Source organism: Mustelus asterias, chromosome 16 (genome assembly GCF_964213995.1).
Source record: "Mustelus asterias chromosome 16, sMusAst1.hap1.1, whole genome shotgun sequence".
Taxonomy (NCBI): Eukaryota; Metazoa; Chordata; class Chondrichthyes; order Carcharhiniformes; family Triakidae; genus Mustelus; species Mustelus asterias.
In genome coordinates, this window is record NC_135816.1 from 23,224,461 (window position 1) to 23,346,356 (window position 121,896).

Here is a 121,896-nt window from a genome sequence, read left to right on the forward strand (position 1 = left end):
GCAGAATGTGCAGACTGCACACAGACTGTGACCCAAGTTGGGAATCAAACCTGGGTCCCTGGCACTGAGAGGCAGCAGTGCTAACCACTCTGCCACAGTGCTGCCCTATGGGAGTGTCATAATTGAGCCCAATCCTGATGTAGCCCAATGTCCACAAACACACATGATATGGTCACAATTACTGAGTAGCAATAATGGCATGGGGATTGTACTAATTCTTCTTTCCCATAATTTGGAGACATTGGCCATAGCCCCTTGTTCCATATAGCTCAGTACTTCACCAATCACAAAGTGCAGACAACTACTGAATATTTTTTGAAAAGAGAGACTTGGAGAGTTGTTATAATCAAGACATATCATCTATAAATTACTATTTTGAGGGTGGTGAGAGAGCAGAGGGGACTGGAGGTAGATTGCTACAACTCTTTGAAGGTGGAAGATTAACAAGCACATGTAATAGGTGTCATGAGTACAAAAGCAGGGAAATCCTGCTCAACTTTTACTAATAGTTGGGCCTCAGCTGAAGTACTGTGTGCAATTCTAGACACTGTCATTTCGGAAGGTTGCCAAGGCCTTTTGAAAAGATGCAGAGGAGGTGTAAAGTCCCAGGATGTCTCACAGTATACTTCGGCTGTTTTTGGTAGAACTAGCCAATGATTTGTTCCCCTACTTTTGCCTCATAGCCCTGTAATTTCTTTTTCTCTTCATATGCAATTCCCTTGTTAAGGTTCAGGACTGAACTGGAGTGGGACTTGAACCCACAACCTTGTGACTCAGAGGTGAGAATGCCACCAAACTGAGCCACCTGACAATTGATTTTATTATTGTCACATGAATTAGAGTGAAAAGTATTGTTTCTTGCGCACTATACAGACAAAGCACAAGATACATAGAGAAGGAAAGGAGAGGGTGCAGAATGTAGTGTTACAGTCATAGCTAGGGCGTGGAGAAAGATCAACTTAATATGAAATTGATCCATTCAAAAGTCTGATGGCAGTCTGAGATTTCTAAATTCTTGGAAGTGCAGGGTCGGATTAAGACAAGTCAGCATGGATTTAGTAAGGGGAGGTCGTGCCTGACAAACCTGTTAGAGTTCTTTGAAGAGATAACAAATAGGTTAGACCAAGGAGAGCCAATGGATGTTATCTATCTTGACTTCCAAAAGGCCTTTGACAAGGTGCCTCACGGGAGACTGCTGAGTAAAATAAGGGCCCATGGTATTCAAGGCAAGGTACTAACATGGATTGACGATTGGCTGTCAGACAGAAGGCAGAGAGTTGGGATAAAAGGTTCTTTCTCAGAATGGCAACCGGTGACAAGTGGTGTCCCGCAGGGTTCAGTGTTGGGGCCACAGCTGTTCTCTTTATATATTAACGATCTAGATGACGGGACTGGGAGCATTCTGGCCAAGTTTGCCGATGATACAAAGATAGGTGGAGGGGCAGGTAGTATTGAGGAGGTGGGGAGGCTGCAGAAAGATTTAGACAGTTTAGGAGAGTGGTCCAAGAAGTGGCTGATGAAATTCAACGTGGGCAAGTGCGAGGTCGTACACTTTGGAAAAAAGAATAGAGGCATGGACTATTTTCTAAACGGTGACAAAATTCATAATGCTAAAGTGCAAAGGGACTTGGGAGTCCTAGTCCAGGATTCTCTAAAGGTAAACTTGCAGGTTGAGTCCGTAATTAAGAAAGCAAATGTAATGTTGTCATTTATCTCAAGAGGCTTGGAATACAAAAGCAGGGATGTACTTCTGAGGCTTTATAAAGCACTGGTTAGGCCCCATTTGGAGTACTGTGAGCAATTTTGGGCCCCACACCTCAGGAAGGACATACTGGCACTGGAGCGGGTCCAGCGGAGATTCACACGGATGATCCCAGGAATGGTAGGCCTGACATACGATGAACGTCTGAGGATCGTGGGATTATATTCATTGGAGTTTAGGAGGTTGAGGGGAGATCTGATAGAAACTTACAAGATAATGAACGGCTTAGATAGGATGGACGTAGGGAAGTTGTTTCCATTAACAGGGGAGACTAGGACGCGGGGGCACAGCCTTAGAATAAAAGGGAGTCACTTTAGAACAGAGATGAGGAGAAATTTCTTCAGCCAGAGAGTGGTGGGTCTGTGGAATTCATTGCCACAGAGGGCTGTGGAGGCCGAGACGTTGAGCGTCTTCAAGACAGAAATTGATAAATTCTTGATTTCTCGAGGAATTAAGGGCTATGGGGAGAGAGCGGGTAAATGGAGTTGAAATCAACCATGATTGAATGGTGGAGTGGACTCGATGGGCCGAATGGCCTTACTTCCGCTCCTATGTCTTATGGTCTTATGGTCTTATGGCAGCAGGGAAGAAGCTGTTCTTGAGTTGCTGGTATCTGACCTCAGACTTTTGTATCTTTTTCCCGACAGAAGAAGGTGGAAGAGAGTGGGTCCGGGGTGCATGGGGTCTTTGTTTACGCTGACTGCTTTTCTGAGGCAGGGAAAATATAGACGGAGTCAACAGATGGGAAGCTGGTTTGGCGATGGGGCTCAATTTTGGGCTTTGTTCATGACCCCTTGTAGTTTATTGCAGTCTTGGACAGAGCAGGAGCCATACCAAGCTGTGATACAACCAGAAAGAATGCTTTCTATGGTGCATCTGTAAAAGTTGGTGAGAGTCGTAGCAGACATGCCAAATTTCCTTAGTCTCCTGAGAAACCACCACCAACATGTCTTCCACCAGAGACCCAAACATCCTAGAACACTGCTACACAAATATCAAACATGCCTACAGCTCTATCACCCACCCATACTTTAGCAAATCAGACTACAAGGCTGTGCTCCTGCTCCCGGCTTACAAGCAAAAACTGAAGCAGGAGGATCCAACAAAGAAAGCCGTGCAATGTTGGTGTGAGGAATCAAATGATCTCCTACGGGTCTGCTTGGAGTCAGTGGACTGGTCAGTATTTAAAAACTCTGCGACCAGCCTGAACGAGTACGCCACTACAGTAACTGACTTCATTAGTAAGTGTGTAGAAGACTGTGTGCCAAAGAAGCAAATCCGCGTTTTCCCCAACCGGAAACCATGAATGAACAGGGATATCCACTGCTTGGGATATCCACTGCTTGCTGAAGTCCAGGTCTGAGGCATTCAAGTCAGGCAACACTGACCTATACAAGAAAGCCAGATATGATTGACGGAGATCCAGTAAAGATGCCAAAAGGCAGTACCGAACCAAGCTAGAGTCCCAGGCTAGCCCCACCAACTATAGCAAGGTCTGCAAGACATAACAGGCTACAAGATAAAGGCATGCAAAATCGACGGCTCCAACGCACCCCTCTCTGATGATCTCAATGCATTCTACACCTGTTTTGAGCAAGAGGTCAGCGAGAGCATGCCCTCCATCCTGGATGAACCTGTATTTGGGGTCACCATTGCAGATGTCAGAGCAGGTTTCTTGAAGGTCAACCCATGGAAAGCGACTGGCCCAGATGGGGTACCCGGACGAGCACTCAGATCCTGCACAGATCAGCTGGTGGGGGTATTCACAGACATCGTCAACTTCTCTTTACAACAATCTGAGGTTCCTATCTGCTTCAAGAAGACGACCATCATTCAGGTTCCTAAGAAAAACCAAGCAGCGTGCCTTAATGACTATCAGCCGATGGCTCTGACATCCATCATTATGAAGTGCTTCGAAAGGCTAGTCATGGCACGAATCAATTCCAGACTCCCGGACCACCTGGATCCACTACAGTTTGTCTACCGCCGCAACAGGTCCACAGCCGACGCCATCTCCCTGACCCCGCATTCAACCCTGGAACACCTAGATAATAAGGACACCTATGCCAGACTCCTATTTATTGACTACAGCTCAGCCTTCAACACCATTATTCCCATGAAACTCATCTCCAAACTCCGTGGCCTGGGCCTCGGCACCTCCCTCTGCAACTGGATCCTGAACTTCCTAATTCACAGATCACAATCAGCAAGCATAGGCAACAACACCTCCTCCACTATCATCCTCAATACCGGTGCCCCACAAGGATGTGTTCTCAGCTCCCTACTGCACTCCTTATAGACCTATGACTGTGTGGCCGAATTCCCTTCCAATTTGATTTTCAAGTTTGCTGATGACACCACTGTAGTGGGTCGGATCTCAAACAATGATGAGACAGAGTACAGGAATGAGATAGAGAATCAGGTGAACTGGTGCGGCAACAATAATCTCTCCCTCAATGTCAACAAAATGAAGGAGATTGTCATCGACTTCAGGAAGCGTAAAGGAGAACATGCTCCTGTCTACATCAATGGGACGAAGTAGAAAGGGTCGAGAGCTTCATGTTTTTAGGTGTCCAGATCACCACCAACCTCTCCTGGTCCCCCCACGCCGACACTAATAAGAAAGCCCACCAAAGCCTCTACTTTCTCAGAAGACTAAGGAAATTTGGCATGTCAGCTACGACTCTCACCAACTTTTACAGATGCAACATAGAAGGCATTCTTTCTGTTGTATCACAGCTTGGTATGGCTCCTGTTCTGCCCAAGACCGGAAGGAACTACAAAAGGTCTTGAATGTAGCCAAATCCATCACGCAAACCAGCCTCCCATCCATTGACTTTGTCTACACGTCCCGCTGCCTCAGCAAAGCAGCCAGCATAATTAAGGACCCCATGCACCCCTGACATTCTCGCTTCCACTTTCTTCCATCAGGAAAAAGATACAAAAGTCTACGGTCATGTACCAACCGACTCAAGAACAGCTTCTTCCCTGCTGCTGTCAGACTTTTGAATGGACTTACCTTGCATTAAGTTGATTTTTCTCTACACCCTAGCTGACTGTAACACTATATTCTGCACTCTCTCGTTTCCTTTTCTATGAACAGTATACTTTGTATAGTACTAACACTTTTCACTGTATGTTAATACATGTGACAATAATAAATCAAATCAAATTGAAAGTTGGCAGGCTTTTTTTAACTATAGCGTCCGCATGGAGGGACCAGGACAGGTTGTTGGTGATTTGAATCAGATATGTACCAAGTTCTGACACAACCTGAAAGGACGTGTGGAGCACTGGGAGGAAAGAAGTTATCGAATCCAAATATGTTATAGAATCAGAGAGGTTTATAGCATGGAAACAAGCCCTTCGGCCCAACTTGCCCATGCCGCCCTTTTTTTTTAAACCCCTAAACTAATCCCAATTGCCCACATTTGGCCCATATCCCTCTATACCCATCTTACCCATGTAACTGTCTAAATGCTTTTTAAAGGACAAAACCGCCTCTATGACTACCTCTGGCAGCTTGTTCCAAAGTAAGAAGTCTTACAATGCCAGGTTAAAGTCCAACAGGTTTATTTGGTAGCAAAAACCACTAGCTTTCGGAACAGGCTGTTCCAGACACTCACCACTCTCTGTGAAAAAATTGCCCCTCTGGACCCTTTTGTATCTCTCCCCTCTCACCTTAAACCTATGCCCTCTAGTTTTAGACTCCCCTACCTTTGGGAAAAGATATTGACTATCTAGCTGATCTATGCCCCTCATTATTTTATAGACCTCGAGAAGATCACCCCCTCAGCCTTCCACACTCCAGGGAAAAAAAAAGTCCCAGTCTATCTAGAGCCTCTCCTTATAACTCAAATCATCAAGTCTCGGTAGCATCCTAGTAAATCTTTTCTGCACTTGTTATTTGATTCAACCTTAAAAGGTGGGGCTGGCGAAATTAAGGAAAGGGGGGGGGGGAAACAGTGGGGCTTTTTAGGAGCATTACGGCAAGCGCTATGTGTGTGTGTCGCAGCTTTTGGTGTAATTACGGTAGAAAGGTACCTGACTGACAACCTGGATGACGCCATGCAGTGAGCGGAGAGCGCTCGGAAGCTGCTGCTCGGCGGTGGCAACGGTCTACAGGCGACGGGGAAAAGAACATTCCCTTCCCAGACAGCGAGGAAAGTTAGCACACTCCTTCCCGCATCCAAAAAAAAAGTTTAATATTTCCCTTCCCTCCCTCCCCCCCCCGCAGTAACGGGACGGTGATATTTGAGGTGGGGGCGCGTGAGCCTGTGCGTTTCGGTTGGAAGCGCGAGCGGGGCTCCGAGCTCGAGCTTCTCTTCCCCCCCCCCCCCCCCAACTCCGGCCCGGCCGAACATGGAGGTGTGAGGAAAGGAAAACATCCAAACACCGTCCTCGACAACTCGAAGAGGGGAGGAGGAGGAGGAGGAGGGGGAATGTTTCCAGGCGAAGCGCCGCCGGCGCGGAGCGGCAGCGACCACTCGGCCTTTCTTCCCCTCCTCACTTGCCGATGGCGGAGCTGGAGTCGCTGAGCACCTCCTGCCGCTCGCCATGCCCAGGTCGAACAAGGGCCATGGAGAGCTGCCCCTGCCGCCCGGCTGGGAAGAGGCGACCGACTTCGACGGCAAGCTCTACTACATCGACCACAACGCCAAGCGGACCAGCTGGGTAGATCCCCGCGACAGGTGGGTTAGGCCTTGGTTACCAACCTCCTCCTCCCCCCCCCCCCTTGCCAAATAAGGTCCCGCCGGCGGCAACATTGCGCCGGCGCGGCCGAACCGCCGGTTGGTGCGCGTGCGTGATGTTTCCCCGAGGCAGCGAAGCACCTGCGCATGCGCTGCATTCCATTCTGCAAGTTTTCGAGGTCATTCCAAGGCACCTGCTTAACCTTCCTCGGCTGGCTGGCCGGATAGCAAAAGAAGCATTGCAATTTAAAATAATGGGATAATGTACGAGAAGCTTTTTTCGCTGAGGCAGAATCAGCTTGACACAATAATGCAGGCGCTTGCGAAACAACTCACAAGCTGTACAATTGTCTGATTTTTGCTTTCTCAAACATGAAACGAAGTAGCTGCCAGTAACTAACCCTCAGCCAGTGGGGTTGAAGGGCACTTTCAGTCTCTTGTGGTTTTTATATCGTCTTGCAGGTTAACTGCTGAGCAGTTTTACATTTTCTCAAACTGACCAATTCAAGATGCCGTATTCAGGCCAGATGCCCCTGTTACTAAGATAAAGACAAAATACTCTGCAGATGCTGGAATCAAACAAAGCAGAATATGCTGTAGAAATTCAGCAGATCTGATAGCATCTATGGAGAGAGCCAACGTTTTGACTCAAAATTTGTTTTGATTTATTATTGTCACATACGGTAGCACAGTGGTTAGCACTGCTGCTTCACAGCTCCAGGGACCTGGGTTCGACTCCTGGCTTGGGTCACTGTCTGTGTGGAGTTTGCACATTCTCCTCGTGTCTGTGTGGGTTTCCTCCGGGGGCTCTGGTTTCCTCCCACAGTCCAAAGATGTGCGGGTTAGGTTGATTGGCCAGGTTAAAAATTGCCCCTTAGAGTCCTGAGTTGCGTAGGTTAGAGGGATTAGCGGGTAAAAATGAGGGGGTAGGGCCTGGGTGGGATTGTGGTCGGTGCAGACTCGATGGGCCGAATGGCCTCCTTCTGCACTGTAGGGTTTCTATGATGATTTCTATGATACGTAAGTATACAGTGAAAAGTATTGTTTCTTGTGCTATATAGACAAAGCATACCGTACATAGGGAAAGGAGAGGGTGCAGAATGTAGTGATGCAAGAGTCATCCAGACTTGAAACGTTGGCTCTATTCTCTCTCCACAGATGTTGTCAGACCTGCTGAGTTTCTACAGTATTTTGTTTTTGCCCTGTTATTTGTCAGACACCTCCATTAAAGTAAAGTTAAAGTTTATTTATTAGTCACAAGTAGGCTTACATTAACACTACAATGAAGTTACTGTGAAATTAACATTTAAAACTAATGCTTGTTTATTATCATACTGCTGTTTGTGGAAGCTTGTTGTGTGTAATTTGTTGCTGTATTTCTTGCGTTGCCCTGATTCCAAATTCGGGTATGTTCAAAATATTTGGCCCTCCATTCACTGCATTATTTATGTCGCTGTTGACTGGCCAGACCTCCCCTTTGTCCCTAGAAAAATGTTATTGTCTGCAATCTGGTTGATATCCCTTTCAAGACCCTGGCTTCACTCCTTTAAACTGGAGCACCTGGAGGAAGCCTACACAGACACGGGGAGAACATGCAGGCTCCACACAGACAGTGACCCAAGCTGGGGATCAAACCTGGGTTCCTGGCAGGGTGAGACAGCAGTGCTAACCACTGTGCCACCATGCTGCCCTGTGACTCCCAATAAAGTCAGAAACCTCCGAAATGGAATCTATTTGAACTCAGCACTGAATTCAAATAGCCCGGTTGAATTTGAGTGTGTGTGTGTCCCGTGTGAATCACACCACCCTCTTTCCCCTACCAGCAAAAATTGGATTTGTTGGAAATAGGGGCAGGACTTTCACATCAGGTTCTGCATGCAATTTTTAAAATTGACTTTGTGAAAATCCTGACCATGGTTTCTGGGTCAAGTGTTGGCCAGTAGGCCTGAGATGAGGAAAAATGTCTTCACTCAGAATTGTGAATCTTTGGCATTTCCTACTTCAGTAGGCTGTAGATATTCAGTTATTGTGTATTCAAAACCGAGATAATAGATTTTTTTGTGCACTAAAGGAATTGAGTGATGGGAGCAGGGTGGGGAAGGGGAGTTGATGTAAAATCCCCCTAAATGACAGAACTGGTTTGATGGACTGTATGGCCTGTATTCCTGCTTCTAATTCTTTTCTTTGTGATCAGCAAGCTTGGATATAATACAGTCAGTCCTTTCATTAAGTCATTGATATAGATTAGAAATAGCAGAGACCAGAGTACTGATCCTTGCACAGGCCACGAGTTAGACATGGCTATTCTGAAAATGATCTATTTATTCTCACTCTGTTTTCTGTCTATTAATCAATCCTCAAGCATGATAATATTAACCCTCAGTCATGTAGGCTCTAATCTTGACATTTTATCTAATATCTTCTAAAGATACAAATACACTGCAACCAATGGTTCTCTGTAATCTACCCAGCTAAACACTAATAGATTTGTTAAGCACTATTTTCCTTCATAAAACCAATGGCTCTGTCTAATATTATGTTATTAATAGTTGATTTTAGCATTTTTCCTGCTACTGATGCCAGTCTAATTGTCCTATGGGTTCCTCATTCTCCCTCCTCTCTCAGCAATGTTACGTTTGCTTCCTTTCAATTCATGGGGACCATTCTAAAATCTTGGGAATTCTGGAAGATCAAGATCGATGCATCCTTAAATTCTACTCGATTTGAAACCATAGGTTTCATCAGGTCCAGATGATTTGTTGACTTTTAGTCCCATTAATTTATTTTTATTACTTTTTATTATTAGTTATTTTAAGTTCCTCACTCTTACTAGACTCTTAGTTCCACACAATTTCCAGTTCTGTGTCTTCTGCTCAAAATATTGGTTGAATATCTCTGCAATTTCCTGATGCCCTTTTGTAATTTTCTAGCCTCTGCAAAGAGACCCACATTTTCTTTTGCTTTTTTTTATGAAAAGAGTTTTACAATCTGTTTTTATATTTCAGTTTCTTGGTCATCCTTTGCAAATTTTCAAACGTTCCAAATCCACAGGCGTACTATTTTGCCCCACATTGACTGTCTGCTATCTTCTTGCCTTAATTGGTTTATATCCCTTTGTAGGCTTCAAATGTCCTTGCTTGCTTTCCCACCAGCTCCCATGGCTCCATTCTCATAAAACTGGTGACCACCCAGTATCCCTTCCAGGGCTTCATGTTATCTGACATTGCAAATGTTTCCTTCCTTTACAGGTATTGGTCTTTCCCTTTCAAAGTTGCCATCAATTTCAAAATTCCAGCTTCGACCTCTCTGCCATTATAAGCTACAGCCCCATCTCCAGCCTTCCTTTCCTCATATTTTTAACCTGTTTTCATCTTTCAAATCCATGCCACAATTCCATGTTTGAATCAGTAATCAGATTTCCATATTTACCATAATGCTGAATTAGCCCTAATCATAATCACAAAAGACTCACCTATAATATTTCAAATTTGGAGTTGTGGCTGACAGTGAGGATGATACAAATTGACTCCAACAGATCATGGGCTAGCAGAATGGCCAGGTGAGGCAGATGGAATTTAATACAGAGAAGTGTGAAATGATGTGTTTTGGCAGAAGGAATAGTTAGGGGCAAATAGACACAGTTCTTATAAGTGTACAGGAACAGAGGGATCTGGAGGCCTAGATCTTTGAAGGTAGTTAGACATATTGAGGGAACAGCTAGCAAAGTATATGTTATCTGACTGGAGATGTCGATCATCCCTCAAAAATTGGTGCTAACAGTTGTTACCTGTCCCATTTTCAGACAGCTGCTCGTAATAGTCAGACTCACTGGTAGTTGTCCTCATTCCAGAGCCTCCCACTACACTGCAGCACCATGTTCCCTTGGCACTGTTCACTCAATTCACATGCTCCTGCACCTCTTGGGAAGCCTCCACTCCTGCAAGATCACCCAGGAGATTTCTGATTGGATGAAAACACAGAACGCAACTTGCTTCCACTAGTTAACAGGTATATTTGATTAACTACTCCCATTTTCAGAGCATGCCAGGTAACATTTTACTGTATTGAGCACAAGAACAGGGAAGTTATGCTAAATTGCAAAAAAGCTACGGTTAGGCCAGAAGAAGAGTATTGCATCCAGTTCTAGTCACCACACATTGGGAAAGATATAACAGTCTATGAGAGCATGCAGAGGAGATTTACTAGAAAAGTTCCAGACTTGAGGGTTAGGTTGGAGAAGTTGGATTGTTGTCCTTGCTGCCAAGGAGATTGAGGGGAGATTTGGTAAGAGGTATACAAGATTATGACAGGTTTAGATAAAGTAGACAAAAGCTGTTCCCAGCAGCTGATGTGGAAGATCTGGAGGATATACCGATTTAAGGTTTTGGGCAAGAGGCGATATGAGGAATGTTTTTTGAGTGAGTTATAATGACCTGGTACTTGCTGTCTATGAGTGTGGCTGAGATGATTAATAATTTCAAAAGGAAATTGGATGAGTACTTGAGCAAAATAAACTTGCAGGACTACGTGGATAGAGCAGGTGAATGGAATTGACTGAATTGCTTTTCAGAGAACAGGTATGTGCTTGATGGGTTGAACAATCTCTTTGTCATTATGACTCAATAACCTTTGTGATTGATTATTGTACATTATGTTTCATTTACCTCCTTGATCTCTTTGCATCTTTTGGTACAATAAACCACACCATCTTCCTTCAGTGCCCTTCCTCTAATTTTCAGTTCAGTGTCCTTACTTGGTTCCATCTTATCTAGAGCATATTCAACAATGATTTCTCTTCCTGTGCCTCCACCATTACCTTTGGAATCCACAAGGATCTGTGTCTGTCCACTTCTATTCCTTAACTACACTGTATCCATTTGCAACATCATCCAAAGACATAGGGTTGACTTCCCCACATGTGCTTTGGAACTTAGCTCTATCTCTTCACCATGTCCACTACCTCTACATTAATGGACCCTCAAGACTACTTGTTCTAGAGAACCCCCAGTTTCCTGCCATTCAAGTTTGGCAAGGTAGAAACCAAAACATTTCAACCCATGCCACAAATTCTGTACCTTTGCTGTCAATTTTCTTTCCTTGGCCATTATGTCAGCCGAATCAGAATGTCTGCAATTACAGCTTTCTATTCGACTCTGACCTGATCTTTTAACCCCATATTTCTCCATCATAAAAACTGTGTACTTGCATCTCTATATTATTGCCCACCTCCACCCCACTGCCTGAGTCAATTTCTTACTGAAAGTTTTTTCCATGCCTTTGTTAAACTGAAAGTCAACTATGGCCAATCTGTTAATTTAGTGAACTTATTTAGTGAATTTATCTGTCAGATAAAGGAAGAAGCTGGAGCTAGACTATTTTCATCGGTTCATTCACAAAACCCAGTGTAACAAAAGTGCATACTACTTTTCCCTTCCACATTGTTCTCCCCCAATTGGTGGAAACTGGTTCTTATATATGTGCCTGTAATCATAACTACAGCATTCATTCAATTATCACAGCATTTGCAACATTAACAGATCGGTGCTCTTCTGTAATCGTCAATTCCTCCAAAACTACTATTAGTATCCTATCTCACACTAGGCCTGTAACCTTTTGCCCTTGTCTTGGCTGATTTACATTGTCGTCTTGTCCCCAGCATCTCCAATTTTAAGATTGCCATTTTGATGATTAAATCTTTATGGCTTTGCCTCTCTATATTTCTAACCTTTTCCAAAGATATCATTCCTCTGACACCGGCCTTTCTGTACGCATTGACCCATTATTGATGCCTTCAGCCATCTAGGCCTATGTTCTGGGATTCCATTAATAAATCTCCTTACTCTTCAATCACCCGCTCCTTTGACCTTTTATCAAGCTTTTGGTTACCTCTTTATCTTTGGCTCAACAACCATTAGATAATTGGCAATCTTGGTTGATGTATACAAAATAGTTGGTGAGAACCAAGAGTGGAAAGGACATGAAACAAATGATTAGTTCTCATCAACTACTTTGCATATATCAACCAATCTTTGCAAGGAATCTTAATGGTCTGCCATCGCCTTAAACTAGTTTCTCAACTCCACTTGGAGTTTCCACTGTGGAATGAAGTGGGGTGAAAAATTAAATTTCAACTGTAAAATTATGTTATTCAAAGCACATTGCACACTTGGGAGATTATAAAATATATGCTAGTTCTGTGGTTCTCTGCATACTGGAATTCATTGTTATTTGGTGATGCGCAGCATTTGGGCAAGTTGTTGGTTTATGTGATATGGTAGTACAATTCAAGGTGTTGCCTTCAGACCTGATCACAATTGGACCTTGAGCTTCATCTGCAAGAAGTCACTGAGCTGCAGATGCCAATTGTATGTCCCAATACAGCACGCTAGTTGAGGCCTTAGGATTCTGTCCACCTCCAATGTTGAGCTAGTCTGCAGCTATGTGTAATGGGCAAGGTAGGCAAACAAATGGGTGCAATCCTGGTCTTCAGTCACCTGCAGTTTTATTGTGGAGGTATTTGTATCACTTCTCTTTGTAGCTGCATAGAAATGAAACTAAAAAATATTGTCTTTCTGTGGGCGACCTGGTGTTTCCTTTGAAGACCACCAATTAAGCTGTTGAAGATCTCTAACAACTGGACCAAGTATGCACAACACGAGCTCCAACCTTTTGATGACCAATTTTGCAACATCTGTAAGGGGCTAATAGCCTGCATATTTAGAAATCACATGCTTGCAGTTTTACGTACAAACATAAGAATTAGGAGCAGGGGAAGGCCACTTGGTCCCTTGAGCCTGCTCTGCTGTTTGTTAAGATAATGGCTGATCTGATTGTAAACTCGACTTCAGATTCCCGTTTTACCCTTGGAAACCTTTCACCCTCTTGCTTATTGTGAACGTGTCTATCTCTGTCTTAAAATATTCAAAGACTCTGCTTCCAGCACCTTGTGAGGAAGAGAGTTCCAAAGACTCTCAACCGTTTGAGAGAAAATAATTTGCCTCATTTCAGTCTTAATTGAGCGACCCCTTATTTTTAAACTGTGTTATGCAGCTGATGCACCACTGGGGGAATATTACATGCAGACGATAGCAACTGGAAATCTTGCCATCTCCCCAATCCCAAGTGGATTTTTTTCCAGCCAAAAATAGGGTCAAGTAGTCAGTTTCCTCCCTTGTACGTCAACAGGTATTGAAGTTTTTGACCAACTGCATTTTGGGATTGGTTTAGCCACTGATACTCAAGGAAAACATCTGTACATTGGAGGTGGTGCAGCAAAAGACCACAAAGCTGATCACTAGTGCCAAAGAAATAAATTATGATGCAAGGTTAGAAAAAAAATCAGACTTTTGAAGAAAGATTAATGATAGAAGCCTTTATAGTGGAATATAAGATTTATAAATTAATAAATAGGAGCCAAGGGGATACTAAAGTGAAACACAAGTCGGTCATAAGTGTACTGAAACATAAATAGACATAACTAAATGATGGGGCAGTTGAGACCCATTGCTTGCAATTCTTGTTCCACACGGGAATGCCAGTGGATAATATGTGCAAAAAGTTTCCCTAGCTGCTTGAGTTTCAGATTTCTGAGCTGTCAAGTGGCTGGAATCACTGCAGGAGATATGGGACATTTCCTAGATTTCACGTTGCAGGGTGTGGTTGCCCCACAGTCATGGACAGTTCATGGGGATAGTAAGTATTCTGGAGGATAGCAAAAAGAGGAAGGCAGTACAGGAATCCTCTGGGAGTTTGATGTATACAAATTTGGGTTTCTGTGCAAAATACTGGTGCAGTACAGAGCAAATCTATGGCACTGTGGAACAATCTACATTGCACTAACTTAACTAGTGGTTCCAATACTGACCACTTGAGCTCAGGACTTCTTCCTGACCTCTCCTTGACAGTTCATCTAACTGGTATTTATTGTTTTCTACAAAAATAAAGCAGAGTCTGAAAGTTAGTGTTTCAGGCCAATGACTCTGTCAGAGGTGTTAAAAGTTAAGCATACGTGAAGGCAGGAACATAAAACAAAAGTTAAGGTCTGTGATAAGTTTGAAGGCAGAAGATATTAAATGATGAAAGGATGATGATGTAAGACAAGTGATGTTAGTGTGATAGGCAAAGAACAAAAGAAGGGTTTAAGGGAGGCGTGAATGAAAATAGCAGCATTATTGCCAACATCTACTGTCAGGAAAAATGGGGCAGTGGTGAAGATTTGAAATTGTTCAATTCACCATTAAGCCTGGAAGGCTGTAAAGTGCCTAATCGAAAGATGGGGTGCTGTTCCTTGAACCTTTGTGGACTTTCATTACAACAGTGTTGGAAGCCAAGGTCAGAGTGGAAGGTGAATAAGAAAGACAAGTACCTGAAGCTTGAGGTTACTCTTGCAGATGGAGCTGCGGTATTCCATGAAGCAATCACTCAATCTGTGCTTGGTCTCTTCTCCCTAGAGTAAACTGCACCTTGTGCAGTGAATACAGGATACTAAATGGAAAGAAGTACAAATTGATCGGTATTTCACCTAGGAGTATTTGAGGCTCTGGATGACTGGGGATGGCCGAGTGATTGCGGGCATTGAATCTTATGCATTTCACAGAATCTTGCATGGGCAGCTGCCTCAGGAAGGGGTGATTATTGTTGGAGAGAGAGATTTTGTGGAGAGTGAATTCTCAGGAGCAGCCTGCAAATAGAATCATAGAATCCCTACAGTGCCGAAGGAGGCCATTCAGCCGATCGAGTCTGCACTGACAACAATCCTACCCAGGCTCTATCCCCGTAACACCCTGTATTTACCCTGCTAATCCCCCTGACACTAAGGGACAATGGCCAATCCACCTAACTTGCACATCTTTGAACTGTGGGAGAAAACCAGAGCACTCGAAAGAAACCCATGCAGATAGGGAGAATGTGCAAACTCTGCACTGACAGTCACCCAAGGCCGGAGTCGAACCCAGGTCCCTGGTGCTGTGACGCAGCAGAGCTGACCACTGTGCCACTGCACTGTGCCTCTGACTTTAGCAGACCTGCAACTGTTTAGTTTTTTCCCTGCTACAGACCTACCTCCTCCCATCACCATATAAATAAAGGATGTTTATAAAATCTGTTGGTTTATAGCAGATAGTTTCAATGTAATACACAGCAAATATATGTTTTATATTAGGTAACATTTTATTTTCTGAGGAAATGCTTATTTTCTAAATAATGTGCTCATTTTGTGATGCTGTCAGTGATGTTCTGGCTTCAATTAAACCATTCTTGTGGCTAAATAGGAGTTATGATAACTAAGCAACCTGCTGACACTCATCTCTAATTATGTAAGTGAGAGTCAGAAATGTGTCTGTATATGAACAAAGTAATAACCTAGGCATGCAATCCAAGTATGTCTGGAATGCAAAACACCCCGATTGATTTTATCACTGCTAGAAACATACTTGCAGAACTGGAACAATGTAAATAATGGCCTTCAGGCTTATTGAATCAGTGGAATGTGACAGATGCTGTGTTGTGGTATGCTTGTACAGGGTGCCCAAAGTTGAATTTTCGCAATAGTATATTGTCATATACTTTGGAAGCTGGATGTGAACTTGGATTTTATGTATTACAATTTTATGCATTGATCTTTTAAATTATGCCTTTATTCTTTTCTCAAAAACATTTTAAAAATTGGAAATGATTTGGATGTCTACTCACAGGCATACATTTTATAAATATTATTGAGGAGTTTTTAACTTGGGGGCTTTTGAAACATTGAAAATGAGGGTTTGATTTTAAAAACAGAATAAATTGGAGACGTACCCATTGCAAAATAATGATGAAAGCCTTGGAAACTACTTGTTGCAGAATCTCAGGTAACTCACTCAGGATTACTTGTTGTTCTTGCTGCTGACCACAATGGTGATCTTTCTTTCTCTCTTTCCAAATACAGAAATTTCTGAGTTGGTGAGCTGTGAAAGGAGGCATGGATAACATGGAACCGCATGTAATTCATCTAGGCCTCCAACACACAAATGCTCCAAAGTCTATAAATGCTTATAAATTAGGATTTTCTCCCGATGCTCACAGACTGCTGAGTTTTTCCAGCGTCCTCTTTTCTTTAAATGCTTCTTGGTTTAGGCTAAACTGTGGAGGAAACAGTGCAAACTTGTGTTTGGATGCTGTTGAAAATGTCAGAATGGTCTGAGACTGACAGTTGATAGGAGGAGATTTTAAGACAGAATCTGAGTTGCCATTGAGCTTTGGGGTTGAGATGCTAGTGGTTTGGTTGAAAGAAGTATACAGAGTGTAAATGCTACAAATTAAATTTGATTGAAGTTGTAAATTCAAATTACTACAAATGCTGGAAAATCTCAGCAGGTCTCACAGCATCTGTGGAGAGAGAACTGAGCTAACGTTTCAAATTGATACATTAGTTCTGCTCTCTCTCCACAGGCGCTGTTGGACCTGCTTAGATTTTCCAGCATTGATGGAAGTCATATTGTTAATGCCATTTTGAGAATGGTGCAGGCAGATAAGGTTTGTCATGTTCACTTGCATAACATGTGGACACACCTGATTTCCACAAATGAACATTTCCACTGTTCTGAAGTATTACTGTGGGCCAATTTTGTTCTCTGACCTGTGGGTACTGAGGTCAATTGTAATGCCCCAGTAGTCACCCTAACTGAGGTAACATTCATCACAGATCAAACATTGAATCCAAAACCATTATGTAAATTTACAGATCTGTTGACAGGGTGGAAAACAGGAAGCTTAGAATAAAATTTGTCTGATTCTCCCTTCAAATTGGACTGGTACAAAAGAGCTGTGCAAAGTGATAAAAGACTGGAATTCTCTGGTCGTTCATGCTGGCAGGATTCTCTGGTCCCACTGGCGGCGCACTGCCAGGGGTTTCCTGGCAGCATGGGGTGGCTTCAGTGGTAATTCCCATTGCCTACACCGGGACCAGAGGATCCTGCTGCTGAGAAAAATGCTGAGTGGAGGCCAGAGAGTTTTGCCCAGATTTAGGGCAATTCTAGTTTTGGGAAGCGATGCAAAGGTGAATGTTGAGCCATGTGTGAATTTACAAATAATAAATATGCTAGTACAGGAAATAAAACTGCCCATGGACAAAGGACTACAATGTTCAGCCGGTTTATCCAGAAAATAATTACTGCACTTCAGTACAGCATTGAGGTGTTTAGTTACTTTCGAGACAATGCTGTAGTTCAGTTCTGAGTTTAAGCCAATCTCCTCACATTCATTAAGCTGATTTAATATTTTAATTTAAGTGTGAAGGAGAAGGTGGGAAGTGTGTGTGTATAAAAATATAATTTTTGCAAAATGATTTGCCTGGTGATGCTCCCCCTGGAATTTCATGAAATATGTGGTTGACTAATACTGACATTGTGGCTATTATAGTAATTTTACTGAAAAGAGATTTCAGATTTGAATGCCATGAAATGAAGCATGTCTGATCTGTCTTAAGAGGACCATGTGAGATTTAGTGGCTGTGTAATGCTGTTCCAATCACCTCTGAGAATCCTATTAATCACATTTTTCTCTGATTGTTCTGTGTTTGTGTGATAGGATAAGCAATCACTTAACCTCCAGGGCTAATATCTCCATTACTATTCATTAAAGTAGATCATTAGAATGCACTCTTTTATCCATTTCAATTAATTTTGAACAGCATGATATTAATATTAAAATAGTAGAATACAAAAATTGCTACAAAGCTGTGCCATGGATTCAATTTTCTTCTCCATATTTCTGAGATGGTATTAATATTTCTAATTCTGTGTTCATTTTTTATTGTAGTATAAACATAATTTCACGTTCTTAATACATTCTATGAAAAACTAAACATTGAATGATGATGGAGAGAGTTGCAATGCGATTAATTTTTTTTTGTATTTTGTCTTAATTTTGTTTAATGGTCCCAAAATTCAGTACTATTCTGTGCCTGTAAATGCCTAGCTCCTAATATTTAGTTTATTTCCACATGTGAAAAAGTATATTAGCCAAGTCGACTTTGTTTTACTGGGAGAACCTCACTTGATAACCTCAAGAATTTGGCAGCTCATTTTGCACTTTAATTTGCTGTGCACATTAGAACTAGCTAATGTGCTGATTGTGCACAAAATTTTGTGAATTGGTGTTAATGAATGAGCTATAACTTTTGCTCGTGCTCCAAAGATTGCTTAAGGGTGTAAATGAGTCCAGCACATTGACCTAGTGATGACCCATTTTTTGCAGTATTTAACATTTTTTGCAAATTTACTGAGGATTTACTTAATTTGCGTCATGTTAGTTTCTCACTTATTGAAGCTGGAGTTAAAGCACTAGGCTGATTGGTAACGACAAAAGGAAGAGCAAAGCAACAGCTGGCTAAATAAAGTTTATCAGAGCGAAAATAACTCCATAGGTGTACAATAAAGGCTTTGTTTTCAACACTGGAGGGAAGAAAGATGTATGGACAAAAGGAGATCACAGCCTGGGACATTTGAAAGCAGAGGAGACAGAACATCAGAACCTCATACAATTCAAAGAGTGTCAATACCACAGACATGCTAACTATAGTCACCTCACTGCAGAATGGTAGATACACAGATTTTGTGTTGGGAAGTAAATGTCCTCCGATCAATGTCAGCTCCTGCAATCCTTCCTTTGGCAGGAAGAATAAAAGAGCAGAGTATTATTTAAATTGAGAACGGCTGCAGAATTCCAAGGTGCAGTTGGATCTAGAGGCTAAGAAGCAATATTCAGATAATATGATAAAGTACGAAAATGACTACAACATTAAACTTCTAAACCATCAGACCGTACTCCTAAAAGTACCTACTATTTTTCCCTTTAGTCTTTTACCTTGATAATTGCATGAATGATAAAGAGTACTGAGTTTAATGTGATTGTCTAGTTTTTGTGTTTTAAGGCCTTTCTGCTTTTTTAAAAAAGTAAATGGCCCAGGATAAAAACAAGGACATTGTTAAATGTATTTCTGTCATGATTGTAAATGCTGTGCAGCAATACAATACTTAACTTGATGCAAGTGAAAATCATTGCTACAAAGGATATCCTTGGATAAATCAGGTGAGGTGTTGTTTACACACACTTTGGGTCATAACTTCCAGGCTCCCCACTGTTGGATTTGTGGGGGGTATTCTAAGGATTGAACTGGAGAATCCCACTTGGAAATTCCCATGTAAGTGTTTACCTGGCAATTGTCCAGAAGGGCTAACTGTCCCTGGACAATTGCACTGGGCTGGGAACCATCTGACAAAGCGATTTGAAATCACTAATCTCAGATAGTTCTGCCAACTTTATATTCATAGTTACTCTGAAAGAGTTATGAAGAATTTTTTCTTGACTGAATTGAAGTATGCAAGATCCTGAATTGACAAGGTGGATGTTTAAAGGATATTTCTTCTTGTGGGTGAGTCTAGAACGAAACTGAGGGGCACTGTTTTAAATTTAGGGTTGCCCTCAGAAATTGTTTCTAAGGGTTACTGACTTTGGATTTCTCTATCTGGCTCAGATGGCAGTGGGAGCGGAATCACTAAATAATTTTAAAATAGGGGTAGATAGATTCTACTTGGGCAAATGAATCAAAGATTAACAGGGCAGATGGGAATGTGGAACTCAAAACACAAATAGAACAGCCATGATCTTATTGAACAGCCAAGCAGGCTTGATGGGCAGAATGTCCCACTTCTGCACCTAAATCTCTATCATATGTTTGTATGAAATTGAGGTTTGACACAAAAACAGAATATTCTGTAAGCACTAAGCATATCATTAGGGTTCTATTTGCTAAGTTCCATTAGTTCTGGTGTGGAAGTGTTAAGAAGTATTGGTAAACATTCAAAATAAGTTAAAGTTTTAAATGGGTTTAATTTAATGTTTCTGTGGAAGGAAGGGTAAAACCTAGTTAAATTCATGCTGGACAAAGGGGTTTGTATGTTTGGGGGTTGGTTCAATTCTAACTATGTTTCTATTGAGCTTAGAGAAGGCTATGGGTTGAAGAGTAAATAGGCTAGCAGAAGTATGCAGGTGTTGCTTAGCAACTGGGGGCCTTGTTGGGTAGGAAAGCTTTTAAGTTTTAGTTTAGCTGAATTTTATTGCCGTTTAAGAAGGACACCAGGAAATGAACATATCTCAACTCTGCCAAAAGAAAGACTGGACAAGATGGGAGCTGCAAAGAGGCAGGCTTCCGAAAGAATAACTGGGGAATTGGGACAGAAAGAATGTTTTATGACGACTGGAGTTGAGAACAAAGACCAAGGTATTGTTCAGAAGAATTCAAGAAAGGGTAAACAAAGTGTTCTGAATTCAAGAGACAATTGCAGTAGCCAGAGCTGAAGTGGGAAAGCAGACTTCAGAGTTTGGTGCCTTTTTAATAGGGTCTGGAAATTGAGAGTTAAAGCAATTGTGAACAGGCTGTACAGTCAAGACAAAAAAATCCCCAAAAAGATTGGTATAAAACCTGGATACTGGATTCACTATTAAAAGTAATGGAAGCTTTGTTTTAAAAAACCATTAGGAAAACCAGGACCGGAGTTCAGAATGCACACTGCTAATGCTTTGGTTCAGAGCGTGTATTTGACCACGGCCAATCTGTCTGCTTACAGTGACTTTACATTGTAGCTTAAATGTACTTTGTAATCCATGTTAATCTTAAAATATGTATGTAATTTTTCAGCTAAGGTGGTGTAAAGGAGTATTAGATCATCCAATTTTTTTCATGTTTAATAATTTTGTTTCTTGTTAAAACTAATTAGCAATCCTGTGACTCTGTTCCAGTAAAAGTTACGGACTTTTGAACCAGGGTTCCATTCTGGGATGTTCCCGTCCAGTCACAACACCAACTGGAAACTGAGAAAAATGAAAAAGGAAAAAAAATGGTGAAGCAAATGGTTTTATCTCGGAACATGGGCCTTTAACCATATATTTCCTTTTTTTTGGTACTTTTCGGTGCTTTTATTGTAATCAAAAAAGCCAGTTCAACTAAATCATGGTCTCCACATGAGGGACAAACCAGATCCTAGCTGACAAAGCAAGATATTGTGTCGCATCTTGGGCTTGATCAAAAAAGACCCAAGTTGACAGGATGAGCCATTGCACCCCCTCCCGGGCTTGACTTAATGCTTCATGTTAGCCAAAAGGCCGAGATGGCTTTGAAAAATTGCATCAGGTAGCATCAGTTTAACCTCATTAGCTACCCTGATCCTTTACCCTAGCTAGAGCAAACCACAGTCACATGGGTCAGCACACCCCAAGTGCAATGGGCTAGCCTCATCCCCTGCCGGATCATGGTTTCACCCCTTTAGCCATATGTTTATTTATTTTTTTGGTACCTTTTGGTACTTTATTTCTAATCAAAAAAGCCAAATCAAATTAAGTCCGATCATGGTCCCTACGTAAAGGAAAGGCAAGATCCAAGCTGACAAAACATTGAAAGCCATCTTGGGCTCGATCAAATAAGATCCAAGCTGACAGGATGAGGCATTGCACTGCCTCCCAGGCTTGATCTAACGCTTCCTCTTAGCCAAAAGGCTGAGATGGCTTTGAAAAATTGCATCAGGTAAAGCCTTAGTTTAATCTGATCCTTTATCCTAGCCTAGGCAAACCACAATCGCAGGCGTCAGCATATCCCAAGTGCAATGGGCTAGCCTCGTCCCCTGCCTGATAATTGACTCTCCCCTGCCAGGTAACCATATGTTTTTGATTTTACTTGATACCATTTGATTTTATTTGATAAGTATACCGTTTTGGATACTGTTGGGGGAGATGGCCACTTATCAGGGGTTAACAGCAGCAGCAGCAGCCAGAGCATGGTATGGCTGGCTCTGTTGTTAAGCAGGGAGGGACAAAGAGCACTAGAGCAATAGTTATAGGAGACTCTATAGTGAGGGGAGCAGACAGGTGTTTCTGTGGACATGAAAGAGACTCCAGGATGATATGTTGCCTCCCTGGTGCCGGGGTCCAGGATGTCTCTGAACGGGCAGAAAGCATTCTGAAGGGAGAGGGTGAACAGCCAGAGGTCGTGGTACATATTGGTACTAATGATATAGGTAGGAAGAGTGATGAGGTCCTGCAGAAGCAGTTTAGGGAGTTAGGTAGAAAGTTAAAAAGCAGGACCTTTAGGGTTGTAATCTCAGGATTACTCCCTGTGCCACGTGCCAGTGAGGCTAGGAATAGGAAGATAGTGCAGCTCAACACATGGCTAAACAGCTGGTGTGGGAGGGAAGGTTTCAGATATCTGGACCATTGGGGTTTCTTCAGGGGCAGGTGAGACCTGTACAAGAAGGATGGGTTGCATCTAAACTGGAAAGGCATAAATATTCTGGTCGGGAGGTTTGCTAGTGTCACACTGGAGGATTTAAACTAGTTTGGCAGGGGGGTGGGAACCAAAGCAAAGGTGAATTAACTGAAGGAGAACCAGAGAGTAGGGCCAGTAGGACTCAGAAAGAGCAGGCAGGGTGTAGTTGCTAATCAAAGAGGGTCTGGTGGACTGAAGTGCATTTGTTTCAATGCGAGAAATGTTAACAGGTAAGGCAGATGAACTTAGAGCTTGGATTAGTACTTGGAACTATGATGTTGTTGCTATTACAGAGACTTGGTTAAGGGAAGGACAGGATTGGCAGCTTAATATTCCAGGATACAGATGTTTCAGGCGGGATAGAGGGGGATGTAAAAGGGGTGGGGGAGTTGCACTCCTGGTTAAGGAGAATATCACAGCTGTACTGCGGGAGGACACCTCGGCGTGCTTATTCAGTGAGGCAATATGGGCAGAGTTCAGGAATAGGAAGGGTGTAGTCACAATGTTGGGGGTTTACTATAGGCTGCCCAACTGCCAGCGGGAGATAGAGGAACAGATATGTCGGCAGATTTTAGCAAGGTGCAAAAGTAACAGGGTTGTTGTGGTGGGAGATTTTAACTTCCCCTATATTGACTGGGACTCGCCTAGTGCTAGGGGCATGGATGGGACAGAGTTTGTAAGGAGCATCCAGGAGGGCTTCTTGAAACAGTATGTAGATAGTCCAACTAGGGAAGGGACCATACTGGACCTGATATTGGGGAATGAGCATGGCCATTTTTAGTAGGGGAGCAGCTCAGGAACAGTGGCCACAATTCAGTAAGCTTTAAGGTACTGATGGATAAAGATAAGTGTCGTCCTAAAGTTAAGGTACTAAACTGGGAGAAGGCTAATTACAACAATATTAGGCAGGAACTGAAGAATGTAAATTGGGGGCAGATGTTTGAGGGCAAATCGACATCTGGCATGTGGGAGGCTTTCAAGTGTAAGTTGATAGGGATCCAGGACCAGCATATTCCTGTAAGGATGAAGGATAAGTATGGCAAGTTTTGGGAACCTTTGCAACTCATGTTGCAGCTTTATAGAACCTTAGTTAGGCCGCACTTGGAATATAGTATTCAATTCTGGTCACCACACTACCAGAAGGATGTGGAGGCTTTGGAAAGGGTACAGAAAAGATTTACCAGGATGTTGCCTGGCATGGAGGGCATTAGCTATGAGGAGAGGTTGGAGAAACTTGGTTTGTTCTCACTGGAATGATGGAGGTTGAGGGGCAACCTGACGGAAGTCTACAAGGTTATGAGGGGCATGGACAGAGTGGATAGTCAGAAGCTTTTTCCCAGGGTAGAAGAGTCAATTACTAGGGGGCATTGGTTTAAGGTGCGAGCGGCAAGGTTTAAAGGAGATGTACGAGGCAGATTTTTTACAGAGAAGGTGGTGGGTGCTTGGAACTCGCTGCCGGGGGAAGTAGTGGCAGCAGATACGATAGTGAGTTTTAAGGGACGTCTGGACAAATACATGAATAGAGGGATATGGTCCCCAGAAGGGTAGGGGGTTTTGGTTCCGTTGGGCAGCATGGTCGGTGCAGGCTTGGAGGGCCGAAGGGCCTGTTCCTGTGCTGTAATTTTCTTTGTTCTTTATTAGTGTCACATCATAGAGTCAGAGAAGTTTACAGCATGGAAACACATGTATTAGTATACAGTGAAAAGTATTATTTCTTGCATGCTATAGAGACAAAGCATATTGTTCATAGAGAAGGAAAGGAGATAGTGCAGAATGTAGTGTTACAGTCATAGCTAGGGTGTAGAGGAAGATCAACTTAATTCCTATTTATTTTTTTTATTAAAACTTCAAACAAGCCTAATTTAACTTGTTAGGCTAGTGTGAAACATTCAATCGCTCAGACCGTACAGCTGCTGAATACATATTACAAATGTGTTGACTGCCCTTTCCTCTTTTCTGAGGATGATCAATATTAATCTTTAGAAGGAGTTTCATTGAGAGTCACAGAGGGCTTCAGCTGATCAGTGGTTCTTTCCTCTTTGAAAATATGTAACAAGTTACAAACTTTTCAACTGGGGTGAGCAAAGGTTATGTGAATACACCACTCGCAATGCAGCAAATCCTGAACAAAGGCCACTGATAATGCAACCTTGTGCCACAATTAAATCAGAGTAGCTACTCATTATTACTGAATGCAACCAATCTATATTAATAGCCTAAGATACTTGTCGATTAAAATGGCAGTCCAGTTCAATGACCTCAGTCAGAAGCATGCTATTCTTAATTTCTTGCCATAGGATTTGTGAACAATACAGACGTGGCTGGCTGACAACTGCAATCTTTTTGTGTAGCCATTTCCTCAAATATAAGATAATACCCACACGTAGCTGTGGAGGATAATTGACTTTTATCTTAATGTCATGTGTTGGCATGTTATCCAGATTGAACACTGCAGAAAATTCTAATAACTATGATGGGCTGTGGGTTCTTTGTTACCTTCCAGATGTTTGCTTTACCCTTTATTTAATTGTGATTTGCCCTTCTGACCTACAAAGGGTATTTAGCCATTTTTCTTTTTGCTATATTTGATATGACCAGGGGAGAAGGGGTTAACTGACCCCCGTCTATTCAGTCTCCTCGGTTGGTCACAGCAGCAGTTTAAGTTTCTTTTTCATTATGAAATGCCTTTTTCCAAATCAAGATGTTCTTAACTATCTAAGCCATGAGCAATTAGTAGCCAATCAAACTAGATTTTCTTGAGTCAAAGGAAGAGCAAATTTATTAACCACCAACCCCGAAAAAAAAAGCAACATCAAGCATGCAGTCATTTGACATTCACACACCATGCAGATATCAGAAATAAAGGATGATGGCATCCTATTTTTTATTAAGTAAAAAGAATGTATAGTTAAGCCACCTTTGATTGTTACTGAGGTGTAGATTTTAATATGCTGTGGCCGATTTGGGTTAGCTGGTTTCTTGGATGCAGTCAGATATAGAAGATGCTGCAATTAATACAAGATCTCGATTTGCTGGTAGGTTTCTGATTGAATTGCTTCTCGAACCAAGTAAAGCACATGATACCATCTGTGTCACTTGTAATCTCTCTTCAGTGTCTGAGCAGTCTTGCCTTGAAGTTTCCAAGAGGTTTTGGGCATGTCTGTCTGTGGCAGCCATTGCTTCAATATCCAGTACTTTGAATTTTTAATGTCTCTTCCTTAGTTGAGAGTTTCGATAACCCTGGGTTATGGGAAATGTCTCTCTTTTCATGCTCCCCTCAGAGTGATTTGTTGGCTTTTCACTTCATCTTACAGAAAACATAGAAAATAGGAGCAAAAGGATGCTACTTGGCCCTTCGAACCTGCTCCACCATTCTTATGATCAAGGCAATCTTATCATCCAACCACAGCCTGACCTGCCTTCCTCGCATATCCTTTGATCCCCTTCGCCTCAAGTGCTATATCTAACTGCTTCTTGAAAACATATAATGTTTTGACCTCAACTACTTTCTTTCTGTGGAAACAAATTCCACAGGCTGACCACTCCCTGGGTGAAGACATTTCTCCTCATCTCTGTCCTAAACAGTCTCCCCTGTATCCTCAGACTGTGATCCCTGGTTCTGGACACCCCCACCTTCAGGAACATCCTTCTTGCATCTACCCTGTCCAGTCCTGTTAGAATTTTATAGGTTTCTATGAGAGCCTCTCATTCTTCTGAATCCAGCAAATACAATCCTAACCGACTCAATCTCTCCTCATGTCAGTCCTGCCACCCCAGGAATCAGTCTGATAAGCCTTCTCTGCACTTCCTCTAGAGCAGCGGTCTCCAAACTCCGATCCGGATGCGGCCCGTGGGCCGTAGTTTGGAGACCCCTGCTCTAGAGCAAGACCATCCTTCCTCAGATAAGGAGACCAGAACTGCACACTGTATTCCAGGTGTGGCCTCACCAAAGCCCTGTATAATTGCAGTGACTGGAGTGCAAGCACACCCAGGTCTCATTACACATTGCCCTCTCCTAATTTATGGCCATTCAGATAGCAATCTGCTTTCCTGTTTTTGCTACCAAAGTGGATAACCTCACATTTATCCAAATTGTACTGCATTTGCCATTAATTTGGCAAGTCAGTCAGCTTTATCAAATCACGCTAAAGAATCTCTGCATCCTCCTCACCTTCCCACCCAGCTTTGTGTCATCTGCAAATTTGGAGATATTACATTTAGTTCCCTCACCTAAATCATTAATATATAGTGTGAATAGCTAGGTTCCCAGCGCTGATCCCTGTGGTACCCCATTAGTCAATGTGGCCTTGCATTTTTAAGCAATTTGCTCTGTCTTGGTCTAAATTGCAAAACACCTAATGAGTTGAGAAATCATGGACTGCGACTTCAGAGCTGGTAGTACCCCAAAGAGGCGCTGGGCAATCCTTCTCCGAAGTTCTCAAGTAAGGGTTTGCATGGCAATTGCCCAGAAGTGCAAACTTCCTCTGGACAATTGACTTGTACTGGGAACCATCTGAAAATGCCATTAAAATAGTGAACTTTGGATGGTTGCACCAGGGTTATCCCAGTGGTCACTCAGAAAAAGTTAGAAGAATTAGAACTACTTTTAACTGCTGATAATTATTGTAAACACCTAGATCAATCCCCACAGAACTTGCCCACCCCCAACAGTCCCTAACCCTGACCTCTGATTGTTGTCCATGTGGGCCCTGCCTGAACCGACCACCCCCACTGCCCTCATGGACCTATATGTGTCTTTATATGCCCTGTTTGTGAACAGAACTCCCACTCACCTGACGAACAAGCAGCGAGCGCTCCGAAAGCAAGTGGCTTTTGCTACCAAATAAACCTGTTGGACTTTAACCTGGTGTTGTGAGACTTCTTACTCATGGATCGAAGCCAGTGCCATCCTCCCTGGGGCTCTAAAACCCTCTCCACACCAACCCCTGCGGGATAGTTCTGACTCACCTGACCTGATTTTTTTTCCTCTTCTCTCCCCAACACACCCAAAATCCTATCTACTTAACCTTCTCCCTGGCCTGTCAATTTCACTAGACCTCTCCACCTACCTGCTTTGTGGCAGCTAGTGCAGTAAAAAAGGGCATGAACCTCTTTAAATCGATGGAACAGGCCTGTGAGGCATCTTTTGATGCAAATCCCAAGCAGCTCCAGTGATCAGAAATGTCAGCACAATTTTCAAGGATAGGTAAATATGTATCTATTTGCCTATTGCATTGTTCTATGAAATTATTTCTCCTAATTCCTGTGGACCATCTCTTTACGATGCTAGTTCGAAGTTACAGTGCCATATTTTCAAAATAAAGGGCCATAGGTTCATGACATATTAAAAAAGCTAGGAACTAATTATTCTGTGAATATGCATCCCTTTGTGCTACACTTACTGCATTGTAATTATGTGGTGAATAGCAATCAGTCCAACAGCCATATGGAAAGGAGTAAGAAATATATGATGAAGCTTCCATCGTTTTGAATTTAAAGTAGCACTTGAGCATAAATGGAAGATTAAGTGTGGTTGTTCCTTAGCAATAGAATGATATATTGTGTTTCACATTGTATATTGCTGCTTTAATTATAAACCAGCACACCGTGCAGTATACCCAGATAGATCATTGTGTTTTTATTATGATCAATGCGTAGGGTGAGATGAGGAAGACACTTTAATGTTGTTCTGGAATATAAACCTGATCATCATTTGACTGTTTCTTAAATTGTGCCCAGTAACCTGACCTCAGTCACCCTTTCTAACTATCCATTCACAATGTCGTTTGCTATTTATATAAATAAATACTTGGGGCCGGGGAACAGAGGTGGGACAGAAAAAGTTACTTGGTGACAGTGACCTGCGTGTCGATCTGCTGCCTTAGGTTCTGACTATGCTGAATTTCCTGAGGGTGGGGGAAGAGCGGAGGGTGGGTGGGAATGTGAAGATACCCACCTCTTGATTTGGCATGTTGAATTCATTGGGGAATTCCTTTCTGGTGACCTGAGATTTTCATGGGAACAGGCACCCATTTGGAGCCCTGTGAAGCTGGCGGCCTCCAGCTTGGCAGGAACAAGGTGGCAGCATTGAAATAGTTTTATCTGATGGGAAAAAAATAAGAAGTTTAACAACACCAGGTTAAAGTCCAACAGGTTTATTTGGTAGCAAAAGCCACACAAGCTTTCGGAGCTCTTAGCCCCTTCTTCAGGTGAGTGGGAATTCTGTTCACAAACAGAGCTTATAAAGACACAGACTCAAATTACATGAATAATGGTTGGAATGCGAATACTTACAACTAATCAAGTCTTTAAGAAACGAAACAATGTGAGTGGAGAGAGCATCAAGACAGGCTAAAAAGATGTGTATTGTCTCCAGACAAGACAGCCAGTGAAACTCTGCAGGTCCACGCAACTGTGGGAGTTACAAATAGTGTGACATGAACCCAATATCCCGGTTGAGGCCGTCCTCGTGTGTGCGGAACTTGGCTATCAGTTTCTGCTCAGCGACTCTGCGCTGTCGTGTGTCGCGAAGGCCGCCTTGGAGAACGCTTACCCGAATATCAGAGGCCGAATGCCCGTGACCGCTGAAGTGCTCCCCAACAGGAAGAGAACAGTCTTGCCTGGTGATTGTCGAGCGGTGTTCATTCATCCGTTGTCGCAGCGTCTGCATAGTTTCCCCAATGTACCATGCCTCGGGACATCCTTTCTTGCAGCGTATCAGGTAGACAACGTTGGCCGAATTGCAAGAGTATGTACCGTGTACCTGGTGGATGGTGTTCTCACGTGAGATGATGGCATCTGTGTCGATGATCCGGCACGTCTTGCAGAGGTTGCTGTGGCAGGGTTGTGTGGTGTCATGGTCACTGTTCTCCTGAAGGCTGGGTAGTTTGCTGCGGACTTCCTTTGGACTCATGGTGAACAATCACTGAAACAACTCTATGATGACATCAACAAGTTCCATCCCACCATCAGACTCACCATAGACTACTCTCCGGAATCGGTTGCATTCTTGGACACACGCATCTCCATTAAGGACGGTCACCTCAGCACCTCACTGTACCGCAAGCCCACGGATAACCTCACGATGCTTCACTTCTCCAGCTTCCACCCTAAACACGTTAAAGAAGCCATCCCCTACGGACAAGCCCTCCGTATACACAGGATCTGCTCGGATGAGGAGGATCGCAACAGACACCTCCAGACGCTGAAAGATGCCCTCATAAGAACAGGATATGGCGCTCGACTCATTGATCAACAGTTCCAACGCGCCACAGCGAAAAACCGCACCGACCTCCTCAGAAGACAAACACGGGACACAGTGGACAGAGTACCCTTCGTTGTCCAGTACTTCCCCGGAGCGGAGAAGCTACGGCATCTCCTCCGGAGCCTTCAACATGTCATTGATGAAGACGAACATCTCGCCAAGGCCATCCCCACACCCCCACTTCTTGCCTTCAAACAACCGCACAACCTCAAACAGACCATTGTCCGCAGCAAACTACCCAGCCTTCAGGAGAACAGTGACCATGACACCACACAACCCTGCCACAGCAACCTCTGCAAGACGTGCCGGATCATCGACACAGATGCCATCATCTCACGTGAGAACACCATCCACCAGGTACACGGTACATACTCTTGCAATTCGGCCAACGTTGTCTACCTGATGCGCTGCAAGAAAGGATGTCCCGAGGCATGGTACATTGGGGAAACTATGCAGACGCTGCGACAACGGATGAATGAACACCGCTCGACAATCACCAGGCAAGACTGTTCTCTTCCTGTTGGGGAGCACTTCAGCGGTCACGGGCATTCGGCCTCTGATATTCGGGTAAGCGTTCTCCAAGGCGGCCTTCGCGACACACGACAGCGCAGAGTCGCTGAGCAGAAACTGATAGCCAAGTTCCGCACACACGAGGACGGCCTCAACCGGGATATTGGGTTCATGTCACACTATTTGTAACTCCCACAGTTGCGTGGACCTGCAGAGTTTCACTGGCTGTCTTGTCTGGAGACAATACACATCTTTTTAGCCTGTCTTGATGCTCTCTCCACTCACATTGTTTCGTTTCTTAAAGACTTGATTAGTTGTAAGTATTCGCATTCCAACCATTATTCATGTAATTTGAATCTGTGTCTTTATAAGCTCTGTTTGTGAACAGAATTCCCACTCACCTGAAGAAGGGGCTAAGAGCTCCGAAAGCTTGTGTGGCTTTTGCTACCAAATAAACCTGTTGGACTTTAACCTGGTGTTGTTAAACTTCTTACTGTGTTTACCCCAGTCCAACGCCGGCATCTCCACATCGGGGAAAAAAGTACCAGTTTGGGACAAAAAAAAACTACCAAGCAGCAATTAAATTTTAATAACCAACTTTTCCCTACTCTATCTTGGGTCCCAGATCTCATTTGCCCTGGCCACTTGATGACATTTTTTAAAGACTATGCACAGATGGCAGCCACGGCAATGGCAGTCGATTCAGGCCAGAATATGGCGTGTTCCCCTGGTCTTTCATGCTGCCGTCATCATTGCCACTAATTGGATGGCAGACTCAATGCAGAGTGAATAACCCAACCCTGTGAAAATCAAGCCACGGTCAGATTGGCAACAGAGATGGGAATGTGAGCTGATTCCTGCCGAGAACAGGAAAGTTCGATCCCTTGATGTCTATCCTCAATTTCCTTTCATAAACCTGAACATTTGTCTTTTGCTCTGATGCACTGGTAGAACTGACAATATTATTTTGGATTTATTTTAATCCTGCTATTAAATATCATGAGCAACGTTTTGTTTTTCTCTCTGAAGTGCCTCTTCATAGCTGGAGGTGGTTGGATTGCTCCTCTTGGCTGTCCTCAAACCATGGGGATCAACTTCACTGCTTTATGCTGCCTTTGGTCTTAGATGGCTTTCTTCTCATGTAGCAGCCAGAACTTTTGTACAGAATTTAAGGTGCAGCTTGACCATTTCTATTCAGTTTGTCTGAGTTTGCCTTATTATTAAGACCTGATACTGTTTTGACATTCTAAGCAATAAAATAATTATTCAATTTGCTCGATCCTTGAGCTTTCCAATTGACAAGTTTCTCCTACTCATGGAGTACATATGCCTCCAATGTTTAGCTTCTGATGTGCATTTGCCTTGCATTTTCCCAAATTGATCTTCATTTGCCATTCCTTGGCCCATCTGCAAGCTTGACAACCTATTTTCCTAAGTTCTTGGCTGCCTTCTCTGACTTCCCCATAAACCTCCAGTCTTTTATTTTACTTACTCTGTTTTCTCTCTTGCACACCAAGCCTCTCCTTTAAGATGACCATTTCATAGAATCCTACAGTGCAGAAGGAGGTCATTCAGCCAATCGAGTCTGCACCATCCCACCCAGGCCTTATCCCCATACATTTATCCTAGCTAGTCCCCCGACCCTAAGGCGCAATTTAGCATGGCCAATCTACCTAACCCACACATCTTTGACCTGAGGGAGGAAACTGGAGCACCGAGGAAACCCACGCAGACACGGGGAGAATGTGCAAACTCCACGCAGACACAGGTAGAATGTGCAAACTCCACACAGACAATGACCCAAGCCAGGAATCGAACCCGGTCCCTGGCGCTGTGAGGCAGCAGTGCTTGATAACCTCTCTCTTCCAACCCCTGACCACCCAGCTCTACCTCCACATCCCCAGCTTGCTAATACCATCAACCTATCCCTAACTTCTCACTACTGTCTTTTCTTTAGCTCTTTCTTTCAAAAAAATAACTCTTCCACCATTCCTTTTATGTGATCCTACATTCTTGTTTCTACCAAACACAAAGCACTGAGTCTGCATGATAGACTCTCTTCTCTAACCCCTCCACCACCACCACCTCCCACCTTCATTTTATCAGGTCTGCAGTGTCAAGTGTGACTTACTAATTGCACGTTCCCCACACTAGAGTTGGAAGATTGCTGGTTCACTTACCACTTCAGATAACTTTGGACAAAGCCAAGGCTGACATGCCAATGCCATACCGAAGGACTGCTGCAGTCTCAGAGATACAAGACTAAATTTTCTGTCCTATCCCCTACTGCGTTTGGAGGTGAGGAGGACAGCTGAACAGGCGTGCTGTTGGCAAGTGAACGCCCATCCACCTTCCTGCCTCCAATCTAACTAGACCTAAACTAGAACTAGGGGGCAGGGATTCAAAGGACTGAGCTGAGGGAGAACTTCTTCACCCAAAGGGTTGTGAATCTGTGAAATTTCCTGCCCAGTGAAGCAGTTGAGGCTACCTCATTGAATGTTTTTAAGGCACTGATAGAAAAATTTTTGAACAGTAAAGAAATTAAGGGTTATGGTGAATGGGCGGGTAAGTAGAGCTGTGTCCACGAAAAGGTCAGCCATGACCTAATTGAATGGCGGAGCAGGTTCGAGGGGCCAGATGGCCTACTCCTACTCCTTGTTCTTATGTTAATCCGATTAAGTCCATGGTGGGAAGGCCCATAGATGGCCGCCTGATCCTGCTGTCAATTGAGACTCTAAGTCAACTAATGTCCACTCAGTGCCTTATCAAGGGACCCGACATTGGGAAGGGGGCCCTCACTGAAAGCCACACCCCTGCTCTTGTTTTAACTCCCCACCCCCTCCTCCACCCCACACCTCCACCCTGCCAAACCTCTCCTGCTGTTATCTCTGGTTTGGGTCCGTTATTGAACCTGGGTCTCTGGTGGATATTATTCTGACAGCAGCCATTGCCTCCCCGGTGGCGCTGCTGAATGAAAAAGCTGACATCCTCAGTTTGACTTGTAGCTCTTGGTAGGCAGGACTTCCTGCCCCGAGAATCTAATCCCAGGGAAGGTCTGCTGGTGGCTCTCAACTGTTTGGTTCGAGATTTCGTGGATCTTCCCCAAAAGAGGCAATGCTGGACTGATGCCGACTCCCCAGGCCAAGATACCGCCTGCCATCTGCTCTCTTAGGCACCAAAGCTCAATTGGCATTATTTCAAAGGTGACCGCAAGAGTCTTTCCGATATTTGCCCTTCAACCCAACATCGCTAAAATAGCTAATCAGGTCATTATGCCATTACTAGTTTGTAGGACCTTCATCTGTCCATGTTGGCTGTTGCACATAACAGTGATGACACTTCAAAACTATTTCATTGGCTGGGAAGGTGCTTTGGTGCTCATAATCTCCTCTAAACCCTCTCTCCTGTTAACCACTACCAATAAGTGATGAGCACATGGGCTTCTTTTGTCACAGATTAAAACCATCATATTTCTCTTTCATTTATGAACTCTGATCTTGCATTTTTCTCTTATTTTCCTCCTTGTGCTTGTCCTTGACCATTGCTTTCTCTGAACTCATCCATGAGATCCCCATTCTCCCTTTATTCCTGTCACCTTAAATTGCTGACCACACATTATCCCTACGAACTGAAATTGCAAATGATTTACCTCCTCAGGTACTGTCTCCCTATACTTTCAAGACTACCTTCATCACTCCTCAAAAACGTGACCCCTCTATTCTTGTAAACATCTCCAAGCTTCCTTTCACCTGCAAAGTGCTTGAATGTGCTGTCACTACCAACAGGTTTAAGATTCCTTTGTGAAGTGTCACTTGGATTCAGAGCTGTATTCTAGACGCACAGGAATGAATGACTCAATACCAAATAATGTGTGAAAACACAAATCTTGTATTAAAAGGAAGGAAGACAACTTTATTGTATAACCTGAAATTGGTCTACCCTCTCAGCTCCCCAAAATGGTGTAATTCCCGTTGGTTCATACATCACCATGTCTCAGACTGAATAAAGTTGTCCACAGGGATAGACTGTCTGGTCAGTCATTCCGTCAACATCCCTCTTCTTCCGTAGTCTTCAATGGTTGATTATTCCACACTAGCTGCATCCCGACTGTTGGAGACGCTGATCCTTTAAGTCGAATTTCTTGCTTTATTCCAGTCTTTTAAGGTTTTTATACAGACTTTCTTAAAACAAGTGTCTAGTAAAGAGTCCTTATCAAATTCTCCTTGCAAGCACTGTAAGGTTTGCAGACTTCACAATATTCCAGTTGTTTTAATATCTTTTGATGGTGTCTCCCATATACCATCAATCAGGTTATAAATTGTTCATCAATCAAACTCCATCTCCTGATTCCAGAACATAGTTGACCACCGATGGTAGCACAAGTAGAAGAAACGGTAATGACCATGAATTTTCTGGACATCTTTCCATTGGATGCACATAATATAGGACGAAAAACGACATGGTCCTTGCAAAAGTTAAACAATTAGTGCTGATGGGGGAAACGGAAAGACCAGCACTGCTCCAATTACACCCTTACCGGAGTAGATGAGAGAAGCTCACTGTAGAAGATGGCATACTGCTATGGGGGCCACAAGTGCTGGTTCCAAGTCAGTGCCCGCAGCATTGCTCTTGGGCAAACAACACGATACTACATTGTGTTTGATCTTCCCGAACCTGGAGGGCAAGGTGGAAAGGCAGCAAGAAGCCCAATGCAGAGGCCATGACAACAGCAGCCAGGAGAGACAATTGGAGACCAGTGAAAAAGTACTGCTAAAGAATTACACCAAGGGTCCCGCTTGGCTACCAGGAACAGTTGCCTCTAGGACAGGGCCGGTATTCTACAAAATACTCATGGGTGCCATCCAGAAAAAACATCTGAACCTGGTGCAGGCCTTGAAATCACAGTTTGTCTGGAGCCAGCTATGCCCAGCGTGCCAAGAACCGAGGAGAGTCCTCCGGAACTGGCCTCCCCAGGCTCTTCGTCCATCATAATTAGGACCTCAGAGTCTGAAATGGACATTGCAGAAGAAGCCTACTCCTTTGCCTCCTGAGGAATGGAGTGAACTGGAACTCCAGCGTTTGCATCGTAAGAGACGAGCACCTGTTCCATATACCCTGCTCATGTCAGATGCAGAGTTGGAGGAACTGGATCTTGCACTGAAACGTTGCAAGAGACTCATGAAGGGTGTAAACCGCCAAGGTTCTTTAGATGAGGGGGAGGGGGTTGTAATGACCTCAACGAGTCCTATGAGGTGGGCCTCTTGGAGTATGAGCCCCGAAGTTAATTTGATTTTGTTTATTTGGTTGGTATCAAAATATGTCCCTGATTGAGGTAATCATTGCCTGCTCAATCAGGGAGTCTCATCTGTGTATATAATGAGAAGTGTCTGGTCTGTTGGCTCCTTCCATCACCGATGCACACTGGCAACAGTGTGTACCATCTACAAGATGCACTGCAGGAACTCACCAAGCCTCCTAAGACAGAACCCTCAAACCACGACTACTATCTAGAAGATCAAGGGCAGCAGATACATGGGAACACCACCACCTGGAAGTTTCCCTCCAAGCCACACACCCTGACTTGGAAATATATTGCTCTTTCTTCACTGTTGCTTGTTCAAAATCCTGGAACTCACTCCCTAACAAGTGGTGTACCGACATCATATGGACTGTAGCAGTTCAAGAAGGCAGCTCGCCACCAAGGGCAATTGGGGATAAGCAATAAGCTGGCCTATCAAACAAAGCCCACATCCCTGAAATTAATTAAAACAAAACAACTAAGAGGGCTAGTTTCAAAAGCAAGTCTCCCATTTAACACAGAGATGAAGAGGAAATTTCTTCTGAGGACTGTTTCTCTTTACTCAGATGGCAAGGGAGGTTGGGTCATTGTGTGTATTTAACACTGAATTGAATAGATGTTTCGATCTACAAGGGAGTCGAGTGTTATGTGGGGCAGACTGGAAAAAGACCATAATCCGATCAGCCATTATCTTATTGAATGGCAGAGAGGACTAAAGGAGCCACATGGCCATTCCTACTCTTTTGTTCTTGACACCATCCTACTTAATGTCTCTTTTCTGTTGTACAGCTGAGGCTGCCCTTATTCAGTATCAATATCCAAACATAATCAGAGTATACTTGAGAGTACTCGAGGATCAATCCTTGGCCTGAGCCAACAAATACTAAAGCACAGAAGTTATTTGTATTCATCTGTTCCTCTCGGTCATTTATAAAGTGTTTCACAGGTGACATCATCCTCAGAAGCCATCTTCTACTGGTTTGTTGATACCACCCAGATCTATCCCTCTCGACCCTCTTTGTTGCCAAACTCTGTCCAGTATTTATCCTTTAGTGAGCTGCAATTTTCTCTAGTTAAAAATTGGGAAGACTCTCTATCTACTTTCCATTTTCCTTCTGCTCACATCAACTATATTTTTTCTTAATGCAAGGTGCTTTGCAATTATTTTCTGTATTAATATGTGCTGAAATATGTAGTTGTTGCTTCCTTTATTATATAACCTCATTTGGCCATAAAATCCTCACAGGAATAAAACATTTCATCACCTCTGTCCCCACAATGTCTGGTTTAGCCACCTTTTTAATTCACAATCTCTTGCCTCTTAATTCAAATTATAAATTCATATTTCGTTTGAGCACAAAATTCCTTCTGTGCTTTATATTGCTGAATTCAAATTGCTGGAAACACAAAAAACAAACTTCAAATGAAAAGATGTTCCAATCTATGTTACTTGAGTACTTCAAGTCAAATTGCATGAACGCTATGCTAATTATTTTTCAGAAGCAAAAAACTGTTTTTATTCATTTTGTGCTCTTTTAGATGCAAATTGGTTTCTTAATTATTGTGCTATGATTGAGTGTGACTAATATTCCATTCACCTCCAAATTAAACTCTTGATTCACTTGAAGTTAAATAGTGATGTCTAAGTGTTATTAAGACAGACATCTGTGACCATTTCTCTCCTCGGTCTCTGTCTCTCCCCCTCCCTCCCAGGATTTCACTCCCGAGGATTATCAAGTTGAAACTCTGTTTGTACGGACTGAACTTGGAGTGCACTTTGTAATTGTTTTAATGGCATTGCAATGGAATATTCTTGGTGGTAAACTACACTTTTTGCTTTAAGTGCCCTTCCAAACTTGACATCACCTGTGTACCAAAGATAAATATGAGTTATTGCTTAATTAATCAATTTATTAACAGTGCATTAAACCTTTATTTTATTATTGTTTGACCTGAATAATAAAAATGAAGAAAACACTCTGCTGGTTGGAGTCATACTTAGCACAGAGGAAGATGATTGTGGTGTTGAAGGTCAATCATTTCAGCCCCAGAACATCACTGCAGGAGTTCCTCAGGGATTGCCCTGGGCTGAACCATCAACAGCTGCTTCATCAATAACCTTCCATCATCTTAAGGTCAGAAGTGAGGATATTTGCTGATGATTGCAGAATGATCAGAACCATTTGTGATTCCCCAGACACTAAAGCAGTCTGTATCCATATGCAGCAAGACCTGGGCAACATTCAGGCTTGGGCTGATAAGTGGCAAGTAACATTTATGTCACACAGCTACCAGGCAATGACCATCCCCAAGAGAGAATCCAACAATCTCTCCTTGACATTCAAAGGCATTACTATCGCTGAATCCCCCATTCCCAAACTAGGGATTATCATTGAACAGAAACTGGACCAACCAAATAAATATTGTGACTACAAGGGGAGATGTGAGGCTGGAATCCTGTGGCAAGTAACTCACCAGACTCTTCAAAGCTTGTCCACCATGCACAAATCAGGAGTGTGATGGAATACCTTCCACTTGCCTAGATGAGTGCAGCTCATCAAAACTCAAGATGCTCAACATTATCCAGGACAAGTTTAATACTCCACCACCACCTTCGATATTGATTCTCTCCTCCACTGTTACACAGTGGCAGCAGTGTGTACTATCTCCAAGATGCACTGCAGGAACAAAACAAGGCTCCTTCAACAGCACCTTCAAAATCTGTGACCTTTACCACCTAGAAAGACAAGGGCAGTAGATACATAGGAATACAGATTCCTCTGACTGCACCCAAGAGATTCTGTTGCAAACAGGACTGAATGATTACTGGCTTGAGATTTCCTTTTTTTTGTTTTCTCTCTGCTTTTGATATCATAGAATCCCTACAGTGCAGAAGGAGACTGTTTGACCTATTGAGTCTGCACCGACCCTCTGACATAGCATCCTACTCTGGCCCTATCCCCGTATCCCCATACACTTAGCCTGTTAATCTCCCTAAACCCCACATCTTGAATACAGTATATTAAATTGAAAGAAGTAAACTTAAATAGTTGTTTCACCTAGGAGGAGTATTTAGGGCCTTGGATGATGAGATAAAAGAGCAGGTGTTACATCTCCTGTGCCAGCATGGAAAGATGACATGGGAAAGGGAGATGCTGGCAACTGACAAATGGATCAGCGTACCACAGAGTGAACAATCGTTTCAGAATGCTGAAAGTAAAGGGAAGGGGAAATGTGTTTGGTGATGGCATCACTTCTTTTTAAAGATTTCATTTATGGGTTCTGGACATCACTGGCTATTATTGCTCTCAAGAAGGTAGTGATACATGCCTAGTGTTGTTAGGGTGTTCCAGGAATTTGATCTGGCGATAGCGAAGAAACGGTGATATATTTCCAAGTCAGGATGGTGTGTGGCTTGGAGGGGAATTTGCAGGTGGTAGTGTTCCCATGTGTCTGCTGCCCTTGTGCTTCTAGATGGTAGTGGTCTTGGGTTTGGAAGGTGCTGTTGAAGGAGCCTTTGATGAGTTGTTGCAGTGCATCTAGATGGTATACACTGCTGCCATTGCATTGGAGGTGGACGGTGTGAATGTTTAAAGTGGTGGTTGGGGTGCCAGTCAAATGCGTTGCTTTGTCCGGGATAGTGTAAAGCTTCTTGAGTGTTGTTGGAGTGGCACTCATCCAGACAAGTGGACAGTATTCCATCACACTCCTGACTTGTGCCTTTTAGATGTGGACAGGCTTTGAACATAAGAACACACAAGAAATAGAAACTGGAGTAGACAACCAGGCCCTTGAAGCCTGCCCGCCCACCATTCAATGCGATCATATGCTGGCCTCAACTCCTTTTCTGTACCATTTCCCCATTACCTCCTTCTGTGCCATTTCTGCATAGTCCTCTATTCCTTGATCTATCAAATATTTATCCACCTCCACTTTGAATGCCAGGTAATGACCTGAAGAGCAGTAGTGAACCAGATGGGTTTCATGATCATTAGACATTATAAATTCAGATTTTATTTTTACTGAATTCAAATTTCACCATCTGTGGTGGGATTTAAACCTGGGTCCCCAGAGCATTTATCTGGGCCTCGAGAGTACTAGCCCATTAAGAATACCTCTATACCACTGCCTCCCCTTAATGCATTTTGTTTTTTCTATTCTAAAGGGCTCCTATTTGTGTGTCTGATATCTAGCTGATTCCACCCCTGGCTTGGGCAATAATTTTATTGCTTTTGAATTAATAAAATCTGGAAGCATTAGTTGATGGTTAATTTAATTTCCTTGGCATAATTTTTACACTTTATGTGTAAGTATATATGTAACTGACTTTCACTACATTTTATCATATCAGTTTGCCAAGGTAAACTCTTTTTTTTATCAGTAGTCTTTTGTCTGCTCTATGAAATGGGGAAGTCTCTTCTTCAGTCTTGTGTATGTTTACTTCACATTTTGATGCAGTGTTTCAGCTTGATCACCGGTATGCCGAAAATGTTAGCTGGATAATTGTTTTATTTTCCATTCCCGGTTGATTATTAGAAATGACTAAAGATGTAGCTAAGCTCTTTAAATTGTTTAGTCCTGTGAGGATCAAGGGTTGAACATCACCAAGTGATGATGAGGGTTAAAGTTACACATTTTCATTACTGCTTGTACAATATTGGCACCATAGCCCCATGGAAATTGTTTGTTTTATATTGCAAAGCAATTTCTGAAGCAGCCAGAACAATATGAAAACAAATGCATTTTCACACATTTTAAATTTGACTGCATCTTTGGTCTTCACCCATGGGTTTATTCTTTCCTGCTTTGTTTCCTAATTGTTGTAGTGATGGGAGATTTACTTGTTCTCTGTTGTAACTATGGATAAGCAGCAACCGGAATCCAAACATAAAGTTATGAGGTCTGTAGCTTTTTTGGAACTTAATTGAGTGGAAGAACTCTTTCCACAGATTTTAAATCTGCTGTGCCGATTATAGAACATAGAACAGTACAGCACAGAACAGGCCCTTCGGCCCACGATGTTGTGCCGACCTTCATCTGAAACCAAGATCAAGCTATCCCACTCCCTATCATCCTGGTGTGCTCCATGTGCCTATCCAATAACCGCTTAAATGTTCCTAAAGTGTCTGACTCCACTATCACTGCAGGCAGTCCATTCCACACCCCAACCACTCTCTGCGTGAAGAACCTACCTCTGATATCCTTCCTATATCTCCCACCATGAACCCTATAGTTATGCCCCCTTGTAATAGCTCCATCCACCCGAGGAAATAGTCTTTGAACGTTCACTCGATCTATCCCCTTCATCATTTTATAAACCTCTATTAAGTCTCCCCTCAATCTCCTCCGCTCCAGAGAGAACAGCCCCAGCTCCCTCAACCTTTCCTCATAAGACCGATACTCCAAACCAGGCAGCATCCTGGTAAATCTCCTCTGCACTCTCTCCAGCGCTTCCACATCCTTCTTATAGTGAGGTGACCAGAACTGCACGCAATATTCCAAATGCGGTCTCACCAAGGTCCTGTACAGTTGCAGCATAACCCCACGGCTCTTAAACTCCAACCCCCTGTTAATAAAAGCTAACACACGATATGCCTTCTTCACAGCTCTATCCACTTGAGTGGCAACCTTTAGAGATCTGTGGATATGGACCCCAAGATCTCTCTGTTCCTCCACAGTCTTCAGAACCCTACCTTTGACCCTGTAATCCACATTTAAATTGGTCCGACCAAAATGAATCACCTCACATTTATCAGGGTTAAACTCCATTTGCCATTTTTCAGCCCAGCTTTGCATCCTATCTATGTCTCTTTGCAGCCTACAACACCCCTCCACCTCATCCACTACTCCACCAATCTTGGTGTCATCAGCAAATTTACTGATCCACCCTTCAGCCCCCTCCTCTAAGTCATTAATAAAAATCACAAAGAGCAGAGGACCAAGCACCGATCCCTGCGGCACTCCGCTAGCAACCTGCCTCCAGTCCGAAAATTTTCCATCCACCACCACCCTCTGTCTTCGATCAGATAGCCAGTCTTCGATCAGATAGCCAGATTATGGGTGGAATACTCCCAAAAAATGGCATTGTGTCTGGTTTTGCCTGAAAACGAGCATACCTGTCCCCTGCGAAACAGCCAGGTTTTCTTTCTAGATCTTCTGACACTTTGGGCTGAATTCTCTGACCTCGCCTGCAGCTGGAATTCTGTGGTCCCCCTGCAGTGAATGGAGATTTAGCTGAGCGCTAAATTCTCCATTTTTGCTGGCAGAGATGGCCGTGCATGAATAGCTGTAGAATTCTGGCCTTTGTCAAAGAAAAGCACAAAGATTTGCACAATCATTCTTGAGGGGCGCAGCCTGAAGATGCCAGGAAGGCTGGCTCCACAGAAATGGGGGAAAAGGGAGCTCTGACCTCAAAGATCAGAGGCCCTCCATCCCCATCCATCATTGCTGACAGTTCCCATCCCCTGCTATTCATCATCAATAGCAATGTGCTGCCCTTTGCACTGGCACTGCCAGTGTGCCAGGAGGCAGTGCCAGGACACTGCCCTACCATGTCCCTGATCACCTGGGAGCTACACTGGCTTCTGCACCCCTGGCATGGCTGTCTATACTGCTGCAGAGCACTAGTGATTCCAGCCGGCACTGGAGGGGAAAATCTGATGCCTGTGGAAGCTACTATCAGGGTACGGATCAGAAACCCTAGGATATTTTATGATGTCAGACTAGACCCCAACAATTTTCTATTTTTCGCATCTGTGTGAGGATATGATGTTTCACTCCAGGCATGACTCTGACACACTAGCAAGCTTTTACCAAAACAAACTTTATTTAACAGCACAGTTTAATTATAACACATGAATTAGCTTAATTTTAAATAACTGAATAATACTTAAACATGACAAAGAACAATTCTTAACTGCTAACCTATCATTGAGTTCCAATCAAGCCATATTTCTCTTATAGACTTAAACCTCTCTTTAAAATTAGTTTGTAAAATGCAAGTATATTTGCTTTGACTTGAGTTACCAGGCATAAAACTTTCAGAAAGCCTTTAGACAGAAAGAGACTGCTTTCTTCTGGCAGCCCAGGCAGCAACTAAATGAAATGAAACCGGCTTTCCATTAATCACATGACTCTGCCTCTGTCAATCAACTAATCAAAACTCTCCACTCTGCATACCTAGTCTAAAATCCTGGAGAACTGAAATAAACAAAAGGTCTATTAACCATACAAAATAACACATTCTTTAGCTAAAATCAATTATTGGCTTGCATTATGAGCAACTGCTGCATGTTTACCAGACAAATTGACTTTTGTGAAACAAAACACTGCCTCTTAAAACAACCCCATCTTAAACATAAAATATATCAAAATAGCACAGCATCATGACACTACAGCATTGTGCCATTTAGGAATATTTACATCCATACAGTTTGGTGATCATGTTCACACCCTCGCTGGGTATGAACCTGATTACATTGTGGCATGTGGGAGAGAAGGAGGAGATGTCATTCTGAGATTTCCCCAGTGCAAATCCTATTCTGACCCTCTCGCAAGAGTTAAGGGCCTGTGGTGAATGGGCCTGGAAAATCGTGGCCAATGTCTTTTAGCCGTCTCCATGACAATACAATATAAGCATTTTCCAGCAGCATTTCAGAATATTTCAAGTGTCCTATCAAGATGACTTAAGTGCAGGGCTGCCAACTCAGTGGATCAGCCACCTTTTCTTGTTATTCTGTTTACTAGTATTTATTGAGCCAGCCTAACAGGTGAATTTTGTAATTTGGAGTGTCTTCCTTTCTGAAAGGACAGTATTGGCAAAGCACAAATAAATTTGACCTTTAAACCGTCATGTCCTTCCTCAAGCTTCTGATTATTTTTTCATAATTGAATGATAAAATATTTTTAAAGCTGATAATTAGAATGGAATGCAGGATGTGCCAATAGAGATTAAATATCTGGTACTTGGGAGGTGTAGTTGACCTTTTTAAAGGCAGCGTTCTTCCCCCATGCCTCTGTCTTCCAGATCCCTGAAATTCCCTTCACTCGGCTCCTTTTATCTATCTGATTGTAACCAGACTCCAGCAATATTTCACTTCCCAACTCCACATTATCTCATTGGGACCCTCCTCTTCCAAGCAACCATGCTTACTCACAGCTCTTGGTAACATCTGCAGACAAGGTGTCAGCTTCCACAGTTACACAGATGACAGCCAGCTTAACTGCTTCCACACCTTTCCTAAGCTTGTTCAAATGCAATCTTGGATGAGCTGCAATTTTTTCCAGCTAAATATTGGGAGAAACAAAATCTTTATCTTTGATTCGTCCTGCCTCTGATTTTGTTCCTTTCCCCAGCTACTGTCTTGAGCGAAACTAAATTATTTGCAATGTTTTCTATTTTTACTTCCAGGCTTAACCTCCAATTTCATCGCCTTCATCATAAAAAACAAACCAGTTTCCACCGCTGTAACATCACTTAACTTCCCTACCTATATATTTGCTGCTGGAACCTTTATCCATGCCTTTGTCACTCAACTATTCCAATGCTTTACTACATCCTCTTCCTGATCTCTATAAAACTCTGCTGCCCATATCCTATTTTGCATCAATATTTGGTCACTTATAAAGAACAAAGAATAGTACAGCAAAGGAACACCTGCACCACACATGACACCTTTCTAAACTAAAGAGCTTTTGCCTCTTCGTGGTCCGTATCCCTCTATTCCCTGCCTATTCATGTATCTGTCAATTTGCCCCTAAATGTTACTATTGTATCTGCTTCTACCATCTCCTCTGGCAGCACATTCCAGGCACTTACCAGCCTGTGTGTAAAAAAAAAACCTTGCCTCTCGCATCAACTTTAAACTTTCCCCCTTTTGCATTAAACCTATGTCCCTTAATAATTGAAATTTCTATCCAGGGAAAATGACTGCGACTATCCGTGTTATCCACACATCTATCGGGTCACCCCTCAGCCTCCGATGTTCAAGTGAAAACAAACGAAGTTTGTCCAATCACTCCTCATAGCTAATGCCATCCAAACCAGGTAACATTCTGGTAAACTTTATCTGTATCCTCTCCAAACCCCTACAACCTTCTGGTAGTGTGGCAACCAGAACAAGGGCAGCACGGTGGTACAGTGGTTAGCACTGCTGCCTCACAGCGCCAGGGATCCGGGTTCGATTCCCAGCTTGGGTCGCCCTGTGCAGAGTTTGCATGTTCTCCCTGTGTCTGCATGGGTTTCCTCCAGGTAGTCTGGTTTCCTTCCACAATCTGAAAGACATGCTAGTTAGGTGCATTGGCCATGTTAAATTCTCCCTCAGTGAAACCGAACAGGCACCGAAGTGTGGCGACTAGGGGATTTTCACAGTAACTTCATTGCAGTGTTAATGTAAGCCTACTTGTGACACAAATAAATAAACTTCAAACTTTAAGCATTCCGAATGTAGCCTAACTGAAGTTCTATATAGCTGCCAATTTTTATACTTTGTACCCAGACCGATGAGGGCAAGCATGCCCATATAGCTTCTTGGCCACCTTATCTACTTGTGTTGCCAGTTTCAGGAACCTGTCAACCTGTATGCATAGATCCCTCTGTATGTGGATGCTTCTAAAGGTTCTGCCTTTTACTGGATACCTATCGGCTCCTGCCCACCCCAACACCTAACTTAAAATTCCATTATTAGTTAAATCTTTCATTGCCTTGCCATTCTCTATTTTCACAGCATTCCCTAACCTGAAATGTTCTTCTCACCTGAATTCTCCATTCCTTGCACTTCAGACCTTTTGTGGAGCTCTTCCCTTCCATCCAATGTTTGTGACATGATCTTGCCTTCAACTGCCTAGACTCAATGCTATTGAATTTTGAAGTTTAAAGTTTATTTATTAGTGTTGCAAGTAGGCTTACATTAATACTGCAGTGAAGTTACTGTGAAAATCCCCTGACTAAATTCCTGACCAAAGCTCTACATTCCCTCGCTTTGACTTTTTTGACTAAACTTTTAAATAAATTTGAGTTCTATGTGAAACATGTTTTTGTGCATAATTGATGCTATATAAATACATATTGCTATTTATTAGCTAGTTCTCTGCTTTTCTAGGTAATGTATGGCATTAAATAAACTGCACACAAACCGATTTCTGCAACAGGCTACCGAAATATGCAGTATTAATTAACACTCGGAAGCTGACATTTTTTCTTTTTGTTCTGTAGATGGACCAAACCCCTCTCCTTTGGTGATTGTGTAGGAGATGAATTGCCTTTGGGTTGGGAAGAAGCATTTGATGCACAAGTTGGAATCTATTACATTGATCACCATACGCGTAAGGCATTTCAATTATAGAATTATATTGCTTCACCTCTAAGTACTTGACCAATTGGAATCTACAAACCACATTCCATTATTCTTCAGTTTTTGGTGAAAAATTAGTTGTAAATTGTGTTGCCTTAATTCAGCAAACACCACAACCAGATTGTGACATTGAGAGACTTTGAGCATCTTTGCTTCAATTTTTAAACCAGACATACAGAATTTCATGGTTTATTATCTTTCAGAGTCAACACAAGTAGAAGATCCTCGGGCTCAGTGGCGAAGAGAACAGGAGCGCATGTTGAAAGACTATCTAGTTGTAGCACAAGATGCCCTAACTGCACAGAAGGAAATTTACCAAGTAAAGCAACAGAGATTGGAATTGGCCCAACATGAATACAGGCAGCTAAATGATGTCTGGCAGGATAAATCTAGCTCCCAGACCAGCTGTGAGTACGGATAAACTATTTCTTTCTGCTTAGAGAAGCATTTATTGACTTTTAAATGCAGTGTTGCATTAATAGAGAATTTCATTCACTTATCCAGATGTACGGTACATATGATAACGCTTAAGACGCAGGTGTTCCCTGCTCTGAGACTTTGAGACTTGTTCTCAGTAGCAGGGTCTGATGGCCAGTTGGGAACACACATGTTGAAGCAGCAAGCTTTGCCTTGGCTATTGTCTGGTCCCTTTAGGTTTCTTGACTAGTCGCATGATGACAGCCTGCATTTGTCAATGGAAGGTTTTGTATTTTAAAGGACCTCCACAGAAGTAAGAATGGCTGTATTCCAGGATCAAAGTAAAAGATTAGAAGCAGGCATGGGACAGCTTCCCACCGATTCTCTGCCTCTTCTTATGATTTTGGAGGCTGTGAAGATTTGCAGAGAAGTGCTGTTTTTGGCAGTTGCAAGGAGGCCCCTAGCCTCATAAAGCAAGCAGTTGGATGTCGGTGCTGAAGCAAGGTGCCATCCAGTAAGAGAACACATTTGGATTAGCAACAGGAAATATGTCAGGTTTTGTCAGCTCTTCCAGAGGCATTGTACACCACTGGAGAGGGACTTTACAGGTCGATCTATACCATAAGTGCTATGAACTCTGTGCCAATAATACTGATATCTACCTCCATGGAAAGTGTAGCCACCTCACCCTTTCACCAGCCCACCCTCTCCCTCAACAGAGTCCCACTTGCTGTCTCCTGCCTGATGACCAGGTCTGTTCTTGTTCAGAGGCTGGTGGGGCCCTCACAGCCTCCAAAACCGAGAGGCTGTCTGTCAAGGATATCTCATCTGTCAGATCGGGGAAACGAGCAGCCTGCATATTGCTCTGTTGAAATCTCACAGTTGGCACCATATGGTGCCTGTAATAGAAAGCAGAAAAGTTGAGCACCTACCAGTTATGCAAGAGGATTCCCCAGGGTGTATAAAGCAATATCATTGTCATTATGTATATGAATACTTCAGTGAATCAAGTATTTTATTTGAAGTCACCATTGTCCAGCCATCGCCACTGTTGCTTTCTGTATTTCAAATGGCTATTAGCATTCAGGAGAATAGTATAACTGGAATGGAAGATGAACAAAGAGTAGTGTGGTGGAGGGATTTTTAATTATGGGCATTATCTGTGTTAGGGCTGGGGGATGGGTTGAGTTGTTGCTGGAGCAGATGAGGGCTAGCAGAATATTTATTGGGTTGTGCCATATGGTTTCATGCACTTGAGTTATCTGAAATATATCCATGGGCTTCTCTGGCAATTGGGTGAGTGAACAGAGGCACCGTGGCCACATCAGATTCATCCTGCTGTTATCCAAGGAAGTACAATAGTCGTCATCATCCTTTTTCTGCAACATAGTGTTGTGCAAGGAACAGCAAAGTAGACCATAAGACATAGGAGCAGAATTAAGCCACTCGGCCCATTGAGTCTGCTCCGCCATTCAACCATGGCTGATATTTTTCTCATCCCCATTCCCCTGCCTTTTCCCCATAACCCCCGATCCCCTTATTAATCAAGAACCTATCTATCTCTGTCTTAAAGACACTCAATTATCTGGCCTCCACAGCCTTCTGCGGCAAAGAGTTCCACAGATTCACCACTCTCTGGGGAGGTCATGTCTGACAAATCAGAGTTCTTTGAGGAGGTAACAAGGAAGCCAGATAAAGGAGAACCAGCGGATGTGATTTATTTAGATTTCCACAAGGCCTTTGACAGGGTGCTGCATAGGAGACTGTTAAATGAGTTAAGAGCCCACGGTGTTAAGGGTAAGATCCTGGCATGGATAGAGGATTGGCTGACTGGCAGAAGGCAGAGAATGGGGATAAAGGGTCCTTTTCAAGATGGCAGCTGGTGACTAGTGGTGTGCCTCGGGTCGGTGCTGGGACCACAACTTTTCACAATATACATTAACGATTTGAAAGAAGGAACTGAAGGCACTGTTGCTAAGTTTGCAGATGATACAAAAATATGTAGAGGGGCAGGCAGTACTGAGGAAGCGGGGGGCTGCAGAAGGACTTGGACAGGTTAGGAGAGTGGGCAAAGAAGTGGTAGATGGAATACAATGTGGAAAAGTGTGACGCTATGCACTTTGGAAGGAGGAATGGAGGCAGAGAATATTTTCTAAATGGGGAAGTGCTTAGGAAATCAGAAACACAAAGGGACTTGGGAGTCCTTGTTCAAAATTCTCTTAAGGTTAATGTGCAGGTTCAGTCGGCAGTTAGGAAGGCAAATGCAATGTTAGCGTTCATGCCGAGACGGCTAGAATACAAGAACAAGGATGTACTTCTGAGGCGGCATAAGGCTCTGGTCAGACCCCATTTGGAGTATTGTGAGCAGTTTTGGGCCCCGTCTCTAAGGAAGGATGTAGTGGTCTTGGAAAGGGTCCAGAGGTGGTTCACAAGGATGATCCCTGGAATGAAGAGCTTGTCGTAGACAATTCATAGACACTGTGACAGTACTGTGCCTTTAAGAAAAGTATTTGTGTCATGTTTCTTGTGAAGGAGATGTTAAGATTCTACTCTGGTTTGTGGTGCTGCTTTGTCTGCTCCAGGCTGCTGAGAATGCAGAAGAATAATTGCTCCTAGATATTGAAGTGTTTGCTTTAATCTGAGCGAATGCAGGTTTGTTTATTTTTTGGGCTGTCCCCATGGGTTTTAGAGTAGGGTTTAATTAGGTTGATTGACAAGAATGTGTCATGCGCTAATGGGAGGAACTAGTACAGTGGAACCCCGATTTAGCGTGAAATCAGATATGACGCAATCGCATGACGGACCCCTTTTTTTGCTATTTCCGGTTTAGTGAATTAGCGCAACCCCGATTTAGCGCGACCCCGATAACATTCGTGATAAAATTTTATGGACCCCAACCATCGCGTTAAAACGGGGCTCCACTGTATTACAGAGGAAAAAAGCAGGCAGTTTGTTTGGATTTCAAGGAGCAGCAATTCTTATTCTCTCTCTCTCTCTGGAAATTGAAGTCTGGGACCTACTAGAAAATCGGTATCTCTCTCCAGAGGGGTGCTGACAGACTGGCAGCTTGCGTACCAGCACAAAAGCCTGTGTTGTTTTGCTAACTGATGTTTGAAGAAGAGTTGAGTCTATGAGGAATATTGCTTAAATTGGAACTATGAGCGATAGATTAATAGATTAGCAGTAAAGAATTGTACCTTGTCATGCTTAAGTAATTCAGTTGTTAAAAGTTCAGCTAATTCTTTTTGTTATAGATAAACTGTATTGTTAAATAAAGTTTGTTTTGAAAAAAGCTTCCTAGTAATAGGATCACACCTGGAGTGAAACATCTTATGCTCACACTAAGGCCAAAATCGAAAAATAGTTGGGGTCCAGGCTAACTTCATAGTGTACCTTGGAGTTTCTGAACTGGTCCCTAACAACATATATCTAAACCCTCTGGTGGTCACAGACCAGCTAAACATCAATGGAGTAGTATCCTTTCCGATTGATAAATGCTCCTGAAAAGTCATGCAGACATGCTGCTGGAAATATGTCATGTGTTATTTCAAATTCTGTAATTGTCTGAATCAAGATGGAATTTGATTACAACTATTGCTCTGTACAATTAATGCTACAGGATGATCTGAGGGTGTTTTTGATTATCATATGTGTGCAGTCTGTGGGAATGTAGCCACTGAAACAAGCACAGGAGCCCTCTGGCCTATCGGTATTAAAGTGGCTATAAATGGCAACCTTAGCAAACGTGCTGGTGTAGCAGGTGATAAAGAAGGCAAATGGTATATTGGCCTTCATAGCAAGAGGATTTGAGTACAGGAGCAGGAATATCTTGCTGCGATTATAGCCTCGGTGAGGCCACACCTGGAATACTTGAGGAAGGATGTTCTTCCTTTAGAGGGAGTGCAGCAAAAGTTTACCAGACTGATTCCTGGGACTTGCATATGAGGAGAGATTGAGTCGATTAGGATTATATTCACTGGAGTTCAGAAGAATGAGGGAGGAATCTATTAGAAACCTGTAAAATTCTAACAGGACTAGACAGGGTAAATGCAGGAAGGATGTTCCTGATGGCGAGGGTGTCCAGAACCAGGGGTCATAGTCTAAGGATAAGTCTTTTAGGACTGAGATGAGGGGAAATTACTTCACCCAGAATGGTCAACCTGTGGAACGTGCTACCACAGAAAACAGTTGACGGAAAACATTGTATGTTTTAAAGAAGGAGTTTGATGTAGCTCTTGGGATGAAGGGAATCAAAGGGTATTGGGGGAAGATGGGATCAGGCTATTGAGCTGGTTGATCAGCCATGATCATAATGAATGGTGGAGCAGGCTCGAAGGGCCAAATGGCCTACTTCTGCTTCTATTTTCTATGTTTCTATGGATTGGTCTCATTAGAGAGAGACCTATGGGAACAGATTGTATCACCAAGAAATCCCTGGATGGAGCCGGAGATGAAGGAATTCGAGCTGTGTTGATGGTCTTTGGCAATGCATGCTCACCTGACCCCTCTTGGCATGAGGTCTTGTTCCAGGAATCTGCAGTGACCTGCTGTGAAAGTTCAAGTGGCACGTGGCTGCAGAGATGGCAGTTGCTATTGCTGTTGATGCTGCTCCTACTGATGCTAATGGTGTTGCTCCTGCTGTTGATGTTGGTAGTTCTGTTCCTTGTCTCTGGTCTGTTGTATAGCTGTATAAGCTGCTCCCATGCAGTAGTGAAGGCAGACAGGAGAGTGCTAATTGAAGTGGACCAAATTCAAGATGTATGAAAGGACTTCCAAAACCAATACAGCTGTAAGAGCATACCTCAGAAAATGTCCTCTGCACACAAATGAAGCAGCTTTACAGTTTTACTCTTGAAAGGTTTGCCAGCCTGCCAATTTCATTTCTCAATAATTGCCTGATGCACTGTTACCTTGTTGACTGGCAAATTTCACACAGGTCTGGAGATGATGCACTTGTTTTTAAAAGCAGAATTAATTGGCACTTTACGGGGAGCCGACAGCTCCACGTGAATTATCTTTATAGGATTGATGGGGACTTGATAGTGTTGATGTTGAGCGATTGTTTCCATTGGTTGGGGAGCCTAAAACATAGGGAACACTGTCCAGATAAGAGTCTGATCATTTAGGACTGAGATAACAAGAAATTAGTCAAAGGGTTGTGGATTGTTGAAATTCTCCATTCCTAAGGGTTATGCATGCTCCATCGTTGAATATATTTAAGACTGGGAGGGACAGACTTTTTGGTGTCTCAAGGATTAAAGGAATATGGGAGCAGTGAGGAAAATAGAATTGAGGCCCAGGATCACCCATGATCATATTGCATGGCGGAGCAGGCTGAAAGGACTATGTGGTCTACACTGCACTTATTTTTTGTGTTTTTCCATTCAGATGCCTCCAAATGCTAACAGCCAGAAGTGACCAGGATCATGTTGGATTTATGATATGCTGACACTTTTGGGCACCAAGTGTTCCCGCCCATACTTTAACCCACATTTCAATACCAATTAAAATTCTATTCTTGGTCTTTGCAGCCAATTTCTGACCTTGGTTAATGATTTTCCCCTTTTGGTTAATGAGTTCCTCTGTTCTAATTATTGAATTCCCCACTTTTGAGCTAAAATTTTCATGTTTGAATATTTTTGTGGTTGTTTTTCAGTGTTCTCGGGCTCTTCATCTAGTACTAAGTATGACCCTGACATTCTCAAGGCAGAGATTTCAACAACAAAATCTAGGGTGAGAACAATGATAATTCATAAAGTTGTGAATATCAGTTTCTATTAAGTCTTTGAATTAATCATCACCATCACTTAGAATTCTTGTAGTTTACAGGTCTGGAATGCTCAGTCATATTACAGAATATAAAGGTTTAAACCAAGAATGGCCACCCAAAGTAAGAATTAGAAACACAAACTTGGGTACCGGAGGAAACAAGTATACAAAAATTGTTCTATGGAAAAAATGCAGAACTTGAACAAGATCAGTAAATGGACTGGAAAATTAATTAGAAAATCAGTCAAGGAAGGAGTTGATGGGCTCAGTGCCTTACTCTCTGCTGGACCTTGATGGTGCTCTTGATCTCAGCTCAAGGGCAAAGCCACAGGAGATTGACTAATATATTTTGAAAATGCTTCTTATTACTGTTACCTCCCATTGGAAATTAATTTATTTGATGAAAAGCAAAAGTGCTTAAAAATCCAGCTACAAAATTTTAAAATGTTAATGAGTTTATGGCTTTTACCACAATCCAGGCCTGATTTCAGTTTTTATCTTTTTAAACTTCCAACTTTTTTTTTATGTGATGGTCTTCATTGTGTAACTGAAGAATCTCTTCACAAATTCAGCTTTAAATTGGATTTAAATGTGGATTTGTCTGTTAGTTTCAGAAATATTGAGCAGATCAAACATTTAAGGTTGAATTGTGATGTGTGTGCTTAAAGATTTCTAAAGGTCTAGTAGAAGCTTTAGGGGAGGTGGTGGAAAAATAGTTTTACTATAGATGTCCACAACATTGCAAAATATAGAGAGGATGTATAAATTAATAGCTTTCAATTATCTAATAAATATTTATTTCTGTGAGAAAAAAACACAATACCTTTATATTCTTTTTCACTACAACAGGTGAATAAACTGAAAAGAGAGCTGTCTCATATGAGGCATGAACTTCAGTACAAAGAACAAGGATTTGAAACTCTTAAAGCGTAAGTATATAAGAAGACTATAAACTTTTTTTCCAAAAGACTATTTTTCAAGCAAGGAACTTGTGTGAAGAAAAAGTATAGTCTTCAATAGAAATAGTGATATAACTTCCCATTCATATTCAAACACACATTATTTGGAAACAGGAATTATAATTACACCAAGGAAGGAAGGGAAGAAGGAATATGGTGATTTGGGACAAAAAATAATTTTACACATGGAGGCAGGGGCAAACCGAAGGTACTAACTGAGTACTTTACATCTTTCTTTATATCAAGGAAGAAGCTGCTGCTAAATTTGTATTTTCAAAGAGGAGGTAGTTCAGATACTGGATTGGGCAAAAATTGATTAAAAGAAGCTAATAGAAAGGCTGACTATACTTAAGTTGATAAATTATCGGAACCAGATGAGATGCACGCATAGATACTAGAGGGAAGTAAGGGTAGAAATTGCAGAGGCACTGGCTGTAATCTTCCAATCCTCCTTGGAAACAGCGGTGGTGCCAGAAGACTGGAGAATTGTAAATGTTGTTACACCCTTGTTTGCAAAAGGGTGTAAAGATAAGCCCAGCAACTGCAAGCCAGTCAGTTTAACCTCAGTGATGGAAAATCTTTTGGAACTGGAACCCGGGACAAAATTAACAGTCATTTGAACAATTAGATAAATTAAGGCAATCCAGTTGATGAAGCAACCGTGAGGGAAATGTAGTTGATGTGATGTATATGAACTTGCAAAGGGTATTTGAAAAATTGCCACATAAAAGGCAAGTCTGCAAAGTTGACACCCATGGAATAAAAGGGTCAGTGGCTACATGCATGCAAAGTTTGTTAGGTGACAAGAAACAGAGAGTAGTGCAGAATGATTAGTTTTCGGACTGGAAGACACTATATCTTGGATTCTCCAGTAGTCTGTTTTTAATCTGTCTTATTGACCTAGACATAGATGTGCAGGGCACAAATTCAAAATTTGTTAATGACACAAAACGTGAAAGTATTATGAACTGTGAAAAGCGCAGTAATCAACTTCAAGTGGACATGGACAGGGTGGTGAAATGGGCAGATAAATGACAATCGAAATTTAATGCAGTATGAAGTGATACATTTTGATAGGAAGAATGAAGAAAGACAGTATTTTTTTTAAAAAAAGATTCAATTCCAAAGAGGGTGCCAAAACAAAGGAATTTATGTGCATTATAATTGTTAAATGTGACAGGGCTGGTTGAGAAAGAAGTTAATAAGACATTTATAAATAGAGGAATAGAAGAAAGTTATTCTGAACCTTTATAAAACACTGGTTCAGTCTCAGTTGGATTATTGTGTCCAATTCTGGGCACAACACTTGAGCAAGAATGTGAAGACATTAGTTGCAGAAAAGATTCGTAAGATTGAGAGACTTCAGTTTATGAGGATAGATTGGAGAAGGCTAGGACAGTTTTCCTTTGAAAAGGAAAGACCAAGATGGGATCTGATAGAAATGTTCTGGGCAGAATAGATATGGTGAAACCTTTTATTGGAGGAAGGTTCGAGAACTAGCGATCAGCTGTTAGAAAAAGAACAAGAGGGGAAATGAGGAAAAACTCTTGTAGCAGCGAGTCATTAGGGTATGGAAGTGTTGCCTGAGATACTGATGGAGGCAGATACAATCGTGACTTTCAAAAGATGTTGCTTAATTATCTGAAGAGAAAAAATTTACAGGGCAAAATGGAAAAGATGGTGGAGCAGGACAAGCTGAGTTAGTTGCTCTCAGAGAACTGATAGCGAAAATATGTAATGAAGATTCACTGAGGACGAAAAGATATACTTGTGATGGTGGACTTATTTTCTTAAGTCTTTTATATACTAACTGATCGAATAAAATTATTGTGCTAATTGAACTCATGAATGGCCAATTAATGATCAGCAGGTGAGTCTGCCTGGATCTCAGATGGGAAGGGAGGGGCTGTCTCCTCCTTGGGACCAATCTTTCAGTCGGAGGTTCCCCCACAATGTCTGCCCCCTCCCACCCCCCAGAATATCTGCTTAGGTACCTTATCCAAGTCTGACTTAGAACCCTCCACCCCCACCCCCAAACATCCCTGTCATCCAAGGCCACTGCCCTTGTCGTGCTTCTGGGACCGGAGAGCTTATGGCCAATCATATTGCCGGCAGCACTTGAAGATGGGACCTCCTTTCCAGGTGGGGGGAAGAAGTATTGCCCTGAGCCAGCTAACACCCCTCTGTGTAAAGTGACTGCAGGACAGCACAGGTGGGTTTTTGCAGCAACTTTTTCAATGGCGGGGCACTAGTACCTGTCATCCATGAAATCCCGTCCATATTGTAGCTCCCAGAGGAAAAATTAACAAAAAATCTTTCCATGGAATAAATTACTTTTCCTGTTGCTAACAATATCCTACAATCTATAAATTACAATCAGCATACTAGAGGAGGGCAAATTATCTCAGTCGTTATAATTTCTGCACCTTGAGTGTGTCAGTCATGGCTCAGTAGGTTGCATTCCAGCCTCAAGTCAGAAGGGGGAGGCATGGTGGCACAGTGGTTAGCACTGCTGCCTCACAGCGCCAGGGATCCGGGTTCAATTCTGGCCGTGGGTCACTGTGTGGAGTTTGCACATTCTCCTAGTGTCTGCGTGGCTTTCCTCTGGGTGCTCCGGTTTCCTCCCACAATCCAAAGATCTGCAGCTTAGGTTGATTGGCCATGCTAAATTGACTCTCTTGTCAGGGGGATTAGTTGGGTAAATATGTGGGGTTACGGGGATAGGGCCTGGGTGGGATTGTAGTTGGTGCAGATTCAATGGGTCGAATGGCGTCCTTCTGCACTAGGGACTCTGGAAGATTTTGGGGTGAAGTCCCATTCCAGAATTTGAGGGCAACAATTTAGGCTGATACTTGGACAGCACGGAGGGAATGCTCCCAGGTGCTGTCTTTTGGGTGAAACGTTAAATAGCAGTCCTGTCTGCTCTCTCGGATGAACATGAAAGATCCCATGATACTATTTTGATGAAGAGTGGGAATTATATTTGTGCCACACAAGTGCGAGGCAATGTCCATCTCCAAAAGAGGGAATCTAATAATTTCCCCTCAAAGACATTACCATCGCTGAATCCCCACCATCAACATCCTAGGGATTGCCGTTGACCAGAAAATTAACTGAACCAGCTTTGTAAATATTGTGACTACAGGTGGAGGTCGTAAGTGGGAATTTTGCAGTGCCAATTTGCCTCCTCATTCCCCAATCCTGTCCACCAACTGCCAAGGCACAAGATAGGAGTGTAATAGAGTACTCTTCATCTGCCAGGATGAATGCAGCTTCAATAACATTTAAGCTCTGTCATTTAGGATAAAGCAGTCTGCTTGATTGGTACCTTATCCAACACCTTGAATATTCATTCCCTCCATCGTTGGTGGACTGTGGTAGCAGTATCTACAAGGTGCACTGCAACAACTTGTCAAGTCTCCGTCAACATATCTTCTAAACAGAAACTTCAAAATTTTGTCATCCAAAGAGATGAGGGCAACAGATGCATTGCAAGTTCCTGTCCAAGTCTCTCACCATCCTGACCTGAAACTATATTGCTGTCCTTCCCTGTTGTTAGGTCAAAAACTTGGAACTCCCTCCTTAACACCACTGTGGTTGTATCTACAGTTCATGGACTGTAATAGTTCAAGAAGGTAGCTCATCACCACCATCTCAAGGATGGCAACAAATACTGGCCTTGTCAGTGACACACACACATCCTTGGAACAAATTAAAAAAAAAAACTTATCCTTGGTGTCCTGTCCAATATTTATTTCTCAGTCAAGATCGCAAAGATAGATTATCTGGTCATTATAACATTACCATTTGTGTAAGTTGCTTTAGGCAAATTGACTTCTGCATTTACTACATCACAACAGTGATTACATTACAAAAATGCTTCATTCCTTATAAAGAGCTTTGGGACATTAGGTGATTGTGAAAGGTGTTACATAAATGCAAGCCTTTCTTCTTAAAGTTATGAACTGTGACCTGGATGATCTGAATATTTGATGCTTGTTCTGAGTGGCTGCCCAGCCTCTGATTTTGGGATGCTTTCCAATAGAAGTGATGGTAGAAGTTGGATAGCCTGCTCATATTTGGGCTGGGTTAATGGCTCAGAATTTGTGGTCAAAAGCAACAATGAGGCTATCAGTGCTCGCTTATTATTACAATTGGATAGCAACTTATGGCATCTATGCAAATGCAATAAAATGTAAAGGTTGCTATCCAATTTACCTTGCTCTTCTGTAAGCTGTAAAATTCAAAACAGAATTCAGTCCAGAGAAGTGCGAGATAGTGCATTTGCAAAGGACAGACAGGAAAGGAATACGTAATAAATGGTAGGATACTGAGAAGTGAACATAAAGACCTTGTAGTGCATATTGATCCCAGAGCTAGCAGAACAGGTAGATAAAGTGGTTAAGAATACAAACAGGATACTTTTCTTTATTAGCCTAGAATAAAAAAGCAAAGAGGCTATGCCAGAACTGTGTAAACGACTAGTCTGCAGCTGGCTTTATTGCATACCATACTAGTCATTATATGAAGGGTACCATCGCACTCGAGAGAGTGCAGAAGAGATGAATGAAGCTAATGAAATACAGCTATAAGTAAAGGTTGTTTTCTTTGGAACAGAAGCAGCTGAGGTGAGATTAAATTGAGGCGTATAAAATTGAGCGGAATAGATAGTGGCTAGGAAAGGCCTATTTCCTGGGCAGACGTCAGAAACCAGGGAACATTGATGCAAAGCAATTGGAAGAGGATAAAGAGGAACATTTTCACCCAGAAAATGGAACACATTGTCTGAAATTATAGGAGAGGTAGAAACCCATATCATATTTTTAAAAAACTCTCTCTCTCTTTATTTCACTTTGTATATGTAGTATTCTTTTGAATCAAATATTCTAACTTGCACTTCCTGGTTTAGACTGTCTCAGTGAGCATTCATCAAACTGGTTGAAGAGGCACACTATTGTTTTGCACAAGGCCCAAATTCCCTTGAGGGCGCTGTACTGTGCTATTTCAGATTTCCAATGACTTTAAATTGTTGCTCAAAAGCATACAAAAATTCTGTGTGCAGCTGTAAGTGAAATGAAGGACTAGTCTTATTTGTGCACCACAAAATCCAGGCCATTCATCTCTCAACCATTATGTGTGTATTATTCATTAACTTTCTGTTCTACACAGATTTGAAATGTATGAAATGGTTTTCAAAGGACTCTGCCCACGATTTTTCCTCAAGGTCAAATGTTATATAACTTTAATGGATAGATATCAAGTGCAACAGAATAGTTAAAAGTATCGTTGTGAATTTTTTGTTGAAAAAAACACAATTCAAATATTTTGGAATTTAAATGAATACCTTTAGGAAGAAAGCTAATAATAAAACAAATATCTTTGGATTTTTACAGTAAAAATCTTGCAATTGAAATGTATATGATTGGCTGTGCCAGAAAATGTTCAATAACTTTTGTATCCTCGCAATTATTGACTCTTACATGCATTTTCAATGACAGAATTGATCTAAAGATGTCAGGCACTCAGGGAGGATACAAACTTGATGAAGCACAGGCAATCGTGAATGAAATGAAAACTATCAAAAGAGCTATTAGCTCAGGAGAAAAGGAAAAAAGAGATCTCATACAGGTAAACTCGTAACAGTCAAGAGTTATCTGTCTCTGAAATTTGAAAAACTAATGCTTTTCAATTTAGGTATTGGTTTTGGATTGAGCAACCGAGGTGGCAGCAGTGCTATTTAAATTCATTACTTATTGTTTTCAAGTGCAAACTTTTCAATGGAGTATTGCTCGATGGCTATCCATTATATTGTTGCATGGTTAAATACCATGGAATTTTTATTTTGTAACTTTTATTTTGTAACTTTTGTCTGTCTTTAGTATTTGGATAGACCAGGGATGTCTAACTATTTGGAGCTGAGGGTTTGATAGTTGTCAAGTTTACAGAGGGAGGGGAGTGTGTTGTGGAAGATCAGCATTTTCAGCTTGTGGCGGGATGAGAGATTGGACAATCTATCCAGCAGGAGGGAGTTGTAGATCCTGCAAGTGGGAGAGGTTCTAATTCAAGGCAGTAGGACAGACCGTACCTCACGGTAGAGAGAAAGAGAGTGTACTTTATAGCTGGGAATTGGAAAGAACATATGTATCTCATCCTGGGCACGCAGTGGGTGGAAAAAGGGGAATATCTCATGGTAGAGCAATGAGTCAGACCTTCAACTATGGTGGGGACAAGAAAGAGTATACATTGCAGTGGGGGGGGGGGGGGGGGGGGGGAAGAATTTCTATAATGTTGGGGGTAAAAGAGCATGTACATTGTGGCAGGAAGAGACCAGACGTTGTTTGGGGTTGAGAGAGAATTTGTGACAAATGACAAGAGGGGTCACACCTCATGAGAGTATACACATTGTGGAGGGGGTGGGAAGAGAGGCTATTGTGGCTGGAGCAGGAGGCTATGGCAGTCAATTTGAAGATCAGAGAGATTTTTGAGTGGCTGGGGGAGAACTCCTGCTCCTTCTGAACCACAAGAAGTTCTAAGAAAGGCATGCAGCTTGGGGATCCAACAACTCCAATTCCCCTTGAGTGCCAGATTTCCCAACCACTAGGAAATCTTTGTAGCAGCAGCAGAGAACTTGAATAGTTGTTTGTAGCTCAGAGGCTTGCTGAACACTTTTTAATGAAAAATTATGAAATAAAATCTTAAATTTCAGATTGTCTTATGAAATAGTTTAATATTCAATTCCATTATGTGCATAATTACTTGCATAATAACCATTGAGTCTCCAGGATCCAAAACGTTAATTTTTTAAAAATCTGTCCCATTTTACTATTTTACAATAAACACTGAACTTGATTTTTTTTTTTCTCTTGTAGAGCCTAGCCAGATTGAAAGATGGTTTCCGAATTGAAACAGGAGTTCACTCTGATCTCTGGGTCAGTCATACATCGTTAAGCACAAACCAACCTGCAAGCTGCAAGTTCTCAGAAGTTGGGTCCCAGACAGATATTTCAGGAGATGTGAGTCTAAACTCCAATGTGTTTTGGTACAAATGGCTATGGCAGTAAGAAATACAAAGTTACCTCATTAAGTCTTAATTCATAATCTGCCCTGCATTTCTCCTGAGACTTCAAATAGCATCACCATACTAATTATCTAGGAATCAGAATTCCCTGAAATATGAGTACATTAACGAACATTCAAGTTACTGAGGAGGAGTTCAGGAAGAGAACAAAATGACATTTTAATACCTTATGGTGATCTGATTCACAACTGCTCATTTGGTTGAGAAGGTGCACAATAGAATCTCAATTCTTACACACATTATGTACCCGTTTTTACCATTGCGTCGTGATCGTTTTCGGGTGCGAGAACGTGATAAAGTCGGGTGAGAGGCATTAACGTAATCCGCGCCTGCGTCCGCGCAGATTGCCACTTTACCGAAAACTGGAAATGGCGGCGATTCGATTCGTGCCCAAAACAGGCGCAACAGCAATTTAAATGCATTTGCATGCATTTAAATTGAATTAATGAACTGCCCGCCCAACTTTATCAGCATTTCCTCCTTTACCAATCCGGAACCGCGCCGTAAAGGACCTGCTAAATAAATGTCTGAATCGGGCGCTCCAGCTGCTGAAGAGCATGTTCTGAGCTTCCAACGGCTCTCTGACTCAAATCAGTGGTGGGGGGGGAGGAGGGAGGCGGACCTGATCATTCTCTGGTTGGGGGGAGGGGGGGAAGAGAGGGGAGAGAGGCCAGATTGTTGTCTGGGGGTGGGGGAGGGAAGGAAAAGGCGTGTCAGATGTATCTCTGGGGGGGGCGGGGCGGGACTGATCGTTGTCTGGTGGGGAGGGAGGAGGCGGGTCAGATGTTCCTCTGGGGAGGTGGGGGGAGGGAATGAGTCAGGCCAGATCGTTGTCTGGGAGGGGGAGGGGGGGAGGTGAGTGAGGCCAGACCATTCTCTTGGGGGGGGGGGAAATGAGTGAGGCCAGATCGTGGTTTGGGGGGGGCGGGGGGAGGTAAGATGTATCTCAGGTGGGGGGGAGGGGAGCAGATGGATCTCTGGTGGGGGGGGGTGCAGACGGATCTCTGGTGGGGGGGGGGGGCAGATATATCTCTGGTGGGGAGGCTGCGGGGTCTGCTGCCACTCTGCGGGCGATCAGTGGAGGGGGCAGGGGTGGCGATCGGTCTAGATAGTGAGGGGATGGATAAGGGGGACAGCGATGTGTGTGGGTGTTGGGGGGTGGATAAGGAGGACAGTGATGTGTGTGGGTAGTGGGGGGGGGGTGGATAAGGGGGACAGTGATGTGGGGGGGGTGGATAATGGGGACAGTGATGCGTGTGTGCGCACCATCGCTCCAGCTTTTCGCTCCCGGGCTGCTTTCTGCGGCCCGGGAGTGATCTGACATGGGCGCGCTTTAAAAAAAATTTTTCTAACTGCGCTGTGCAATTCAGAGCTCTGATCGTTTCGGCCGCGCTAAGCCCTGCCCACAGCGCGAATGGGACCTGCGATCTTTTTTTTTCTGGCTGAGTGCGTATGGGGGCATCTGAAAGCAGATTTCTAAGTCGGCTCTGCATTACGCCCAGATTCAGCACTTAGAATGAAAATGGTAAAATCGGGCCCTATGCCATAACATTTTCCCCTGCTCAACTTAACCTGTGTTCCATAAAGCAAAAGAGATGCATTTCTGTGAGTGAGTGCATTTGTCTCATGGTTTATCTGCATTGCATATCAAATTAAGTGCTTAATTAGGCAGATTTTATTGTGTTTTTTTTTCTATTCCTTCATGGGATATGGGCGTCACTGGCCTGGCCAACATTTATTGATCATCCTTAATTGCGCTTGAAAAGATAGTGGTGAGCTGCCTTCTTGAACCACTACAGTCCATGTGGTGTAGGTACGCTCACATTGCTGTTCGGGAGGTTGTTCCAGGATTTTGACACTGAAGAAATGGCAATTATATTTTCAAGTCAGGATATTGTGTGGCTTTGAGGGGATCTTCCAGGTGGTGGTGCTGCCATGTATCTGCTGCCCTTGTCCTCCCAGATGGTAACAGTTGTGGGTTTGGAAGGTCTGTCCAAGGAGTCTTGGTGAGTTCCTACAGTGCATCTTGTAGATAGTACACACTGTTGCCACTGTGTGTCAGTGGGGAGGGACTGAATGTTTGTGGATGGGGTGCCATTCAAATGGATTGCTTTGTCCTGGATGATGTCAAGTTTCTGAGTGTTGTTGAAAGTGCATTCATCCAGGCAAGTGGAGAGTATTCCATCACTTACCTGACTTGTGCCTTGTAGATGGTGGACAGGCTTTGTGGGGTGGGTCAAGAGGTGAGTTACTCAACACAGTATTCCTAGCCCCTGACCTGCACTTGTAGTTATATGGCTAGTCCAGTTCCATTTTTGATCAATGGTAGCCCTAGGATGTTGATAGTGGGGAATTCAGCAATGGTAATACAGTGGAACCCCGATTTAACGCGCTCCAATTTAGCGCAAATTCGGATATAACGTGATGGTGTCATTGGACCCTTTTTTCCCGCTAATAATTGGCAAATTTAGTGCGACCCCGATTTAGTGCGACCCCACTTTTTTCACAACCCGCTTTTATGGACCCCAACCATATAACAGGGCCGCACTGTACCACTGAATGTCATGGGGGAGATGGTTGGATTCTCTCTTGTTGGAGATATTCATTTCCTGGCACTTGTGCGGCACGAATGTTACTTGCCAGCAATCTCTGATAACAGCAAATACAGATGCTAACTATTAAGACTGCAACAGATGCAACTGTCACTGCCATCCTTCCTACATCCCACCAGTTATACTTCACTTTTGCCATTTAGACTAGTTTTCTACCTGAGTCCTCCAGTTCCTACCGTACCTGTGGCTAGGTTCACCTGCACCCTTCTTGGTTCTTAAACATTCTGGTAGTGGTTTTATTTGATTTGATTTATTATTGTTACATGTATTGGTATACAGTGAAAAGTATTGTTTCCTGTGCGCTGTACAGACAAAGCATACTGAACATAGAGAAGGAAAGGAGAGTGCAGAATGTAGTCTTACATCATAGATAGGGTATAGAGAAAGATCAACTTAATGCGAGGTAGATCCATTCAAAAGTCTAATGGCAGCAGGGAAGAAGCTGTTCTTGAGTCAGTTGGGGTTGAGTTGGTTAGGGCCCTTTCCACTGCTACCCGAGCCATCTGGCCCAAGGTGTCATTGATAATTAACATACCATCCCACCATGGACTGAATACGTAACCAGTGACGGTGCTACTGGCAAGTTGAAAGTCCTTCACGGTAAAGGAGTCAGTGATCTGTAAGCAGAAAGTTTGGTTATTGTCACACTCTAATCCTCCATATATGAATCTTGCCTGTCAGAGAGCACCACCACATAGGTGAGGTTTGGACTGCCTTTAAAGCTCTGCTAAGAGGACAGACTAATCCCATGATGTTTTAAATGTTTTTAAAGTTTTAAGACGTTTTAGAGTTTATTTATTAGCGTCACAAGTAGGCTTACATTAACACTGCAATGAAGTTACTGTGAAAATCCCCCAGAATGCAATGGCAGGATCGTTACTGATAAGTTTCAGGGTATTACAAGAGCAGATGATGTGATACTGAAACTCAGTACAGCATTCTCGTGTTGTCATTCAAAGAGTGCTACAATATCTTCCACTAATAGTAAAGCAATATTGTTGGCTTCTAGACTGTATTGGTTGTTGCATTTGATTCTGGAGCTCTGTTTCTAACCCAATTTTATTATTCAGTTTGTTTCCAGCAATAATACTAAACTGGCTGAGAAGGTGAGACTTAGCCTGCAATATGAAGACTCAAAACGAAGGTTAGTGCTAAACAAAGTTTTTATAATTATTTTCATCATGCAATCTGACAGTGTCAGCTGTGCCTCAGTAGTTGTCACACTCTGCTCTGGCACAGAAGATTTTTGGTTCAAATCTCATATCAGGCAAGAAAGTCTGGGTTGATAGATCCTTGGAGTACTGAGGGAGTGCTGCACCATAGAAGTTGCCATGTCTCACATGAAATGTTAAGTCAAGACCCCACCTGCCCTATTTTGAAGAAGAAGAGCAGGGGAGTGATCCACAGTGTCCCAATATTTATTAATCAATATCACAAACCTTTATCTGGCTGTTATCACAAAACTGTTTGTGGGAGCTTGCTGTGTGCAAATTGGCTGCTATGTTTCTTATTAAAACTGTAACTACACTTTAAAAGTACCTCATTGACTTTAAAGCCCTTTTGGATACTTGAAGTTCTGAAAGACACTATATGAATACAAGTCACTGTCCTACAGACTTTTTCCTGCTGCAATAAATTGTCAACTTGTGACTTTCTAATAGTTTTTTAACATATTGTAAGAATTAAAATAAACAAATTTGATTTTTGTCGAACTTTTAACATAAACACCCAAGGTGCTTTACAAGGCATAAAGAGAAAACATTGGCTTGGATCTTAGTCTCCAGTCAAGTTCTGTGGAGGAACTATGGAGGGGATTGTGTTGGCAGTTTAAGAGGTCAGGAAACCTGGAAGAATATGTTTCCCGATGATCTGCAACATTTAATTACACTGCTCCTTTAAATTATTTTCTGTGGATGGGAAGCCTTTCAACTGGGAAGCCTTACTTCATAAGACTGAAACCTGTGAAAGCAGATAGATGTATTGGGGGAGTGAGATCATGAATAGGGCCTTTCCAGATAGAGGTTGGGGGGCAGTTCTGATAGTGGTGTGTGAGGTCCATTGATTTGCAGGGGGGTGGGGCAGGGAACAGGAGGTTAGCAGATTGATCATGGAGAGTCGGTGGGATGTTATTGGGTAGCTTATTGGACCTGGAGGGAAGCACCTCTGCTCTTCCTGTTCACAAGCAGTTCTATGGAGCACTTACCTAATGGGTTCAGCCCTTCTTGCCTTTCTTCAGCGGCTCAATTTCCCAAGGCAAGTAGAATGACTGTTGGAAATTAAGGCAGACTGCCTCAATATAATACATTTAGCTGCTTTTTTTGTTTTTGTTTTAGTGATTTTTGTTTCATTGGCAGGATTGCAAATATCAAGATTGAACTGGCTAAGCTTACAAGTGAGGCATGGCCTGGAGTATTGGATGCAGAACGAGACAGGCTGATACTGATAAATGAGAAAGAAGAACTGTTGAAGGAACTGCAGTTTATAAACCCTCGTAAATGGTCACAGAGTGAGGTAGAACGTCTGGAGATGGAAAGGAAACGACTGGCAGAAGACCTTCAGGCTGCAAGAGACACACAAAGCAAAGCACTGACAGAAAGGTTTGTGACTCAGTTTGTTGAGATAATCCAGCATTGTGAACAATTGCTGAAAGGATATGATTTATATATATATGCAAAAAATAATAATAATTTGTAGTTGTACATTGCATGAGGAATTTGAGAAAATTGCCCAATTAAGTACAGGAAGATTTGGGAACAGTAGAAACAAGTTGATGACAGTATTTACTAAAGTATCCAGTATTTTGTGCTATTCTTCAACAATGAGGAAACAGAAGATATTAGTTGAAATCCTTTATGGGTGACTATGAAGAACCCATTTAAAGTAAAGTTTATCCAGTTTTGGTATATAAATGGCCATTGGTTGAATTATCTTTAAGATTGCTAATCACTGTGCCACCATGCTGCCTCACAACTCCAGGGACCCGGGTTCGATTCGAGCCTCGGGTGACTTTGTGTGTTCCATGTTCTCCCCGTGTCTGCATGGGTTTTGTCTGGTTGCTTTGGTTTCCTCCCCCAGTCCAAAGATGTATAGATGAGGTGGATTAGCCATGGTAAATGTGCAGGGTTATGGGGATAGGGCAGGAGAGTGGGCCTGTGTAAGATGCACATTCAGAGGGTTGGTGCAGATCCGAAGAACTGAATGGCCTCTTTCTGTACTGTAGGGATTACTGTAGTAAAGCGGATCTTTATAGTGAGAATGTATCTGCATTGCTTAAAGAATAACACCAAGGGATGATGTGCAAAAATGTGAAGGTATAGTTCCAAACCTCATGAAAGACTTGAAACCCAGGCAGAATCCAATAAGAATACCAATATGGACCCACTGAGCCAAATATGTTTCTTTACTGTAAATACTGAAGTCTGAAAGATGTGCTGTTTAGGTGCATTGGCCATGCTAAATTCTCCCTCAGTGTACCTGAACAGGTGCCAGAGTGTGGCGACTAGGGGATTTTTGCAATAACTTCATTGTGGTGTTAATGTAAGCCTACTTGTGACACTAATAAATAAACTTTAAAATATAATGCAATGCATCTTTTTTGTACTTAATTTATAAACTAAAATTACTTTTGTCTGTGTTTTGCAAATGCTTCATAAGAATTTGCTTCAGTAAGATCATCAGAAAAAGGCCACTTAATAAGACCATGGCTGATCCTGTATTTCAGCTGCACTTTCCCTTGATTCCCTTCAATTTTAGAAACATTTAAGCGGTTATTGGATAGGCACATGGAGCACACCAGGATGATAGGGAGTGGGATAGCTTGATCTTGGTTTCAGATAAAGCTCGGCACAACATCGTGGGCCGAAGGGCCTGTTCTGTGCTGTACTGTTCTATGTTCTATGTTCAATCCAAATATCTTGAATACATTCAGCAACCCGGTCCCCTGGAGTAGAAAATTCCAAAAGCTTGCAAACCTTTGAGTGAAGAAATTTGTCCCTGGCTTTCTTATTCTGAGACGAGAGTGGAATTATCTAGCCCCTCATGCTGGCTGGAAATTCAGGCCAATGACTCCTTGTTCTCGACTCCCCACTCAGGCAGTCCAGCTTCACAGCATTTACCCTGTAAGCCTCTTTTTAAAAAAAACAATGTTTTGATGAGATCACTTCTCATTGTTCTAAACTCTGGGATATATCACCGGTTTCCTCCCACAGTCCAAAGATGTGCAGGTTAGGTTGATTGGCCATGCTAAAATTGCCCCTTAGTGTCCTGAGATGCGTAGGTTAGAGGGATTAGCGGGTAAATGTGTAGGGATATGGGAGTAGGGCCTGGGTGGGATTGTGGTCGGTGCAGACTTGATGGGCCGAATGGCCTGTTTCTGCACTGTAGGGTTTCTATAAGTTCTATATATATAGACCTAATTTAATCAATCCTGCCACCCAAGGAATCAATCTTGTGAACCTTTCTTGCTGTCTCTCCCTGGCAAATATCTACCTAAGGAGAAGGTTTAATGTTGTAATTTACAGAAAATACTTGCTTACCAGGTTGAAATCAATTTGCTGTTAACTAGAAAAAGGAAGTTCGCTGTTTAGTTGGTGATAATATCATGTGTTGTACAGATTAAAGATGCATAGCCGGAGAAACAACTTGTTGAGGGAGTTGGAAGAAACAACACGCTTAGCCTCTACATTGCACTCACAGCTACAAAGGTGAGTTGTTTATGGATGTGTGCACAAAGTAACCATAACTTTTGATGGAGTGGCAATTGAGTCAAATTGAGTTTTAATTCTTCCAACTTTTTCTGGGTAACTATTGACATAACTCTATTGGAACCATCCAAAATTTGCAATTGAAATCTAATTTTCGATGGTTCTTTGGTAAAGACAATTTCCCTGGGTAGGTTTGCACTTCCAGGCAATTGCTGTGCAAACCTTACCCTCTAGTGGTGGGGTGGGGAGGGGACTTGTAGCAACGGTGCAGTGGTTCTGCAGCACATCTTTGAGGTAACTCTCCACAATAGCAGCATGGCACCCTGGAGCTTGAAAGTTATGGCCCAATGGGGGAATTAAATTTTGCCAAGTACAACTGCTATTTTTTTCCCCAAGATTCTGTGTTAGGCAAGTCCTTTTATAAGCTAACTGAATCTATGCTATTTTCATTTTCCGTTTTAGGGACAATTATTAAACCATGCACCCTATTCAAAATGAACAAAATGCTTGTTTTTCCACATGTTGTCTTTTAGTTCAGTAAAGATTTTAAACCAAATTTGCTGTATTATGGCATACTAATAATTTTTTTTTGTTTTAGTCTCTCAACCAGCACTCTTTCATTGTCATCTGGAAGCAGCAAAGGGTCATTAACGTCCAGCCGTGGATCTCTTGCTGCATCTAGCCAAGAATCTTCAAGTTCTGTTAGTTTTACTGACCTGTATTATGATCATCCAGAACAGACAGTAGACTTCGATTACCAGTATAAACTAGATATCTTGCTTCAAGAGGGCACTTCAGGCAGTAGACCAGCAGGCTCCATAACAACCATTCACGAAAACGAAGTGGTGAGTTCTCGGAATGGCGCCTCTTACATTGATACTTGTGGAACCGCAAGCAAGATTCACACACGGAGATGTTTGTCTGAGACTCCCAAGTCTTTGACTTCGTTGTCACCTCGATCTTCCTTGTCTTCTTTATCACCACCTAGTTCTCCTGTGATAATAGACCCTCATTTTTTGGTTCCTTCAGGGGAGCCTCTTTTGAATGATCCCTGTACAGACTTTGAAGATACAGGACTGCCTGCTAATATTGCTAACTTTGATTTACATATTGAAGATGATCAGATTTCTTCAAGATCTATACCACCAGATAAGGTTTTGACATCCTGTTTAAACTTGGAATCTGAAAATGGATCAGATACTGGACCTTTTAGCAATTCATCAAAAGCACTGAGTGAAGAGTTGGAGATTTCTACTAAAACCAATGAAAGAATAGAAGGTAAGGCATACAGATGCTAATGTCAATTGTGCTTAAGTGTTGGACTACCACACTTTTTCTGAATAATTCATTCTGCACTGTTTGCTTTCTGCAGCACAGGTTTATTTTAAAAAATAACATTTTTGAGACATGTTGCTACAAGCAGACCAGTATGGTTAAAAAACAATGAGCTGCCATTTTTTGAATGTGATCACACATGCCAAACAGTTTGGTAGATCGCATAACAGCAATCAAGTCTGTCTCCCACTGTTGAGGTGATGCAAAGAACTATGACCTTTTGGAAAAGGTCCAGACATGCTAGGTGGAACACAGGTATTTATTGGTTTTGTACATGAAGAATACTTAGCATTAATTAAGAAATCCCTTTGAGGCCTGTGTCATGTTCCAAGGTAAGAAAATGTTTGATTTTTTTCCATTTTTGTTTAAATATGCTGACCATGTTGTGAGATTGCAAAGCCTGGTATAATGGAGTCTATAAATTTCTGACTACAGAAATGTATGTTTGTATTATCAACCTCTAATTGGGATTCAGTTGAAAATGATACTGTGAACAATTACCATAAATAACAAGTCATCAGTTGTTTTGAACATTTGTGCCAGTAGCACACTTGGTTGCCTTTTATTTGTTTTATGCAATGCTTTTACCATGTTTTGATACACCGTGTTCAGAGACATGTCAGAGAAAGAAATCTCCATTCTTTTTCATTACTGGACTATTCCACATATCAAGAGTGAACAGGATAGCCAATTCATTTTGGGGAAAACATGAAAGGTAATGTCCCTTTTAAGTTTTTATCAGGATGTTGCTCACAGGACTCTCCCACGCTCCCACAATGGCCACATCCTGCCTTGAGGACGTCAGTTGTTTTTTTCTCTTCTTGTAATGGAGACTTATCTTTCTACATTGCCTCACATTGTGCGCTATTCGGGGATTCCACCCCCCTCCTGATAAACAGTACAATCACTGAAGGAAATGATTCAAACATAATTTAAATAATCAAGTGATTGATGCTTTTAAAGTTGCTGATGCTTGTTACCATTCCTTAATGTGTCTTTCTTTCAGGATATGTATATAGCAATCTGCTGATTTAGGACATCAGCCAGTCTATTGTCAAACAATAATGGTCATGCCCCACTTGCTCATATTACGACAAATCAGTGGTATCTCAAGGTTGAACAGTCTTGGCCAGCTGATATTTATTACAGAAATGGCCTTCATTTACTTCTTGGGTGGCTGTGCTATTCTTTGATGCAACATAGCCCAAGAACACTGTGAAGTTCACCTGATACAGCTTTTGTCAAAGCTGTATCAGGTGAACTTCACAGTGGCTGGGAAAGTAAATATTTATTATTTCTATTTTTATGGCAGATCTTTTGCTCCTTTTCTATGATTGGTAGGAGTCTCCTGCCTCAGAGTTGTAACATTAAACTCTTGGAATTTTAGGCTCCCCTCCCCTTGCCCATCGCTCACTCAGTTCATTTCCAAGCAAAACGGGGAGGCTGACACTTCGGGGCCATTGTGCATGTGCAGAGGCCCGCTGGTTTCGGCCTCTCCAGCATGAATAGGCCCCACCCCCTGAAATTTAATCACACTCACGCAGGTGGCTTCTGCAGTTCACAGAGTGGTAGATTCTAGTGTGAACTTCCACTGAAAAAACAGCGTGAATTACTCCAGTTTTCCTGCGAATTCAACACTTAGGGCCCAATTTTATCATTGCATTGCACCCATTTTCAAGCACGAAAACTTGGTAAAGTCGAGCATGAGGGGAATAGTGCGATCCGCGTCCGCGCCAATTCCCCCTTTACCAAGGCCCGAAAATGGAAGTGATCGGGACCACGCCCAAATTCTGGTGTGGGGAGGCATCTGCTGCCACTCTGCGGGTGATCAGTGGGAGGAAGTGGGGCAGGGGATCGCAATCGGTCTGGGTAGCGGAGGGGGGTGGGTCGATAAGGGGGACAGTTATGTTGTGGGGGTGGGGCAATGTCTGTGGGGGCTATCGCTCCCGGGCCGCTTTTTGCAGCCTAGGAGCGATGTGGCAGGGGAGCGTTTTTCAATTTTTTTTACTGCGCATGCACAGTTCAAGGCTCTGATCGGAGCAGCAGCATTTCAGGCGCGATAAGCCCTGCCCATGAGCTTGTGCAGCGCGATTCAGAATCGCTGCATTTTTTTTCAGGCTGAGTGCATATGGGGGTGCCAGAGAGCAGGGTTTACAAGTCGGATCTGAATCACTCCCAGATTCAGCATTTAGAATCAAAATGTTAAATCGGGCCCTTAGAAGTTTTGTGGGAGAATCGCCCCATGATCTAAGGAGATCTGTCAAAGATGCTAAGAGACAGTACCAGACCAAGCTAGAGTCCCAGCCTAGCCACACAGACTCCCACTGACTATGGCAAGGTCTGCAAGACATAACAGAAGATGAAGGCATGTAAAATCGATGGCACCAATGCACTCCTCCCCAATGAGCTCAACGCATTCTATACCCATTTTGAGCAAGAGGTCAGCGTGAGCATGCCCTCCACCCGTGAAGCCTCAGCCGAACCTGTATCCGAGGTCACCATTGCAGACATCAGAGTAGCCTTCTCGAAAGGCAAACCACGGAAAGTGACTGGCCCAGATAGGGTATCCGGATGAGCACTCGGATTCTGCACAGACCTGCTGATGGGAGTATTTGCAGACATTTTTAACCCCTCTTTACTCCAATCTGAGGTCCCTATCTGCTTCAAGAAGGCGACCATTATTCCAGTATCTAAGAAAAGCCAGGCAACGTGACTTAATGATTATCATCCAGTGGCTTTGACATTCATCATTATGAAATATTTGAAAGGCTGGTCATGGCACCAATCAATTCCGGCCTCTTAGATTGCTTAGATCCACTACAGTTCGCCTATCGATGCAACAGGTACACAGCAGATGTAATCTCCATGGCCTTGCACTCAACCCTGGAATACCTATTTCAGACTCCTATTTATTGACTATGGCTCAGCCTTCAACACCATTATTCCTACAAAACTCATCTCCAAACTCCGTGGCCTGGGGCCTAGGTCCTCCTTGTGCGACTGGATTCTTGACTTCCTAACCCACAGACCACAATCAGTAAGGATAGGCAATCAGTAAGGATAGTTCTCCATGATCATCCCCAACACTGGTGCCCCACAAGGCTGTGTCTTCAGTCCCTTACTATACTCCTTTCTCCACCTATAACTGTGTGGTCAAATCCCCCTCCAGCTCAATTTTCCAGTTTGCTGATGACACCACCGTAGTTGGTCGGATCTTAAACAATGATGAGATAGAAAATCTGGTAAACTGGTGCGACAACAATAATCTCTCCCTCCATGTCAACAAAACAAAAGAGATAGTTATCGACTTCAGGAAACGTAGTGGAGGACATGCCTCTGTCTACATCAACGGGGATGAAGTGGAAATGGTCAAAGGCTTCAGGTTTCTAGGTGTCCAGATCACCAACAACTTGTCCTGGTGTCTCTTTGCCGACGCTATAGTTAAGCAAGCCCACCAACATGTCTACTTTCTCAGGAGGCTAAGGAAATTTGGCATGTCCGCTACGACTCTCCAACTTTTACAGATGCACCACAGAAAGCCTTATTTCTGGTTGTATTACAGCTTGGTATGGTTCCTGCTCTGCCCAAGACTGCAAAAAACTACAAAGGGTCATGAATGACGTCCAGTCCATCATGCAAATCAGCCTCTCATCCATTGACTCTGTCTACATTTCCCACTGCCTCGGAAAAGCAGCCAGCATAATCAAGAACCTCACATACCCTGGACATATTTTCTTCTAACTTCTTCCATCAGATAAAGGTACAAAAGTCTGAGGATACATACCAACTGGCTCAAGAACAGCTTCTTCCCTACTGCCATCAGACTTTTGAATGGTCCTATCTTACATTAAGTTGATCTTTCTCTACACCCTAGCTATGACTGTAACACTACATTCTGCACTCTCTCCTTTCTTTCTCTAAGTACGGTATGCTTTGTTTGTATAGCGCACAAGAAAAAACAATACTTTTCACTCTATACTAATACACGTGACAATAAATCAAATCAAAAAAATTGCTTGGCCCTTCAAGTTTGCTCTGCCATTCAGTATAATCATGGCTGAAATCCACCCTCCCACACTAGATTGATTCCTATTTCTGTCAGTTAAAGGCTGCCAGGTATTTTTTTGTGCTCCTGATATTATTAACAGACTGTCATACATTGGAGATTATTCAGATTCCTGTGGTTTGGACATTGGCCAAGTGAGAGGCATAAGAACTAATCGGTCATAACAATCCACTTGACAGATTTCCGGTATGATCCATTACTCATTTTTTTCATTTGGGGTGTGGCCGAAGCTTCTGAAACCACATCCCTTGTTGCCTTGAAAAGGCAATGATGGCCCTTCTGGACCTCCTAGGAAATTATAAGCCGGTGAGCCCGATGTCACTGGTGGGAAAGCTTTTGGAGAAGATATGGAGGGACAGGATATATGCATATTTGGAAGGAAATGAATTAGTTAGTGACAGGCAACATGGTTTTGTACGGGGAGGTCATGACTCACCAACATGATTGAGTTTTTTGAAGAGGTGACAAAGGTGATTGATGAGGGAATGTGAATCTAGATTATATGGACTTTAGTAAGGCATTTGACAAGGTCCCACATGGCAGACTGGCAGAAAAACTAAAATCACATGGGATTTGTGGTGGGCTAGCTAGATGGATACAGAACTGTCTTGGTTATAGAAGACAGAGCGTAGAGGTGTAAGGGTGTTTTCAGAATGGAGATCTGTAGCTAGTGGTGTTCCGCTGGGGTTAGTGCTGGAATCTCTGTTGTTTGTAGTATGTATAAATGATCTGGAGAAAAATGTGTGTGGTCCGATTAGTAAGTTTGCCAATAACGTGAAGATTGGCAATGCAGATGGCCAAGGTGATTAAGAAGGCATATGGCATGTTTGCCTTCATCAGCCGGGGCATTGAGTACAAGAGTTGGGAAATCATCTTGAAGCTATATAGAACCTTGGTTAGACTGCATTTGGAGAATTGTGTGCAGTTCTGGTCACCACACTACCAGAAGGACGTGGAAGCTTTGGAGAGAGTGCAAAGAAGCTTCACCAGGATGTTGCCTTCTCTCGAGGATGTTGGCTATGAGGAGAGGTTGAATAAACCAGGATTTTTTTCACTAGAACGACGGAGGCTGAGGAGAGGGAGACCTGATAGAGATCTATAAAATTGAGAGGTATAGACAGGGTGGATAGTCAGAGGCTTTTTTTCCAGGGCGGAAGTGTCAATTACAAGGAGGCACAAGTTCAAGGTGAGAGGGGGAAGGTTTAAAGGAGATGTGCAGGAGAAGTTTTTCCACGCAGAGTGGTGGGTGCCTGGAACGCGCTGCCAGAGGCGGTGGTGGAAGCTGGCACATTAGCAACATTTAGGAGGCTTCTGGATGGGTAGATGAATAGGGAGGGAATAGAGGGATATGGACCAAGTAAGAGCAGTAGGTGTTTTTTTTTAGTTTAGTTAAGGCATCATGATCGGCACAGGCTTGGAGGGCTGAAGGGCCTGTTCCTGTGCTGTACTTCTCTTTGTTTGCCTAGAGCCTTTGGTATTGGACTCTAACTATTATATTAGGTTGGGGATCACAGGATATTGATGGCAACAATCATGAAATATGTTCAAGTCAGGATGGTATGTGGCTTTCATGGAAATTTGAAGGGTAATACTGGAGATGTTTTGTTCATGTTTCTATTCTTGTCATTCCTGGTTGTGGTGATCACAGGACATGAGTTTGTTTTTAACCTTGCACTGAAATGTTCCTATATGTCATGTTTCATTCTGTGTGATGGAGAGGTGCTAAGGAAGTGTGCTAATGTCAATATTAAATTTCAGTTTCGTATGCTGGACTCTCAAATGGAACTTAAAAGAAAGGTAGCAGTAAAAACAAAGACACTGACTTAAGATGGCTGCCAGAGGTCACCTGACCTGTCTGCAACTGCAAGTTTCTAGAAGTTTCCAATGTGGATCACAGCAAGTGCATGTCCATACAGCCCACCTGTGGAATTTCGTACCTTTTTTATTGCTTCGTGGAATGTGGAGGGGGGGTTAGTCAGCTAACTAAGCCAGCATTTATTGCCCATCTCTAATTGCCCCTGTGAAGGTGGTAGTGAGCTATCTTCATCACTGCTACAGTCCAGGGGGACGATTCTCCCAAAAAAGTTCTAAGTGTTGAATTCGCAGGAAAACTGGTGTAAATCACGATTGTTTTTTCAGTGGGAGTTCAGATAAGAATGTTCCACACTCTGTAATGCAGAGATCACAATTGTGAATATCATTAAAAGCTCAGAGGGTGGGGCCTATTTACGCCAAAGTCGGCAGTTCCGGGCCTCTGCACATGCGCAGTGGCCCCGAATTGTCAGCCTGCAGTGTGCTGGCCAGCTCGATCGCTGACTAGTCTGGGACCGCAGTGCAGCCCCTCCAGCACTGCCCCCCCCAAACCAAACCCCCGGCAGGCCACCCCCACCCAACCCGCCTCGATCATTGGCCTCCCTCCAGCCCTGAATGATCCCAATGACAGAGTGGCAACGGAACCCCCTACTCCCACCGATCGCCCCCTAGGCCCCGCCCCTTGGCACTGCCCCATGCCCAGTGGGCAATGCCAAGGTGCCCCCTGGGCACAGACACTTTACTGCGTGGGCAGTGCCAGGGGGCACCGGCTGGCACTGCCAGGGTGTCCATGTTCAGGAGGAACCATCCCCTGCCTCCTGTCCCCCTGAGGGGCCCCAATTGCCCCCTTTCACTCTAGCGGGGACTCCCACTAGTTCCCCAAAATTGGGGAGCTATCCTAAACCCCACCAGTGTGAAATTGTACTGGCAGGGTGGGAGATGCTATCGGGCTCAGAGACCTCAATCCCGAGCCCGATAATGACATTCAAATCACATTAAAATACGATTTAAATTACTTACCTGCTGGTCCCGCCAGTTTCCAGCATGGTCCCAATTTGCATATGCAAATCCCACAAATTGGCCCACACGTGATTCTCCTGGCCCGACACGCTAAAAAATTAGCTGTTGTGAGAACATCCACAATGCTGTTAGGAAAGGAGTTCCAAGATTTTGACCCAGCGTCAGAGACGAAATGGGGATATTGTTCCAAATCAGGATGGTGTGAGACTTGCAGGGAACTTGCTTGTGGTGGTTTTCCTGCAATTGCTGTCCTTGTCCTTTAGGTGTTGGAGGTGGCAAGATTGGAAGGTGCTGTCAAAGGAGTTTTGGTGAAGTCCTGCAGTGCATCTTGCAGGTACACACTGCTGCCTTGAAATGAATGTTTAAGGTGGTGGATTGGATGCCAATCACGGGCTGTTTTGCCCTCGATGGTGTCAAACTTCTTGAACATTGTTGGAGCTGCAGTTACCCAGGCAAGTGGAGAGTTTTCCATCACACTTATGACTTGAGCATTGTGGATGGTGGACAGGCTTTAGGGAGTCAGGAGATGAGCTACTCTCTGAAGAAACCGTAGCCTCTGACCTGGTTTTGTAGCTACAGTATTTACATGGCTGGTCCTGTTATGTAACTGGCAAATGGTAACCCCCGAGATGTTGGTGGTGGGGAATTCAGTGATGGTGATGCCATTAAATGTCAAGGGGAGATGGTTAGATATTCTCTTGTTGGAGATGGTCATTGCCTGGCACTTTTGTGGCGTGAATGTTACTTGCCATTTATCGGCCCACCTCTGCATGTTGTCCAGGCCTTTCTGCATATAGACAGAGACTGCTTCAGTATCTGAGGTGTCACAAATGGTGTTGAACATTGTGCAATCATCAATGAGCAGTCCATGTCTGACCTTATGATGGAGGGAAAGTCATTGATGAAGCAGCTGAAGGTTGTTTGGCCTCTGACCGTACCCTGAGAAACTCTTGCAGTATTGTCCCAGCACTGAGATAATTGACCTCCAACAACCACAGCCATCTTCCTTTGTGCTAGGTATGACTCCAACCTGTGACAAGCTCTCCCCATAATTCCTATTGACTTCAGTTTTGGTAGGGCTCCTTGATGTCACATTCAGTCAAATGCTGCCTTGATGTCAAGGGCAGTCTCTCTCGCCTCACCTCATCTGCTGACATCAAGGATTACTTCCAAGATGGAAGTAAACATTAAATAGCTTCCAAAACTTGCATCATCAAAATAGCTACATTCCATTCCGTCAGATGGAGACAGAAAATCTACAGAGATAATGTTTACATCATGGAGATTCTTCCTAGCTCATTATTTGGCCAATTGTCATTCAGAAATGATGGCATGGACTGTAAAAATTAATCACCTAGGCCAGAACACAATAAGCATGATCTGTCCAGCTATGAGATAATCAATTCCATTTTGTGGAAAGCTCAGTCATTATGGAGAGAGAGGTCATGTGATCGGTACCACATGATCAGTACTGTACCATTGTAAAGGAAATTCTGCACAGAATACTTGTTCCCAACCCTCCCTTCTCTGGTCAATATTTTGAAACTTACTTTACATTTCCAAGTTTTAACTTATTAGGTGCTACAATCCTTCAGGTTTTATGTTCAGGAGTGTACATGTTCAGTGCCGTAATTTTTCTTATTTTCAATGTTGATGAACGTGCTACATCATTCTAACATTTTCTCTCTTTATATTTCCATCTTTTGCTATTACAATTCTTCCTGGAAATTAAACCAAATGACTGCAATTATGTTTAGAAAATGTTATCTCCTGCTACTTTTCTTTTCAGATGCTAGCACTCAAACAGAGATGTCAGGACCAGTAACCCATCACAAAATTACTTGTGTTTCTGCAGCCGTATCAGATGAGTCAGTGGCAGGTGACAGTGGTGTATATGAAGCAGTCAGAAGGTACGTTCTCCAGGCTGTTCACTTTTTATTGAAATCCAAAAAAAGATTTCCTTTAGTCCTGTTCTCCAAGTGCATTTACAAAACCCCTTTCTCAGTTTTGAAACTTGCTAGTTTCTGTATTTCATTTTGTCACCCAATTTCTTCAACAAAATAAATTAAGAGCACAATTACTGAAAAATGCAAAATAGCTCATTGACTAAAATGTGTAGTTTGTTCTTACATGTTATATTCTAACTCTAGATCGTGTGAAATAGAAGATGTACTTTTTGATGATGAAATTGAAGCACTAGGAGCTTCCCGACTCCAGATTGGAATGAAGTAAGATCTGAAGTCCTCTTAATATTGTCAAAAAGATTCAAAAATTACTGGCAACTTAAAAACTACAACTTTTTTTTATTTTTGCAACTCAATATGACAATTTGCTTTCCAAAAGTTTACTTGAATTGTAACCAAAGGAGAAGAATTCTGAAAAGAAAACCTATCCTAAGTATCATTGGGGAGTTTGAAAAAAAAGGGGCAGCCAAATGGGAATTCAGGGAAAAGTTGGAAAAGCTTGAAGGCCAAGAGAAGACCATGGAGGCTTCTACTAAACCGGTCTAACTGCTTTGCTTTTCAGTTCACCGGATTTGAAATGTGTTCTTTATACTTAATTTTTAATACTATTTCATTCATTTGCATAATATTTTGGTGAGCTGTTATTACTCTTTGCAAAGTTTCTTGCTTAACAATAAGTGTACTTTTTGCAGGTATGATGATAAAAGCAAAAGATTTGCGATATTTATTATTCAGTTAAGCAATCTAGCAGCACTCTCATTACCACAGAATCGTACACTGTAAGTAGAAAAAATCTTTGTCATATAGTCGTGCATGATTTCATCACCACTTACTATGAAAGCTTTTGTTGCAAATTGGATAGTACAGGATCGATTTAAGCTGATTGAAGTACTGTCTAAACTGGCTACTTGTGATGACTTTTGGAAAGTGAATACACTTGAAAAAAATGTACATTAAGTTTATTTAACCTTCCCATTATGGTAGACAGTGCAAGTGGCAATGGTCTACTGGTATTATCACTAGACTATTAATCCAGAAACACAGCTAATGTTCTGGGGACCCGGGTTCAAATCCCACCACGGCAGGTGGTGGATTTTGAATTCAGTAAAAAATATCTAGAATTAAGAATCTACTGATGACCATGAAACCATTGTCGATTGTCGGAAAAACCCATCTGGTTCACTAATGTCCTTTAGGGAAGGAAATCTGCCGTCCTTACTTGGTCTGGCCTACATGTGACTCTAGAGCCATAGCAATATGGTTGACTCTCAACTGCCTTCCAAGGGCAACTAGGGATGGGCAATAAATGCTGGCCAGCCAGTGATGTCCATGTCCCACAAATGAATAAAAAAAAATTGTTGAATGCCAACAATTATGATTTTTATACTATTATATTGATTTAGGAGTAAGAACTATACTTGAAGTTCAGCAAGAAGTTAAATGTGTGGCCAGGACTCTTCTGGATTCATGTGCCAAAGTGCTCATCATGGGTGCTCTATCTTAAAGTACATCAACAACCTTTGGTGGAACAACTAATTGAACAATTAAACAGTGAAACTTCAATCAGTTTTGCATATTTGTTGCAACATTACCACTAAGATTTGCTGCAGCAAGTTAGGAATGAATCCATGCACTTGCATTGAGACTATATTCGTTACCAGTGTAAAGTCCAGTCCAAAATTATGGCTCTAATGCAAGCCCGACACGATTCAGCAGTTTATGTACAAAAACGAATTAATCATTTATAACGGACAAATTTAAAAGAGTAATTTTTTGTGCTTTCAAAATTGCTCCCAATTGCCAGAGAAAAGTAACTGTTAATGTTAATTTAAAGGCCTTATCCCGCCACTGCCAGGATTTAACTGATAGCAGGAGAGAACAATGCCTAGCAGGTTTCTATATGCAGGATCATGGCAGGGAAGGGCAGAAATCCTTCCTGAGCAGCCCCATTAGAAAGCAACACCACCCTCACCCCCATTCCCCCAGCAAGTTGTTACTCTTGCTAGGCTTACTGTCTCTCCCACCCCATGGTCTCTCAACACCTTGCTTGGGTTCAGCATTTGATTGTGCTCTGTGAAGTAGGACATCCTGTCCCTGAGGGGCAGAAATCCAGCCTCGAGTTTAATAATGGTCAATTGACTGTTAGATGATAGTGGGGCAGCTGTTCTTTGACAGGGCGTGCTTCTCCCTGACTCTTTAACCTAACAGGTGGGGCTCACAGCGCCATGTAAAATTCAGCCCCATATTTTAATGGAGGGCTTTGTCAAAAGCCTTCTAAAAGTCCCGAATAACTATAACATTGATTTTCCATTATGTTGTCAACAGTACTGATCAGCACAAAGCAGTTTGTGGGAAGTGGTGAGAGATATTTGAGATGTTTACACACCTACCATGTAAAAGACATGTTCTGGATTTATTAATTGCGTTCTTGAAACTTTTATGAATGATAACCTCAGTAAATCTTTAAATGTTCTGAAAAATAATTGAAATGTGGCCATGACACAATTCCTCTTGATTCTGATGTAGAAATTTCATTAATATTTGTTCAAAGTTTTTCTTAACTGAGCAGAATTTAGTGAAAGTCTCAGGCTATTGCTCTGAGGCAGGAGCTAGGTCTCCAAGTTAGATAGGCAGAAGTGCCAATGCATCTTACAGAGCAAATATGGAGAACTCAGAGGTAAGTAAAATCAATACAAATCATTTGATGAAAATTAATATTACATGAAATAGGCTATGACAAGGCCAGAGGCCAAATCAAAAAATAGAAAGTTAGCAGCAGTTAGTTGCAATAGGGCTGGAGACACAACATAGAAACAGTTTGCCTTAAACATTTTTCAAAACTTGACTGTAGTTGGGTTGAAGTAGCTGTGCTAGGCAATATGGAGGCTCCATGTTACCTACAATACCTCAGGACTGAAGTGGGAGAGAAATTAAGACAACTGGAGTTCAGAATAGCGAATTTCAGTGAGTCTGAGCCTGCTCACATTGCAGGAAACTGAACCAATTGCTGACAATATTAACAAATCCCATAGCAAATACTTATTAATCTGAGTCATTATGGCACAGAAAGAGGCCATTTGCCCATTGAGTCCAGGCCACCTCTGTAGAGCAATCCAATCAGTTGTCCTATCTTCACAGCCTTGCCAGTTTATTTTACTCAAATGCCCATCCAATTTTTAAAAATCATTAATTGCCTATGTTTCCACCACCCTTATAGACAGTAAGTTCCATGTCATTACCATTTTAAAAAAAAATTTTCTTTCTCACTTCCTCCCACATCTCATTACCCAAAATCTAAAGCTGTGTCTTTTAGTCCTTGCCCCACCAGCTAATGGGAACAACGCTTCTTTGTCTATGTTACCTGAACCTATCATAGTCATGCCTCTATAAAATCTCCCTTCAATCTCCTTTGCTCCAAGGAGACTAACCCCAGCATATGCAACTTAACCTTGTAGCTAAAATCCCTCCATAATCATTCTGGTAAGTCTTCTCTGCCGTTTCTCAAGAATCCTCATCCTTCTTAAAGTGTGGTGACCACAATTCGATGCAATACTTTGGTTGGGCCTAACCAGATTTTTTATAAAAGTTCAGCATAACTTCCCTGCTTTTGTACACATTATCCCTGTTTGTGAAGCCATTGATCCCATACGCTTTTCCAACCCGTTTCTATGGTCAATGCAGAGAATATCTCTGTTCCTACACTCTCTTTTGTACTGTATTATTTTTCCTCGCCCTATCTCTTCTGCCAAAGTGCATCGTCTCGCACTTCACCTTGGTATTAAATTCATGCTGTCACTTGCCTTCCCATTTTGCAAGCTTACTTAAGTAAGATTGTCAGTTTGTATCATGCTCACTGTCTGCAACATCTCCAAATTAGGTATTGTTGGCAAATTTTGAAATTTTACTTTGTTCTAATATCCACTTAACTTGCATTTATCAACAATGTAGTACTGAGGCTTGCGGAACACTATTGGGATAAGAAACAGAGTAAACTTTTCAGCTTGATGACCTTTCATCAGAACTCAAGAATGATAAAAACGTAAGATTTTTTTAAACCAGTGGAAGTGGGGATGGAACAGGAAGAACAAAGAAGAATGTCGGTGATAGATTGGAGGCCAAGGAAGATTAAATAATAACACATTTCATGAAGCCAAGGCCAACAGAGTGGTAATGGATATAGTAAAGAAACAAAGTTTGTGTCCAAATGAGGCTACATCCGAAGGCAAAATGGATGAAGAAAGAAACAAGAAAATACCAAACCAGCAAAACAAAAAACATCTAGAACATGATGCAGACAGTTGTTGAACTCAGCATTGAGTCCAGAAGGCTATAAAGTGCTGAATTGAAAGATAAGGTGCTGCTCATTGAGTTTATATTAGGCTTGAGTGAAACACAATAGCCGGCCATGGGCAGAAAGCTCCCATGCTGACTATAAAGATCTTCACTGATGTCATGTTTAGGCATGCACGCAAATATTTCCAGTAAAACCTATGGGCCAGGGCACTTTGAATATTCGGATAGGCCCTGTAAAAAAATGGTTGATGACTCCAGCATGAAGTCCAATGCCAGAATCAGCATCATTGCAATGAGAACCACACACCAACCAAGACCACAATTGGTCTGCTGAAGCTGAGAAAGATGCTTGGATAGATCTGGTGGGTTGCTCCAATATGCAGTTGCTGGAATCTCCCTCATGGTAGTAGTCTGCTGTGCATTGCACAACCTGAGAGTGGAAACTGTGTCAGAGGAAGAATTGATGTCAACAGCCCTTTGAGTCAGGAAGAGGGTAATCCAAGGGAGCGTCTGAATGCTTGTGTAATGTGGGAGTCTGTGATCATCAATCATTACAGTGGCTGAGTTTCTCCAACACAATATCACCTCATGGCTGTTCTGGGCAATGCTACTCAGCTAAATAATGTCCATCTGAAGTACACGCATAATCACAGAATCATTATGAGAGCATCCATATCTATATATTCACACAGACCGAATGAACGAATAATATTTGGAAAATAACAATCATTTATGTACACAGTCACTCATAACAATTTTCAAATCTCCAAAAATAATGGACATCCAAGTGTGACTAATGTGGGGTTTCCTTTATTCTTTTCTGCTGCTGTGACGTGGTTGTGCTCTCCCCCCCCCCACCCACCTTTCTGATAGTTCTATTCGAGAAGGACTGCTGACTGTTACGCCGTCTTGCCTGAGTTGACTGTGGTCACCTGAGGTCATGAGGATTCTGAAGTGTTAGAAATCTCCTTGCAGTGGCAGGTAGCTCACCAATTGTGGTAGTACTCGGAGACATCTGTGCCAATAGAAGAAGAGTGAACGAGAGGGCATCAGAAGCACCCAAGGATGCCACCCCCCCCCCCCCCCCCCCCCCCCACCCCAATGGTGTCAGTAGCTGTTTATCCACTGTTACCAGGTTCGTTTGGCCCTTCCTGCTTTCCTGATAGACACCTAGAGCCGGATGTGACTCCAGACTCCTTGTACCCCTCCCCATCTGGCTCAGGTGCCCGGAGGTCAGAAACAAGGCGAAGAAGTGCAGGTCAGAACACATACCCAGTATTGCATCAGTAATCTGCTGGGTTTGACCCTCCATTACAGTTACCAGTCTCTCAGTGGAAGAAGCCATGTATACTGGGTCATTACAGCGTTCATGTCCAGAATTGGTGTGCATGTGGCGCAACGGAAGCACGTCTTACTCCCTGTCAAAAAGTTCACGTTCAAATCACGTCCGGCTGGTGGAGTTTCTGCGGATTGGTTCCTGGATTTTATATCTGAATAAAGTTCCTGAAATTATCAATTTCAAAACCATGATGAAAATGATGTCCTAGAAATACTTCCATGCCATAAAGCGCAATCCCTCAGGTACTTCTGCTGCATCTCTACATGAGCTGGACATCCAGTCTCTGCTGGCTGACCGACAACTCCAGATGTTCATCATTAGCCGAGGGCTCAGCATCAGCCGAGGGCTCAGCATCTAGGTCGACTCCAACATTTCTCTGACTGCCAGAGGCCTACTCCATCTCAATCTCTGACAGCTGTTTGTATGACTGTCATGTGCTGTCACTAGTGCATCTATCATTATAGCCAAGATGCATGTACCCACCAAGGTGCACGTGTCTGTGCTGGTGCTGGGTGCGGAACAAGGATATGATGCTGCACGCTCCGAGGCATCCTTTTCCTCCTCAAAGGTTAACATTCGTTCCTCTGGGATAGTGCCTGCAGCTGTCCGCATTGCACCTGTGTGGTAAACAAGGAAAGTTAGGAGCATCATCAACCTTCCAGGTGAGTTTTGTGAGTGATATTTAATCATAGCAAACACATGAGACATTGGAAATTTTATTCAGTGTTAGAGGGGCAGCTTTCTTCAAAGTCACAAACCACCATTCTACCTTCCTGCAGCTTTCCCAGCTTCAAGCACCCTCTGCTTTCTAGCTCCTTCAGTAATGTTTGCAGCAGTTATGAAAAAGCACTCTTGGAATCTCACCACCCCAGGACCATTCTCCTATCTTGCCTTGGCTGCATTGGTTGCTAACCAAGTCCAGGACCTCCTTCCCGATGGCTGTCAGGGCGGCAAGGTGGGGACACTGTCTCCAGTCCTGCTCTTTTTGTGAGCGTTGTGCACCCTCTTTTGCAAATAAATTGGGAGATTGTAACAATGATGCTATGCTACAATCATCCCTTCAAAAGTGTAGCCATTGTATACTTTGTTGGCAGCACATTTCATTTTTACCAGAGGCTTGTACAACACCAAGCCACGCGACCTCTGTCCAGGTTGCTTTTGTTTGGTTGGGCTGAGGACTCCTGCCTAACTCTTACAGGCTGGAGGAGGGCTCATAGGGAGTCGTCATCTGACCTTAGGGGCCTTCCTTTGGCTGTGGTGCCCTCCTGAGCTCCTGGCTCCATTTTCTTGGCCATCCCTGGAGAGCTATAGAGTGTTTAAAGCATGATTTGCAGTATCTCCCTAAATACTTCGTATTTCTCTCCTTATTTCATCCCTGGCAAAGGTCCAGAATGCTTCAAAACTAGACGAATGTTTGTACACATTTATAAAGAAGCTTTAACCTTCTGGTTAAGCAATCCCTTGAAATTAAAATTCTCATAGAAACATAGAAACTAGCAGGAGTAGGTTTTCAAACCCCATTATGGATTTGTCACTCACTATTTCTGTAATTTCCACCAACCCTACAACCCTTCAAGATACCTGCACTCATCCAATTCTGGCATTTTGCGCATCTCTAATTTTAATTGCTCCACCATTCGAATTTCAGCTGCTAAGGACCTGAACTCCGGAATATACTGTCAAAACCTCTTTGCCCTTGTAGTAATTGCAAGGATTGGCGACCACCAATGAGTATAACAAATTATAAGATTGTTTATTTATAAACAAACAGTCCCCCACCCCTCCCCCCAAATTGGGCGATCGATCACATGACCCTCCAGATGTATGTCCCTTGAAGGGGCCAGCTACTATACCCTCCCTCTTTAAGTTCTTTATTCAATACATAACTAATTTGTTAACACAGTTTATCATTAACAGTCTGTCAGGGGACTTTTTTTTCCACTGGGAGTGACGTAGCTAGCTCAAATGGTTGATGTTCAACTGTAGAGGTAGTTTTGGTTGGACTTGCTTCACTAGGACTCTCTCCTGGAATCTGTGCCTCTCTTTCCACTATTTCTTAAGTTCCATTGGGAGCAGCAATTTTGGCCTGCCACTGGCTGATCAGGCACTTCATCCCTTGAACAAATAACAACACTACTTGCTGGCACAATTGGATAAGACAGTAGCACTAGCTCTTGGGTTGGCTCCCACCTCCTCATCTATATGTTTCTTCATTAAATTGTCCTGCATTTTCACCTCGTATGACAGTGGTCCCATCCTGGCCACTGCAACTCATGAAACCCAATTTCGACTTGTTCTAAAATTGTTCACAAAGACTGGATCGTCTATCTCAAATGCCGTTTCTACTTTTGACGAATCATGGTTCCTTTTCTGACAACTCTGCCTTGTCTCCACCCTCCCTGCCAAGTTTGGAACAACCAGGCTCAAATGGTTCTCAAGCATCGACCTATCAGCAGCTCGGCTAGAGCTATTCCAGTAGTGGTATGGGAGGTGGCTCTATAGGCTAGCAAGAACCGTGCTATCTTAGATTCTAGTGATACAGGTGGTTGCTTCTTCATACCAGTCTTGAAAGTCTGAACTGCACGTTTAGCCAATCCATTTGAAGAAGGATGACATGAAGCAGTTTTGATATGTTTTACACCCATTAGATATCATGTATCTCTGGAATTCGACACTTGTTGAACACTGTTCCGTTGTCTGAGACAAGTACTTCTGGTTTGCCGTGGATGGTGAAAGATTAGCGCAGATTCTCGACCGTGAAGTTGTGGGCCTCATTTCGAATACCTCCATTTTGAATGAACATCCACCATCAAAAGGGACATCTTGCCCACAAATGGGCCAACGTAATCCTCATGAACTCTTAACCACGACCAACCTGGCCATTCTCACGGGTGCAGGGCAGCTATAGCTAATAGCTTTAGCTGGAACTAGCACTGGGGGTCACATTGTTTAACAGCCCTTTTTTAACTCATCATTGATGTGAGGCTACCAGATATAGTTTCTTGCCAGCATTTTCATCTTCGACATGCCCAGATGGGCACTATGCAATTCTTCAAACAATAACTCTGTTCCTGATATGGGGTGACCGCTCTCGCATCCTTGCAACTGAACTCATGATTCCTAGCTGATAAGGCTTCATTTCCTGTGAAACACTCTCATTCCGTCATTCATGCAGTATCATATGTTTAATCTTTGATAACAGTGGGTCTCTCATTAGTGCAGTACTTAATTTGTTACGCCGTTACAGGTAGGAAGTCCAGAAAGTTTAATGCCGTTACAATCACTTGCGGAATTAGAGGGGGTGGCATGCTTTCAGGTAATGGGAGACAACTTATGGCGTCCACATTGGCTATGTGGACCCCTGGCTGATGTTCAAAGGTATATTCATAAGCCGACAAGAATATGCCCACCGCTGTATTCTAGCAGAACAATTGGTGGGAATCACCTTGTCCTCCTTGAAAAGCCTGAAAGCGTTTAGGTCTGTGATGATAGTAAAATGTCTCCTGTAAATGTATTGATGAAACTCCTTGATACTGAAGATAACAAGTAGGTCTTTTTCAATCTGAGAGTATCCTCTTTCCGCATCTAACAGGGTTCTTCTTACATATTGGATCCACCATCCATTGCGTAGGATAACACAGCCCCAACCCCATATGGTGATGTATCATATGTAAGTACTATCTTCTTTGAGGGGTCAAAATGCACTAATAAGCATGTTGACTGAAGTGCTTGCTTAAATTAACTTGTTTAAAGTTTTCTTTATGTGGTGTTTTCCAACACCATCTCTGGTGCTTCTTTAACAGTGCATGCAAAAGTGCTAGTAATTTTAATAAATTTGGGAGGAACTGCCCATACTAATTGAACTTCCCAAGAAAGGATCAGAGTTCTGAGGTGTTCGTAGGGGCCGGTGACTCTCTAATTGCTTTCAATTTTGCCCTCCATTGGGAGTAACTCCTGAGCATCAACCCAATAGTCAAGATAAGCCACTTCACCTGCTTGGAAGTTGAACCTTTCTCTTTTTAGGCACACTCTTGCCTTCTGGAATCTCTTCAAAACTTCATCCACATTTGTCCAATGTTCCTCCTTGATGGATCCTGTTGTTAGGACGTCATCCAAATAATCGACAACTCTGGTCAAAGATACAGCAAACTCTCTGTAGTTCATTGAAAGAAGGTGCAAGCTGATGAAACCCCAAACGGTAGGCATGTATGTCGATGCAGCCCTTTGTGTATTTATGGTGACATGAGCTCTTGATACATCGTCCAGTTCTAACTATTGGTAGTCTGGCTCGTGTCCAATTTGGTATATGTCAGACCCCCAGCCAACTCTGTATGCAGATGCTCCATTTTGGAGATGGGTACCAATTGAATTTGGCAGCCTGGTTTACCATCAGCTAATAATCCCCGCAGACATGGATGGTTTTTTCTAGTTTAACTACTGGCACAATGGATGCTGCCCACTCTGCAAATTGTATGGGCCTGATTATACCCAATTCTTCCAGTTGTTTTAGCTCTGTCGCTACTCACTACTTGTGCATTGGGCACAGGTCTTGCCCTAAAAATCTCGCAGTGGATTCCGGATCCACATGGAAAACATTCTGTGTTACTCTGAGGTTGCTTAAACCTTTCGTATTTAGTGCTTCTTCCCACTTCTGCTCACTGCTTGAGCTTGACCAGCATCCTTGCTCCTGGCGCCATGACTACTCACGGTTTCCCATTCCTAACTGGTGGATCTTGATGCATTGTTTGCTTTGTAACTCCTGGGCGCCCTTCTCTGCGCTCTCTATTGCTCATTGTTATATTGTCATTTCCAGCATCACTTTAAATGTTAACTCAGACTTTGCAAACAGTATCCTCTAGATAACTGCATTGTTTACGCCTCATACCAGCCGATCCCATAACATGTCATTCAAAGCTGACAAAAATTCCAATGCTCTGTGAGTTGCTTTAGCCGTGCTACAAAAGCTGCAATGTCTCCCAAGAGGCCCTCCCCAAGGAGTTAAACTTGTATTTTTGCAGTGTTACGGAGGCTTTAGGGTGGTAATGTCCCTTTGCTAGCTCAACAAACTGCAATTGTCTCTGTATCGGGAGCATCTGGGGATGTTAAACTTCAGATCAAGTTATACATCTGGGTCCCACATGTGGTGAGTAATATAACTTTCTTTCTATCCTCCCTCTCGATGTTCCATTAGCCTGGAAAAAATATTCCAAATTTTCCGCATTACTCAGTTTTGTCTTTGAAGAGAGGCATGCTTATTTTCACACTTTTTCTGGCTGGGATTGATCTTATTCATTCTGCACTTTTCAATGATGTTCCCTCGAATTCCTTGTTACAAACAGAGTCACTGTGATTTTCCTCGTCCCCGATATAGTATTTGCAAGGCTTCTTGACCACTAGTTATTTTAATGAACTGTAATGATTTAGTTTCAAACATATATGCACAGAGTACTTTCATAATGTTCTCACTTCCAGCTCCAGGATCCACTCTGGCTGCAAAAGCCCACGCTCTGCCCAGAGGTTTCCACACTTGTTCCCCATTGGGCAATCGAGTCACATGCTCCTCCTTTGTTGTTTTTTTCCTCCTTTAAGTTGTTCTTTAAAACCTACCATCTTGACCAAGCTTTTGGTTATCTGCCCTAATCTCTCCTTGTATCCATGCCTCTGTCAAATTTTGATTGATCATCCTCCTGTGATGTGAATACTATGTCAGAGTGCTATAAATGCATTATTTACGGAAGAGATTGTAGTTACAGCATCACCTAGGTAGCAAGTAAAAGTTAAGAGTTTTTTTTTGACGTGCTTGATTTTTCTTCAATGTCGCAGTCCCATTTCTGGGTGGAAAGGAATAGCATAATTTTCCATGACGTGTGACCCAATCATTTAAATGGACTGGGAGACTAACAATATTAGTTGATTTCCAATTGCAATGCATTATAAATCAAGCCAAGTGGAGTCTTCATATGGTTAGAAGGCAGGGATAAGTGGACTAGGGCACAAACATAATTCAGTTCCCATCTCATAGTCTCTGTATTCATCATTGTATTTCCATTATAAATGTGTACATCCATATCTATAATGGAAGCTGACTCTAAATTGATACATTGATAGTACCTATCCTGTCATTCCCAGAGGCATTGCAGAAGTGTGTCCTTCAGTCCTATCAGGAATTTTTTGAACTTGTCAGGAGTCCAAACCTGGGCTCCCCAGTGTGAACCCTACCTCCACTGAATGACAAGTTTGTACATCTTCTGCATGGTTTAAACCTGGATACATAGAAAATAGGTGCGGAAATAGGCTATTCGGCCCTTCGAGCCTGCACCAGCATTCAATACGATTAATATTTAAAGATTTTTTTTTTATTAGTGTCACAAGCAGGTTTACATTAACACTGCAATGAACTTAGTTCAAAAATCCCCTAGTCGCCACACTCCAGCGCCTGTTCGGGTACACTGAGGGAGAATTTAGTATGGCCAATGCACCCAACGAGCATGTCTTTCGGACTGTTGGAGGAAACCGGAGCACCTGGAGGAAACTCACGCAGAAACAGGAAGAACGTGCAGACTCCGCGCAGACAATGACCCAAGCTGAGAATCAAAACTGGGTTCCTGGCGCTATGAGGCAGCAGAGCTAACTATTGGGCCACCGTGCTGCCCTACTGGCTGATTATGGCTGATGATGCACTTTCAGTCTCCCACTCCATACCCCTAGATCCCTTTAGCCACAAGGGCCACGTCCAGCTCCCTCTTGAACATATCTAACGAACTGGCCCCAACAGCTTTCTGAGATAGAGAATTCCACAGGTTCATAACTCTGAGTGATGAAGTAACGGCCCTTAGATTTTCTTGACCTCAGAATGATGAAATATCAGAGTCCCTAAGTGCTGAAGTTCCCTCCCTAAAGCACATTTTTTTATTTTCTAGTGCACTTGACCTGATTATTTTTCTTTTGTGCAGTTATATCCGTGTGGCTGTGCTCCCATGCTCTGAAAATGCAAGCTGTCTGTTTCGCACCAAAGCATTAACAGCTGCTGAAAGCCTGACATTCAATGAAGTCTTTTGGATCACCCTTTCCTTTTCTGCGTTGTGTCAGAAGACTCTGCGAGTCGATGTTTGCTCAGTGGATAAATCTCATCGGGAAGAATGTTTGGTTGGTAATTGTGTTAAATGTTAAAATCTTTACAATTGCATTTTATGTGCTGAGAACTGCACTTTTTTGAGCTTGCAGTTGGCTAACAACTTTGGGATTTTATTGAGGATGAGCCCCAACTTTTTGGCTAATAATTAGAGTGGTCCTTGGATCCAATTTCATTTGAGCTAGCAATTGGCCCATTATTTTTTCCACAATTCTAAATAGGAATGCTGTTTCCATTTTTTTAAACATTCACTGAACCATAAACCGTATATCTCTCTCAGCAACACTTGACAGTGTTTCAATTCTTGTAATACAAGAGTAAATCAGTGCTCAAATGCATGAGTTCATTTCACATCACCACTATCATATAGGAAAGATTAAGGATCATTACCCTGTTCCTGAGTTTGGACTAATCCGCACGCGTTAATGATTACTGTTTAGATTTAAATGTCGGACATGATCGCTAATATTATTCTTCCCATAAATGGCCACTTTTCTAGATTTGTAACATTTGTAACAATATATATAGTGGAAGGTGAATGCAGGAACAATAAGAAAGCTAGATTAATTATCTTAATTCTTTATATTATTTACATCCTTTACACACTGCAAATTCCATCCATCTCCAAGGACAGACATTGTGCTAATGTGAAGAATAATCATCACCCTTTTAAAGATTTTTGTATGCATTTTCTCTGCTTACTACCTTTCTGAACTGGTTGTGTCATTCATGGAAATAAAGTCACACTTGTTGCCTCATAGGGGACCAGCATATTGTATGGTTATCAGACATCATGATAGTGAACCGTGGCACTCCCTTCTAGGACTAATTGTCTGTCATAGTTAGAGTGATAAATTTTGGAGCTGTTTTCCTTGTACTGTAACAGCATTAAATAACAGTATTGGAAATTAACAGGCAACTGGGTTGGGAAAATAGCATGTGGGCAAATGCAGGGTGCCAACATTCACAGATGAGGCAATGTCAGACTGGAAGTGGTCTATCGGCTGCTCTCCTAAGGTGGTAACTGTGTGGCTTACCAATGAAGCTCTATATAAGCAGCTAAGAACTAACTTGTCTCAATTATCCAGTACTATAATTATCTCAAATATATCAAACTTTTTGAATCAAAAACTCAAATTCTTAACTTCATTGGATCAGCAGAAATTGGAATAAGCATTAGTTATTAAATATTGTATTTTTTAGGATTCTCTTCATAACAATTTCACTTATACAATGCGTAATGATGTTAACATTTACTCTTCGACACACAAATTTTTAGTGTCTTACTTCCAGTAACTTTTAAATATATCTTGTGCCACACTCCTAATGCATGAATGACAATTTATTTAAATTTTAAACAGGGTGGTGCTCAGATCAGCTTGGCAAATGTGAACAGATGTGGAGAGTGGTCAACGCACTGGTACAACCTCCTTAATCTTCATTATCTACAGGAACAAAGCATGAAGCACAGTACACAAAATGAAGATGTTCTTCAATCAGAAAGTAAACTCTCCACAACAGAGAAGAAAGTAGGTCATTAGTTTAAATCTTAGGAAGGCAAACCTAGTTGTGATAATGTAGTGAATTTCCAAATAAGCATCACATTTTGAATCCCAGTTTCAATTATTGCATAATTCAGATATTTTCCAAAGATTTCCCAGTCTCTTGCAGATAATCAGCATGGGAGAAGCAAAACAGTAAAGAGACAAAATGAAGAGAGAGAGATATTTTGATTGCATCTGAACTGACATTTACACAAGTTCGTTTAGCAAGCAATAGAAATGAGGCCACTATTTATTCCTGTAGAATTGTAGATGCTGGGAAATCCAGCAGAAATCAGTTCCGTGGAATCCCAAGCCTCCCATCTGAAGCAGGCTGGAGCATGATTGTGCTATGGGATAGAAGATAGGGAAGAATGTTTTGCCATATTCCAACCGTGGGCATGCTGGGACAGAGTCTCCATCAGGAAACCTGTCCAAGCAAGGCCATGAGCCGACTGCAGGTGGGTAAACATTTAGAAAGCCTCACACAACTTTAAAGGCAAGTTAATTGGACACTTGTAAGTATTTTATTTCCCTCTTAGCTGGAATTTAGACTCTCTTGTGCTCTTGTCAAAGACATTCTGAAGCTTCTTGAAGCGCGGTAATTTTGACATTACTGACTGGGAGGAGCTTGCTACTAATGATTCAAACAGCGACAACCTGTCCACTAGCTGTATCACGCCACTGAGTTACAACTTTTTAATGATGAGCAGAGTGGCAGCACAGAAGGAAAGTAAAAGAAGAAAATCCTGAACAGGTAATCCTGGGGAATATACCATCCTATGTGCCCCAAGATCTATGGGTCAAGAATTGGCCTGTTCAGACATAGGAAGACTCATGGCAGAAACTCGCAACCCTGAGTGGATGTCAAAATCAAATCGAGGAGCAGCTGGCGATGGCGATTATCAATTTGGCTTTGAGCTTTCTTTATCCATACTAGAAGATTTACAATTAGACATAACCCTTGTCCCTGCCTGTGGTTTTCAGGTGAGTTCCTTCAGGCCAATCTGGAGTCTGCAACAGCCTGCAGGAACATTCAGTTCCCTGCTAGCATTGGATCATAATATTTTGCCCTAGGTTTGCTCAGCCTTGTACCCTCCCTCTCCAGAACTCTTCTCCAAATTGCTGCTGCTGCCAAATTTGTATTTCTTCTGCTGTTGGAGCTGAGGGCCATCTCACATTCCAAGATGCTGCCAGTCACCATTTGTCTGTTGTCTCTTTGCTCATGACATGTTGCTGATGGCACGATGATGCTAATCGAAGATCTGCCTCCAGTGAGATGTTCATGAGCTCGGTAAGAGCGTTGAGTGGCTAATTTAACACTTTGGTCAGGCTCCTCCCTGTACCTCCTATTGCTCGGAGTGAAAATCTGAGTGTTTTTGGAGCTGCACGAATCCAGGCAAGTGGAGAGAATTCCATCATGCTCCTGACTTGTGCCTTGTAGTTAGTGAGACAAACTTTAGTGGGACAGACTTTGAAGAGTCAGAAGGTGAGTTTCTCACTGTAGAATTCAGATCCTCTGACATGGTTTTGTAACCACCTTATTTACATGGCTGGCTTTGTTCAGTTATTGGTAAATGGTAACTCCAGGATGTTGATGGTGGGGGATTCACTGATGGTAATGCAATAAATCTCATGGGGAGATGGTTCAATTCCTTCGTGTTGGAGATGGTCATTGCCTGGCAAACGTGGAGCCAATGTTATTTACCACATACCAGCTTGAGCCTGACTGCATATGGACATGGATTGCTTCAGTACTTGAAGAGTTGCGAGTGGTGCTGAACATTGCACAATCATCAATGAACAACCTCACTTCTGACCTTATGATAGAAGGAAGGTCATTGATGAAACAACTGATGATGGTTGGTGCTGAGGACACTGCCCTGAAGAAGTCCAGCAGCAATGCCCTGGGACTGAGATGACTGACCTTCAACAACCACAAACATCTTGTTTGTGCAAAGTTTAATTCCTATCAGTGGAGAGTTGTTTCCCTGATTCCCATTAACTCCAGTTTTTCATGGACTCCTTGATGCTTCACATAAATGGGGCATTGCTGTCAAGAGCAGTCACACTCACCTCACCTCTTGAGCTCAGCTTCTTTGTTCGTGTTTGGACCAAGGCTGTAATGAGCTCAGGAGCTGAGTTGGCCTGGAGGAACCCATTTTGAGCATCAGTGTTAAGTGTTGCTTGATAGCACTATCGACAATACTTTCCATCACTTTGCTAGTAGGCTTCAATACATTCTGCTTAGTGCTAGTCTTGAAGCATGAGTTCAGTTCATAAATGATTCTGCTTTTGGCATCAATAACATAATTTGCATCCTTCCACTTCACCTATGGTGAAAAGCTAAGCACATAGCATATTTATTACTGAGACAAATCACAGTTATAAAATAATATATTAATTTTCTTAATTGTGGACAGCCAATTTTAGAAAGATAGAGTTGCATAAAACATTAAGTAAAGATTTTGTTCTTGTGGCAAAGACCTAAACTGTCCTCTCTCTATTCTGCACACCGTAAGGTTCTGTTTCTGATGTTTTTCATAGGATTGATGTATGTTCATAGGCCTAACATTTTTAACTTCTGCAGTCTTGGAAAGAAGATTAATTAGTCCGACTATCCACAATACCATTGGAAGTAAAGATTCTGGTATTATTTTCAACTTATGACTTTTTTTGTAGGATTCTGTGTCTGCACTCCTGGAACAAACAGTTGCAGAACTGCAGGCAGTAGAGTGGAGACTAGAAAAAGACAGAGATGTGTTGACCCTGGGAGAAGAAAGGTACAGTAATTTCACATTCTATAACATGTGTAGATGTTCATTGGCTTGTTTATTTTAAATACAGAATTTGTATATTTTTTCCACTTTTATTTTCAACTTATTTTTCTTCTTCGCAGTTTCCCCTCCCTGTTCTGAAAGCTCATGGTTCCTGTTAAGGCATGGTTCCATAGGCAACAATTGCTTGCCAATACCTCAAGCAAAGGATCATTAATCAGTCTCAAAAGACTATTTGATAATGGGGGACATCTTGGCATTGGCATGCCTCTCACCAAACCCAAAGGCAGAGTGGCAGCGGGAGGCCCTGCCCCCTTGCATAATGCCAAGCTGGCACTGCCGAGGGGGCACCCCTCCATAACCCCCTCCATAGCTCCAGCCTCCTGGGGTGCCTCAATAGCCCCCCCTTCTCTCCAGCAGGCTTGGGCCGCCAGCTCCCCGCAAGTGGGGAGCTGTTGTACACCCTGCTGGAGTGAAACGCTCCTGGCGGGGTGTGGGGGAGTGACTAGCAGGCCTGGAGATTTCCGTCCCGGGCCTGCTAATTAGATTTAAATAAGCATTAGCATAAATTATACAGCTCTGCGCCAGAAATCGGCGCAGAGCTGACAGTGCTAGAAATCCGGCGGCCGGAGACTTGCGGAGGCTGTGACGCCCAGCGGGGAGCCCGCGAAACGGCCTCCTCTAAAGCAATTGCTGGAAATACCCAGCAATTCAGGCTCTCCATTAATGGAATGGACTTGCACAGAAATAAGGAAGTGAAAAAACCTGGAGTCATTTAATGCTGCAATGGGTGAACTACAGAATTTTTTAATGGATGAAGATGGCCCAAATACTCGTTTTCATCCATAACTAACATGTTTGAATGGTTCAGCTACTCATGCAAATTTCTGTTATTTGCTGAAGAGCCTGTTTTGCCCTAATGCAAACAAAGATTCCCTTGACACCTCGGCTTAAGTTCTCCTACTGCTCTTATTTTGTTTTCAGTTTGTTTTATAATAGAATGAATATACCCATTTAACCTCTTCAGGAAATGGTATTTGAAAATGCATGCTTTCTGCTTTGCTGGCAGAAAAGCCATGCTGCTTTAAATATAGACACAAAGAGGCAGATTTTTAACTTGCTGCCTGGGTGTAAAATTCTTCTGTTGTGAAATCAATGGAAATGAAAATTAGACAGTTTCTCCAACGAATGGCCAATTCCCAATGGCAGTTTTGTCTCTGCATAATAAGTTGAAATTCTGACCCAAAGTAAATCTGTCCGTGTTCAAATTTTATGTTAGAAAATCCTCTCATCTAATCTCCAGTTTTTGATGTAATATTTTTCCATTGATAGTTTTTGCATTAAGCAATTTATCGCATAGACGCGATTGTAAGTCGAGATAAAAACTTCACCCTCCCCTTCCTGTTTGTCTCATTCTCTGGATGGAACGGTTTCTGGATGGAACTGTTATAAGCAGCAATAAAACGTTATAATCCAGAAAGCTAGTGCAATTGATTGGAGGTCAGAGCACTTTTGTGTCATGTACAAAAGTCCAGTTGTGCCAGATTTGCATTCCAATTCCACTGAAGCAGGAAATGTTGTCTTCAGTGTTTTTGATTTGATTTATTATTGTCATATGTATTAGTATACAGTGAAAAGTATTGTTTCTTGCGCGCTATACAGACAAAGCATACCGTTCATAGAGAAGGAAACGAGAGAGTGCAGAATGTAGTATTACAGTCACAGCTAAGCTAGGATGTAGAGAAAAATCAACTTAATGCAAGGTTGGTCCATTCAAAAGTCTGATGGCAGCAGGGAAGAAGCTGTTCTTGAGTCAGTTGGTACGTGACCTCAGACTTTCGTATCTTTTTCCCGACGGAAGAACATGGAAGAGAGAGTGTCCAGGGTGCGTGGGGTCCTTAATTATGCTGGCTGCTTTGCCAAGGCAGGGTAAGTGTAGACAGAGTCAATGGATGGGAGGCTGGTTTGCGTGATGGAATCGGATGCATTCACGACCTTTTGTAGTTTCTTGCGGTCTTCGGCAGAGCAGGAGCCATACCAAGCTGTGATACAACCAGAAAGAATGTTTTCTGTGGTGCATCTGTAAAAGTTGGTAAGAGTCGTAGCTGACATGCCAAATTTCCTTCGTCTTCTGAGAAAGTAGAGGCATTGGTGGGCTTTCTTAACTATAGTGTTGGCATGGGGGGGGGACCAGGACAGCTTGTTGGTGATCTGGACACCTAAAAACTTCAAGCTCTCGACCATTTCCACCTCATCCCCGTTGATGTCGACGGGGCATGTTCTCCACTACGCTTCTTGAAGTCGATGACAATCTCCTTTGTTTTGTTGACATTGCGGGAGAGATTATTGTTGCTGCACCAGTTCACCAGATTTTCTATCTTATTCTTGTACTCTGTCTCGTGTTGGAGATCTGACCCACTGCAGTGGTGTCGTCAGCAAACTTGAAAATCGAGTTGGAGGGGGATTTGGCCACACAGTCATAGGTGTATAAGGAGTATAGTAGGGGGCTGAGAACGCAGCTTTGTGGGGCACTGATGTTGAGGATGATTGTGTAGGAGGTGTTGTTGCTTATCCTTACTGATTGTGGTCTGTGGATTAGGAAGTTCAGGATCCAGTCACAGAGGGAGGAGCCGAGACCCAGGCCATGGAGTTTGGAGATGAGTTTCGTAGGAATAATGGTGTTGAAGGCTGAGCTGTAGTCAATAAATAGGAGTCTGGCATAGGTATCTTTGTTATCTAGGTGTTCCAGGGTTGAGTGCAGGGCCAGGGAGATGACGTCTGCTGTGGACCTGTTGCGGCGGTAGGCGAACTGTCGTGGATCCGGCAGTTTCTAAATGGGAAGTTCATTAGTTGCTGGGATTTCGGTTTTCTTAGTAGTAAGCTAGTTCAAACTTGTTAAGCCTCATCCTGCACTTGGCTTGTAGATGTGTAACTTTGCTAGCCTCGGTCATGTTGTAAGGAGAGAATGGAAGACTAACCCATGAGGTCTACTTTCATCTGACTTGATTGCTTCCTGTAATGGGTTTACCAAAGAAGTGATTCAGAATCATTTGGATATGTTCTCCAATCACTAAATGTGGCTGTGATAAATTAATCTAGTGTTCTTCTAAATGGTAATATAAGGCTGCTCATCATCTCAGTGTATTTATCCTAACATTTTCCATAAGTTAATTTTTTAGTTTCATCTAAGGTGTCTTCTGCAGCTGCCGAGCACAGCTGTAGTGCATACGAAAGATGAAGGACAGAGGCAGATGCATACCTCTAATCAGGGAACAGTTTGTTTTTCTTTTTGCTTTGAAGTAAAAAAGGGAGAACCAAAGGCAGGAGAGATTCTTGCAAAAAGCTTTTTAAATAAAAAAAGACACTTAATGCAGTTTCTTTGCTTACAGGCCAAGTGTACCAGAGGAGGAAGGTGAATACAATGAAAATGAAGAGGCAAAGGAGGAAGAGGAAGAGCAAGAAGGATACAATGAAGAAGTACAGTGGGAAAATGAAGACAATGCTGAGAATGCCAATGCCAATGAGGATCAGTCAGTACTCACAGCAATAGTTGCAGAAAAGGTGAATGTTTATCAGAAATAATAGATCTATTTGGCTAACCCTCCATGAATCATTCAGGAGTATTACGGCTTCCATTAAGAGAGAGCGCGAGGCTCAGGTTGCCTGGTTGCAGAGGTATCACAAATAGTTGTGATATCTATTAACATTTGTGAATTATTATGAGTCTCAGAATTTGGGTTAATGGAATTAGTGAATGTTTCAGGCTATTGGGTGAATTTTCTGGGAGAAGAAATTAAATAGTGAAAGAGCGAAAATATAAGAAAAACTCAATTTAGGTGAGACAGTTGCAATTTAAGTAATAATGCTACACCTGATAGTTGACTGGCCTCCTTTGGTCTACATTAACAATAGTGTTCCAGTGCACATGGCAAAAAAAAATCCAACATCCCTGTAGCTAAGTATTACTCATTTTTAATTATAATATTTGCAATTTAGTTTAAATTGTAGTGTTGTATATGTGAAATATCCTTAGTACTTCTGTTTGAAATGTGAAGCACCCAAGCACAATGTGTATTTCTGTTCTATCGAAACTGGATGTTGTGTTAGGAGAGAGCATTTCATCCTGTTGAGCACCAGGGTTGGTTTTTAGTGATTTAGCGATTTATCGCTAAGAATGTAAGTGATGGATTAAGAGCATCAGACAAATTAGCATAATTTCTTCTGTCCACTAATGTGAGTCATGTTAATGTCTTGATCGAAATCTATCCAAAGCAATATATTGGCACTATGTTGAAATGCACGGCTTTAAGTGTGACTTATTTTCCCCCATAATGTATTGGTATGAAAATAATAATGAGGGTTAGCAACAATGTTGTATTTTACCTCTTTCACAAATTGGTTGGATTATGAACCTATTATCTCCACAGGTTGATAAAGAGACCAACACAGAGGAGGCTGTAGCAACTACTTCTGCTGTGCGTCCAAAGGATAGAAGAACCCATGCTGCTCAACAGAGCCCATTTGTGCGAGGCAGTCCCATTATTCGTTCAAAGACTTTCTCTCCAGGCGCACAGAATCCCTATGTGTGTAGGGTAAGAAAAAAATCAACTGGATTTTGTTCTTAACATCTTTGCCATTTGAATACAATCTATGGGTTACTGATGTTTTTCAGCTTCTTACCCCACAGAGCTGATTCCTTCTCTCATCCTTGTCTTCCTTCTCATCTTCCATTTCCCCTCCCCTATTTCTCCATCCTCTTCTCACCCATGTCCCCCATATCCTCATCCCCTCGGCTCTCCATGGTGAACACAGCCACTGATTCAGCTCCTTTCATTTTGAAAAGCAGCAGTAAAATGATGGTCTGCATTTAATAAAAGATGAGCATCGTTATTGACAGCTACACGACCTTCTAACTAGCAAGATCCTTTTCATCCACTGCAACCTACATTTAACCCTTCTCACGTGTATTGTGACTCATCTTATACTCCCTTCTCAAACTTACTAACATCATTATTCAGCTAATGCATAATAATGTTCATTCTTACATTGTTCATGTAGGTTGTTCATGTAGGTTGCATGGAGTGCTGGTTTTGTTCTGAATCCTGCTTTTAAAACTATTTGAATGTTATCGTTTATTGCAAGAGGAATTGAATACAAACATAAGAAAGTTGCATGTCAGTTATATAGGGAATTAGTGAGACCACACCTGGAGAACTGTGTATGTTATTGATCTCTCTTTCTTTATTAATTATGGGATGTGGGCTTTGCTGGCTAGGCCAGCATTTTTTGCCTATCCCTAATTGCCCATGAGAAGGTGGTGGTTGAGCTGTGTTCATTAACTGCTGCAATCCACGTGGTGTGAGTACACCCACAGTGCTGTTAGCAAGGGAGTTCCAAGACTTTGACCCAAGACAATAAAGGAATAAAGTTCCAAGTCAGAATGGTGAGTGGCTTGGAGGGGAATTTCCAAATGGTGGTGTTCCCATATGTTTGTTGCCATTGTCCTTCTAGATGGTAGCGGTTAAAGGTTTGGCAGGTGCTATCGAAAGAGCCTTGGTGAGCTTATTTAAGGAAGGATGTAAATGCACTAGAAGCAGTTCAGAGAAGGTTTCCGCGATGGAATACTTGGAATGGGCAGGTTGTTTTAGGAGGAAAGATTAGACAGGCTAGCCTTGTATCCTCTGGAATTTATAAGAGTAAGAGGCAACTTGATTGAAACATTTAAGATCCTAAGGAGTCTTGGTAAGTTGGATGTGGAAAGGATTTTTCCTCTTCTGTGAGAATTCGGGGGAGTCCCTGCTTAAAAATAAGGGGTCGCCCATTAAGACAGAGAGAGGAAAATGCTTCATTTCAGAGGGTTAGAGTCTTTGGGAATCATCCTAAAAAGTTGAGTATTTGAGATGGATTCTTGGTAAACAGGAGGATGAAAGGTTATAGGAGTAGGTGGGAATGTGAAATTGAGATTACAATCAGATCAACCATGATCGTTATTAAATTGAAGACACCTCGAGGGGCAGAGTGACTGTTCATATCTTTTTCCAGCTACACATGGGCAAAAAAATAACAAGTTAGAATTTGGTTCAAACAGAACTGTGTGTGATATTTTTGTCCTTGTGTTTATTCCTTCCTTGTTCATCTTTCGAGGCAGAGGATGATCACGTTCAACATCTGAGGTGTTCAGTAGCGTTCCAGTGGATACATTGGTGACTAAGGCTAACCTGCATTGGAAAGTTGTGCTGCAAATGGGACAGGATAACATACAAGACTATTGAATTTTGGACAAGTTGCTAGCTCAGGATTTTCTCTCCTTGTGTTTTCTCTCTGCCTCTGATACACATTTGCATTTAAAGGAAGCAGCACCATTTTTTATTCTGTCGAGTGTAGCGACCCTGGGGAGCCTCTCCCAGGACTCGAAAGTTGATACAAAAGTTCTGAAGTATATATACTTGTGACATGAAGGGATTAGGAGACACTAGCTCTGATCTTAGCATAGGTAGGCCCATGGCTTCATCCTTATTTCCTCCTACAAGTGTGAGGTAATGCATTTTGGAAGACCTAATAAAGATAGGAAATATACAGTAAATGGCAGAACCCTTGAGAGCATTGATAGGCAGAGGGATCTGGGTGTACAGGTACACAGGTCACTGAAAGTGGCAATGCGGGTGGAGAAGGTAGTCAAGAAGGCATACGGCATGCTTGCCTTCATCAGCGGGGCATTGAGTTTTAAAATTGGCAAGTCATGTTGCAGCTTTATAGAACCTTAGTTAGGCCGCACTTGGAATATAGTGTTCAATTCTAGTCACCACACTACCAGAAGGATGTGGAGGCTTTGGAGAGGGTACAGAAAAGATTTACCAGGATGTTGCCTGGTATGGAGGGCATTAGCTATGAGGAGAGGTTGGAGAAACTGGGTTTGTTCTCACTGGAATGACGGAGATTGAGGGGCGACCTGATAGAAGTCTACAAGATTATGAGGGGCATGGACAGAGTGGATAGTCAGAAGCTTTTTCCCAGGGTGGAAGAGTCAATTATTAGGGGGCTTAGGTTTAAGGTGCGAGGGGCAAGGTTTAAAGGAGATGTACGAGGCAAGTTTTTTTTAGAGGGTGGTGGGTGCCTGGAACTCGCTGCCGGGGGAGGTAGTGGAAGCAGGTACGATAGTGAGTTCTAAGGAGCGTCTGGACAAATACATGAATAGGATGGGAATAGAGGGGTATGGTCCCCGGGAGGGTAGGGGGCTTTAGTTCAGTCAGATAGCATGGTCGGTGCAGGCTTGGAGGGCCGAAGGGCCTGTTCCCGTGCTGTAATTTTCTTTGCTCTTTGTTCTCTTTATGGCCCTAAATATGAAGATGTCCAGTCTGGTCACCTTCAGTGAAGTTGAAAAAAGGCTCATGATTCTTGCATTGTTCTGCAGTTAGGATCTGTTCACTTCCATTATGTGCCAGCTTGTTTTGTAAGTAGGTAAGTCTTTTTAAGATATTGTCAGTTGAATGGAGCATATGTGCAAAAGACTTGTGAACTGCCTGGGTGTTGGCACATGAGGATACATGATGGAACTAAGCTTTATTTGGTGTGCAAATCACTGGACATTTGGCAAGGTTTTTCAATTGTGAGTTACAGCTTGAAGATGTATGCTGCTAAACTATGCAAGAGATACTATGAAACTGCACTAAATGTGAAATAAATTACCAGCAAGAGGCAATCTTTGCCTTGTAGGTGCCCATCACAATGATTTGATTGGGGCATACATTTTGCTTAATTGTGATACCCAAGCACCAACAACTTGACCTCGTATCAAATCAGCATACATACTTTGTGAAAAGACATGTTTGATATAAGTAACAGAAAAACAATTAACAACATGCTAAGTGATGGTAAACACAACTGCAAATAACAAAAAAAATTATAAGCTTTGGAAGTGAGAATGAAAAAAGATGTGATCGGAAGGGAGATTTGTTGAAGTTTTAAATATGCTTTTACTGGCACCATAAATTTTTTGTGATTTTATAATCAAAGCCCTCAGTGATATTTTGAAATGCACTGGGACTCAAGAGATTAGATTGATTGACTCAAAATGTTGTTTGCCCATTTTCATTAATGGTAGGATATGGGGTTGCTTTACCAAGCAGAGACTGAATGCCAACTCTTTGACACTTCCTCATACCTCCTGCTGGACTGTGACTCTTCCATGCCACTGTTTCCAGAACTGTCACTGATCTTATCTCCATTCTTCTCCTGCCCACTGTGGCCTCTCGCCTCATACTCCCTCAACCTGTTTCTAACTCTTTTTTTCCCAAAATTTGACAACAGGATCTTGTTTTGCTATTTTCCATGCCCTTGCCCGTGACCTAGCGAGTGAACCTCATCTCAATTTTTTTTTAAATGTGATCTCATTATCGCAATATGTTCCCCCCTCATTGAATGTTGATACCTTGCCAACGAGGTTTACAACAGCTTCTGTAAAATTTGAAGCTGTTGAGGAGACCCACCAGAGGCGCAAAGATCAGTATAGCACCTGGAGGGAGAGGGACATGCTTGAGCAGTGCCAATCTGATAGTGCCTGGTGGTGGTGGGGGAGGGGTGTGAGAGTTACTTCTAGCGCAGATCAGGGCACCCTTGCGGAGCTGGTGGGATGGCAGAAACCAAGCCCCGAAATTCTCTATGCACTGAGTGCCAGAGAATCTGGAGAGAAATTCCAGTGTGCAGCTGGAGAGATACTCACCGGTTTTCCCACTGAAACTGACACTCTGATTTTGAAGCTTCTATTAACTTCAACAATTTGTGCACATATATCCCCAAGTCTCTTTGCTCCTGCATCCCCTTAAGAATTGTATCTGTTATTTTATATTGCCTTTATTTATTCTTCATACTGAAACGTATTGCTTTTCATTTTTCTGTAATAAATTCCTTCTGCCATTTGATTGCCCATTCCATCGGCCAGTCAGTGTCGCCTTGAAGTCTATCACTATCCTCCACACAGTTCAAACTACTTTGAAATTTTGTCGGCTCCAACTCGGGTGACAAACCTGTGATGTAGCACTTTATCAAACGCACTTAGAAAGTCCATGTGCATTGCATCAATCGCATTACCCTCTTCCACTTTCTCTGGTACCGCATCAAAAAAAACGTTTCAAATTAAATTAAACAAGATTTTCCCTTCACATAGCTCTGCTGCCTTAATCTGTGCTTCCTCAATCTGGGCTTCATTAATTAATTCATACTTGTTCAAATGACTGTTCATTTTGTCCCAGATTATTGTTTGTAAGAGCTTTCATACAATTGTGGGACTGGCCTGTAAACTGGGTTTATCCCTGCACCCTTTTTTAAGTGAGTATTATTTGAAATTGTCCAGGCTTCTGGCACTACTTCTGTATCGAAGGAGGATTGGGAGTCTATGGACATGACCTCTGAACTCAAAATTGATTCAACAAGTTTAAATCATAACCTGTGCACCTGTTTTGTTTCAGTTTTTGTTGCTAATTTATTTTTTGTCTCTGCTTTTCTACTTGCTTTCAGATGGCAGCTATTCAGGATCCTGCCATTCATACTTCTTCTGGAGGCATCTTTTGTTGCTTTACATGTCCCATTACCACTCCCTTTGGCAGTTCACCATGAAACCTTTTGTTGCTTGACTTGCCCTCGATCCTATCGCAGACCTTCCCTTCCCTTTCATTCTTCTTCCTATCCTCCCCCACTTTCACATGCTCAAAACATTTCTAACTTTATCCAGTTCTGATGAAAGTTCACTGACATGAATAGTTAGCTCTGTTTCTCTCTCCACTGATGCTGCCAAACCTACTGAGTATTTCCAGCATTTTCTGGTTTGATTTCATTATTATTAGTTTCTGTTTATAGAAATATACACAGCTTATTGCAATTTTCTTTTTATTTGTCAATATTGCTGTTTTGATATTTGAAAATTAGAAATAACTCTCCAGTTCCTTTAATAACATAAGTGCATGCCAATGGGTCTTTTCTGACTCGGGAGTCTATCCAATTATACAAGTGCACAGCACTCTCCAGAGGCACATTTTGATCATATTGACCCTGAGCCTGTTTATTAATTGCCTTGGGCGTGCCTTTCCGTGATTAGGTTCCCTAAATTGTGTCATCGCTTATTGCACTATCGTGGCTTTTTGCAAGCACTATCCAAGTGTTACGCCTAGTCATCCTGCAACTCGTGATCTACACACATTGGGTGGAATCAACCCAAAAGTGTCAGTTGTAGTCTGAAAACTGTAGTTCTCCAGTTGCAAAGCCAAGATTTCTCTCCAGATTCTCTGGCACATAGTGCATAGTGAATCTGGGGGTGTGCTTTATGGCGTCAGTCTTGCAGGCCAGGGCCTGATAAAGCAGGGAAGGTTGGCTCCACAGAGATTGGGGAGGTTTCTTTAAAAATAAACTCAGTTTCACCCTCCCACTGACACTGACAACCCCTCAACAAACAAGGATGGCACCCCCTCCACAGGCATGGGGCACACATCCCCCACCACACAAGGAGAAACCTCCTAACAGGGCTCCCCAGAGGGCTTTTGTTGGTACTGCCACTCTGGCACTGCCTCATCGGTGGGAGGGTAGAGAAGATTGGAAACCAAAATATCACTGGAGCAAATCCCGTTTTTTCGCCTTTCGTGAGATTTAGTCGCGAGGCTAGTGTGGCTGCTAAATCACAGCCATTGTATGGGAAATGACATAAACTGCAGATTGCTCTGAAGAGTTAGAGGCAGAAGGCTCTTGGAATCTCTCAAGCTTGTTAACAACTTCAATTATTGATGCCTGAAAACTTCTTAGTCCCTTGTCTCTGCTCTTTCAAGAGCAATGATTGTTAAATATGTTTGCGAATTAATAATACTTGGGATCAAGATTGTCCTTTTCTTAAACTATTTGAGGTCAACCAGCACATTGCAAAACATTAGCAAATCAATCTAAATTTAAAAACCTTCAATGTATAAGTTCACGCAGAAGTCATTAGAGAGAAGTGAGGGGAAAGTTTGGAAAGGAAGTTCCAGCGAATAAATCATTGTTGCTCTCTCAAAAGACAACTGTATCTTTTCTATATTTAATATGCTGAGTATGAAAGAAAGATAGTTAAAGGTTTGGTCCTGTGGAATTCTGCATGTAGATTAAGTATTAGCATCCTTGGAGTTCACCATGTTCTGACAACCCTATTGTGAGGAAATAGAGGAGGTGAAATTTTCTTTGCTGAACATTGTTAATCATATAACAATTTTCTTTTTCAGCTAAATCGAAGTGATAGTGACAGCTCAACGTTATCCAAGCGGTCCCCTTTTGTCCGGAATGCAATGGAACGGCGCAGTTTGCGAATGAAAATGGTAGGGAGTAGAATAATGTATTTCCTTTATAAAAGAAAACTATTGCTAATTTTATATTATTGTGCTGAAATTTTTATCCAGCTGGGATAGGATGGTGATAGAGGAGTTTGAGACATTGGCTGTAAGGTATGACTTGCTGAGTATAACCCTGTCACACTGTTGCTTGAATAGTCTGTGGGAATGCCATGGACTCCGGCACAGGTGAGTCAGTGGAAGAGGGGTTGGGATGTGAGAGAGTGGGCAAGGCCACTGTCAGCAAAGGGAGATGGGTGGCTCTCAGTGGACCTACCTTCTCCTTGATGCCACATGGTGGCACAGTGGTTAGCTCTGCTGCCTCACAGCACCAGGGACCAGGGTTCGATTCCTGGCTTGGGTCACTGTCAATGCGGAATCTGCACGTTCATCCCGTGTCTGCATGGGTTTCCTCTGGGTGCTCCAGTTTCCTCCCACAGTGTGAAAGATGTGCTGCTTAGGTTCATTTTGGCCATGCTAAATTCTCCCTCAGCATATCTGAACAGGCGCTGAAGTGTGGCAACTAGAGGATTTTCACAGTAACTTCATTGCAGTGTTAATATAAGCCTACATGTGACACTAATAAATAAGCTTAAAACTAGATCCCTCAATCGGGCACTGAGTGCACAAGCACCTGGCAAGGTCTGCTTTTCTGGCTTCCTATATGTGAGTTCTCCAAATGAAAAATGTAACTGTGATATTTAATCGTTAAATAATATGAACTAATTTCGTATACTAGTTAGTTTATGTTTAGCTTAGTACCTTATAGACCTCAGTATGATACAAACAAATCTTCTCATTCAATAATTCTTTGAGAATGCGAAGGATGTTGTTGGATTTCTTGGTTTACAGTTTATAAGTAAGCATTAGATCATTGGATTTCCTCCTCTAAGAAATTCACTATGTAAAAGCAAACATTGTTGTCTTTTTCAGCCTTCAATCAGAAGGGTGGGATCAGAGAGACTGATGCGAACCTCTTTGGATTTGGAGTTGGATCTGCAGGCATCGAGGACCAGGCAGCACAGGTTAACTCAGGAACTGGATATCTTGAAGGACCTGAGACAACAAATCGATGAGGCCAAAGCCAGGGGAGAGACAGAACTGCCTCAATGGGTGAAAGAGGATGAGAGGTTTCAGATCCTTCTGAAGCAAGTTGAAAAACAGGTATTGACATTTATTATTTCATGTTCAGTTATGTACAGTGGTTAGGAGAGGGTGAAACATGTATATTGCATAATTCTCTTGTTAATTTAAAATGAAGGGTTGTAATTGCAAACTGCTGTTTACAAATCTTTCATTGATTAAAAATAAGTCTTTAACATTTTCTAGCATTTGAATCTGGAAGAAACAAAATCTTATTGAAATGAGGACCTGCAATTGCTTTGCAAATTTGCCATGGTCACATTAGAAACCAATTTTTTTGAAGAAAAACTGGATAAGATTGTAAATAAATTAATATGAATACAACGAAGATTCTTTTCAAGAAAAGGACAGGAAACATGTATTTGTGAGGTTTCAATGCTTGATAATAAACTCCTCTGTATTTGTAAACATTAATTTCAACTACATTTGGTCAAGTTAGACTTGAGGTGGTGACTAATTTATGGCAAGACAACAAATCACAGTTTTGCTGTTTGTGTGTGTCTTGGATGTTGGGTAAATAGTACATGTTACCTTTTGTAACAAAATCGAAGGCCAGGATTTTCCACTCCCGCCGACAGTGGGTGTCATGGCAGGCAGGAGTGGAAAATATCAAAAGAGCGAAAAAAGTCAGTTTACGTCAGTGGAAAAACAGGTTCTGATCGTTCGCTCCTAACTTCAATGGCAACATGTGTTTCCCGCCGTGCCACTTCAGGAATGCATACTCATTATAGTGGCTGCTTGCTGGAATCATCCCGCACGCTGGATTGAAAGGCCATGTTGACATCCACTTAAACCAACATATTTCACAACTGTGAACCATGGTGACCTGTACATTGCTTGTGATTTTGAGGTTCTTTCACTAGCCTTCCATTGTGAGTGCTCGTGGCACTTTGGAATCAGTGCCAGGTTTCTCAGGAAGCTCCACGACACTTCCATGGGGGAGGGGAGAGGGCAGTCTCACAGGTAAGGCCCTACCTACCAGACCAGTGGTAAGGAAATGATGGCTTGTAATATGCAGCAGGACCAGGGCACGACTAGGGGAGGGGGGAACAATGTGGTGAAGATTGCATGCAGCCAAATCATTGGGAGAACACGAGCTGGAAGCCGCCTCTGGGCCAGAATGGACAAAGTCTCTTAGAGGGACAAAAGAAAGTTGGAGTGAAGAAGTACCTGACCTTGCAAAGACTGTCCATGTCCCACTCAAGGAAGGGTTGGGAGGGGGTGATTTTGAGGGGGGCAGGGGAAGTGCATTAGAAAGTCCAGAGGGTTGGGAGTGGGGTCTCGGTATTTCACTGTTCAATAGGCCTCAAGCTGGGGAGGGGGGTACGGTCCACATTTAGCATAGGCACATCCACCTCAATTGACTCGGGAGACTAACACAGATATAGTCCTCCACAATCGCAGTGGGATCAAGGATTGGAGAGGGAAGTTTGATGGGTATTTTAGGGAGGGAAACGTCCCTGAAAACCTCCCACGAGCACTCACAATGGAAGGCTAGTTACATGTTCTTCCGGGATGATAAGAGCTTCCAGAGTCAAAGAGGAGTGGTCTGTTAGTAAGACCTCAGAAACACCATCTTGCAACCTGAAGCGATGGCACAGTACAGAATTCAGTTGGTGAAGGCCTGAAGGTGGTTTGGAGGAGAGCTGTACTGACTGGGGGAGCGGAGCAGCGAGGGGCGATTGGGGTAACCAACTTAACTGTATTCCTGAATGAGGAGAAATGCGCAGCTGAGACATGTTCAGAACCTACCAATGACCAGTGCAGGAAATCCGGTGAAGTAATAAAGCAAGACTAATTGTGAATGATGGCACCAGTTGAGCTCCTTGCGTTAACTCCTTGGTTCTCAGTATCGAAAAACCCCACAGCGATAACATGGTGGGTGACTGGTCAAGCTGCCTGTGCATGTTAAAACCAGGAGCCCAGAATTTTGCCACTGGCAAGCTCACAGATGAGAAGTCTCAGCCCCCCTACAAATAATCTGTTCTTCACTACATGTTAGTCCTCATGTGTATTGTAAAAGTTTGGTCCTAGACTGTAATGATTGAGGACCCCAGACCTGCCCAGACTACTCAAAGAGAGGAGCTTCACCCTCATGAGCAAGGGGCAGCAGGGCCCCTCCTGGCATAGAGGGTGAGGTTCACAGATACATAGGCAGTTCTCAAGAGACAGTGTTGCTCAGGCCACCAGGGATCTGGTGGCTCACATCTGCGGGGTTGATGCCAATGGAATTGGGAGCTCATGGTTCTTAAAGTCACTGCTGCTCTTAATGTCTCCTCAAGTGGCTTCTCCCAGGGCTCTACCTCTCAACTTCCATGCACAAGTGCTCACAGGAGGTAACAGATGCCCTTTTTGCCCAGGCTCACAATTACGTTGACTAGAAATCAAGCAAGCCAGGATGCCAGAGCACTGGGCTTTGCTGTGATTTCTGGATTTTTATAGGTGCAGGGTGCCATCGACTGTACTCACCAATAAATGCTCCCTGGCAACAGGCATTCCAGTACATCAACAGAAAGGCTTCCACTCATTTAACATGGAGCTGGTCTTGTTACCACAAGAAACAAATCATGCAGGTTTGTGCAAGATACCCAGAAAGTTGCCACAACTCGTGCATCTTGAGTGGATCATAGATTTCAGACATCTTCGAGGGAACACACAGGATTCAGCATTGATTCCTCAGTGGCAAAGGGTACATGCAAACGACGTGGCTGGTGACACCTGTGCAGTGGCCACAAAGTCCACCTGAGCGAAGGTACAAATAATGCCAGTTCCACTACCTGAGCATTAGTAGAGCACACCATTGGCATCTTGAAGATGCAATTATGATGCCTTGACAGATCTGGCGAAGCACTCCAGTACATTTGCAAGGGGATCTCATGGATCACCGTATCTTGTTGCGCACTACAGAACTGTTTGAGTGGGTGGAGCAAAGAAAAAAGTTAGGGATATGTGGAGTTTGGACACAAGACAGTGGAAGTGTTAATATGTTGAGAACTGAAAAAGATGCTGATAGTGGTATAAAGGTGAGGTAGCAGAATGTGTTAATACCAGAACAAAGTTCAATGCTCTTTGAAAGCAAAACTTAAGAACAAGTGACAGATGGTCTTTTGGGAGAGGAGGGCTACACTGGGACAAAAAAATTGGGTTAAAAGAGGGTAAAGATGGAGGAGAGAGTTCATTGTCTGAAATTGTTGAACTCAATGTTGAGTTCAGAAGGCGACTGTCTCATTGGAAGATGAGGTGCTGTTCCTCTAGTTTGCGTTAGGCTTTGCTTGAACATTGCAGCAGGCCAAGGACAGACATGTTGGCATGAGAGCAAGATGGTCAATTGAAATGCCAAGCAACAAGAAGATCGGGGTCATGCATGTGGATTGAGCAAAGGTGTTCCACAAAGTGGTCACGCAGTCTGTTTAATCTGCCCAATGTAGAGGAAGCTGCATTGGGAGCAGCAAGTACAGTAGACCAAATTAAAAGAACATAGAACAGTACAGCACAGAACAGGCCCTTCGGCCCACGATGTTGTGCCGAGCTTTATCTGAAACCAAGATCAAGCTATCCCACTCCCTATCATCCTGGTGTGCTCCATGTGCCTATCCAATAACCGCTTAAATGTTCCTAAAGTGTCTGACTCCACTATCACTGCAGACAGTCCGTTCCACACCCCAACCACTCTCTGCGTAAAGAACCTACCTCTGATATCCTTCCGATATCTCCCACCACGAACCCTATAGTTATGCCCCCTTGTAATAGCTCCATCCACCCGAGGAAATAGTCTTTGAACGTTCGCTCTATCTATCCCCTTCATCATTTTATAAACCTCTATTAAGTCTCCCCTCAGCCTCCTCCGCTCCAGAGAGAGCAGCCCGAGCTCGCTCAACCTTTCCTCATAAGACCTACCCTCCAAACCAGGCAACATCCTGGTAAATCTCCTCTGCACTCTTTCCAGCGCTTCCACATCCTTCTTATAGTGAGGTGACCAGAACTGGACACAATATTCCAAATGTGGTCTCACCAAGGTCCTGTACAGTTGCAGCATAACCCCACGGCTCTTAAACTCCAATCCCCTGTTAATAAAAGCTAACACACTTTAGGCCTTCTTCACAGCTCTATCCACTTGAGTGGCAACCTTTAGAGATCTGTGGATATGGACCCCAAGATCTCTCTGTTCCTGCACAGTCTTCAGAACCCTACCTTTGACCCTGTAATCCACATTTAAATTAGTCCTACCAAAATGAATCAGCTCACATTTATCCGGGTTAAACTCCATTTGCCATTTTTCAGCCCAGCTTTGCATCCTATCTATGTCTCTTTGCAGCCTACAACAGCCCTCCACCTCATCCACTACTCCACCAATCTTGGTGTCATCAGCAAATTTACTGATCCCCATCCACCCTTCAGCCCCCTCCTCTAAGTCATTAATAAAAATCACAAAGAGCAGAGGACCAAGCACTGATCCCTGTGGCACTCCGCTAGCAACCTGCCTCCAGTCCGAAAACTTTCCATCCACCACCGCCCTCTGTCTTCGATCAGATAGCCAGTTACCTATCCAATCGGCCAACTTTCCCTCTATCCCACACCTCCTTACTTTCATCATAAGCCGACCATGGGGGACCTTATCAAACGCCTTACTAAAATCCATGTATATGACATCAACTGCCCTACCTTCATCAACACACTTAGTTACCTCCTCAAAAAATTCAATCAAATTTGTGAGGCACGACTTGCCCTTCACGAATCCATGCTGACTATCCCGGATTAATCCGCATCATTCTAAATGGTTGTAAATCCCATCCCTAAGGACCTTTTCCATCAATTTACCAACCACCGAAGTAAGACTAACCGGTCTATAATTACCAGGGTCATTTCTATTCCCTTTCTTAAACAGAGGAACAACATTCGCCACTCTCCAGTCCTCTGGCACCATCCCCGTGGACAGTGAGGACCCAAAGATTAAAGCCAAAGGCTCTGCAATCTCATCCTTTGCCTCCCAAAGAATCCTAGGATATATTTCATCAGGCCCAGGAGACTAATCGACCTTCAGTTTATTCAAAACTGCCAGTACATCCTCCCTCCGAACATCTATTTCCTCCAGCCTATTAGCCTGTAACACCTTCTCTTCCTCAAAAACATGGCCCCTCTCCTTGGTGAACACTGAAGAAAAGTATTCATTCATCACCTCGCCTATCACTACTGACTCCATACACAAGTTCCCACTACTGTCCTTGACCGGCCCTAACTTCACCCTGGTCATTCTTTTATTCCTCACATAAGAGTAAAAAGCTTTGGGGTTTTCCTTGATCCGACCCGCCAAGGACTTCTCATGTCCCCTCCTAGCTCTCCTAAGCCCCTTTTTCAGCTCATTCCTTGCTAACTTGTAACCCTCAATCGAGCCATCTGAACCTTGTTTCCTCATCCCTACATAAGCTTCCCTCTTCCTTTTCACAAGACATTCCACCTCTTGCGTGAACCATGGTTCCCTCACTCGGCCATTTCCTCCCTGCCTGACCGGGACATACCTATCAAGGACACCCAGTATTTGTTCTTTGAAAAAGTTCCACTTTTCATTAGTGCCTTTCCCTGACAGTTTCTGTTCCCATCTTATGCCCCCTAATTCTTGCCTAATCGCATCATAATTCCCTCTCCCCCAATTGTAAACCTTGCCCTGCTGTACGGCCCTATCCCCCTCTATTGCAATAACAAAAGACACCGAATTGTGGTCACTATCTCCAAAGTGCTCTCCCACAACCAAATCTATACACTTGGCCCGGTTTATTTCCCAGTACTAAATCCAATGTGGCCTCACCTCACCTCTTGTCGGCCTATCCACATATTGTGTCAGGAAACCCTCCTGCGCACACTGCACAAAAACTGCCCCATCCGAACTATTTGACCTACAAAGGTTCCAATCAATATTTGGAAAGTTAAAGTCCCCCATGCCAACTACCCTGTGACCCCCACACATATCCATAATCTGCTTAGCAATTTCTTCCTCCACATCTCTATTACTATTTGGGGGCCTATAGTAAACTCCTAACAACGTGACCGCTCCTTTCCTATTTCTAACTTCAGCCCATATTACCTCAGTGTGCAGATCCCCCTTGAAGTGCCTTTCCGCAGCCGTTAAACTATCCTTGATTAACAATGCTACTCCTCCACCTCTTTTACCAGCTTCCCTACACTTACTGAAACATCTATACCCCGGAACGTCCAACAATCATTCCTGTCCTTGTTCTACCCACGTCTCCGTAATGGCCACAACATCGTAGTCCCAAGTACCAATCCACGCCCCAAGTTCATCCACCTTGTTCCGGATGCTCCTTACATTGAAGTAGACACACTTCAACCCACCTTCCTGTCTACCGGTACCCACCCTTGACCTTGAAGAAGTGCAAGTACTTCACCTGAAAGGAGTTTTTGAAGCCCTGGATGGTGAGGAATGTGGTGGTAAAGAGGCAGGTGTTGCACCTTCTATTCTCCGATTGTATGGGAAGGGGGATGAGGAGTTGGGGGTGATGGAGGAATGGACCAGGGTGTCATGGGGGGGGTGGGGGCGGAGGGGAGTGGTCCTTGCAGAGTACTGACGGGAGGAGGGGTTGGTGGCATTAGGGCAAGATGTTTTTGGTAGTGGCATCATGCTGGTGTTGTTGGAAATAGCGGGGGATGATCCTTTGAATGTGGAGGCCACTGGGGTGAAAAATGAGGACAAGGGGGTCCCTATCATGGTTCTGGGAGGGAGGGGAAGGACTGAGGGCAGAAGTGCACGAGATGGTTGGCGTACCCTGTCAACCACTGTGAAGGTTACCCTCAGTTTGGGGGGGAAAAAGAAGCCATGTCAGAAGCATTATTTTGGAAGGTGGCATCATCTGAACAGATGCAACGAAGACAGATACCGGGAGAATGGGATAGCGTCCTTGCAGGAAGTGAGGTGAGGAACTGCAGTTGAAGTAGCTATGGGAATTGGTGGGCTTGTAATGAATATTAGTGGTCAGTCTATCACCAGAAATAGAGACCAGGGAAGAGAAGTGTTGGAGATGGATCGTGTGAAGGTGAGAGAAGAGTTTGAAATTGGAAGCAAATCCAATAAAACTTTCCAGGTTCAGCGACAGCATGAAATGCCACTGATGGAGTCATCAATGTAACAGGAAAAGATTGTGGGAGGGGACCTGAGTAGGACTGAAATAAAGAATGTTCAACATACCCACAAAAAGACGAGCGTAATTGGGCTCATGCGGGTAGCCCGAGCCACACAATGTATTTGCAGAAAGTGAGACATGTTAAAGGAGAAATTGTTGAGTGAGAGAACAGGTGCAGCTGGGCAGAGGAGAGTGGTGGTGGACTGGGATTGTTTGATCCTCTGCTGAAGGAGGAAGTGGAGAGCTCTGGTGGGGGTTGGAGGTGTTGAGGGATCCATAGTCAAGAGGAGGCAGTTAGGCCCAGGGAACTGGAAATTGTTGATATGACGTGGGGCATCAGAGGAATCACGAATGTACATAGGAAAAGAGTGGACGGGAGAGAATGAAGCCAAGATAGGAAGTCATGAGTTCTGTGGGGCACGGACAGGCTCATATGATGGGTGTATCAGGACAGTGCTGTTTGTGGATTTTGGGAATGAGTTGAAGCAGGCTGTGTGAGATTGGAGGACTGAGGTTGGAAACTGTGGACGGAAGATCTCCAGAGGAGATGAAGTCAGTGACAGTCCTGGAAACAATGACCTGATGTTCATTGGCGGGGTCATGGTACGGGAGGAGGGCATGTCTGACAGTTGAAATCACTGCTGGGTGACCATCAACTGCAAAATGCAGGGTTAGGGCCCTCATTTGAACCTGATATCGGGATCTCAAACAAAATCACCTGCATTATATAAATTTTGTCAGTCTTTAGGAGAAAAAAAGGCCTTTTAAAATCTTAATTTTTCTAGGTTTATTGCCAACACTTCCTTATAGGTGTTTTTATACTTTTGTAACAAAACATTAAGACCCACTTCCCCACCTATTTGGTAGCAGCCAATCAAGATGACTCATGTTAACAGGATTCACTTCAAGTGTCATTCATTTTTTATGGACACCTATCAAGCACTTGATATGGTTGGAATCAAACCATTGGGTAGTTATTCGTTTCCCTCTTTCTATCGCTATAAAAGTGTGATATTCTTTGTCTTAGTTATAATTGATTTCCCTCAGGAACACTTTTATCCCTTTAGGCAGCATAGTCTATTCATTAAATAAACACAGCAGTCTGGAGGATTTTAGCTCCAGCTATTCCTGAGAAACCTTTGTGAATTGTAAAAGTCTTTTATGCAAGTTGCTGTCCAAGTTTCCTCGTGATTTTAGCATTAATCCTGTTTTTTGAGAGTTCAGTAACATTTTTGAACATCACCTTTTATGTCAGCAAATCCTTTTAGAGATTGCATTTCTTAAAATCCAACCAATGTGTAAGGACCCTTGTTATTTAATTGGGTTGCTTTACTTTTTGCTTGTGATTTTAGCAGTTCAATGAGGATCTCTCGAAACAGAAATATGGTACTGCAGAAGCAAAATCCTTGTAAAATGGGTTTGATGTCAATATTTGAACAATACCAGTTTATAAATTATTAATTGCTTAGCTTTAGTTCATAACAGATGAGGAACCATACTTGTTGGTGTTATAAACAGTTTCAAGGCTAAAGTTAGATTAGTTATTTGAAACTATTCATTATATATCATTCTGAAAATCATGAAGTTCTTTTTATTACCAATTCAGATTTGTTGTAATTTTTGCATCCTCTGCCATAATTTACAGATTAAAAATTGAAAGGTTTGATAATCTTCATAGCATTTCTCTCATCCAGGTGTGCCTGGTTGAGTTAATATGTAGTGGAAGTTGTCCCCCTGGTAGCAGCTGTTAAGTGGTAGAATGTATAAATTATGAGATTAGACAACAGTGTAGCACAGGCAGTGGTTTTAATGGATTTAAATTTGAATATAGATTGAGATATGCAGAATAACACATACCAGAAAAGTAGTGAACTTATTAAGTATCTTCGGGGTAGCTTTCTGTGACAAATAAATCCTAGAACCAATAAGGCTTGACTAAAGTAGTGGATAAGGGGATGTAATGGATGTTATTTATAAAGATTTCCAGCAAACATTTGATGAGATAAAAATAATTAACCTGCTTCACAGAAGTATTAATTAACAATTTCATTTCATCAGAATTACCAGAACATAGACACCGACTTGTCAAATGTCACAAGTGGTTGTTGACATTTTTTTCTATTCCTATAATTTTGTCATCTATTATTTGAGTAAGGTGCCTCTGTCTTATAAACTGATGTCTCAAATACATGAATCCTTTATGAATATAAGAATCTTAATACTTGTGATGTATCATTTAGTTAAAGTTTTGATCAAGCGAATACAACCCTTTTCCCCAATTTTCAATCTTCTGCTTCCAGTCTCTTGTATATCGTACTACCATTATCAGCCATGTCTTCAGCCACATAAGCCACACACTGCCTTCCAACCAGCTTCTCCTGTAAAATCATCCTGAAAACCCACTTCTTTGATCAAGCTTTTGAACACTACTCTCAATCCCAGTACTTAACTCCGTTTATCCCCCGCACATCTCCATTAAGCTCTTTAGAATGCCTTTCCATGTTAATGACACTGTGTATATTGTGGTGATAGTAATAGCAAAATACATAGCTAGGGTGTTTACATAATCCATTAAGTAGGTGATGGACTACTTCCCTTGAGAAATCTTTGGCTGGGGAACTGAACTGATTTTATTTGTTCAGTTAACCTATATATGGACTGATTCAAAACTGCTGCGTGATTTGGACTGATTTCAACAACTCTATACTAATTTCGGATTCTACCTGTCAATAAATATGTTTAATATTTTATCAGTTGGCAATTGTTCTTTGAAGCAACATGTCAATACAAATTGGTTTGCACACAAGATCAGTTCATAGAAAGTGTCAGGTTGCCTTTTGGAGTTGCTTTTTGTTGGATGTGAGAAAAGGCGAAGATAAAATTATAATCTATATTCCATGGTCAGGATTCTCCGATGTCATTCGCTCTGCCACCGCTGCCTGTGAGAATGGGGAATTTGACGCTCGACAAAAACTCCATTCACTGCAGTGGGACAGGAGAAATCCAGCCACGGGTGAGGTCGGAGAATTCCAGCCTATATGTAAAAGTTCTGGCCGATGCATTTCCTTCGGAATGTTTCTCATACCAATTACTGGATAGACATTTTTAAACTTCAGGAACATTTTTATCTCACCTGACTGAAAGAACAGGTTAGCAGAACCATAGGAAGTTGCTGTTTACTAGGATTTTTGTAAAAAATTAACTAGAACTGTTAGATCTTGTCATGCAAATGCTATTCAACTGGGTTCACTCAGTTTTTTAAAAAATCCTATTGATGGGATCTGCTGTAGTTTCCATTAATAGAATGCAACTCGGTTTAAGCAATACAAAGTTTGAAAAGTGCTATTTTCTTATTACTCCAGGCAGAGCAAACAAAAGAACAACAGAAACAGGAGAACAAAGTTCAAAGGCTTATGAAGAAAACATCTAAAGAGGTGCATAAATTAAGAGAACAGAGTCAGAAAGAGCCCCTAGAGATGCAATCATTCTGGTGAGTTTTAAGTAGCACAGTGGGAAATGTTTCACTGCTGCATTGACGAATTGTTTTTCTTCCCTCCCTTTTTGTCAAGATAAATTGCTCTCTCCTACTTCCTCATGTCTTTCCAGTCCACACATCATCGAGAGCTGAAGACTCCTAACACTGTTTTATACTAGCGATTTAAGAGGTTTAGAAATATGACTCTAGCTAAATTCTCTTGATTTTTTTTGTTCTTACTTACTGTCCCTTTCCATCCTCATAAGCAGCGCCAAACTCTACTTCGGTGTCTTTTTCACAGCCGTATGTATGGCAAGGATCAGCAGCTCATTAATATGTTAGTCAGGGGATGAACCTGTCCCTCTTTACCATTTGGTGGGTGACACATTGGTTAGCACTGCCTGCCTTACAGCCCCAGGGACCCAGATTCAATTCCGGCCTCGGGTCACCGTCTGTGTGGAGTTTGCACTTTCTCCTGTATCTGCGTGGATTTCCTCCGGGTGCTCCGGTTTCCTCCTACAGTCCAAAGATGTGCGGGTTAGGTTGATTGGCCATACCTAATTGACCCTAATGTCAGGGGATTAGCAGGATAAATTTGTGGGGTTACGGGAATAGGGCCTGGGTGGGATTGTGGTCAGTACAGACTCAATGGTTCAAATGTACTATAGGGATTCTATGATAAAGCACCGCCTATTTTCTTTTACCTTTCAAACTGTTGTGTGCTTGAAAAGGAGCTTATTTGTTGAACTGTTCCTGTTCCTAGTCAGTTGATTACACATTTGTAATTTTTGTGAAACAGGTAACAAAAATCTTCCAGCAAAAAGAACTTTTCTTAATGTAAGCTAAATTTTTGATTGTGATTTGTGCATATTCTTGCAGGGAGAAGATGGCATTTTTCACACGAGGAAGGGGAGGTATCCTTCCATTGCCTGCTGATGATGTATGATCAGTACAAAGTCTTTGAATTCCAGGCAGTACTCTCTTACTGCTGCTTTTTAAAAAATATGGTTTAACTGAAGTTGTTTGTGTATTGTGATGAAACAGATATATTTTGTAAATTTTAGAAAACTTTTGAAGTCACTACATTGTTTGAATGTACACAGATTTACACTTCAATTATATGTTGAACTCTTGTAGAGAAAATGTAGCATAGATTGATGTTAAACTAATTTGTACAGTTTATATTTCAAGCATTTTTGTAAAAAAAATGACATCGAGAACAAAATGAATTGAAAATACTTTCAAAAGGAAATGTTGCTTTCAGCTTATTGTACAGTAATTAGTTTTATAAATGTTAAGCTGCAATAGAGAGTTGAAGCACCAATTAGAAACTGTGATTAAATAACATTCAGTATTGTTTGTGATGTCACTGTCTTGAGGTACCTAAACAGAAGCTTTATATTCTTCTATTAAAATAGTCTGTTATCTAATATTGAAAAGAAACCCCCCCCCGCTTTGTTTTCTCCAGTATATATTTATAAAGCTTAGGAAATTTTAATTCTGGAAATAATGTTGTGTAGTTTTAAAACAATGTGTACTGTATTTGTGTGGAGGTTAAATGATCTTTATTTAAGAGAGAAAAATCTAGTTTTGACACTGAATGGTCAGTTTTTAGGACCAGGTACAAATGATGGTTCAGAATACAGAATTTCATTTACATAGTACTATTTCTGTATCTTAACTGTGTTCATTCTGCTTTCTTGCTGAAGTTGGGGAAAATTGGAAAGTCTTAACAAAAATTCCTTTTACATAAGAGCCAAGGCCAGCATCAAGTACCTCTCCTCTGCTTAATTAATATTACTTGCCAACAGCCGCAAGGTAAGCAAGAGTCATGGGTGCAGAAAATTCCAGCATCAATAAACATTTTGAGTAGTGGTACTCATAATATTCATGTTTTCTTAAATTAAACAATGATGTAAATTAATTAATGGTTTTAAATTCATGAGTTAGTCAGGTGGTGATGCTCATGTTATCATTGATTTTTGGTGAAGTAGATGACGAGCTTAAATAAGTAATTTCAGTATTTGGAACAAAACATGTGTATTATGACAGAGTATAACATTTCCATAGCTGAGAAACAATGGAAACTTGAGAAAGCAGATAAGCTATGTATAATGCATTTGTGTGTTCAGTTGAACAGATCTGGGGGTATGACAGAAACCATGCCATATAAACTTCTAAAAATCTTGAGGTTGATTCCAGATTAATATCAACTTTCATGGTGCCAATGGCATGACAATTGGCTTTGTGTTACAGAGAGGAAGTACCATTTGTGGTGTTGCTCCAGACTGCTTTGTATCATATGTGGTTGTGGATAGGATCAGATTTTGTTGTTATTCATTCTCACTGCGTTGAATAATGTGCCCATACTTAGTGGCCAAGATTATGCATAAAGGAGAACCTCTTTCTAGGGGACCATAGGGCAACTGTCACATTCTATACTATATGGCACAGAATTGAATGGAAAGTTGGATAAAAAATAAAAACGATAGAACTATTATCACCGCTTTGCACAACCAAGTAACTCAATGGCGTTTTTGCCCTTTTTAGTTCTTTTGATTTTCAACTTTTTTTTCCTTTTCTCAAAATGGTGAGTTTAGGAAAATGTCTCATGACAGTCCATCAGCATTCAATCATTACTGAATATGATCACATCTTTGCAGGTATGCACATCCAGCAGGGGTTCCAAGATAGCGAACAGGAACTGTGACAAGCTTGCATGTTCTTTCTTGAAAGTGTTGAAGTCAATTTTCAGTTACATTCTTGCAGAAGCAGCAGAAATTCTGCTGCTGTGCGAAAAAGTAGAGGGAGCCCCAATTTGGTGCTTGGCAGGATCCAGTGTTGCATTTTGCTGGTGGCAGCAAATTAAATGGCCACTACAAGTGTTGCTATCCTGTTAAGAGTGGTAGCACTGCCCCCAAGGCTAACGGTGACCATTTCTAGGCTATTTCCCTCCCGTTTTCAGATTCCAACCCTCAGTGCCGGTATCACGAGCCATTGAATATTCAACCCTATGTATCTATGATATTAAATGCCCTGTCCTCGACATTTTAAGACGTTTCCATTATTGAACCTACATCATATTCCCACATTGCTATTTGCATTTGTAGCTCACTGAACTTATTTGCCACACTTGGTCCATTTTAAGTTATTTCAAATTGAACATCTCAATACAGTAACTTGCACTGTAATTCATTATTTATGGTTTTCTCAATGATAGACTATTTAAATCAGTTTTATAGTGATGCACTAAAGCATGGATACTTCATAGAGTATCCATGATACCACATGCTTGGACAGTAACTAGCCATTCACTGAAAATAGGAAGCCAACATACTCGGTCCTAATAAACCATTAATTGCTTCATTTATAGCACTACTTCAAAAATACAAATCCCCAGAAAATGCTGTTTTATGTTTATAGTTGTGAGCCATGTTTGGAAATCTGAACTATTTGATATTAAAAAGTGTTTTTTGATGTGGACTTGTTACTGAATTAGAATAAACATATGAAAATGGAAATACCTGTTTGTAAACAAATGGCGACTAAGCTCTTTACGGCTGTTGGCACTTGTGTTCACGGCACATATGGGCCAAACCCATTTTCTGATTCACTTATATTCTAATTGCAGCAAATATACCATTCCAACAGAAATAATGAATTCATTTTTGATTGTGACACATTGAACAAATCTAAATTATACAAATTTTACTTTTGTGCTTAAAAAGGTTTAATACAGTACTGCAACAAAAATAATTAAAGTTAAGCCAGAAAGTGTGATAAATCAATCTTTGTGCATTGACTTTATTGA

At 42.4% G+C, this 121,896-nt stretch overlaps 1 protein-coding gene across 2 annotated transcripts; it reads left to right on the forward strand.

Annotated features, from left to right (window-relative positions):
- Nucleotides 1-5,808: 5,808 nt before the first annotated feature.
- Nucleotides 5,809-121,603, forward strand: LOC144505048 (protein KIBRA-like). Of its 2 annotated transcripts, XM_078230756.1 has the most exons (24): nt 5,809-6,453; nt 46,037-46,146; nt 46,379-46,582; nt 52,249-52,325; nt 53,211-53,290; nt 58,819-58,948; nt 60,190-60,333; nt 64,081-64,154; nt 65,365-65,607; nt 67,624-67,713; nt 68,312-68,991; nt 77,736-77,856; nt 78,097-78,174; nt 78,603-78,689; nt 87,135-87,212; nt 90,496-90,688; nt 92,036-92,203; nt 94,898-94,998; nt 98,382-98,553; nt 99,420-99,584; nt 106,230-106,322; nt 107,268-107,498; nt 117,973-118,100; nt 118,965-121,560. In XM_078230756.1, exons 1-24 carry the CDS (start codon nt 6,320-6,322, stop codon nt 119,029-119,031), a joined length of 3,648 nt encoding a protein of 1,215 aa, XP_078086882.1. In that variant the 5' UTR covers nt 5,809-6,319; the 3' UTR covers nt 119,032-121,560. The 2 variants fall into 2 exon arrangements, with proteins under 2 accessions (XP_078086882.1, XP_078086883.1); XM_078230757.1 differs by lacking the exon at nt 87,135-87,212 and having other exon boundaries at nt 118,965-121,603.
- The last annotated feature ends 293 nt before the right edge of the window (nt 121,604-121,896 follow it).

Excerpts from the sequence above, each read along its gene's own strand:
- LOC144505048 (XM_078230756.1), top strand. The coding sequence starts at position 6,320 with ATGCCCAGGTCGAACAAGGGCCATGGAGAGCTGCCCCTGCCGCCCGGC. Across the intron at positions 46,147-46,378 it reads TTACATTGATCACCATACGC|AGTCAACACAAGTAGAAGAT; the intron begins GTAAGGCATTTC and ends ATTATCTTTCAG. Across the intron at positions 52,326-53,210 it reads TTTCAACAACAAAATCTAGG|GTGAATAAACTGAAAAGAGA; the intron begins GTGAGAACAATG and ends TCACTACAACAG.